At 46.5% G+C, this 124,390-nt stretch overlaps 2 protein-coding genes across 2 annotated transcripts; one reads left to right on the forward strand and one right to left on the reverse strand.

The window, feature by feature from the left end:
• The first annotated feature begins 357 nt into the window (after nucleotides 1-357).
• tmem25 (transmembrane protein 25) lies at nucleotides 358-19,471 on the forward strand. The gene is made up of 9 exons (XM_080214700.1): nucleotides 358-598; nucleotides 3,527-3,641; nucleotides 6,325-6,636; nucleotides 8,656-8,946; nucleotides 10,154-10,285; nucleotides 13,025-13,058; nucleotides 15,433-15,545; nucleotides 16,983-17,075; nucleotides 19,335-19,471. The coding sequence occupies exons 2-9, from the start codon at nucleotides 3,569-3,571 to the stop codon at nucleotides 19,406-19,408; spliced, it is 1,122 nt and encodes a 373-aa protein (XP_080070826.1). The 5' UTR covers nucleotides 358-598; nucleotides 3,527-3,568; the 3' UTR covers nucleotides 19,409-19,471.
• A 7,684-nt stretch (nucleotides 19,472-27,155) lies between these two features.
• On the reverse strand, nucleotides 27,156-107,834 carry fxyd6 (FXYD domain containing ion transport regulator 6). The gene is made up of 16 exons (XM_080214558.1): nucleotides 107,608-107,834; nucleotides 68,262-68,315; nucleotides 65,630-65,653; nucleotides 63,587-63,607; nucleotides 62,366-62,440; nucleotides 62,227-62,263; nucleotides 60,804-60,853; nucleotides 58,802-58,821; nucleotides 54,580-54,677; nucleotides 48,106-48,236; nucleotides 41,792-41,812; nucleotides 37,934-37,963; nucleotides 30,980-31,054; nucleotides 29,993-30,029; nucleotides 29,866-29,896; nucleotides 27,156-27,550 (listed from the first exon to the last, which is right to left on the reverse strand). Exons 2-15 carry the CDS (start codon nucleotides 68,308-68,310, stop codon nucleotides 29,872-29,874), a joined length of 693 nt encoding a protein of 230 aa, XP_080070684.1. The 5' UTR covers nucleotides 68,311-68,315; nucleotides 107,608-107,834; the 3' UTR covers nucleotides 27,156-27,550; nucleotides 29,866-29,871.
• Nucleotides 107,835-124,390: the final 16,556 nt, after the last annotated feature.

Here is a 124,390-nt window from a genome sequence, read left to right on the forward strand (position 1 = left end):
AATCGAACCCGGGTCCCTGGCGCTGTGAGGCAGCAGTGCTGTGCCCCCGTGCCGCCCACATGGTTTAGTTTATAACAATAATCAGTGTATCAGTCTATTATTTTGAAGTGCTGCCCAATGTGGCTGACTCTTAAGGTGGTGAAACCCCTTGAAATAAAGTCATGTTTGAAGTGGTGACCCCGTTGAGTGAGTGAGGCGGAGGAAGCGATGAGTCTTGATGAGAATACACAGAGTCGCAGGGCTCGTGTGAGAGGATTGTGAGCTGAGCGGGGGCGATGGGGGCTGGGACGGTCGTTGAAGATTTATTATGATGGTGGTAACGTGCCTGGCTGCTCAGTGTGGGCACAGGATTACAAAGACAGGCTGATGGAGCATAAGAATCTTTAAATCCGGGCTTGATTGAGTGTGCCTGAAGGCCACCCTCAGCCCTGCACTGCAGTAGATCAGTGAGAAGTAGCAGCTGTGATGCCACACGAACAAGAGGAAAGGAGGAGGATATTTATCTCCTGGTTAAAAGAGCAGGAATTGTCTCCGAATCCCGGATTAACTGAATAAGACACAAAGCTGTCAGCTGCTCTCCCTGGAATATCACTCCGAGGTGAGCCTGTTTCGAATTGTGCCTCTGCTTTCCTATCTGTCAGGTCTACCTCACCCTGCTCTGCTGTGTTGTGTTTAGAAACTGGCATGTTTCTGGGTTCCCGCTCAACGTGCTGCACTGGGGAGTCGCGAACGGTCCCTGGCCTTGGCCCTGGGCTCTTTCACATCCAGGTGATCAAAACGGTGCCCTGGCAAGGCCACTCAGCCAGGGCAAGGCTGGCGTGCGCGCGCGCCCCGGACACATTCCCTTCCACGGTAACCCGCGAAGGAGCCTCAGGCACGTTTAGTGGTGGGTGTTGCAGATTGGATCGATGTGGCTCATGTGGCTGTGCCAAGGGACGATGCCAGCTTGGAGCGTAGGATTCCTCTCCCGTTATTGCAAACCCCCCCCCCCCTCCCCACCCCGGTTGCTTGGGGTGAGGTAGCTCTCGCAATGACAGTGAGGGGGTGGTGGGGGGTGGATTGTCAGTGGTTGCAAAATCCCAGCGAGCTGTGATCCAGATCCCGGTTACTCGGTGGGGGGTGTTAACAGGATATGTTTCATTTTGAGAGTGTGTTGCGTTTGACCCTTGCCTGCTCACTGAGGGCATTCATCAACTGGGAACTATGATGCTCCCCACTGCAGGCTGTGTATTGAAGGGGAGGGTGAGGGGGTGAGGGTGAGGGGGTGAGGGTGAGGGGGTGAGGGTGGTAGAAGGTGTTGAGACACTGGAGAAGGAGCAGTGAGGACTAACCAGCATCTGAAAGGTTATAAATATCCGGATTACTGAACAAACTGTTGGGGGCTCTTTAGAGAATCGATGACTGAGAGAGAGAGAGAGAGATGATATGACAGAGGTGAGAATATTACGAAGGGGGTTTGAGAAGATGTTTCCGCCTCTGGAGGAATCCAGAATTAGAGGTTATAAATATTAAACAGTCACTAATATACCTAACGTAGAGATTCAGGCGAAACTTATTCCAGGAGTGGATTAAATGTGGAACTCACTACCAGCTGGAGTAGTTGAGGCGAATGGTGAAGGTGCATTTAAGTGTAAGGATTGAGGGAGGAAGGATGCGCGGATGGAGTGAGTGAAGAGGGGTTGGAGGAGGAACGCATGGAGCACTCTCACTGGCATCGACCATTTGGGCCCAAATTCAGTGAACATTGTTGCATTAGACGTATTGGATTTTGGAGTTAAAATGAACAAGATCAGGAACCTTCTCAGTGAGTCAATACCCTGACAGTATTTCACCCACAGATCATCATCTCTTCTTAAAAAAGTTTTAAAATTAGTGTCATAGGTAGGCTTACATTAACACTGCAATGAAGTTACTGTGAAAATCCCCTAGCCGCCACACTCCGGCGCCTGTTCGGTTACACCGAGGGAGAATTTAGCATGGCCAGTGCACCTAACCAGCATGTCTTTCGGACTGTGGGAGGAAACTGGAGCACCCGGAGGAAACCCACGCAGACACAGGGAGAACATGCAAACTCCACGCAGACAATGACCCTAGGCTGGAATTGAACCTGGGTCCCTGGTGCTGTGAGGCAGCTGAGCTAACCACTGTGCCACCCTTTATGATGTTAAATGTTGTTTGATTGCACTCCTGTGAAGCACCTTGGGACAGTTTATTCCTATTATAACGTTACTATTATAAAAAAAACTGGTGTTTATTTAGCCTTTTTTATGACTGTTAGATGTTTCAAAGTGCATTCTGGCCAGTGAAATAGTTTTGCAGCATAGTCACTTGTAATAGAGGAAATGCAGCAGCCAATTTGTGCACAGCAAGCTCCCACACACAAGTGATACTGACAATGTGATGTTGATTGAGGGATTAATATTGTCCAAGTTATGGGAATGTATCTTCAAAATAATGCCATAACATCTTTTACATTCAAAGACCAAGCAGATGGGGTCTTGGTTTAATAATGTACCTGAAAGATGGCATGTCTGACAGTGCAGCACTCCCTCAGTATTGCTGGCAAAGCATTTTCCGCTCAAAAGATTCAGTGCACTTGAGCTTTGGGCTACTGGGTAGCACAACTTAAAAAGATAAAACTGTCAGCAACACAACCCTTCCCTTAAAATCTTAAACTATTGCTGTCTTCCCTGTACCCTGGTTCTCTTAAACTTCTCGGCCTTTTGGCTAAGATGATGTTTAGTATGGACATGCTGTGTTTGGTTGAAGTCATTAGGTTACATTTCAGCTTCATTTGAAGCAATTTTTAAAAGCGGCGCCTTGGTCATTTGGCCAAGATGCAAATGAGATCAAGCCTTGGAGCAGGAGCTACACCTACTCCAATCAGCTTGGATCATGTAGATCAAGCCCAAGACCGGAGGTGAGAGTTTGTCTTATCAGCTTGGATCGGGAATGTCCCAACTTACTGAGACTCTGAATTGGACTTGATTGGATTGAATTGGAATAAAACCAAAAAAAAACTTCTATTGCAGTCATTACTAATCTAAACTTTTGTCTCTTGTCCCTCCTGTGAACTTTGGCTCAGTGGGAACTTGTGTTTGAGTTGGTGTGTCGTGGATGCAAAGCTCACTCCAGAGACAGGAACACAAAATCCAGGCTGATGCCTCCATTGCAGTACTGAGGAAATGCTGTAGTGTCAAATGTGCCAACATTTGGCTGAGATATTAGACAGTGGCTTTGTCTGCTCTGTCTCTCGGGGAAAGATCCCAGGACATTATTTGAAAAACCACAGGGGAGTTCTCTCCAGTGTCCTGGCCAAAATTTATTACTCAATTAGTGTGTTGAAAACAGATTATCTGGGTCACATTGCAGTTTGTAGGAGCTTGCTATGCAAAAATTGGCTGCTATGTTTCCTGTATTACGGCAGCGACCGCACTCTGGGGATACTATGGCAGCTGATTCATCAATGCAAGTTCTTCCTCTTACTCTGGATGGGAAGCAGCTGATCATTTTTTTATTGGTCCAGTTCCAGGGAAGATGTAATGCAAACAGGGAAGCAGCCTCCAACATGAGACTGGCTGGATGTGACAATGTCGTAGGAGCTTTCCTACTTCTACAGCTTGAGAATTACGTTTGTTCAGGTACTGCAGCATGGGGGGGGTGGTTGAGATTTCGTTCTTTCTACATTTACTGCTTCCACCCCCTTTCCCTGAAGGTGCCCAGCGCCTCAAAAACAATTGTTGGTGTAAACTCAGGTGCAATTTGTAACACGCAGAAAAGATTTCAGACTTTATGTATTAGTGTGTCACAAGTAAGGCTTACATTAACACTGCGATGAAGTTGCTATGAAATTCCCCTAGTCGCCACACTCCAGTGCCTGTTTGGGTCAATGCACCCTAACCAGTACGTATTTCAGACTGTGGGAGGAAACGGGAGCAAACCCACGCAGACACGGGGAGAATGTGCAAAACTCCACACAGACGATGATCCAAGCGGGGAATCGAACTCAGGTCCCTGGCACTGTGAGGCAGCAGTGCTAACCACTATGCCACCATGCCGCCCCAGTAACCACTGTGCTACCGTGCACCCCCCCCCCAAGCTGGGATGCTATCGGGACTTGATGGTTTGAGTTACAAGGAAAGGTTGGATAGACTGGGACTTTTTTCCCTGGAGCGTAGAAGGCTGAGGGGTGATCTTATTGAGGTCTATAAAATAATGAGGGCACATCAGCTAGATAGTCAATATCTTTTCCTAAAGGTAGGGGAGTCTAAAACCAGAGAGTACAGGTTTAAGGTGAGAGGGGAGAGATACAAAAGTGTCCAGAGGGGCAATTTTTCACAGAGGGTGGTGAGTGTCTGGAACAAGCTGCCAGAGGTAGTAGTAGAAGTGGGTACAATTTTGTCTTTTAAAAGCATTTAGATAATTACATGGCTAAGATGGGTGTAGAGGGATATGGGCCAAACATGGCAATTGGGACTAGCTTATTAAAAGAAGGACGGCATTGGTATGTTGGGCCGAAGGGCCTGTTTCCATGCTGGAAACCTCAATGATTCTATGACTCTATGAGGCATACAAGACAACTGAACCGTGTGGCCCAGTAGTGAATAACTATCCTCTCTCCACCTTCTCTATGGTAATGAACAGAATGCGACACTACTCTGGAACAGAGATAGCCAACTGATGATCATATCGAGCTGTTTAAAATCCTGAAAGTGTTTCATTGGGGTATAAATAGGGATATGTCTCCCCTTGAGGGAGAGTCCAAACCTTGGAGTCATTCGTATAAGATAGTCTTTAATAAATCCGATGGGGAATTTGGGAGAAAGCTCTTCACCTGGAATGTGTGAGAGTAGAACTCACTGCCACAGGGGGGTAACTGGGGCAAAGAGAATGGACACATGGAAGATGCAACTGGATAAACACTTCAGAGAGAAGAGAATGGAAGGATATGTGGATAGGGTGAAATCAAGTCGGATGGGGTGAGGCCAAATAGGCTGAATGGCCATAAGACATAGGAGCAGAATTAGGCCACTCAGCCCATCAAGTCTGCTCTGCCATTCAATCATGGCTGACATGATTCTCATCCCCATTCTCCTGCCTTCTCCCATAACCCCTGATCCCCTTATTAATCAAGAACCCATCTATCTCTGTCTTAAAGACACTCAATGACCTGGCTTCCACTGCCTTCTGTGGCAATGAGTTTCACAGATTCACCACCCCCTGGGTGAAGAAATTCCTCCTCATCTCAGTTTTAAAGGAGCGTCCCTTTGCTCTGAGGTTGTGCCCTCGAGTTCTTGTCTCTCCCACTAGTGGAAACATCCTCTCCACATCCTCTCTACCCAGGTCGCTCAGTATTCTGTAAGTTTCAATTAGATCCTCCCTCATCCTTCTAAACTCCATCGAGGACCAGACTCCTGAACCATTCCTGATACAACATATGAGAATGGCCTACAATGATCTGTAAATTCCATGTGGGTCACTCAGATGTCCTCATTGAGGAATAGCTCATATACCTGGGCAGACTGATGGGGTGTCTATAATCTCTAATCACTAACTATGACCCAAATCACACAGTCTCCCCCAGTAGGCACTTCACTGGGTGGCAGTTAACAGGGGTATTTGGCTCAGCTATGAATCTCCATGGGGGTAGCTTCATTACTGGGTCCCCTGCAACCCCAGGATCTATATAACGAGTTCATGCTTGAAGAGTGGCCTCATTGTGGGGTGACTATTGACGCAAAATTGGACCTCAGAAAATCTTAAGGGATTGGAGTCATAGAGTCATAGAGGTTTACAGCATGGAAACAGGCCCTTCGGCCCAACTTGTCCATGCCGCCCTTTTTTTTAATTGCCATGCTAGTCCCAATTGCTCGCGAATGACCTGTTTCCCTCTATATCCATCTTGCCCACGTATCTGTCTAAATGTTTTTAAAAGACAAGATCGTACTTGCCTTTACTACTACCACTGGCAGCTAATTCCAGATACTCACCATCCTCTATGTGGAACAATTGCATTTCTGGATATTTTTATATCTCTCCCCTCTCACCTTAAACCTATGCTCTCTACTTTCAGACTCCCCTACCTCTGGGAAAAGATATTGACGATCTAGCTGATCTATGCCCCTCATTATTTTATAGACCTCTATAAGATCACCCCCTCAGCCTCCTACACTCCAGAGAAAAAAGTCCCAGTCTATCCAGCCTCCCCTTATAACTCAAACCATCAAGTCCCAGTAGCTTCCTAGTAAATCTTTTCTGCACTCTTTCTAGTTTTGGTTGAGGGTGCGATGCTCTTTTTACTGGCATTCAGTGTTTTGGTTACAGAGATTGCTGAACCATTTCCTTTGATTAACGGACGTCCTCAGCCTGTCGTCACCTTGGAGGAAAATGCTACGAAAGAATTTACCTGCAGGATGGACGGCTGGAAGTCGGTGCCTGTTGTTACCTGGTACCTGAACGGCAAAAAGCAGATGAGTAACCAGACCGTGCTGATCCCCGACTCCAGCGAGGCCGGCAACCAGAGCTTCAGCACCTTTGTGATAACCACTCACAGGAAGGACAAGGAACTCAACTGTTCTGCCACTGACCCAGTGACCGGGAGAACCCAGAACGCCAGCGTGATCCTCAATGTGCAGTGTGAGTATGGGGAACTCCCTGGCAGTCTCAGAGGGGGCACATGGCCTATTCCTGCCCCAGCTGGGATCTGTCACAGGAATTCTAGTCTGTGATTCTTTGTGCTTTGGGTTCCGATTCTCTTGTGTTCTGGAATTTCGTCCCAGGGTCTCTAATTGAATTTGCTGCTGTAGGAGAGCCTGCGGTGTGAGAGGGTGAGGGGGCGAGTTTAAGACCAATGTAGAAAGTGAAGACCCACCTTGTTACACGCTGAGATTGTAGCAGTCATCAGGCCTCAGAGACTGGACCACAAAGCCAAGCCCACCAGCAGAAAGAAAACACAAACATTTAAAGGGGTCTTACAGATGTCAAAACTCAATCTGAGACCCATGCAAACTATTGTTATCTTGGAACGGATGGGCCCAAAATCGAGTACTGGGATCCCACTGGGCTGGGTCGTGACCCACAGTTTGGGAACCCTTGAATTAAGCTAATTAAAGTCAAACAATCCTGTTGCTCAATCGATCCAAATTGCTGGCATTAAAACATCCAGATTGGCACAAAGACCATTTGCCGTTGAGTGAATGAAGCTGATCTTAATGATAAGGAAATCAATCTGGAATAGGGCAATGATTGACGGTGTCTCTTGGCTTTGTCACCCACACTCGGATAGACTCTGAAACTTCCAGGCTGCCAAAACAATGAGTGTCACAACGCAAGGTGCCAGCTAACGCCCAGGGCATGCGAGGGAAGAGATTGGATCTGTTGGTTTAAAGGAAAGTCAGGAGAGGAAGACCAGATATTATCAACAGCGTTCAGTGAAAGCTAACTTTAAAAAGATATTTGGAAGCATATCGCTTTGTTCAAAAAGAAACAAATAGGTTGGAATGATCTGCCAGGTGAGGTGGTGAAAGTGAAGACTATTGGAGTGTCCAAATGCAGGCTGAGGTAGGAATGAGTTATAATGGGCTGAATGGCCTCCTCTCAGGTTTAATTTTTTATTTAGAGCTTGCAGCAATGTTGTGGACTTGGCAAGGCCCTGGATGCTCTGCCTCGTTATTTATGAGTCTCAGAGCAGAGAGAGACTGTTAAGAATTTACTGTTGACCATTAAACCATTGTCGATTGTCAGAAAAACCCATCTGATTCTCTTTAGGGAAGGAAATCTGCTGCCCTTACCCGGTCTGGCCTACATGTGACTCCAGAGCCACAGCAATGTGGGTGACTCTCAGTTGCCCTAGGGCCACTCGGAATGGGCAATAAATGCTGGCTGGCCAGCAACACCCACGTCCTGAGAGTGAATAAAAAAATACGGAAGCAAAATACCGCAGCGGCTTGGAATCTGAAATAAAGAGCGAAAACGTCGGAAAAATTCAGCAAGGGAAGCAGAGTAAATGTCCCAGGTCAATGATCTGAACTCAGGGTTCTGAGGAAAGGTCACTGAGCTGAATCGGACTCTCTGTTCAGCTCCAGCCCAATTACTTCCAACCATCTCCTCACTTCACCATTCAGCTGCCTCAACCCCAAGCACTACAATTCCCTCCTTAAACCTTTCCATCTGCTGACCTTTCCCTTCTCCTTTAAGGCATCCCTTAAGCCTGGCTCTTTGATCCAGCTTTTGGTCACCTGTCTTAACATCTGTTCCTTTGGCTTGGTGCCAGTTTTTTTGTCTGATAATGTTCCTTTGAAGTTTCTTGGGAAGTTGAGGAGGAATGTCTTCTCTCAAAGGGTGGTGAATCTTTGGAATTCTCTGCCCATTGAAGTGGTGGAGGCTGCCTCGCTAAATATATTTAAGTCACGGGTAGATAGGTTTTTGACAGACAAGGGAATTAAGGGTTATGGGGAGAAAGCGGGAAAGTGGAACTGATCCACTTCAGATCAGCCATGATCTTATTGAATGGCGGGGCAGGCTCGAAGGGCTAGATGGCCTACTCCTGCTCCTATTTCTTATGTTCTTATGTTGAGTTAAAGGTGCTATGTGAATGCAGGTTGCTGCTGTTGTTGCTAAATGAGATTTCTTGTCCTTTCTGTAACCGTTCCTCAGTCAAACCTGAAGTTGTTCGGATGGACACTGAGTACAAGGAGCGCAACGACTCGGGGCTGTTCCTCATCCTGTTTGTCTTGGTTCATGCGAACCCACCCGCCACCATTACCTGGGTGGATGAAAGTGGCAGCGTCGTCGTCAACACTTCCAACTTCATGATCCTGGACACCAAGAGCTACCCTTGGTTGACCAATCACACGGTCCACGTGCAGTTGTCCAGCCTGGCCAGGAACTACTCCTTCACCGCCGGCAATGAGTTTGGTATGACCAACTCCTCCATTTCTTTACCAGGTAAACCACACACAAAAAAAGCCCACTGTTGGCTACACAGCCCACCGGGAATTATTCTAAAGCCCTTGATTTCTAAAATGCTCCAGTTTCCACTCCAAAGATGTGCGGGTTAGGTTGATTGGCCATGATAAATTGTCCCCTCAGTGTCAGAGAGACTAACTAGGGTAAATAAGTGGAGTTATGGGGATTGGGCCTTGATTGGCTAAATGGCTCCCTTCTGCACTGTAGAGATTCTATGATTTTTCCATTGACGTTATCACGGGTTACAGAGCCAAAGCAGAGAAATTAAGTTGAGATGGCAATCGACAATGATCTAATTGAGCTGCTGACCACATTCAAGGGCCTGAATGGCCTCTTCCTGTGCCAAATGATACTACAAGAGTTGAACATTCTAGTTTTAAGTCCTACTCTAGAACTTTGACCACATATTAGAGGTGGACACTCCCAGTACAATACTGAGGTAGTGCAACACTGTCAGAGGTGCCATCTTTCAGGTTAAACTTTAAACATGAATCCCTGTCTACCAGGGAGGTGGGCACTAAAGATCCCATGGCACAATTTTGAATCGGAAAAGGGGAGTTCTCCCTGAAACCTTAACCAATATTTATCCCTCAATCAACATCAATAAAAAATTGCTTGTCTTGGTCAGAACCACATTGCTGTTTGTGGGAGCTTGCTGTGTACAAATGTGGGCACGTTTCCCATAGCATAACAGTGTTTTCAGTTTAGGATTGGCTGCAAAGTGCATTAGGGATGCCCAGAGGATGTGAAAGGTGCTATGTAAGTGCAGGTCTTTCTTTCTGATGTGAGGGGAGATGATGGTCTAGTGGTATAATCGCTTGACTATTAATCCAAAAACTCAGCTAATGTTCTGGGGACCCGGGTTCGAATCTTGCATGGCAGCTGGTGGAATTTGAATTCAATAAAAAATATCTGGAATTAAGAATCTGCTGTTGACCATGAAACCATTGTCGATTGAAGTAAAACCCCATCTGGTTCACTAATGTCATTTAGGGAAGGAAATCTGCCGTCCTTACCCAATCTGGCCTACATGTGACTCCAAAACCACAGCAATGAGGTTGACTCCCAACTGCCCTCTGAACAAGGGTGACCAGGGATGGGCAGTAAATGCTGGCCAGCCAGCGATGCCCATGTCCCACGGAGGAATTAAAGTGACTTATGCAAATACATTCTCTTTTCCTTCCAGGTTTCCTCCATTCACGTGTTGAAGTGCCTGTTTTAGTGATCCTTCTTGGGGGTGGAATCGGGCTCCTCACCATCCTGCTCCTGAACATTATCGTGTTGTGTGCTATGTACCGGATGAAGAGGAAAAGAGCAGGTAGAACGGTGCCTGGGAAATTGCAATGTGTGTGGCTGGGTTGACCCGTTGTTGGATGGCGCTGTAACTGCCTTACGCTCAACCCTCAGGCAGGGTTGGGGTTGGTGGTTGGCACAAGAATGTGCCACGGATGTTGCTCTTTGCCGTTTCCCCTTCAGGGTGATTTATAATTTGTACAGAATCCAAACTGGACCCGCCACGTAAATTATGTGGCTCCAAGAGTAGGTCAGAGGCTGGGAATCCTGTGGAGAGTAATTCACCTCTGACTCCCCAAAGCACAGTGAGAAGTCTCACAACACCAGGTTAAAGCCCAACAGGTTTATTTGGAATCACGAGCTTTTGGAGGGCTGTTCCTTCATGAGGTGAATCACACTCCAAAAGCTTGTGATTCCAAATAAACCTGTTGGACTTTAACCTGGTGTTATGAGTCTGCTTATTGTGCCCACCCCAGTCAAACGCTGGCATCTCCACATCATGGTCCCCAAAGCGTATCCATAAGGCACAGGTCAGGAGTGTGATGGAATACTCTCCACTTGTCTGAATGAGTGCAGCTCTGACAACACTCCAAGACAAAGCAGCCCACTTAATTGGAACCCAGTGTCCACCTTAAATAATCACTCACCCTCCCACTGATGCACAGTGTGTACCTTCTATAAGATGCAGCAACTCAGTAAGTCGCCAACACTTTACAGACACACAACTTTTGCTGCCTAGGATTAGAAGTACCACCTGCAGGTTCCCCTCAAGTCACTCACCGTCCTGACTTTGGAAATATATTGCCGTTTCTACACTGTCACTGGGTCAAAATCCTGGAATTCATTCCAGAACGGTGGGTGTATCGACACCACATGGACTGCAGTGTTTCAGGAAGATGCCTCACCAGCACCTCTTTAAAGGGTAATTAGATAATCAGTCATTGCCCACAAAGGACACAGGTATCACTCTCCGTGAGAGAGAGAAGATTGGTTAGATAGCTTGGGGAGGTCACCACTCCACAAGTGTGGGGTAAGGGGAGAAGGCAGGCTCAAGCTAATAGATGGATTGAACCCAAATGGCATCATTCTAGCCCAGTGAGCCAATTGGCAGTTAGGGATGGGCAATAAAATCTGGCCAGACCCCATGGATAATTTTTTTTTAAACAGTGAAGTTAGCGAGAGGCCTTTGTTGAGCGTTCTAAACCTGTGGCCCTTTCCCTCCTGTTTATACCCAAGCCACAGAGACCAGAAACCAATAGTGTCTGCGAGTTTACAGAATTGTAGAACAATACAACACATAAAGAGGGTATTTGCCTCCTTGAATCTGTGTCATCCCTTTCAAAACCCAATATCTCCCTCCCTGCTGCTCTCTCCCCAAACCCCCTCAAATTTTCACATTCACATATTCATCCAGTTCTCTTTTGAAAGCAGATGTGTACAGCACGTTATCAGACAGTGCATTCCAAACCCCTAACCACTCAGAGCTCAAAACATTCTCACTCACGTCACTTCTGGTCCTTTTGCCGATCACCCTAAACTTGTGATTAGTGACCCTTCAGCCAATAGAAGCAGTTTTTCTTTTTGAACTCGATGTGAACATTTCAGGATTTTAAATCCCCTTCAAACCTTCTCTGGTCTGAGGAGACCAACCCCAGATTCTCCCGTCTTTCCAGGGAAAGGAAATCCCTCATTTCTGGAAGTTTTCTGACAAATAAATCTCATCTGTACGCTCTCCAGAATCTCCATGTCCGCCTAAAGTCTGACAGGGTTACTGTTGGAATGTCAGAATATTTGCAGCCAGCTTGCTCACAACAAAATAAGCAAATTACTGTGGATGCTAGAGTCTGAGACAAGAACAGAGAATGCTGGAAAAGTTCAGCATGTCTGACAGCATCCTCTTTTGAAATTATCTCATTCATGAACTACCTCAATGAAAGATCCCCTCTGTCCCACACCAGGCTGTGTGTCCTTTGTTTTAAAGTTGCTACTTTTTGTTGCAGATCCTTATGCCCCTTCTCCCCATCCCTCCCCATCCTCCCTTCTGCTCTGACATAGTCAAAGGACCCGGAAAGTTAACTCTGTTTCTCTCCTCACAGATGCTGCTGGACCTGTTGAGATTCCCAGCATCCTCCCTCTCTTGTTGCCCTGTATAGCAATGTGCTAATGTCCTTAGTGAGGTGGGCTAAGAGAAAACATTAGCTGGGACGCTAGGGGAGAACGCCCCCCCCCCCCACTCCTTTGTCCTCGGAGTAATACATCCCACCTTCTCCTGAGAGAGCAGATGAAGCCTGGGTTTGAAACTCATTGGACAGACAGCACCCGCGACACTGCTGCATTCCCCCAGCACTGCAGTGAGTCTCTCACCTGAACCCACAATCTTCAAACTCGGGTTCGAGTGCGAGCAACCCAAACACAGCCCACACCTTGGGACGGCAAGGTAGCAAAGTGGTTAACACTGCTGCCTCACAGCACCAGAGAGTCAGGTTTGATTCCCGGTTTGGGTAACTGTCTGTGTGGAGTTTGCACATTCTCCCCGTGTCTGCGTGGGTTTCCTCCGATTTCCTCCCACAGTCCAAAATATGTGCATTGGCCGTGCTAAGTTCTCCCTCAGTGTATCCAAACAGGTGCTGGAGTGTGGCAACTGGGGGATCTTCACAGTAACTTCATTGCAGTGTTAATGTAGGCCTATTTGTGACACTAATAAATAAACTTTAAACACTGGGAATCGGTCGATCCTGATCGCGTTTTTTTAATTCTGTTCCAGATTTAAAACCCAGCTCTGACTCGGTGGTCCAGAGGTAAGTGATCCACTCTGTTACATTCCAATGGTTGCGTTTAGTTTGTGCTTTCACACCTTTCTCTTCCCACTGACTGCTGAACCTCAGATGTTCGTACACAATAATCACGAGTATAACGAACATTTCCAATCAGAAATTACCTCAGTTTGGATTAATCTGTTTGCCAGCCTGTGTCCCACTCACCCTGCTGCTGAATTCCTAACTTGTACCCAGTTCACCCATTCACCTGTACTCACTGATACCTGGCAACACCACCACCTGAAGGTTCCCCTCCAAGCCACTCACCGTCTGGACATGGAAATATATCAGCATTCTGTCACTGAGTCAAAATCCTGGAACTCCCTCCCTAACAGCACTGTGGGTGTACCTACACCACAGGAACTGCAGCGGGTTCAAGGAGGCAGCTCACCGCCACCTTCTCAAGGAGCAATTAGGGAAAGGTGATAAACGCTGGTCCAGCCAGCGACACCCACATCCCATAAATTCACTTAAAAAATTGTCTCCTGATCAAGATTTGAAAATTCCCCTTGTTTTCGCACCCGCTTCCCTCTTGTCTTTCTCTAGATGTCTGTAATCTCCTCCAGCTCCACAACCCTCCATGATAGCACAGTGGTTAGCACTGCTGCTTCACAGCACCTGGGTTCGATTCTCGGCTCGGGTCACTGTCTGTGTGGAGCCTGCACATTCTCCCCGTGTCTGCGTGGGTTTCCTCTGGGTGCTCCAGTTTCCTCCCACAGTCCAAAAGACGTGCTGATTAGGTGCATTGGCCGTGCTAAATTCTCCCTCAGTGTACCTGAACAGGCGCCGGAGTGTGGCAACGAAAGGGTTTTCACAGTAACTTCATTGCAGTGTTAATGTAAACCTACTTGTGACACTAATTAATAAATAAGGTTTAATCTTCTCCAGCTCCACGACCCTCCAAGATCTCTGCATTCCTCCAATTCTGGTCCCTTGTGCATCTCCCATTTGAACGGTTCCATTATTGGTGGCCTGTGTCCGGAGCTCTGGAATTCCCTTCCTATCCTTTCCGACTTTGTACCTCGCTCTCCTACAAGGTGCTCATTGATTGAATAAGCTTTTGTTTCTCCTCTCTAATGTCTTCTTTGACAGAGTCAAATATTGTTTGACCCTTCCTGTGAAGTATCTTGGGACATTTTATGAAGTTAGACACTTGTTGTTGCTGTGGAGACACCGCATGGTGGCCAGGAGCAGGAATACCGACTGATTGGTTCTCCCTTGATCAGGGACTCCTCTGTTGCTGATCTCAGCTGAATGAACTTGTTCTGAAAATCAAACAAAGTGGCCCAGAATTCTCCGGCTATTCACGTTGGGATTCTCCAGTCCCGCCGGCAGCGCAACCCTATCCATGGGTTTCCGGCGGGCGTGAGGTGACATCAATGGGAATTCTCATTGACAGCGGCGGGACTGGAGAATCTAGCAAACAATGCGCCACCTTCGCTGATGGGAAAAACGCGGCTGGAAGCCTGGAGAATCTTGCCTGAATGGCAAGCCTAGTAATCTCCAAGGTAGGGGCACGTTCGGCACAACTTTGTGGGCTGAAGGGCCTGTATTGTGCTGTGGTTTTTCTCTGTTTCTGTGAATATCCTATTCCTGCCCCTCTCTTTCTATTACACATCAGGAATATCACGAGGGAGATTCTCCAGTCTCCCAGGCGCATGTTTCTCGTCAGCAGGAGGTGGCGCGGTGTTTGCTAGCGGTGGGATTTTCACTGACGTCACTCCATGCCCACAGGAACCCCACGGGCTGCGGGGCGCTGCCGGCAGGACTGGAGAATCCCACCAATGTGAATAGCCAGAGAATTCCAGGCAGGCCCACATGACTGATTTGCTGAACCAATGCAGTCTGCATCAACGGGGGTGAAGTAGGAAGGGTTGAAAATGTGAAGTTTTTAGGTGTCCAAATCACCAACAATTAGTGCAGAAGAAGGCCATTTGGCCCATCGAGTCTGCACCTACAACAATCCGCACAACCCCACACATTTACCCCGCTAATCCCTCTAACCTACGCATCCCAGGATACTGAGGGGCAATGTGGCATGGCCAATCCACCTAACCTGATCCCTTGCCAACACTATAGTTAAGAAAGCCCCACCAACGCCTCTACTTTCTCAGAAGATTAAGGAAATTTGCCATGTCAGCTACGACTCGCGCCAACTTTTACAGATGCACCGTGGAAAGCATCCTTTCTAGTTGTATCACAGCTTGGTATGCAACCTGCTCTGCCCAAGACCGCAAGGAACTACAAAGGGTCTATGTCTGTATAAAGCACAAGAAACAATACTTTCCACTGTATACCAATACATGTGACAATAATAAATCAAATCACATCAAAGTCTGTCTTTTTGTTATTGCAGCGAATCCACAAATGTCAAATTTGATGAAGCTCAGATTCCACGGGAGAACATTTCACTTCAGTCGAACCTTAATCAGAATCAGGGCACGAATGATTTGAACTTACCCTCCGCAGGTAAGTCAGGGTCTGGTTCCTCAATGGAGAATGTGTGTTTGTGTTTGTTTTACGTAGACCAGACAGTGCGTTAGTCCAGGAATTCTGGCACAGTGGGTAGGAGCTGGGCCAGAAACTCTGTGTCCGGGTCCCACTGCAGGACTGGATGGTGAGGAAAGGTGGGTTCATGACATAGCCAAACAGATTGGTTCTTAGCTGGTATATCCGGATAGTAAGCAGTAAAAACCAGGAGAGTTTCCCTGTCAGCCCACAGTGGAGAGTGAGACAGTGGAACGCTGCAATACCAAGTATTATCCTGGAGCAACCCAATGGATTGGTCCCTCTTAGGGCATTGAAACAGAAGGAGGAGGAGGACTGTATAGTTCAGGTACTGACCAGCACACTGAGCGGGCAGGTTTTAAATAGAGGCTGAGAGATTTAGGGATGTCATTCCAGAGCTTATGTCTCCGACAGCTGATGGGTACGGCTGCCATTGGTGGAGTGATTAAATGCAGTAAAAAGTCTGACAACACCAGGTTTAAGTCCAACTGATTTATTTGATAGTACACTCACTAGTTTTCGGGGTTAGTCCCTTCGTCAGGTGAATGGAGAGTTCTGGCCTCAGACAGAGCATATAAACCATTCACCTGATGAAGGGACTAACCCCGAAAGCTTGTGAGTTTACTATCAAATAAATCGGTTGGACTTAAACCTGGTTTTGTCAGACTTTTTACTGTGTTTACCCCAGTCTAACACCGGCATATCCACATCAGGAGCGATTAAAATCAGAGATTTTGTATTTATCCATGGGAAATGGGTGTCGCTGGCTGGACCAGCATTTATTGCCCATTCCTGAGGGCAGTTGAGAGTCAACCACATCACTGTGGCTCTGGAGTCACATGTAGGCCAGACCAGGTAAGGACGGCAGATTTCCTTCTCTAAAGGACATTAGTGAACCAGATGGGTTTTAATAACAATCAACAACGGTTTCATGGTCACATTAGACTTTTAATTCCAATTTTTTTTTATTGAATTCAAATTCTACCATCAGCCATGGTGGGATTTGAACCCAGAACGTTAGCTGAGTTTCTGGATTAACGTCTATTGACGATACCATTAGGCCATCATCACCCCCTCAAAAAGCCAGAATTGGAGGAGTGTGGAGATCTCACGGGGCTGTAACAGGTTCAGGGAGAGGTGAGACCACGGAGAGTTTTGAAAATGAGGAGAGGAATTTTAAATGGAGTTGTTGTTAGATCAGGCAGCAATATTGGGAGCAAGCGGAGAGCATGTTGGGCGAATCGGACTTGCCATGTGTGAGGGTTAAAAAGTTTTATTTGATTTTCTCTCTTCCTTGGAACTTATTTCCAAAATGGAAAAGGATAATGGTTAAACTGGCGGAGTTTAGATATTTCTGGGCCTTTACTAACTGCACCGTTTCCATCCACTGTTAACCAGAGGCTAACGGAGCATCAAAGCAACAGCTTGGAAGGCAGGCAGCTTGTGATGATCTGTCAGACCCGGAGAACTTTGCTGCTGTGGATCCCAGAGGTAATAAATTTACAAAGCATCACTCTCAATCCTGCCCAGCCTTTGCTCCATTCCACCAGCGACCAGTCTCTTCACAGTGACGGGTGACTCTGGTCCCTCACCCTACCTGACGGTCTCTTACTGAGTTCCGTGGTTCACGGGACAAAAGCAGGAAATGCTGGATAAACACAGCAGCTTCGCCAGTGTCTGTGGAGAAAGAAACAGAGTTAACGTTTCAAATCCAACATGATTCTTCCTGCTGAACAGAGATAGGAATGGTGATCGGGATGCTGCTACACTGCAGTGTGTGAGATATCAATGCGGGAGTGTGTTAATATTTACACAGTGGGGAGGGGGAATCTCTGGGAGTGTGTTAATATTTACACAGTGGGGAGGGGGGTCTCTGGGAGTGTGTTAATATTTACACAGTGGGGAGGGGAATCTCTGGGAGTGTGTTAATATTTACACAGTGGGGAGGGGAATCTCTGGGAGTGTGTTAATATTTACACAGTGGGGAGGGGAATCTCTGGGAGTGTGTTAATATTTACACAGTGGGGAGGGGAATCTCTGGGAGTGTGTTAATATTTACACAGTGGGGAGGGGAATCTCTGGGAGTGTGTTAATATTTACACAGTGGGGAGGGGAATCTCTGGGAGTGTGTTAATATTTACACAGTGGGGAGGGGAATCTCTGGGAGTGTGTTAATATTTACACAGTGGGGAGGGGGGGTCTCTGGGAGTGTGTTAATATTTACACAGTGGGGAGGGGAATCTCTGGGAGTGTGTTAATATTTACACAGTGGGGAGGGGAATCTCTGGGAGTGTGTTAATATTTACACAGTGGGGAGGGGAATCTCTGGGAGTGTGTTAATATTTACACAGTGGGGAGGGGGGGTCTCTGGGAGTGTGTTAATATTTACACAGTGGGGAGGGGGGTCTCTGGGAGTGTGTTAATATTTACACAGTGGGGAGGGGGAATCTCTGGGAGTGTGTTAATATTTACACAGTGGGGAGGGGGAATCTCTGGGAGTGTGTTAATATTTACACAGTGGGGAGGGGGAATCTCTGGGAGTGTGTTAATATTTACACAGTGGGGAGGGGGGGTCTCTGGGAGTGTGTTAATATTTACACAGTGGGGAGGGGGAATCTCTGGGAGTGTGTTAATATTTACACAGTGGGGAGGGGGGTCTCTGGGAGTGTGTTAATATTTACACAGTGGGGAGGGGAATCTCTGGGAGTGTGTTAATATTTACACAGTGGGGAGGGGAATCTCTGGGAGTGTGTTAATATTTACACAGTGGGGAGGGGAATCTCTGGGAGTGTGTTAATATTTACACAGTGGGGAGGGGAATCTCTGGGAGTGTGTTAATATTTACACAGTGGGGAGGGGAATCTCTGGGAGTGTGTTAATATTGATGTGGGTATGCCGGCGTTGGACTGGCGTAAACACAGTAAAAAGTCTGACAACACCAGGTTTTAGTCCATCCTATTTATTTGATAATATACTCACAAGCTTTCGAGGGACACCCTCTTCTCCATTCACCTGACGAAGAGGGTGTCCCTCGAAAGCTTGTGAGTATATTATCAAATAAATAGGTTGGACTAAAACCTGGTGTTGTCAGACTTTTTACAGTGTGTTAATATTTACAGGGGGATCTCCAGGAGTGTGTTAATATTTATGGGGGTTTCTGGGGGTGTGTAAGTTTTTGTGGTGGTGTCTCTGGGAGTGTGTTATTGTTTATGGGGGTCTCTGGGAGTGTGTGAATGTTTGTGGGGGTCTCTGGGAGTGTGTTATTGTTTATGGGGGTCTCTGGGAGTGTGTGAATGTTTGTGGGGGTCTCTGGGAGTGTGTTATTGTTTACGGGGGCCTCTGGGGATATGTTAATGTTTACAGGGGTCTCTGGGAGTGTCTTAATGTTTATGGGGGTCTCTGGGGGGATGTATTATTGTTTATGGGGGTCTCTGGGAGTGGGTTATTGTTTATGGGGGTCGCTGGGAGTGTGTTAATGTTTATGGGGGTCTCTGGGGGGATGTATTATTGCTTATGGGGGTCTCTAGGAGTGTGTTGTTGTTTATGGGGGTCTCTGGGAGTGTGTTATTATTTATGGGGGTCTTTGGGAGTGTGTGAATGTTTATGGGCGTGTTGCAGTGTGAGTTGATATTTAGGTGGATCTCCAATCGAGATCCTGATTGCTGCTTTGCTGGGTTGGGGGTCTAAGGTGGGTGAAGACCCCAATGTCTGGACTGTGTCACCCGATTCTTTATCTTTATTTTTCTGCAGAATTTGTTCGATTCCCGATGTATGGATACATTTACAAAGTCTCCAGTATGAGCAGTGATGAAATCTGGCTCTAAGCGCTTTCTCCCTTTGCTCAGGTTGTTCACTGTTGAAAGGTTCCCATGAATGTAGGGGTTCAAACTCCCGCCACCCCCCCCCCAGCCAGGAGAAACAAGAGTCAGGATCCAACCCACCCGAAATACCCCCATTCCCCAGACCCCCCCACCCTGTCCACCCCCGTGTCATCATGATCCCTCCACTGGGAGATGCGGTGGTCTTTACTGAAACAATTGATTAGAGCACAAAACGGCCCCTGACGCACAGTTGAACCAAACCGGTCCCTCACTAGAGCGATGATGCACAAGGTGGACCGAAACATTCCTCTGCTCATTTTGGGGAACGGTTCGGAATCGTACAGCACAGGAAGAGGCCATTTTCAGCGCGCACATAAATTGTGAAAAGAGATTACTTCACATTTAAACTCCAAAGGTATCAAACACTGAAAAGTCCTATTTGTTTTCTTTTGTCTTAACTACCATTCTTCAATAAGTTACATTTATATAGCGCCTTTAACAGAGGGAGATTCGTGACACACACAAGTGCCAGGCAATGGCCGTCTCCAACAGGGGACAGAATCTAATCACCGCTCCTTCACGTTAAGCAGCATCACCTTACGCTGAAATTCACTCTACCTACGCAGCAAACCACGTCAACATCCTGTGGGTCACCATTGGCCAGAAGCTGAGTTGAGTCAGTGCAGAGAATTCTGTAACTCACCTCCTATCTCCCCAAAGCCTGTCCACCGTCTACAAGACCCAAGTTCAGGAGTGTGATGGAATATTCTCCACTTGCCTGGATGGGTGCAGCTCCAACAGCACTCAAGAAGTTTGACACCATCCAGGACAGAGCAGCCCGTTTGATTGGCACCCCATCCATGGTTATAAACACTCACTCCCGACCCCACTAACGCAGTGGTAGCAGTGTGTGCTATCTACAACATGCACCGCAGAAACTCACCAAGGATCTTTCAACAGCACCTTCCAGATCGGTGACCTCCACCATCTAGGACATGAGCAGCAGATACCTGGGAAGACCACCCACCTGGAGATTTCCCTCAGCCACGCACCATCTTGACTGGGAAAATATATCACCGTTCCTTCACTGTCACTGCGGTGAAATCCTGGCACTCCCTTCCTAACAGCACTGTGGGTGTACCTACACCACAGGGACTGCGGCGGGTTCAAGAAGATAGCTCACCATCATCTTCTCAAGGGGTAATTAGGGAGGGGCAATAAACACCGGCCAAACCATGGACTAATTCGAGAAGCTCAAAGGTATCTCACTGGGGGGTTATCAAACAAAACTTGACTCTGAGTCGCTGAGGAGATATTAGGCCAGGTGACCAAAGTTTGGTCAAAGAGGTGGGTCTTTCCTGAGCGTCTCTGTTGTGAATCTATTACCTTTCTCTTTGCCAAGTTCTTCAGTGGCTGAGGGCACTCCAGTATCCAGCCCTGTGTCTAACACTATCCTCCCGCTTTGTGTCTCTGCTCCTGACGGCTCGCTGCAAACTGTGTATTCCGTGTGGAATTGTGAACACGAGCTGACTGCTCCATGGCACAAAATCATAGAATCCCTACAGTGCAGAAGGAGGCCATTCAGCCCATCAAGCCTGCACTGACCACAATCCCACCCAGGCCCTATTCCCGTAACCCCTTATATTTACCCTGCTAATCTCCCTGACACTAAGGGTCAATTTGGCAGGGCCAACCCATCTAACTTGCACATCTTTGGACTGGGAAGAAATCAGAGCTCCTGGATAAAACCCACGCAGACACGGGGAGAATGTGCAAACTCCACACAGACAGTACCCCGAGGCTGGGATTGAACCTGGCTCCCTGGCATTGTGAGGCTGCAGTGCTAACCACTGTGCCCACTCAAAAGTTAGTATTGAGGAAGGAGGTTCTCAAATTTTATTTCAAGTGGTCAGAGTGTGACAAGGCTGGCATTTATTGCCCATCCCCAGTTGCCCTGAGAAATTTAACCACCCCGCCTGCCATGGGAATCAGAGCGGGCGACGGCCGGCCAATGGGAACTCCGTTGATCTCAGGCAGGATTTTACGACTTCAGGATGAAGGAGTTTGTAAATTCCTGCCCACGGAGTTTTACAACCCAAAGAAAAGGCCCTTTGGCCCATCCTGTCTACACTGGTTGGTCATTGTGGTTTTTGTGATATCGAATGGCATGCTCGACCACTTTGAACAGAGGAGAACTTGCCTTTTTTAAAAGTTATTTATTTATTAGTGTCACAAGTAGGCTTACATTAACACTGCAATGAAGTTACTGTGAAAATCCCCTAGTCGGCGCCTATTCGGGTACGCAGACGGAGGATTTTAGCACGGCCAATGCACCCTAACCAGCACGTCCTTGGAGCGGGGGAGGAAACCCACGCAGACATGGGAAGAACATGCAAACTCCACACAGACTGTGCTCCAAGCCAGAAATTGTACCCGAGTCCCTGGCGCTGTGAGACAGCAGTGCTAATCACTGTGCCACCATGCCACCCTTTCTGTAGCTTGCCTCAGAAAACCTTAGAATGTCTCAAAGCACTTTACGGACAATTAAATAGTTTGGAAGTGTAGTCAATGTTGTGATGGGGGTGGGGGATGGTTATTGACAACTCTACGGGTTAATGAGATATCCCAGTGCAGATTAACCTCCTTCATCTATGGAGGACATGAGGTGAAGGATTGAGTGTGGAATAGAAGAGGATTATGTTTGAAACTAGAAAGTAATGGTTGAAGGATACCAGGCCTATTTGACTCAGGGAAGGTTAGAAACCTTAGCGGTTCTGAGATGTTGGAGGATGGTTTGCAAGCGGCAATTTGAACACACGGTAGATATGGGGAAAGTGGGAGAGATAGTGAAGACTGTCTGGAGTTTAGCAGGGAAATTGTAAAGAGCAATTTGACCAGAATAGGTTTTAATAAACCAGAAGTGGGCAGTTGTGAGGGGGTCTGGAGGTGAGTAAAGGAAATGTTTGTGTAAACTGTCACGTTCCTGGACAAAAAGCTTGAGGGAAATTCATTCTGAGCTGAAGTTACAGGAATTCGCCCATCAAAGAGAGAGACTTCCAAATGTCCGCTCCACCTGTGAACTCTCGATTCAGGGATTGGCGCTGTGAGGCAAGCTTAAAAAAGGTCTACTTTATTGAATTCTGTTCCTAACAGCAAATGCCTAAGGCAACACGCTAAAGATCCCTGACTGTAGGGATGGACCAACAAAGCAGCAGCCAAGAAAACACAAGGAAAGGATAACCGGAAAGGTTAAATCACTCCCCAATATCTGTGTCTGGGGGGTGGTGAGGTGGGGGGTGGGGGGGGGGGTTAATGTCATTTCAAGGGGGTTTGGGGTTGGAATTTGTGGGAGAAGGAAAGGGTTTTTGGGGACAGATTTGCAGCCAGGGTGGGGGGGGCAGCGGGGGTGCAGAGATGGGTGCAACATCATTCCTTGAAATTTTGACCTCCATAATCAGCTTTGCACTTTTATCTGTGTCTGGTGAAGGATTGATGCTGGAAATGGGAAATGTTATTGAGGAACTGCATGTATTATTACAAAGAGCGGATCTGAGGGCGACAATGCTGAATAATTAACAGACTTGCTTCAAAAGCTGCTGATCTGAGTACTGATATTGTTTAATAGTGTAATATTGTATCTCTCTGTTTTATATATATGATATAAAAATGATGCAGTTAATCTGGTTCCATTTTTCTGGTCTAATTGAATGTGACGCATTGATTCAAGCTGTCCGAGGTGACTCACGTACTCTCAATCCATCAAGACACCCACCACCTCCAGAGTTCACCACCGCAGTGGCCACCATGTGTAGTAGCTACAAGATGCACCGCAGTATCTCACCAAGGCTCATTCGGCAGCACTTTCCAAACCCGTGACTGTTACCATCTCGAAGGACAAGGGGGAGCAGATACCTGGAAACACCATCACCTGCAAGTTCCCCTCCAAGCCACTCACCATCCTGACTTGGAAGTACATCGTCACTTCTTCACAGTGGCTGGGTCAAAATCCTGGAATTCCCTTGCTGACAGCAATGTGGGTGTACCTACACCACAGGGACTGCAGTGGTTCAAGAAGACAGCTCACCACCACCTCTTCAAAGGGCAATTAAGGATGAGTAATAAATGCTGGCCTAGTTAGCGGTGCACTCATCCTGTGAAAGAATTTTTAAATTCCAAATATTGCCTTAGGTTTGGTCCAATGGCTACAAGTGGAAATATCTTCCCTATGGCTACTTGTGCACAATCTTAAAAGTGCTGGATAAAGTCAGTCCTTTTTTCTAGAGCAAAGAGCCTTGACTTGTTCAATCTTTCCAGATAGTTGCAACTTCTCAGAATGTGAATGTTTTTTGCACTCTTTCTGCTGATTCTACATGCAGACCAGAAATATTAACACAATTCCATGTCTGGTCTAACCAGAGTTCTATGCAAGTTGACCAGATTTATTCTACTTTTCTATTCAGAGCTCTAGGAAGGCGTGTAATAGTTAGACACGGGGTCACTATGTTTGTCCAGCTTCACTGCGAATCAAAGTGTGTTTAGTGATAATTGTCAGTTACATGTTAATGCATCAGGTACAATATCATTGGTGTTATGGGACTATTCGAGACAAGCTCCATTAACAATTCAATTACATCTCAAATAATTGAAACTGAGAAATATTCAAAAAGGGAGACAGATCCTGCGGTTATGTAACATTACATTAAACATAAGGCACAGAAATAGACTATTTGGCCCATCCAGCGAGTGCTGGTTCTTGTACTGCACTCGAACCTCTTCACATTTTAATTATATAGATTGGGTGTGACATAGAATACCTGCAATGCAGAAGGAAGCTATTCGGTCCATCAAATCTGCACTAACTCTCCGAAAGTGGATCCCACCCAGGCACTTTCCCATAACCTGACAGATTCACCCCACTAATCCCCTAATCTACACACTTCTGGACCCTTAGGGGCAACTTAGCACGGTCAATCCACCTAACCTGAATATCATGGGACACTGAGGGGCAACTTAGCACGGCCAATCCACCTAACTTGCACATCTTTGGAGCGCGATAGGAAACTGGAGGAAACCCACGCAGATATGGGGAGAACGTGCTGACTCCATGCAGATGGTGACCCAACGCCCTAAGATTTTCTGTTGAAGCAGACGGAGCCCGAAGGCCGGTTGGATGTCCAATGTTCCGCTCCAAGGGTGATGTGTACCCCTCAAACACCGATTCTTCTACCTGGGAAAACGGGAACACCACTTGCGGGCTAGTTTGTGCCAACGTGGCGACCAGCCTCAAGTACCACCCTCAAAAACAAGAACGCATAACGACACCCGATAACCCCGTCACTCACGGCAGAAGCCGCTCCTCACTGGCTGGTCTCTCCCGCCATCAGCAGAACCGAACAGTATAAAGATACCCCCATCACCAATGGGTTTAAGTTGCTGCAGTTCCATCGCCACCTACGGATGGAAGGATGTTGATTTATTTTGTTCTTCATTCTTGTGTTGGAGTTTTGGCATTGCTGGCTAGGCCAGCATTTATTGCCCATCCCTAATTACCCCTCCTTGAACTGAGTGGCTTGCCAGGCCATGTCAGAGGGCAGTTGAAAGCCAGCCACATTGCTGTGGCGCTGGAGTCATGTGTAGGCCAGACCGGGTAAAGATGGCGGATTTCCTTCCCTAAAGGACATTAGTGAAGCAGATGGGTTTTTCCGACGACTGACAATGGTTTCACGGTCACTATTAGACTTCTAATTCCATGTATTTATTCATTTCAAATTGCACCATCTGCTGTGGTGGGATTCGAACCTGGGTCCCCAGAGTCTTCCCTGGGTGGGTGCACCACTTCATTACCACCTCACGCTCCATTAAAACCTGGTATAACATCAGTGAGATCGAATATAACTACTTCATAGAATTCCCTACAGTGCAGAAGGAGGCCATTCAGTCCGTCAAAACTGTGCCAACACTGAATATGTAGCCCCACATTAACTATTACATCTTTGGACTGTGGGAAGAAACTGGAGCACCCAGAGGAAACCCACTCAGACACAGGGAGAATGTACAAACTCCACACAGACAGTAACCCAAGGCCACTATTGAACCCGGGTCCCTGGCACTGTGATACAGCAGTGCTAACCAGCCTGAGACCTTTAGAATCAAGCATAAAATCGCCACAATGCAGCAGGAGGCCATTTGGCCCATCGAGACTGTACTGACAACAATTCCACCCAGGCCCCATCCCCATAACCCCATGCATTTATTAGTGTCACATGTAGGCTTACTTTAACATTGCAATGAAGTTACTGTGAAAATCTCCTAGTCGCCACACTCCAACGCCTGCTCGGGTACACTGAGGGAGAATTTAGCATGGCCAATGTGCCCTAACCAGCACGTCTTTCACATTGTGGGAGGAAACCCACGCAGACACAGGGAGAATGTGCAGACTCCACACAGACAATGACCCAAGCTGGGAATCAAACCTGGGTCCCTGGCGCTGTGAGGCAGGCGTGCTAACCACTGTGCCATCGTGCTGCCCCTAAAGCTCAGAAGTGAAATCCATCCCAAGGCTGAGGATGACGGTTGGACCAGGAGCCCAGGTTTTTAACTCATTCCTTGCAACTGTTCTATCGAGTATGGCCACATGATGGCAGCAAAAGTTCAAACCAGCACTCCCTATAGCTGTGATAGTGTCTGTGTGAAGGGGGTTGCTACGTTTAGGGGAGGGGGGTTTTCAGAAATTTTTGAAAATTACTTTCCAGGTTGTTTCCCCCAAATGTTCCTACCTCTGTTCATCTTGCTGGAGCGAGGCTGCTACAGGAACCGGCAACACACACAGGTGGGCAGCCCCTTGCATGTCAGTTCCCGAAGCTGCCAATATCTACCCGTGTGGGCTTCGTGCTCCCTTCACTGAGGCCTCAGTGGGACAGCGACCTGGGGGAAGTCTCCTGGCTAACGTACAGGGGTTGGGGTGAAACTCCATTAGACCCTTCTCTCAATCCAATCCTCTGACCAAACAGCCACTGGCATGAGCAGACCACACCCCCCCCTTGGCAGTGCCATCTCTGAGGGAGCTTTACTCTGTATCTAACCCCGTGCTGTACCTGTCCTGGGAGTGTTTGATGGGGACAGTGTAGAGGGAGCTTTACTCTGTATCTAACCCCGTGCTGTACCTGTCCTGGGAGTGTTTGATGGGGACAGTGTAGAGGGAGCTTTACTCTGTATCAAATCCCGTGCTGTCCCTGTCCTGGGAGTGTTTGATGAGGGGGACAGTGTAGAGGGAGCTTTACTCTGTATCTAACCCCGTGCTGTACCTGTCCTGGGAGTGTTTGATGAGGACAGTGTAGAGGGAGCTTTACTCTGTATCTAACCCCGTGCTGTACCTGTCCTGGGAGTGTTTAATGGGGACAGTGTAGAGGGAGCTTTACTCTGTATCTAGCCCTGTGCTGTACCTGTCCTGGGAGTGTTTGATGGGGGGACAGTGTAGAGGGAGCTTTACTCTGTATCTAACCCCGTGCTGTACCTGTCCTGGGAGTGTTTGATGGGGACAGTGTAGAGGGAGCTTTACTCTGTATCTAACCCCGTGCTGTACCTGTCCTGGGAGTGTTTGATGGGGGGACAGTGTAGAGGGAGCTTTACTCTGTATCTAACCCTGTGCTGTACTTGTCCTGGGAGTGTTTGATGGGGACAGTGTAGAGGGAGCTTTACTCAGATTTCACTGCTTGTTTTGCACAAGAAATTCATCAAGAAACTTAAAATGTTCTGATAATTCTTAATTATCTGGAATGTTCCATTTATTTATTTCCATTTGAACATAAATCTCTGGCTGGTTTAAAGGGAGACACAGATTTGAAGGTGGATATTGAATCACTAGATTGGACTCTGTAACAGGGTAAAATACATTCACTAAAAAGATGCTAACAATTATTTCCCTCTAATGCCTCAGTGCACAAAAGAACTGATTAATTCTGTGGATATTCGACGTTAGTTAACAATGAGTTTGAGCGCAGCGAAAGGCTTCTTATCCCCTCAAATATTCAGTGTAATGATAAATATCGATCCATCACAATCTACAGTGACATTTATTGTGGATGTTTGGGAGCTTGTTCCCGGTGGATGGGGTGAGGATTGATTCTCCTGACCCACAGCACCTGTTTGAAAGAGGAGAAAATGAGGTGAAACATACAGAATATAACTATTTACAGTAAGAAGTCTCAGAACATCAGGTTAAAGTCCAACAGATTTATTTGATAGCAGAAGCCATCTGATGGGGGGGCGGGCAGCGCTCCAAAATCTCGTGCTACCAAATAAACCTGTTGGATTTTAACCTGGTGTTGTGAGACGTCTTACTGTGCTCACCCCAGTCCAACACCGGCATCTCCGCATCATAAGTATTTACAGTCAGAAACAGGCTATTTGGTCCAATAGATTCATGCTTCTTCTCCATATGGATCTCATGGGATCCAGGGTGAGGTATCTAAATGGACACAAAATTGGCTTCTTGACAGAAGCCAGAGGGTGGTTGTAGAGAGTTGTTTTTCAAACTGGGGGCCTGTGACCAGTGGTGTGCCTCAGGGATCAGTGCTGGTTCCACTGTTATTTGTCATTTATATGAATGATTTTGATGAGAATATAGGGGGCATGGTTAGTAAGTTTGCAGATGACACCAAGATTGGTGGCATAGTGGACAGTGAAGAAAGTTATCTCCAATTGCAACAGGATCTTGATCAATTGGGCCAGTGGGCTGATGAATGGCAGATGGAGTTTAATTTAGACAAATGCGAGGTGATGCATTTTGGTGGATTGAACCAGGACAGGATTTACTCAGTTAATGGTAAGGGGTTGGGGAGAGTTACAGGACAAAGAGACCTAGGGGTACATGTTCATAAAGTGGAGTCACAGGAGGACAGAGTGGTGAAGAAGGCATTCGGCACGCTTGGTTTCATTGGTCAGAACATTGAATTCAGGAGTTGGATGTCTTGTTGAAGTTGTACAAGAAATTGGTAAGGCCACATTTGGAATACTGTATGCAGTTCTGGTCACCTTATTATAGAAGGGATATTATTAAATTAGAAAGAGTGCAGAAAAGATTTACTGGGATGCTACCAGGACTTGATGGATTGAGTTAAAAGAGAGGCTGGATAGACGGGGACTTTTTCTCTGGAGCATAGAAGGCTGAGGGGTGACCTTATAGAGGTCTATAAAATAATGAAGGGTACAGATCAGCTAGATAGTCAATATATTTTCCCAAAGGTAGGGGAGTCTGAAACTAGAGAGCATAGGCTTAAGGTGAGAGGGGAGAGATATAAAAGGGTCCAGAGGGGCAATTTTTTCACACAGAGGGTGGTGAGTGTCTGGAACAAGCTGCCACAGGTAATAGTAAAGGCGGGTACAATTTTGTCTTTTAAGAAGTATTTAGACAGTTACGTGGGTACGATGGGTATAGAGGGATATGAGCCAAATGTGGGCAACTGGGATTAGCTTAGGGGTTTCAAAAAAAAGGCGGCATGGACAAGTTGGGCCGAAGGGCCTGTTTACATGCTGTAAACCTCTATGACTCTATGATTCTCTTCCCATTCTCCCCTTGCTAACCCCATCGACATATCTTCTTATTCCCTTCTCGCTTTCTGTGTTTATCCAGCTTGATGTGGAGATGCCGCCATTGGACTGGGGTAAACGCGACAAGAAGTCTCACAACATCAGGTTAAAGTCCAACCAGTTTATTTGATACTAAACCCACAAGCTTTTGGAAACACTATTCGTTCGTCAGGAACTTTCTGAACTTTCCACACACCTGACGAAGGAACAGTGTTTCTGAAAGCTTGTGGGTTTAGTATCAAATAAACTGGTTGGACTTTAACCTGGTGTTGAGAGACTTCTTACTGTGTTTATCCAGTTTCCCATTAAATGTGTTGATACACTCCTCTTTGACCACCCCCACCCCCCCCCCCCGGGAGCGTGACCCACATTCTCCCTGGGTAAAGACATTTCTCTCGAAATCACCAATAGATTCATTAAAGACTTTTATTCATTCATTGGGTGTGGGTCAGCACTTATTGCCCATCCCTAGTTGCTCTTGGCTTATTAGATCATTTCAGGATCAACCACATTGCTGTGGGTGAGGACTAAAGGGATATTAAGGGGACAAAGATAATTGATGAGGGAAGGGTTGTAGATGTATTTGTATGGACTTCAGTAAAGCATTTGACAAGGTCCCACATGGCAGACTGATACAAAAACTAACATCACAGGGGATTTGTGGTGGGCTAACTAGATGGATACAGAACTGGCTTGGTTTTCGGAGATAGAGTGTAGTGGAGGAAGGATGTTTTTCAGAATGGAGCTAGCGGTATTCCGCAGGGATCAGTGCTGAGACCTCTGCTGTTTGTAGTACATATAAATGATCTGGAAGAAAATGTAGCTGGTCTGATTAGCTACAGCTCATGAAGAAAGCTCAAAGGAGTGATTACCATCGTCTAAATCTCATCTTCCTTTGGCGATCTAAAAAGAATCATCACAAAGAGCTTTTGTCAGTAACAGTCACAAACACACTTCGTAACTATTTTAAAACTGGACAAAATAATCTTTAAGAAATACCGTTTTTGTATTTTGCCTCTGCACCGGAACTTCCTGCCTGCGGTGAGAAGGGATGCAGAGTGTTAGCCACTGTCAGTCAGTTGATGATATTAAACATTGATTCACTTAAGAAGCCTCCAGCCCTGAACTCACAGCTTCCCTGATCGCTGCCTATTTCAGTCACGCAGTGGGTGCACCTGTCAGAAAGGAGCTTCTGAGAAAATAGTTATTTCCCTTAAAATAAATGGAATAGAATTTATCCAACGATACCGATCTGTGTATAGTAATAGGGTCAAAGTGAATGCTACCGGATCTCTCTGGGTTTAGGCGTGGTGTACACAGTGTTCTACGTACGTCAACTGGTGCGCTCTGCATTGTGTGCTTGTGTAAAATAGTATGCATAGTAGTATATATAGTACAGTATGCATACTCCACTCTGTGTGTGTATGTAGTGTTCTCAACATTGTGTGTGTGTGGGGCATGTTGTATGTGTGTGAGAAGTGATGTACAGTGTACAGAGAATTGGTGTACACAGTATTCAGTGTGCATGAAGTGGTGTACACTGTGTTCTGAATATGTGGTGTACTATGTCATGTGGGAGAACTGGTGTACACAGCATTCTGTGTGTACATGTAAAATGATGTGCACAGAGTTGTGTGTGTAAAGTGGTGTACACAGCGTTGTGTGTGTAAAGTGGTGTACACAGCGTTGTGTGTGTAAAGTGGTGTACACAGCGTTGTGTGTGTAAAGTGGTGTACACAGCGTTGTGTGTGTAAAGTGGTGTACACAGTATTGTGTGTGTAAAGTGGTGTACACAGAGTTGTGTGTGTAAAGTGGTGTACACAGCGTTTTTTTGTGTGTGTGAAGTTACAAAATGGCCATTTTTACATCCATCAACATTTCTCAGATGAACCCAGCTGTAATGAAGTGTCAACAACTCCGGTAACCTCCACTTGCTTTATTAATCCTTAAACAGGATTCTGACTGTATTTGAGATTGTGAACTCACTCAGGATTATTGCTACTCCCACGAAGAAAGCAGCAACAGCAAAGATCAGACCCCCTTTTCGAACAGTTTCATAATCTGCGTAAAAACAGAGAAAGGATTAATTCATTTCCAGAGGAAGCGGCTTCTGAGTGGTTTCAACTCCTGAAGGTGAACCTCACTGCAGAGTGAGTACGGTCTGTGTGTGAGAGAGATTGGGTATGTGTGTGAGAGAGTACGAGACGGTGCGAGAGAGAGTTCGAGTGTGAGAGAACATAGAACATTCCAGCGCAGTACAGGCCCTTCAGCCCTCGATGTTGCGCCCACCAGTAAAACGAATCTAATGACCCTCTAACCTAAACTATTCCAATATTATCTATATGCCTATCCACTGACCATTTGAACACCCTTAAAGAGGGCATGTGTGAGAGTGAGAGAGTGAGAGATGGTGCATGTGTGAGTGAGTGTGAGAAGGTGTGAGAGAGAGTTCGTGTGTGAGAGTGAGGGAGTGTGAAAGGGTACGTGTGTGAGTGAGTGTGAGAGAGAATGCAAGAGTGCGTGTGTGAGACAGAGAAAGCGCAGGAGTGCGTGTATGTGAGAGAGAGGATGAGTGTGGAAAGTGAGAGAGTGTGCATTAGGCAGCATTCCCTCTGCCCAGCACCAGGGAGTCAGGTTTTGGATTCTGGGGAGTGAGCCACGACAGATCAGCCATGATCTTATTGAATGGCGGGGCAGGCTCGAAGGGCTAGATGGCCGACTCCTGCTCCTATTTCTTATGTTCTTATGTTCAATCTAATCCTGTTGGGTGTTGGACATGATGGAGAGTTAAGAATCAATAATCAAACTATGTTGTAATTTACAGCGAAAGGACTTTCTGAGATTAACAGGATAGTGGCAGGGTGCTGAAAGAGAAAGCTTGCCTTATTCCCTGAGTATTATCTATAGGAAATCTGTGTGTCAGGAAAACAGGGAGTAAAACTCGCTGTGAAAGATAGAAGAATAACTTGTGTGGTTAGTGAGATAAATAGAGCGAGGGAGAGTTCTGTTAACTATAGGGAAAATGTTATTCAAAAGCTGTTAATTACACTGCACCTCAAAAGTTCAAGAAGAGGAACATTTAAATTGGGATTAGTGGTCCACCGTGCTGGGATCCTCTCAGTGGGCATGGTGATGCCTTCAAATTTTGGTTGACTTCAGCATGACCAGAAGATCCCACTGATGAGAGAGACTGGAAAATTTTTGTTTGAGAGAATTACCTTCAGGCACCAGAGTTCAGAATGTGAATGGACTTTTCAAAGAATTCGAAATGTTGGCTCTATTCTCTCCCCACAGGTGCTGTCAGACCTGTTGAGATGTTCCAGCATTTTCTCTTTTTGTTTCAGATTCCAGCATCCGCAGTATTTTGCTTTTATCAGAAGTAAATCCTGTCTGTGCCAATGAATCATAGAGTCACAGAATCCCTACAGTGCAAAAGGAGGCCATTCAGCCCATCGAGACTGCACCGACCACAATCCCACCCAGGCCCTATTGCCATAACCCTACATAATCCCCCTGACACTAAGGGGCAATCCCACCCGGACCTGTTCCCCATAACCCCAAGTATTTACCCCACTAATCCTCCTATAACCTACACATCCTGGGACATTAAAGGGCAATTTGGCGTGGCCAATCCACCTAATGTGCACACCTTTGTTGTCAATCTTGCTGGTAAACAGGACATTGGCAGTGCAGAGACAACACTGGCCGGGAGAGGAAACACAGCAGAGAGTGACAGCAAACAATACTTCTTCAAACTGGAGACAAGCGTGCACTTCTGTCCTGTCTAGAATATGGTTCAAGAAGATTCCATCGTAACCTCCAAAGGGGAATTGGGAAGGAAAAATTGCAGGATACAAGGATAGAGCAGGGGGAGTGAAACGAATTGAGTAGCTTTTTCAAAGCTCAAAGCAGTGATGCAGAGTTAAAATGTAACCGGTGACAACGTTGTATTAGCTGTAATGTGACAAATGGGAACAAGATGTAAGGGTCAGCTGACCCAGAAAACCATTCTCTGCCACCAATGATTCTTCAGAAGGAACTCTTCAAAATGCAGTGAATGAAAATACAATAAAACTTACTCCCACTCATAAATCAAAGAAAGGGGTAAATAAAGAAACATCATTACTCCAAACTTGGGGCCTCGTCCTGGGCCACTCCAAGCTCTGTTTATTTGGTCTCTCTCACTTCTGCGAGCTCCATTTTGTTTGCAGCTATCAATACTTCCTCATCATGGGGGCTGCTACCCCTATTCCAGTCATTGGTTTGATTCCTAGCCTTCTTTGTTAAGCTCCAACCTCTAAAGTCATGTCTGTTTCTGTCAAGGCGGCTACTCTCAGGCTGCTGTTGACACACCTTTGGTCACAGATTCATGACTTTTTCCTGGGTTTACGAACACTAACTCTCTCATCCTCACTGCGAGCAGTAAGGCTGTCCTTCAACATTGTAAGGTAATAACATTAGTGACAGGATCTTTTTCAGGGCAGCTCCTCAGTTTGGGACTTGATGGTTTGAGTTATGAGAGGCTGGATGGACTGGGACTTTTTTCTCTGGAGCGTAGGAGACTTAGGAGTAATTTTATAGAAGTTTATTTAAAAAATGGGCTATAGATCAGCTAGATTGTCAATATCTTTTCCCAAAGGTAGGGGTGTCTAAAACTAGAGGGCGTAGGTTTAAGGCGAGAGGGGAGAGATACAAAAGGATCCAGAGGGGCAATTTTTTCACACAGAGGGTGGTGAGTGTCTGGAACTAACTGCCAGAGGTAGTAGTAGAGGCAGGTTCAATTTTATGTTTTAAAAAGCATTTAGATAGTTACATGATGTGATAGGTAAAGAGGGATATGGGCAAAAGGGGGCAATTGGGACTAGCTTAGGGGTTTAAAAAAAGAGTGGCATGGACAAGTTGGGCCGAAGGGCCTGTTTCCATGCTGTAAACCTCTATGATTCAATGTGTTGGATCTGCTCCCTAACACAAAGTGACACAACAGATTCATTTCACTGCATGTGTCCTAAATCATTTATATTTTGAAAAGGAACAGGCAATTTTCCAGCTGTAATATACGCACACAATTCATTTTCAGATATTTCCTCTTGTTTGCCTCAAACTGCCTTTAAATTTTAATCGCCTTCCATTTCCTCCCATATCCTGAGGGCAGTGACTCACTGGCTGCTCAGGGGGAGCAGGGGGAGGGGGAGGGAGTGGAAGGGGCTGGGGGAGGGGGAAGGAGAGGGGTGGGGGGGAGGAGGAGGGGGAGGGGTGGGGGAGGAGGAGGAGGGGGAGGGGTGGGGGAGGAGGGGGAGGGGGAAGGGTGGGGAAGAAGGGGGAGGGGTGGGGGGAGGAGGAGAGGGAGAGGGAGGGGATGGGGAGGAGAGGGGATGGGGAGGGAAAGAGTGGGGGAGGGGAGGGGTGGTGGAGGGGAAGGGGAGAGGTGATGGAGAGGGAGGGGTGGGGAATGGGTGGGGTGGGGGAGGAGGAAGAGGAGGGGAGGGGAGGGGTACGGGGAGGGAGGGGGTTGAGGAGGGATGGGTGTGGGGGTGGGGGCTGGGGAGGGATGGGGTGGGGTACGGGGAGGGGTGAGGGTGGGGAAGCGAGGGGTGGGGTGGGAAGGGGAGAGGGCAGGGAAGGGTGTTAGAGAGGGGGAAAGGGGAGGGAAGGTTGGGGGAGGGAAAGGGGAGGGGGAGGGGAAGGGGAAGGGGAGGGGGAGAGGAGGGGTAGGAGGAGGTGTGGGGGAGGGGAGGAGGTGGGGTGGGGGAGGGAGAGGAGGAGGAGGTGCGGGGGAGGGAAGGGGAGAGGGAGGGGAGAAGGAGGAGGGGGAGGCGAGGAGGAGGAGGGGGAGGCGAGGAGGAGGAGGGGGAGGCGAGGAGGAGGAGGAGGGGGAGGGAGGGGGGCGGGTGTTAGCCGTCTTGTTTTCAAGGTCACGAATCCTTGTCAATGACACGGAGCAGCTTTAACTGACCCAGAAAAGAAGGAACCTTCAGCACTGCCTTGCTCCGAGTCTGAAAGGAGGTCGCTGGGAGAACTGAGAGACGCTCGCCAGGGTGCTGTGAATGACGTGCTTGGTGTGTGACCCGGTTCTTTACCTCGGGCTCTGAGCATCCAGAATGGGCTCGCGTTGCCAGGCGACAGTGCGCTGGGAGTGGAGGGCTGGCAGACGGATTTACCGCACGGTTCTGTTTGACCGCGGCCCTCCTGTGGGGAGAAGCTGCGGTCGGAGAGATTGGACTGCAGGCAGTGTCTGTGCTGCTGTGAAATCCTATTGTTCGAGTGCACAGCAGCCTGGTGAACTGTCTCTTCGGATTGTGTGTATGGCCCTTTGCCCAGGAGCTTCCAGGCTTCTGGTTGCCTTGGTGACGGGTGTGCAGCGAGTTGCCAACCTTCCAGGATTGGCCTGGAGTCTCCGGGGATTGGAGGTCAATCTCCGGGACACTGCTGCGTGTAACCCTGGAGACAAATCAGTGGGACATTAACGAGGAATGTCATTTGGTCGTTTCCTTTGAGCATTTTCCAGAAAAATATTGAAAATTGGGCAGGGTTGGGAGGGTGGGGGTGGGGGGATGGGGGGGGCGGGGTTGGGGGCGGCTGTTTGACTGATGGTCCAGCATCATCCCATTGGACAATGAGACTTCTTGCATTCCAATTGGTGCAGGGAGGCCTTGCATCACAAGATTGGATGTGTTGGCCGAACGATGGCTGGGGCATAGAGGGGGGGCAAGTCCCCATGTCGAAACTTCCAGGAATACATTTACTCACAGTTGGTAACCCCGGTTCTGCACAGCTCCAAGCTCTCAGTCTGGGCCTGGTTCCCCCCACTTCCCGTGACCGCGTTGATTGATGCGCGGCACAGAAGCTTCTAAGTGAAAGTGAACCTGGAAAATGTTGCCAGAACATTCTAGATATTGACAAAAAAATAAGCCCTGTGGCTCAAGGTTACTCAGCCGCTTTTGTTATTTGACTGGTTCCATTTTGTAAAAGCGTGCGGCAGCCATTTTGAAAATCAGAAAGACAAAAGTGGGGTCGCCAACGCTCCGGGAATTGAAGGTTCATCTCCAGGAGCCACACTGCTCCAAGCGGAATTCGGGAGAAAGGTCACGGGGGGGGCGTGAAAGAAATTGGGCCGGATTTTCCGGCCTCCTTGCGTTGTATTTCCCGGAGATGGCTGACAGCTGGATCTCCTGGTCCCGCTGATGTTGACCAGCTTCTCCGTATCGCGTATCCTCCACTTCCGGAGAGCATGTTGCGTTTTGCAGGAAGAGCCTGAACACTTTGGCCATTGTGTGCTTTTCCATTTCTTTTATTGAAAAATAGAAACTCGAGGCAGGAGGGGGCCATTCAGCCCTTTGAGTCTGCTCTGCCATTCATTTTAACCATGGCTTATCAAATTCAATATCCTGATCCTCCCTTCCCCGCAAATCTCTTGATCCCTTTAGCCCCAGAAGCTATATCTAATTTCTTCTTGGAATCAGACAAAATTTTGGCCGCAATTACATTCAGTGGGAGTGAATTTGACACATTCACCACCCTCTGGGTGAAGAATTTTCATCTCAGTTCTTATCCTCACACTGTGACCCCTAGTTCTGACTCTCCCACCATTGGGAGCATTCTTTCTTAATCTACCCTGTCTAATTCTCTTATAATTTTATAAGTTTCTACAAGATCCCCTCTCACTCTTCTAAACTCCACTAAATATGATCCCAACTGACTTAATCTCTCCTCATACGACAGACCTGCCATCCCGGGAATCAGCCTGGTAAAACTTTGCTGTACTCCCTCGGTAGCAAGGATATCCTTCCTCAGATGAGGACACCAAAACTATACACAATGCACCAGGCATGGCCTCACCACCGCCCTATACAATTGCAGCAAAACATCCCTATCCCTAAAGTCAAATCCTGTTGCTATGAAGACCAACATACTATTTGCCTTCTTTATTACCTGCGCTTACTTTCAGCAACTAACGCACGAGGACTCCGAGGTCTCGCTGAGTATCCACCTCTCTCAATTTACACCTATTCAAATAATAATCTGCTTTCCTATTATTGCTACCAAAGTGGATAATCTCACATTTATCCACATTATACGGCATCTGCCATGCAGACGCCCACACACTCAGCCTGTCCGAATCACACTGTAAATATTAGAGAAGGATCCTAAAGACTCTTTGACCATGCAGGACCAAGCTTCATAGGATGGAGACTAAGGGAATTCATCCAGCTGTCAACATCCAGGGGGTTACCACTGAGCAGAAACTCAACTGGATTCACCACATAAACACAGTGGCTACAAAGAAGGTCAGAAGCTGGAGTCCTGCAGCGAGTAACTCATGTCCTGACTCCCCAAAGCCTGCCCACCATCTACATAGCACAAATCAGGAATGCGATGGAATATTCTCAACTTGCCTGGATGGGTGCAACTCCAACAACATTCAAGAAGCTCAACACCATCCAGGACAAAGCAGCCCACTTGCTTGGCACTCCTCCCACCACTTTAAGCATTCAGTCCCTCCACCACCTACACACACTAGCAGCTGTGTGTACCATCTACAAGATGCACTGCAGGAACTCACCAAGGCTCCTTCAGCAGCACCTTCCAAATCTATGACATCTGCCATCTACAAGGACAAGAGCAGCAGATACCTGGCAACGCCACCATCCAAGCCACTCGCTATCCAGACTTGGAAATAAATTGGCCATTTCTTCTCTGCAACTGGGTCAAAATCCTGCAACTTCCTCCCTAACAGATCTGTGGGTGTACCAACACTACAGTTCAAGAAGGCAGCTTATCACCATCCTCTCAAGGGGCAATTAGGGATGGACAATAAATGCTAGCCTAACCAGCAATGCCCTCATCCCAGGAGATGATGAAGGAACAGACTTGATAACCAGAGTTTCAGCGATTGTACCCCACCCTCGTTTGATCTCGGAATGAATTTAATCAAGAACTCACCATAGGTGAAGCGACTGTCCGATAATTCAGCTGCAAAAGAGAAAAGAAGGAAGCCAGTTAGATAGAGCATCTTCTGATATCGAGGCACTTTCTTCCTCGCAAAGGAGCTGCCGCACATTAGGTACCAATGCTCTGCTCAACTGACTGCCCTTCACTGTGTTAGTGTGGAGATGCCGGTGTTGGACTGGGGTAAACACAGTAAGAAGCCTCACAACACCAGGTTAAAGTCCAACAGGTTTACTTGGTAGCGAACGCCACTAGCTTTCGGAGCGCTTGCTGCCCCTTCGTCAGGAGATTTTGGAAGGTCTCACCTGACGAAGGAGCAGCACTCCGAAAGCTAGTGGCATTTGCTACCAAGTAAACCTGTTGGACTTTAACCTGGTGTTGTAAGACTGCTTACTGTTTTCATTGCGTGAGCAGTGAGAGCCACTGGGGTATTGGGTAACACGGTGGGGTCACAGCTGAGTACAATCTCAAATTCTATTTGGCACCAACATCTTCCAATAGGAACACAGGGTAATGTTTGGGAGCAGGAACCCTAGCTGCTTATCTCCCCCCCCACCCACCCACCTCCCCCGCCACTCATCCATTTACCATCTCCCCAGGAACTAACAAATGTGAGGTTGTGCATTTTGGAAAGTCTAATACAGATAGGAAATATATAGCAAATGACAGGATCCTTAAGAGATAGGCAGAGGGATCTGGGTGTACAGGTACACAGATCACTCAAAGTGGCAATGCAGGTGGAGAAGGTAGTCAAGAAGGCATACGGCATGCTTATCTTCATTGGCAGGGACACTGAGTTTAAAAATTGGCAAGTCATGTTGCAGCTTTATAGAACTTTAGTTAGGCCGCACTTGGAATATAGTGTTCAATTCTGAGTGCCACACTACCAGAAGGATGTGGAGGCTTTGGAGGGGGTTCAGAAAACATTTATCAGGATGTTGCTTGGGATGGAGGGCATTAGCTATGAGGAGAGGTTGGAGAAACTTGGTTTGTTCTCACTGGAATGATGGAATTTGAGGGGAGACCTGATAGAAATCTACAAGATTATGAGGGGCACGGACAGAGTGGATAAACAGGACCTTTTTCCCAGGGTGGAAGAGTCAATTACTAGGGGGCATTGGTTTAAGGTGTGAAGGGCAAGGTTTAAAGGAGATGTACAAGGCAGGTTTTTTACACGGAAGGTGGTGGGAGCTGGAACTCGCTGCCTGGGGAGGGAGTGGAAGCAGATACCATAGTGACTTTGAAGGGACGTCTTGACAACTGCATGAATGGGATGGGAATAGAGGGATATGGTCCCCGGAAGGGTAGGGGGTTTTAGTTCAGTCGGGCAGCAGGGTTGGTGCAGGTTGGAGGGCCGAAGGGCCTGTTCCTGTGCTGTAATTTTGTCTGTTTTGCTGACACTAGAACTAGAACCTGGGAAGGAACTGGAAAGTTTCCTCTTTGCATTCCCTGGCCTCCCGCATACCTTCTCTCACTGTCTCATGGGAGGATATTCTTATCAACAGTCCCTCCTCCTTCCTTACCTCCCATAAGACCATAAGGTGTAGGAGCAGAACTAGGCCATTCAGCCCATCGAGCCTGCTCCACCATTCGATCATGGCTGATAAATTTCTCCAACTCCATTCTCCTGCCTTTTCCCCGTAACCTTTGCTCCCCTGACCAATCAAGAACCTATCTATCTCAGTCTTCAATACACTCAGTGACCTGGCCTCCTCTGTGGCAACGAATCCCACAGATTCACCACCCTCTGGCTGAAGAAATTCCCCCTCATCTCGGTTCTGAAGGATTGTCCCTTTACTCTGTGCCCTCGGATCCGAGTCTCTCCGACTAATGGAAACATCCTCTCCACGTCCTCTCTATCCAGGCTTTTCAGTATTCTGGAAGTTTCAATAAGATTCCCCCCTCATCCTTCTAAACCCCGTCGAGTGCTGACCCAGAATCCTCAAACACTCCTCATGCATCAAGCTTTTCGTTCCAAGGATCTCACCTTTGACCTCTGACTCTGGGCTTTAATTCATTTTAAGAATATTGAAGTAACTAATTCACAGCTTTAATTGCTGATGAGTCTGTTTGAAATCTCTGGCCTCTGAAACGTTTAAGCCAGTAACTCTTTGAAATCCCAGGTTCAAACTAGCTCAGCCTGCCCAGGGCTCCATCAGCCCATCTAGAACATTCTTTATCTAATATCACCACCCACACAGCATCTTTAACAAGGTAAAATACCCCAACACACAACCCAAAAGATTTATAAAAGAAACATTTGACTCTGAGAGACCTAAAGAGACATTTAGAACAGGTCAGCAAATGATTGGCCAAAGGAGGTGCATGTTTAGGAGAGTCTTAAGGAAGGGAAGAAAAAGATGTGCATTCATGTGGCGCCCTTTGTCACCTCAGGATGCCCCGCAAGTGTTTTACAGGCAATGAGGAGGAGTCAATGTTGTAATGTGAGTAAAGTGGAGATATAGCATTGGACACAGTGACTGTGGCAGTAAGAGCTGGTGAGAGACCACTGATTAGAGAGAGACAGTGACTGGAAGATGGAGAGGAGAAATGGAAAGGAACAGTTGGAAAGAGGAAAAGTTAAAAGGTGGGATCAGTGCACAGCAGAACGTGTGGGGTGGAAATTCTCAGAGTGAAAGGCTCTGGTAAAGAATTGCACCTCAAACACCTGTCAGCGTCAGAACAGGAGAAGACTAACTTCATCCACTCAACCTGTCCTACACACCTGCAGCTACCACACACAGAATCATAGAATCCCAGTACAGAGGGAGGCCATTCAGTCCATCCTGACCACAACTTCACGTATTTACCCAGCTAATCCCCCTGAAACTAATGTTAATTTATCACGGCCAATCAACCTACCCACACATCTTTGGACTATGGGAGGAAACCGGAGCACCCAGAGGAAACCCACACAGACACGGGGAGAATGTGCAAACTCTGCACAGGCAGTGACTGGAGGCTGGAATTGAACCTGGGACTCTGGTGCTGTGAGGCAGCAGTGCTAACCACTGTGCCAGCCTTTAATATTCCACATACCTGGAGCTTTACATCTTTCCTACACCTGTGGAACTACACACCTGTGAGAGACAAGCACACAGGGTAACAAAGTCTCACCAATTAAGCAACAAATACCGAAAAGCTTTCTGTCCTGTTTTTGTGATCAGATTGGTTGAGGAAATCATACTGACTCTGATCTAATACAGAATATGGAATAACAAAGAGTTGGCAGCACAGGAACCCTCTCTTCAGCCTAATAGACCCATTTCTCTCGATCACAGGATATTTATCTCTCAATTACCGGATTTGTAATCTGGTTAGCAACTACTTTTATTCTCCACCTGCTCTGGACATACCCATCCATCTCGTTCCCTGGCCCTGCTGTCCTTTTAACTGGAATCCTAACTCCTTTTGGCATTTTATCTTCAATTTCTGAGCAACAAATAGAGGTGTGTGTACTCACCGTGCATACAGTTTGTGTGTACTTGCCGTGTGTGCACTGTGTGCATACTTGCCGTGTATACATTATGTGCATACTCGCTGTGTGTGTACTCGCAGTGTGTGCACCATGTGTGTACTTGCCGTGTGTATACTTGACTTGTGCACACCGTGTATGTACTCATCGTGTGCGTACTCGCCGTGTGTTTACTCGCCATGTGTGTACTTGCCATGCGTATACCATGTGTGTGTTTGACATGTGTACTCGCCGTGTGTGCACCGTGTGTGTACTCACCGTGTGTGTACTCGCAGTGTGTGCACCACATGCATACTCGCTGTGCATGCACCGTGAGTGTACTTGCTGTGTGTATACCGTGTGCATACTTGCCGTCTATGCATCATGTGTGTACTCACCGTTTGTCATGCTGCTGAAAAGATGTACCAGCGACAGAGAGAGTCAGCGAGCGAGTGGCAATGGATGTTCTGGTTAGAACCCTGGGTGGGTGTAAAACTGTGTCAGACAGGAATAAATTAAACATTAATAGGCTGGGTAATCTTTGTCCCAGTCACATGGCAGCTGTTAAAGAAATTCATGTTTGACTACAATCACATGAAAAATCTGCCTAAGTTCCCCTTTCGCTGCGAGTTCAGAAACTGTGACAGCCAAATAATTAACCACAGCCTGGAGCGCCAGGGAGGGAGAGAAGGAACAGTTTGCAGTTCCCACGTACCTCATGCTCCACATTTTAATTGTTTCTGATTTTCTCCTCAGCTACATCTGAAATTGCAGAACCCGCACGCTGTTCTTATCCATCCCACTGGAGTCAGCCCCCCTCAGGTAGCCAATCCCGAGCGTCATTATATCAAGCCATTCGACCATGGTGGGCCTCACTGTCCTCAGTTGACAGACTCCAGTGAGGAGGAGGGATTCGCAGGTGAAAGTTGAGTTGGATTTTTCTCTCCGCGTCGCAGGACACTGTTCCCCCTCCCTAGAGATGATCACCTTACCCAACACTGACCAGTAACCGAACCTGGAGAGTGACTGTGTGTCAATAACTGCTAACCTCAAAACATGATACAGACTCATAGATCACAGAATCTTTACAGTGCAGCAGAGACCACTCAGCCCGTCGAGTCTGCACCGGCTCTCTGACAGAATATCTTACACAGAGACTCATTACTGCTCTATCCCTGTAACCCCAAACATTTCCCATGGCTATTCCATCTAACCAGGCACACTAAGGCGCAATTTATCCTGGCCAATCCACCTAATCTGTGCATTGTTGATCTGTGAGAGGAAACTGGAGCACCTGGAGGAAACCCACGCAGACACGGGGAGAGTGTACAGACTTCACAGAAACAGTCTCCCAAGGTCAGAATTGAACCCGGGTCCCTGGAGCTGTGAGGCAGCACTGCCAATATCTGTGCCACCCAACAGACTGTTGTCCCTTGGCTGGGTTCACATCTCCTCAACAGACAAAATCAGGTCATTTAGTTTGCTGCAGGAAAGAAATCTGAGGAAGTGAGGGAGGGAATGAGGGGATGCTGGGAATGACCACTGGTCAAGATACAAATCGTGACCCCTCAGACACTAAGGCAGCCCATGTCCAAACGCAGCAAGGCCTGGACAATATCCAGGCTGGGACTGACAACTGGCAAGTAATTTTCGCGCCACATAAATGCCAGGCAATAACCATCTCCAACAAGAGAGAATCTCATCATTGCCCCTTGACTTTCAATGCCATTACCATCACTGAATCCCCCACCATCAACACCCTGGGGTTACCGTTGACCAGAAACGGAACTGGACTAGCCATAGAAATACTGTGGCTACAAGAGCAAATAACAGGCTAGGAATACTGCGATGAGTAACTCACCTCCTGACTCCCCAAAGACTGTCCACAAGACACAGTCTACACTTGCCTGGAATTGTGCAGCTCCAACAACACCTAATAAGCCCAACACCATCCAGGACAAAGCAACCCGCTTGATTTCTAACCCTTCCACAAATATTCACCCCATTAATAATCAAAGGCAGCCATGTACCATCTACAAGACGGATTGCAGGAACTCACCAAGGTTCCTTAGGCAGCACCTTCCAAACCCACCACCTCTACCATCCAGAAGGACAAGGGAAGCAGATATCCGCGAAGACCGCCACCTGGAGGTTCCCCTCCAAGCCACTCACCATCTGGACTTGGAAATTTATTGATGTACCTTCACCGTCACTGGGTCAAAATTCTGGAACACCATCCCTAACAGCACTGTGGGTACACCTGTACCTCAGGCACTGCAGCGGTTCAAGAAGGGAGCTCACCACCACCTTCTCAAGGACATCTAGGGGTGGCCAATAAATGCTGATCCAGCCAGCAACCCCCACGTCCGATAAAATGAATTTAAAAAATCTCCTGATTCTTTCTTCCAGCATTTGTGCATTATTATCGCCGCAGGGAGTGGTTAGAATATGGAACTCACTACTACAGCAAGTGATCGAGATGAACAACATAAATAACTTATCACCCCAGTGACTTCTTTTTTATTAGTGTCACAAGTAAGGCTTACATTAACACTGCAATGAAGTTACTGTAAAAATCCCCTTGTCGCCACATTCTGGCACCTGTTTGGGTCAATGCACCCTAACCAGCACGTCTTTCAGAATATGGGAGGAAACCGGAGCAGCCGGAGGAAACCCACGCAGACACGGGGAGAATGTGCAAACTCTGCACAGACAGTGACCTGAGCCAGGAATTGAACCTGGGTACTTGGCACCATAAGGCAGCTGTGCTAACCACTGTGCCACCATGCCATCCCGATATGATTCTGTGCATCAGATCAATTCTTCACGTCTTTGTCTTATTTTAGTTTCTGATTTCTCCTGAATCCACCCTGTCTATCTGATTTCATTCACGGTTTCCCGTCACCCCAGCCTGCCTGTTGCCCTTTCTCTGCTCTCTGCCTTTCTGGGTCTTTTTCACTCGAGTCAGGTTTTCGTACTTCCACAGGCCTTCCAAGGAATAACAAACAGCCCAAATTCCAGCTCCAAGCGTGTGGGGCATTCACAGTGCTGATTCTGGACAGTGCGGGGTCCGCACATTCTCCCTGGGTCTGCGTGGGTTTCCTCCAGGTGCCCCAGTTTCCTCCCACAGTCCAAAGATGCGCAGATTAGGTGGATTGGCTGTGCTAAATTGCTCCTTAGTGTCTCAGGGAGATTAGCAGGGTAAATACATGGGGCGACGGGGATTGGGCCTGGCTGGGATTGTTGTTGGTGCAGGCTCAATGGGCTGAATGGCCTCCTTCTGCACTGTAGGGATTCCATGATTTATTAAGTGCCATCTGTGGTTTAACAATGTATTATCATTTCATAATTTGAATGATTTCAAGGGGATGAGGTTAATTTTTGAGATTTAACTGATCCAGTTAACACTGCTGTCTCACAGCGCCAGGGACCTGGGTTTGATTCCTGGCTCGGGTCACTGTCTGTGTGGAGTTTGCATGTTCTCCCCATGTCTGCATGGGTTTCCTCTGGGTGCTCCGGTTTCCTACCACGGTCCAAAGATGTGCAGATTAGGTGGATTGGCTGTGCTAAATTGTCCCTCAGTATCAGGGGGATTAGCTAGGGTAAATGCATGGGGTAATGGGGGTGGAGCCTGGGTGGAACTGTGATCGGTACAGACTTGATGGGCCAAATGGTCTCCTTCTGCACTGTAGGATTCTATGATTCTATGACAGAGTCTTCCATGCCAATGCACATTGAAGTTACTGATAAAAGAAAACTGCAGGAGCCATGAGATTCCAGTATAGACACAGACAGAGGTAGAAAGTCCAAACTCCACACAGACACGGACCCCAGGCTGGAACTGAACCGGGGTTCCTGGTGCTGTGAGGCAGCAATGCTAACCACTGTACCATCCTTGTCCTTGTTTGTAAAATATTTATTTTGTTTTCTTTTTAAGGCAACAACTATTGAGGTAGGTTTGTGCAGATGGTAAGAAGCAATGTTTGAAAGCTTAGTACTTGGAAAAGTGTTTAAATGCGTTTGGAGTGAGTGTGAGCAGGTGATGTCTGAGTGAGAAAGGCAAGGCATACTACAGACATGGGTAACTTAATACAACTGTATTAATCTAAAACAGATATTGTGTATGTATATTATCATTTCATAATTCTATGAATGAGTGACACATTGAGTATATAATTGAGTTGCTATCTGCTGTATTATTGGAAATTTGAATTCTGTCCAGTGCCATATTTACTGTGTAGATGCAACTTTTATTAAATGATAACAGTTAAAAGAACTTGCTAATGAGAAGGGTTTGAGATGTCTCTGGTTAGTCAAAGTGTGGGAGTGAACATCTCAACCCAAGAAGAATGAAGATCTGGAGTTAAGATGCAAGTAAAACAAAAATATAATTGTAAGGCTGATTCTTATACTCAGGTTGTGCTGCCGGAGGGTCCAGGGAAATGTTCAAACACAGGAAGGGGGAGTCTTGGAAACAGAAAGTTTGAAGAATCCCAGTTCAGATCTCACTCATAAAGAGGTTTCACCTCCCTGTACCTTCCAGTGTGTCTGCTAATATGGTCAGAGTGTAAAGTTTATTTATTGTAGGCTTACATTAACGCTGCAATGACGTTACTGTGAAAATCCCCTAGTTGCCACACTCTGGTGCCTGTTTGGGTACACTGAGGGAGAATTTAGCATGGCCAATGCACCCTAACCTGCACATCTTTTGGACTATGGGAGGAAACTGGAGCACCCAAAGGAAACCCATGCAGACACGGGGAGAATGTGCAAACTCCACAGAGACAGTCATCCAAAGCTGGGAATCGAACCTGGGTCCCTGGAGATGTGAGGCAGCGGTGCCAATCACTGTGCCTCTTGTGCCTAGGTAAGGTTAGAGTCACACACCTCCCACAGCACAAGATAAACTCTTGTCTGACAATCAGTTTGTTTTATGACGTTCCTCTTTGATCAAGCTTTTGCTCTGGCATCTCCTTATGTGACTTAGTGTCAGTTTCCCTGTGAAGCAGCTTGGGACATTTTACTAGGTGCTGTGTAAATGCAGGCTGTTGTTGTAGCTCTGTCCGCTCAACCCAGCATTTTGGTGATCTTTAGAGGTTGAATTTTGTCCGTCTTGGGATGAAAAACTCAGGATCTGTCAGTAACGACCATGTGGAAAACACGCAGGAATGCACGGGGACAGGGACAGGACACCCCCTTTATATGTGGCCAGTGAATCCCCCCATCCCACCCCACCCCATGCCATGGTACTGCTCAAAGAGCTGAGGACGTACAAGTAAAATTAATCTCTTAAGTAATGTCATAAGATCAGCCAGTTGTCTCTCTGCTGTCAGTGGGATCTGCCTGTGTGTAAATTGGCTCCCAGGTTCTTTACATAACAATGCGGACATGCCAAAATGGTCTGTAAAATAAGTTGGGATGTTCCGAGGTTGTGAAAGGGATTTTATAAGTGCAGGTGGCGTCTTCATTCCTTCACTCGTCATGTACACTTGGAGTTGGCATGGGAGGTCTGTGGATGGTATTCAAGATCATAGAATCCTATAGTGCAGAAAGAGGCCACTTGGCCCATCAAGCCTGCACCAACAACAATCCTACGCAGGCTCCATCCTCGTATCTGCACATATTTACCCTGCTAACCCCCTGACACTAAGGGGCAATTTAGCATGGCCAATCCACCTACTCCACACATCTTTGGAAAGTGGGTGGAAACTGGAGCACTCAGAGGAAACCCACACAAACACGGGGACAATGTACAAACTCTGCACAGACAGTGACCTGAGCTGGGAATTGAACCCAGGTCCCTGGCGTTATGAGGCAGCTGTGCTGACCACTGTGCCACCTCATGGTGTACGATCTAAACAGTAATCTTGTATACACCAATCAGTGAGCTTAGTGTGTTGCCTTTCTGCAGGAGTGCAGAGCTGATTGGGTAGAAGCGACGTACCTTATTCTGTGGTGATTGGGTGGTGATGTTTTCCCATCTGGAAGTTTTGGTTTCCTCTGATGTCACATTGTGTTGATGGTTGAACATCCCGCATTACTACAGTACGACACGGTGCCACAGTGGTTAGCACTGCTGCCTCACAGCACCAGGGACCCGGGTTCGATTCCCAGCTTGGATCACTGTCTATGTGGAGTTTGCTCATTCTCCCCATGTCTGTGTGGGTTTCCCCTGGATGCTCCGGATTCCCCTCTCAGTCTGAAAGATGTGCTGGTTAGGTGCATTGGCCATGCTAAATTCTCCCTCAGTGTACCCGAACGTGCGGCGGCTAGGGGGAATTTTCACAGTAAGTTCATTGCAGTGTTAATGTAAGCCTTATTTGTGACAATAATAAATAAGCCTTTACTTCACCATTCACTATTACTAATTCACTATTCAACCTAAAATATGACACTCAGTTGATGAATGTTTCAGAGGTGAATGGCATACACATCAAATTGAGTTTAATTCAGTGATTCAAGTTCTCAAGTAGATGGCCTCCTAACAACTCTAATTCAGTCCCCTCTATCTCCTGTGCACTTTAGCTGCTTTAGCACAACTTACTATGTTTCTTGTCTTAAATTGAGATAAGTGGCTAACTGCACCCATTTGTTATTTGCCTATCTCTTCATGGAGTGAGGAGCCTTGCGCGGTCCACTGTTTCAATGCACCTCACCCCAGACTTGCCCAGCCCCACTTAATCCCACTTTGCTGAATTTGCGTTGCACACACCTTCCTGCCCATCCCCAGGTTTCTGTGGGTAGAGTCCAACATTTGAGACAGCCTGATTATCTTTCGACTGTGGACCTGGTTTTAGCGTCGCGGTTATGTTACTGGGAGAGCAATCCAGAGGGTCTGACTTCCTGCATCAGAAACTTAAAAAATTTAAATTTAAAAGTATTTGGAAATAAAATGCTGTTTTCAGTAAATGCGACCACAAAGCTGTCAAATTGTCATTAAAACCCCACTGCTGCCTGATGTCCTTACTTGGTCAAGTCCTGAGGTGACTCACTCTTCGTGGCTTGATTGTATTAAAGAACTTTGAAGAATAGACATAAAAATATTGAAAAATGACCAAGGTTCAACGTGTTCTCCTTCTACCATCTTGGATACCATATCAGAGTTATTGACCTGTCACAGTGATTAATCTCTAACAATGAGTTTACAACAGGCCCAGATATAGGATCATAGATTCTATCTATAGAATCCCTACAGTGCAGAGGGAGGCTATCCGGCCCATCAAGTCTACACTGACTCTCCGAAACAGCATCCCACCCAGGCCCGCCCCTCCTCCCTATCCCCAGACATTTATCATGGCTGATCCCCCTAAACCTACACATCTTGGGGCATAAGGGGGCAATTCAATAGAGCCAATCCACCCAACCTGAACATCTTTGGTGTGTGGGAGGAAATTGGAGCACCAGACGGATACAGGGAGAATGTGCAAACTCCACACAGTCAGTGACCCGGGGCTGGAATTGAACCCAAGTCCCTGGCGTTGTGAGGCACCAGTGCTAACCACTGTGCCAAGAGATCAGAGGTAAAGAAAATTCCCAACTGGGGGACAGTTTTGGGAACCACAGATCCAAAGTTTCTTGTTCCTCTCAGGTGTGCACGTTACCAGTCACAAAGAAAGCCAAACTGCTATTGTCTGAAAGAATAACTGCAATGGTTCGAGAAGGTGGCCCATCACATTCCGAGACCAACTGGAGAAGGGCAATAAATGCAAGGGATGCCAACAGTGTGAGAAAGGATTAAAAACAAGCCCCACTCCCACTCCTGTGACAGATGATGAAGGCTCCAGACGTGGTTACAGAACATTGTCCCATTCACATTGAGTATTCCCGTCACTCCCAAAGCCCAGTGCATTGGCTTCACCTGGATTTAGCATCATAGAATCCTAAGACTTAGACAGGTTGCAGTTGCAGAGCTGGGCCGAGAGGTGGCGGATGGAGTTTAATGCGGAGAAGTGTGAGGTAATTCACTTTGGTAGGAATAACAGATGTGTCGAGTATAGGGCTAACGGGAGGACTTTGAATAGTGTGGATGAGCAGAGGGATCTAGGTGTATGTGTACATAGATCCCTGAAAGTTGGGAGTCAAGTAGATAAGGTTGTTAAGAAGGCATACGGTGTCTTGACGTTTATTGGTAGGGGGATTGAATTTAGGAGTCGCAGCGTCATGTTGCAACTGTACACAACTCTGGTGCGGCCGCACTTGGAGTACTGTGTGCAGTTCTGGTCCCCACATTACAGGAAGGATGTGGAGGCTTTGGAGAGGGTGCAAAGGAGGTTTACCAGGATGTTGCCTGGTATGGAGGGGAGGTCCTATGAGGAGAGGCTGAGGGATTTGGGGTTGTTTTCGCTGGAAAGAAGGCGGCTAAGAGGGGATCTTATTGAAACATATAAGATGATTAGAGGTTTAGATAGGGTGGATAGTGATAGCCTTTTTCCTCTGATGGAGAAATCTAGCACGAGGAGGCATGGCTTTAAATTAAGGGGTGGTAGTTATAGGACAGATGTCAGGGGTAGGTTCTTTACCCAGAGGGTGGTGAGGGATTGGAATGCCCTGCCTGCTGCAGTTGTAAATGCGCCTAGTTTGGGGGTGTTTAAGAGATCCGTGGATAGGTTTATGGACGAGAAGGGATTGGTTTAGGTTAGTGGGTCTTTGTTTTGTAATTGGTCGGCGCAACATCGTGGGCCGAAGGGCCTGTTCTGCGCTGTAATGTTCTATGTTCTATGTTCTACAGTGCCGAATGAGGCCATTCGGCCCATCAAGTCTGCACCGACCACAATCCCACCTAGACTCTATCCCCACAACCCAGAGTATTTACCCTAGCTAGACCCTCTGATACTAAGGGGCAATTTAGCACAGCCAGTGCACCTAACCTGCACATCTTTGGACTGTGGGAGGAAACAAGAGTACCCGGAGGAAACCCACACAGACACAGGGAGAATGTGCAAACTCCACACAGTGATCCAAGCTGGGAATCAAACCCAGGTCCCTGACGTTGTGAGGCAGCCGTGCTAACCACTGGGCCACCCAACACTCCTCGCTAGCTTAGCTCCTACACCAGGAAGTTTTACTCGGCAGAGGAATGGGGAAAACACAGGATTTCCTCAGAAATTCCAATGGCCCAATGACATGGGAAGCACTCAGAGAGTTAAAGCTGGAAATGAGCAAAGATTCTAAAAGAAAGATGATGGGTCAAAATCTTACAAACTGAAGGTGTGGGAAATTCAGAGCAGGTCAGCGAGACAGCAGACAGACAGGTAAGTGTTTCACAGCAGAGATCCCTTGGCAGAATAGGGGTGCTCATCACTCTCTGCTGCTGATTAACATTCTCTGCATTATTACTGAGGTTAGTTATTAATGAGACAGTGACAAGTGGTTTCTATAAATGATTGAGCATTCGAGTTTAGCTGATCCACTGCTTAGAACAAGTTACAACCAGAATCAAAAGCAGGATAAAATATCCGCAGCATGGGTTAGGATAGAGAGTAGTGTTCCACTGGCTCAGTTGACTGCAGTGACCATATAGACAGGCTGGTCAGATGGGCAGAATAAGTGTGCTAAATTGCCCTGACAAGTGTGAGATGATACAGTTTGGGAGGACTAATAATCCATGGGAATATACAATGAAGAGTAGGATGCTAGGAAGTGCAGAAGACCATGGGGTTCATGTCCAAAGATTCCTGAAGGCAGCAGGTCAGGTTGATAAGATGGTTAAGGAGGCATAGGGGATAGTTGCCTTTATTGGCCAAGGCATAGAACATAAGACCAGGGAGATTATGACAGAACTGTATAAAATACTTGTTAGGCCTCAGCTAGAGTAGTGTGTGCAGATCTGATCAGCACACTATAAGGAGGTTATGATTAGACTGGAGAGGGAGCGGAGGAGATTCAACAGGACATTGCCTGAGCTGGAATAGGAGGAGAGGCTGGTGAGGGTGGGATTGTTCTCCTCACAACAGAGAAGGCTGAGGGGGGACCTGATCGAGGTGTACAAAATTATGAGAGGTGGATAGGAAGGAATGTTTCCCCTCTGGAGAGGGGTCAATAACCAGGGGGCAGAGATTTTAAGGGGCAGAAGATTTAGAGGTGAATTTGAGGAAAAGCTTTTTCACTCAGAAGTTGGTGGGAATCTGGAACTTACTGCCTGAAAGGGTGATAGATATGGGAACCCTGCATTTAGGAAGCATTTAGATGAGTACTTAAAATGTCATAGCATACACGGCTATGGACCAAGTGCTGGAAAATAGGATTAGAATCAACAGGTGACGGATGGCCAGTGTAGACATGATGGGCCGAGTGGCCACTTTCTGTGCCGTAAAGCTTTATGGCTCTATGATTGGACCAATTAAACAACTAAAAGGCCCAAAATCTCTAAACACTATCTTTTGATATTTTGACGCCATTTACTTAACTTAGCCCATTTTTGGTTCCAGTTTTATTTGTATTAAGTTCTACCTTTTACACTCACACAGTTTGTGACAGAATGGGAACCCACACAGTTTATCCCTGGCTTCCTCCTCAGATCCAGTTTCCCCTTCACTCCCAACAACCCAGTTTTATAATAATCCACAATGTCTCATTTCCACACGTGCCTTCAACAGCTACAGATAAAAGCAAAATACTACAGATGCCGGAAGTCTGAAATAAAATCAGAAAGTGCTGGAAAAACCCAGCAGGTCTGGCAGCATCTGTGGAGAGAGAAACAGAGTTAACGTTTCAAGTCCGTGTGACTCTTCACCAGTGTTAAAGAGAGAGGGAGATGTCACGGCTTATATACTGTTTAAGAGGAGGTGGAACAAAATAGAAGGCCAGAATAAAGCAACATGGTGGCTCAGTGGTTAGCACTGCTGCCTCACAGCTCCAGGGACCTGGGTTCGATTCCTGGTTTGTGTCCGTGTGGAGTCTGCACATTCTCCCTGTGTCTCTGCAGGTTTCCTTCGGGTGCTCCAGTTTCCTCCAACAGTCCAAAGATGTGCAGGCTACGTGCTTTGGCTATGCTAAATTGCTCCTTGGTATCCCCAGGTGCATTGGTTAGAGGGATTAGTGGGATAAATATATGGGGTTATGGGGTCAGGGCCTGGGTGGGATTGTTGTTGGTGCTCACTTGATGGGCTGAATGGCCTCCTTCTGCATTGTAGAGATCCTGTGATAGGTGTGAGCAGGGAGAGATTACACAAACCTGTTCAGGGTATAAGATAAAAAGTGACAATAGCAGTGTTATGGACCGTAGAATGTGCTAATGGTGGCATAAAGGTAAAATAGCAGAGTGTGTTAACAGGAGGTCACAGGTCATTGCTATATTGTTAATGAAGCTGGTGGAATGTTGTAACAATCCAACTGTTTCCAACTACACTGACTCAATACTAGAAGCACAGAGTTTGTGTCGATAGAGGAGACAGGAAAGAACAAAAAGATTTGTATTTATATAGTGCCTTTAGTCACCTCAGCAAATAAGCACAAGTCCCAGCAGTAAGATAAGGGCCAAATGGTCTGTTTTGGTGATGTTGAGGGAGGGATAAATATATTGGCTGGGACACTGGGGAAAACTACCCTTCGTTTCTCCAAAATCTGCCCTGCAATCTTTTCAGCCCACAGCAGGGGGCAGATGGGTCCTCGGACATCGCAGCACTTCCTCACGAGAGTGCTGGCCTCAGATTCTGCAAATGAGTCTCGAACCATAAACCACTGACACCAAGGAACGAGAGAGCTGCCCACTCAGCTATGCATGACATTCTAATAAACGCCAAGCTCACCCTAACAGAGCTGTCCCCCGTGTTAAATATAAAATTCCAATGTGTGCATTAACCCATGTTCACTAACGCTGGTAACCGAGCTGTGAGCGTTTTCTTTATTTTTGGATACTTGTCCTGGGAAGGTCAAAGATGTCCTGGAGTTCTATCTTGGTTCCTTAACAAATCTAAGAAAGAAACACAGCGAACCTTTGACTGGCCAGTTGTACAAAGAACAAAGAACAAAGAACAACACAGCACGGGAAACAGGCCCTTCGGCCCAACGAGCCCGCGCCGCCGTCCCACTGTCTCAGTGTCCTATTCATGATTTTAGTCTATGCCTAATGTGCCAGGATCAGGGAGGTCCAATTTAGGGACAATTTAGTACCCAATCAATCAGCCTAAAAGCACATCTTTGGGGATGTGGGAGGAAACCGGAGTACCCGGAGGAAACCCACGCAACCACGGGGAGAACGTGCAAACTCCCACAGACACAGGCCCAAATGTACAATGTCTGCTCCCTTCCTGCCTGACTATCCGAATGTACCTGCTGTGGAGACGACAGGGATTGTGGAACTCGCTGCCCCATAGCGCGGTGAAGTCTGAATCATTGAACGGTTTCAAGAGCGAGATAGATATATTTCTAATAGAGAAAGGGATTGGGGACATGGGGAACAGGTGGAGGAGGTGGATTGGAGACCAGGGAGAGATCAGCCACGGTCTGATCCGAGTGGCAGACCAGCCCCAAAGGGCTGTATTTACCTACTCCTGCTCTTAACTCCTCTGTAAGAAACTGTAATTATTACTTGGACTACATGCTTTAGATTGGTCTAGATTCACAGTTGAATTATTGGATGAATGTCTCTTTGTGAAATTGGACCTTTTAGATTGATTGATGCTGATACCCGTGATCTAACCCAGTCCCAAACAAGACACACAGCTCCCAATTCATTCCCAGTTTAGCAACTCTGTCCTTTATTATTGTGGATATCACTAACAGTCTCATTTGTTATTTTTTTTTACAATAGTGCCTCTCACACCAGCTCTTTGATTGAGTGGAAGTGACTTTATAATGAGCGAACACAGCAACTAATTCATAGTGTTATATATCATTATTAAATACACTCTACAGAACACAGAGACATCACTATTGAAACATTAGCTGGGTGAAGGGCTGAGTGTAAGAGTTCCACTCATCTTCAGCTACTCGTGTGTTTGCCCTCACACGCGCACACGCACTCACATCCACGTACACGTCCAGCCACTGTTACAGAAGTACGGTCTACCAAGACTGCAAAATACCAAACTAACACAAACGCCACTTTCTACCCGACAATACTACACATCTTTTGGATGACCGATACAAGGTGGAGTTCGACAAGCTAATGGCACGTCACAAGATTCGTACATCATTCACGGCTATCGATATTTATATATTTGAATTCATGAACCAGGAGACAAACTGAACGAAGCTCTGAGTCTCCGTGCAGCTGGGTCCATCCGGAGTCTTCAACAACCTGCCAAAGAGTTCAACAGCCTCAGGTCTCTCGTTGACATCATCCTGTTAGGGCAAAACACAGAGAAACGGTGCTTGAAATGATTAAACATTTAAGAATTGGATTTGTGAATTTGTTTTTCTCCTTCGGGGCATTTGTCCCCGGCTGGAGTGAACCTTGCACTGGGAGGGGGAGAATTGGGTCAGCCAGTGGTCAGCACTGTTGCCTCACAGCACCTGGGGCTCAGGTTCAATTCCTGGGTTGGGTCACTGTCCTTGCGGAGCCTGCACGTTCTCCCCATGTCTGTGCGGGTTTCCTCCAGGTGCTCTGGTTTCCTCCCACAGTCCAAAGATGTGCAGGTTAGGTGGATTGGCCATGCTAAACTGCCTGTTAATGTCCCAAGATGTGTAGATTAAGGGAATTAGCCCTGGTAAATGCATGGGGTTATGGGGAAGGAGTGGGCCTGGTAAGATCTTCTTTTGGAGAGTCAGTCCAGACTTGATGGGCTGAATGTCCTCCATAAAGTTTATTTGTCATAAATGGGCTTACATTCACACTACAACGAAGTCACTTTGAAATTCCCCTAGCCACCACACTCCGGTACCTGTTTGGGTACACAGAGGGAGAATTTAGCGTGGCCAATGCACCTAATCAGTACGTCTTTCAAACTGTGGGCAGGAACGGGAGTACCCAGAGAAAACCCATGCAGACACAGGGAGAATGTGCAGAGTCAGCACAGACAGTGACCCAAGCCAGGAACTGAACTTGGTCCCTGGTCTGAGAGATAGCAGTGCTAACCACTATTCCACTGTGCTGCCCTATACATCTGCACTGTATGGTTCTATGGATCCAGTTGCCATGTTCCACATGGGTAGCAATGATATAGGCAGGACAAGAAAGGAGTTCTGCATCGTTAGTGTGAAGAGCTAGGCACCAAATTAAGAAACAGAACCTCAGAGGCAACAAGTGCCACTTACAAATTGGCATAGGAGAAATCAGATTAGAGAAATGAATGTGTGGGACAGAGACTGGAGTGGGAGAAAGTTAAAGTTAAAGTTTATTTATTCACAATTAACACTGCAATGAAGTTACTGCGAAATTCCTCTAGTTGCCACATTCTGGCACCTGTTTGGGTCAATGGACCTAACCAGCACGTCTTTCAGGCTGTGGAACGAAACCGGAGCACCCGGAAGAAACCCACACAGACACGGGGAGAACATGCAGACTCTGCACAGTCAGTGACCTGAGCCAGGAACTGAACCCAGGTCCCTGGCGCTGTGAGGCAGCAGTACAAACCATGGTGCCGTCGTGCTGCCTAGTATGAAAGTGGGGTCTGGTTCATGGCTCACTGACATTCGTGATGGGGAAAAGTCAGATCTCCATTTAAAGTGTACCGGGACCAGTGGTCTACCGAGCCATATATCTAGGGAAGTTGAGAGGGCTTTAAAGTAACCAAGGACATTGAAGGATCAAGCTTAGGTAGGTGTAACAAATCAAAGGGTAGACACAATCCAGGAGACATGAGGGCAGAGAATGGCAAAGAGAGAGAGAAAAATATTTAAGGATGCACCAACGTCAGGAGTAGATGTTACAAAGATAACAAGGAGATAAAATATAAGGCCCTGTATCTGAATGTGCGCAGCATTCATAATAAAGTAAATTAATTAATAGCACACATTGAAATAATGGTCTGATAGCTATTACAGAGACCTGGCTGTGGGGCTAGGATTGGGTCCTGAACGTTGAGGGTTATATCACATTCAAGAAGAACAGGAAGCTTGGTAAAGGCGGAGGGGTAGGACTGTTAATTAAGGGTGGCATTGATGCAATAGTTAGAGATTCCATAGGATCCCCACAGTGCAGAAAGAGGCCATTCAGCCCATCGAGTCTGCACCAGCTCCCCAAAGGAGCATCTTACCCTACTCAGTTTGGGTGGAAATGAGGAATAGTCAGGGGAAGAAGTCACTAGTGGGAGTGGCCTCCAGGCCCTCTAATGGAAATCACAGTGTAGGACAAAAGTGTGCAAGAAGAAATATTGGGGTTTTGTGATAAAGGGATGGCAATAATGTGTGATTTTAATCAGTATTTAAACTGGAAAAATCAGATTGACAGTAGTAGCCTGAATGTAGAGTTCGTAGAATGTTTGAGATAGTTTCATAGAGCTACACATTCTGGAACAAACCAGAGAACAGGTTGACTTGGTATTGTGTAATATAACAGGTTAATTAATGACCTCAGAGTAAAGGCAGCTCTAGATAACAGTGACCACAATATCATTGAATTTTATTTCTAATTTGAAAGGGAAAAGAGTGGGTCAAAGTCAAGTATTTTAAACTTAAAAAGGGTAACCATGAAAGCTGTGCTAGCTGACATGAATTGAGATACTGGACTAGTGGATATATCATAAGACCATAAGACGTATGAGCAGAATTAGGCCACTCGGCCCATCGAGTCTACTCCGCCATTCAATCATGGCTGATATTTTTCTCATTCCCATTCTCTTGCCTTTTACCCATAACCCCTGATCCCCTTATTAATCAAGAACCTATCTATCTCTGTCTCAAAGACATTCAATGACCCGGCCTCCACAGCCTTCTGTGGCAAAGAGTTCCACAGATTCACCACTCTCTGGCTGAAGAAATTCCTCCTCATCTCTGTTTTAAAGGATCATCCCTTTAGCCTGAGGTTGTGCCCTCATATTGATTGAGGCGCAGTGGCAGACATTTAAGAAAATATTTCAGAATACTCAGATTAAGTATATTCCTAAAGTAAAGATAAATTCTCAGGGATGGACCCACCATCCATGGTTAACTAAAAAAATTCAAGGAAAAAAATATATAAATGCATAAAGCTGTGTGGCAGGTCAGATGTTTGGTGAGAATATAAAGAGTGGCAGAGAACGACTGAAAGGTGAATCAGTAGAAAGAAATTAGAGTACGAGAGGAAGCTAGCTAAAAATGTAAAGTGTAAGAATTTCTATCGGGATGTAAAAAGGTAAAGAGTAAGTAAATTTGGTCGTCTAGAGAGTGACAATGGGGGAGTTAATAGTTCATAATGTATAAAAGGCAGATAAAATGAACAGATATTTTGCTTCTGTCTTTGTGATAGAGAATACAAAAAACATTCCAGTAAATCAGGAGGTGGAGGGGAGAGGGGGGGGGCGCTTGGTGACATTAAAATCACTAGAGAAGTGAGTCTGAACAAACTGAGGGAGCTGCCGCTGGCAGGTCTTTGGGTTCAGATGGACTTCGTTCAAGGGTCTTAAAACAAACGGCAAGTGAGGTAATTGATGCTTTTGCATTAATTTTCCAAAATTCGCCAAATTCTGAGAAGGTTCCATCAGAGTGGCGAGTGTGGCTCTTTACTCGAGAAGGAAGGTTAAAAAAACTGGAATCTCTAGGCTGATGAGTTTGATGTCTGTGATGGGGAAGATGCTGGAATCAACCATTAAAGGTGGTTATAACTGGAGGTTTAGGAAAACATAAGGGGTTTGGAAGAGTCAGCACGGCTTAGAAATCCAGCAGCTCAGGCACAGGTGGTGACAGCCGGGCAGGGAGACAGGCAGGCAGCCGGGCAGGGAGACAGGCAGGCAGCCGGGCAGGGAGACAGGCAGGCAGCCGGGCAGGGAGACAGGCAGGCAGCCGGGCAGGGAGACAGGCAGGCAGCCGGGCAGGGAGACAGGCAGGCAGCCGGGCAGGGAGACAGGCAGGCAGCCGGGCAGGGAGACAGGCAGGCAGCCGGGCAGGGAGACAGGCAGGCAGCCGGGCAGGGAGACAGGCAGGCAGCCGGGCAGGGAGACAGGCAGGCAGCCGGGCAGGGAGACAGGCAGGCAGCCGGGCAGGGAGACAGACAGACAGCCGGGCAGGGAGACAGACAGACAGCCGGGCAGGGAGACAGACAGACAGCCGGGCAGGGAGACAGACAGACAGCCGGGCAGGGAGACAGACAGACAGCCGGGCAGGGAGACAGACAGACAGCCGGGCAGGGAGACAGACAGACAGCCGGGCAGGGAGACAGACAGACAGCCGGGCAGGGAGACAGACAGACAGCCGGGCAGGGAGACAGACAGACAGCCGGGCAGGGAGACAGACAGACAGCCGGGCAGGGAGACAGACAGACAGCCGGGCAGGGAGACAGACAGACTCGCAGAGTAGACACCTTACGTGATTGGTCCTGATCAGTTCTCCACCTTGGCAGCGGCTTCCATTGCTGTGACCAAAGAGAAACAACAAAGTTTATCCGGGCGCCATCTCAATGTGGTTAAGTGTTGGAAGAGGAGTGAACGAGGTCATGAACCACATCCTTTCCCCAACCAAACTCCTCACCCACCCTAAACCCCCACCCCCCCGCCAACTGTCCTCCCAATGGGTGTTTTACTCGAGTAAATGTTCTATATAAATGCAAGTTGTTGCTATACAATGGCAGAATCATGTCATAAATCTCCAATTAGAGCAATGCCATCTTGTTAAATATTTCTGAGCAAGGACAGATCTCAGAATCCCTAATGCGCAGAACAAAGAACAAAAACAGCCCGGGAAACAGGCCCTTCGGCCCAACGAGCCCGCACCGCCATCTTAACACCACCAGTCCCCCTCTCCACCCATGGCCCTTATCTAATGTTTTATGGCCATCCACATTGAGGGAAACTAATTTAGGGACAATTTATTCCTGCCAATCAGCCTAACAGCACATCTTTGGGGTGTGGGAGGAAACCGGAGCACCCGGAGAAAACCCACGCAAGCACGGGGAGAATGCACAAACTCCTGCAGACCCAAATCCATGTGTCTGCACAGCAATCAGCGATAGGCACTGAGCTGTCGTCTTGCCCAGTATCTGGTCCAGTTTAAGCACACACTAACAACATGAAGCACTAGGCCAATCTCGAACAACCAAGAACGAGGCCACTCGGCCCATTGAGTCTGTACCGACTCTCCAGCAACAATCCCTATGACTCTAACCCTTTGTACTTACCTCGCTAATCCTCCTTTGGGCTGTGGGTGGAAACTGGGGCAAACCCATGCGGACACAGACAATCACCCAAGTCCAGAATTGAACCTGGGTCTCTGACACTGAGGCAGCAGTGCTAAACACTGTGCCATCCTGTGAAACCCAAGGGGTGGAATTTTCCCACCCCGTCTGCCACAGGAATTGTAGCGAGTGGTGGGGGTGGGGGCGAGGGGGGGGGGTGGCGGTGGTGGGTAGGGCAGGAGTGTAATACAAAGGTCCATTGCCCTCAGGCAGGATTTTCCAGTCTTGGGGCGAACTCAGTGGGAAAATCCCACCCAATACGTCAGAGTGATATCAGAGAGGCTGGTTCCAGCGGGTGGCCCTGTTCCTCTCCATCGATGTTTATCTTCAAGACACAAAACCATCTCCCAATGAGGAAGGCAATCTGTCTGCTCTGTGCTTTTTTATTCATTCGTGGTACATGGGGCAGCACAGTGGCACAGTGGTTGGCACTGCTGCCTCACAGCACCAGGGACCCAGTTTCAATTCCGGCCTCCGGTCACTGTGTGTGTGGAGTTTGCACATTCTCCCCGTGTCTGCTTGGGTTTCCTCCAGGTGCTCTGGTTCCCTCCCACAATCCAAAGATGTGCAGATAAAGTGGATTGGTCATGCTAAATTACCCCGTGGTGTCAGGGCGACTAGCAAGGGTAACTGAATGGGGTTGTGGGGATAGGGCCTAGTTGAGATTGCGGTCGGTGCAGACTCGATGGGCCAAATGGCCTCCCTCTGCACTGTAGGATTCTATGATTCTATGATACATGGTGTTGTTGGCTGGCCAGGATTTATTGCCCATCTCTAATTGCCCGAGTGCAGTTGAGAATCAAACATATTGCCATAGCTCTGGAGTCACACGTAGTCCAGACCAGGTGAAGACGGCAGATTTCCCTCCCTAAAGGACATTAGTGAACCAGATGGGTTTTTCCAACAATTAACAATGGTTTCATGGTCATCAGTAGATTCTTAATTCCAGATATTTTTTGTTGAATTCACATTCCACCATTTGCTGTGGTGGGATTCAAACCCAGGTCTCCAGAACATTAGCTGAGTTTCTGGATTAATAATCTAGTGATAATATCACAAGCCATCACCTCCCCCTCATCCAGATCCCTCATCACAACAGCTGTTTTTTCTGAGCAGTCACAGGGTTTGTGTCTCACTGCCTGACACAGTTCTGTCTATCTCACCTTTGTTGGTGATCAGAGTTTCAGCCTGAGCTTCCTCATCACCTGGAGACCTGACAGGAAACAAATAGAACATGGAAAAAGGCAGTCAGAACAGTGTCACTCTCGATTGTGCTTCTTTTATGAAGTTTATTTACTTTATGAAGGCTCTCAGTGTCAGTGTTCCCAGCGCGTGCACAGCACGGGGTTAGATACAGAGTAAAGCTCCCTCTACACTGTCCCCATTAAACACTCCCAGGACAGGTACAGCACGGGATTAGATACACAGTAAAGCTCTTTCTACACTATCCTCATCAAACACTCCCAGGACAGGTACAGCACGGGGTTAGATACAGAGTAAAGCTCTTTCTACACTATCCTCATCAAACACTCCCAGGACAGGTACAGCACGGGGTTAGATACAGAGTAAAGCTCCCTCTACACTGTCCCCATCAAACACTCCCATGACAGGTACAGCACGAGGTTAGATACAAAGTAAATCTCCCTCTACACTGTCCTCATCAAACTCTTCCAGGACAGGTACAGCACGGGGTTAGATACAAAGTAAAGCTCCCTCTACACTGTCCCCATCAAACTCTTCCAGGACATGTACAGCACAGGGTTAGATACAAAGTAAAGCTCCGTCTACATTGTCCCCCATCAAACACTCCCAGGACAGGTACAGCACGGGGTTAGATACAGAGTAAAGTTCCCTCTACACTGTCCAAAAACATCTGGTCAAGTAGAATTAGTGAGTAATGTGAGCCTATATTTCATGCAGCGATTCGGTACAATACAGGAATAAATCAATGACTTTGAAAGAACGCCTTTGTTCTACTAATCTCACATCACACATCATTATAGATCTGAGAGAATTGCGCCTCATTCATTCTCTGTGGCTTTGTGTCCTTTACTACTCTTAATTTCATAAGGATCTCAGCATCCAATTGGAACGTCATCTCCAGCATTCTGGGGGATAAAGTTCCAGATTCCTTCTCCACTTTCTGTGAAAGAAACTGCTTTCCCATATCACCCCTGAATGGCCTGGTTCCAGTTTTAAGGTAAAGCCTTTTGTCTCCAGCAGTGGAAAGGTAACCGTGTGGATAAGGAATCAGAGCCGGTGGGGTCAGGTATCTGTGCTGAGGACAGCACCTTGACCAGACTCCTCATAGAATAAAGAAAATTACAGCACAGGAACAGGCCCTTCGGCCCGCCAAGCCTGCACCGACCATGCTGCCCGACTGAACTAAAACCCCCTACCCTTCCGGGGACCGTATCCCTCCATTCCCATCCCATTCATGTATTTGTCAAGATGCTCATATCCGCTTCCACTATCTCCCCCGGCAGCGAGTTCCAGGCACCCATCACCCTCTGTATAAAAAGCCCCGGTTCTGCCTCTGCCCCTTTTCTCAGCTAATACCCTCCCCCGTCTGCTCTGTAACATTACCTGGCCTTCTGATTGAAGCTGCAACGGCACTTCCGACCTGCAAGGAAAGGACAGGACTGAGAGATTGTAGTGATAGAGTGAAGGATTATACACAGCAGATTTACAACAGGATTAGTGTGCATCATCAGGTTCTACTCACTCAAAATCAGCAGGATTCCCAGACTAAAGAGTATGACAGCAAAGACCAAACCTCCAATTCGCAGAGTCTCATAATCTGCAAATCAATCAAGGCAAATTACTCAGGTCTGTCGGAATCCAGGAAAATGGGATTAAATTGGGGCTGGGGAGACTGTGTGTAGCATTATACAGTTCAAAAAGCCTATTCTGCCCATCCTGCCTCTGCTAGCTCACTGAACTAACCATCCAATGAGCCCCACAAGCCCCGCACTTTTCCCACAACCCTGCAAAAAAAAAACAAAAGAAGCTATTTGTCCAATTCCCTTTTGCAAGTTCCTGTTGAATCTTCTGACTCCACTCTCGCAGGCAGGGCCTTCCAGGATCACAACAACTTCACTGCATCCCAATGCATGTGACAATAATAAATCAAATCAAAAAGAGGCAGAGGGGGGAAATTACAGATGCGGTGGATCTAATTTTCTAAAAAAAATTCCACATTTAGGATTTGTGCTTTTAGCTTGGAAAATTGCTGTTGTTGTTCCATTATTTAAGGAGGAAGGAAGAGAGAAACCAGGAATGGGATTCTCCAGCCGTGCTCGTCCCAAAACCATAAGATCATAAGACATAGGAGCAGAATTAGGCCACTAGACCCATCGAGTGTGCTCTATCATTCAATCATAACTAATATTTTTCCCATCTCCATTCTCCTGCTCTTTCTCCATATCCCTTGATCCCCTTATTAATCAAGAACTTATCTATCTCTGTCTTCAAGACATTCAATGACCTGGCCTCCTCTGCGGCAAAGAGTTCCACAGGTTCACCACCCTCTGGCTGAAGAAATTCCTCCTCATCTCTGTTTTAAAGGATTGTCCCTTTAGCCTGAGGTTGTGCCCTCTGGTTCTAGCTTTCTCTACAAGTGGAAACATCCTCTCCATGCCCACTCTATCGCAGGATCCTGTAAGATTCAATAAGATCCCCCTCCTCATTCTCCTAAACTCCAACGAGTACAGACCCAGAGTCCTCAACACCTGAGGCCAATGGGCCTTTGCGTGATCTGCCTTCCTGCCCACTACAATTCCCATGGGAGTGGGACGGGCAAATTTCCCCCCAGATACAGGTCTGCTGAGGGATAGTGACTGGAATCCAGCAGAGGTTCAGACAAGTGCAACTAAGTGCTTAAAAAAAAGATGAACTAAAGATCCTGGCTGAATGGAAGGCCGAGGAACAAAAATGAGTCACTCACCGTAATAAAACTCGTCTTTCTCTTGAGGTGCAGAGAGTTGGGAAAAGAATGCGAAAATATCAGTTTATTTGTTTACAGCAGTCACAATAAATAATTCTCTACAAAACTAATGTAAAAGATGGTGCCCAGAACTGCTCACAATGTCCCGGGTGCGGTCTAACTCTTAATTCAGAGGTAATAAGTGTCCCCTACAGAAAGTGGCACCGTTAATAAATTGCGAGACTTTAAAGAACAAAACTATAAAGGGAATTTAGCAAACTAGAATATAATTTCTGGCGAAGGTGATTCCCATTGGTGCCCATTAATTATGGAATGCAACTACCAGACACGCTCCCTCTCCATGGACACCCTGGTGTGGATACGGCCACCATAAGATATAGGTGCAGAATTAGTCCATTCGGCCCATCGAGTCTGCTCCATGGCTGATAAGTTTCTCAACTCCATTCTCCCACTTTATTCCCTTACCAATCAAGAACCTAGCTATCTCTGTCTTAAATGCACTCAATGCCTATCCGCCACAGCCTTCTGTGGCAACGAATTCCATAGATTCACCACTCTCTGATTGAAGGAATTCCCCCTCATCTCGGTTCTAAAGAGTTTACTACAGCCTCTAACCCAAGCTATTCCCTCAGTTCCTAGTCTCTTCTACTAATGGAAACATCTTCTCCACATCCACTCTATCCGCGCCTTTCAGTATTCTGCAAGTTTCAGAATGTGGAAAGAGGCAGTCAGACGGGAAGACCCTCTGGACCACCCGCTGCCTTGACCTGTTGATGGCTGGGTGTGCTGAGGCCAGAACTCTCCATTCACCTGACGAAGGGAAAACCCCGAAAGCTAGTGGGTTTACTATCAAATAAATTGTTTGGACTTAAACCTGGTGTTGTCAGACTTCTTAATGTGTTTACCCCAGTCCAACGCCGGCATCTCCACATCATGGGTGTGCTCTGACCAGAGGCTTTGTATAGCTGAAGTATGACCTCAATCCTCTAATCCTCTAGATGACAAGGCTAGCAATCCATTAGCCTTTTTGATTATCTTCTTTAACTTTACCTAATTACGTACCTGGGCCCTCAGCGCTCTTTGAACCTCCACTGCTTCCAGCTTTTATCATCTGGAGTGTAGAAACATAGGACTTAGGTGAGGAGTAGGCCATTCAGTCCTTTGAGCCTGCTCTGTCATTCAGTAAGGTCATGGTTGATCTGGGTGTGGTCTCAAATCCATTTTTCTGCGTGTTCCCCTGTCTATAGAATGTCTAACTCAGCGCTGAATGAATTCTGTGACCCGGCATCCACTGATCTCTGGGGAAGAGAATTCCACAAACTAATGACTCTCGGAAGATGTTTGGGAGGATACGGCCTTACTCGGAAAAACATTTCTCCGCATCTCTGTCTTAAGCGCAGGCCTTTTATTCCTAAACTGTCTGTATCTGGTCTCGCACATAAGTGGAATCATCCTCCTGGTATCCGGGTTAACAAATGCCCTGAGAATCTTATATGTTTCAGTAAGCTCGCCTCTCATTCTACTAAACTCCAGTGGTTATACGTCCAACCTGCCCAATCTTCCCTCATAACGTTAGTCCATCATCCCAGGAGGGAGTGGAGTGAACCTTTTCGAATTGTTTCTCACACAGCAGCTATTCTTGATCAAGGGGCGGCACAACGGTTAGCACTGCTGCTTCACAGCGCCAGGGACCTGGGTTCGATTCCCGGCTTGGGTCGCTGTCTGTGCAGAGTCTGCATGCTCTCCCCGTGTCTGTGTGGGTTTCCTCCGGGTGCTCCAATTTCCTCCCACAGTCTAAAAGACGTGCCAGGTAGCCGCATTGACCTGAACAGGTGCTGGACTGTGGCAACTCAGGGAATTTCACAGTGACTTCATTGCAGTGTTAATGCAAGTCTTACTTGCGACTAATAAATAGACTTTATGTTATCTCACCAGGAGATGTTTGGGAGGATATAGCCTTACTAAAAGGCACAGTTCATCACTCAGACAAGGTCTCTCACCCCAGCCCCTACCAATTGGGAGCAAAGCTAACGGAACGCTTACCCATGTTGGTTGAATTCCCGGCAACTGTAAAGGAAAGGAATCCAATGTCAATGATCAACAATGGAATTCAACATCGATTCTGAATTTGGAATTCAATTTCTGATGGATTCCTCGTGGAAATTCAATAAAAATAGAGATAATCTACAAGCATTCATTACTCTATACAACATCCAAATCCTTACATTTGAATGGAACTGGATTGGAGAGCTTTTTCACAAGGAGTCCATCATTGTGCCACGTGACCCAATCTGCTGTTATTGATTTCATACAACAGAGAGGCAGGACACTGGCTGATTATATAAAAGTACAGAATACTCACATTAGGTTCAGATCATTAGTGCGGAGTGGCTATTTCCCCTGATGGGTGAGATATGTCACTGTAGCAAGTGACTCAAAACCGAAGCGATTTGGTACCAGAGAGAGACAAAGAGAGGAAGAGACATGAAGCGACAGAGGAGAAACACAGAGTGATGGATAGAGAGAGACACTCGTAAGCACAATAATCTATAAAATACACTGAATACTCACGTAGCTATCTGAGCACATCTCAAATGGCAGAAAGCTGGCACTGTCGAGTGTGATTGTAGTGAGACAGAGCGACCACAGAGAGTAACAGAGAGGAGACAGAGAAAACATCGACAAAGAGGGATGCAAAGATACACAAACACACACACACACACACACACACACACACACACACACACACACACACACACACACACACACACACACACACACACACACACACACAGCAAGAGATGTCACAATTTGAAACAGTAAAAAATAAACAAACCCAGTGTCCAATATTCACATTTGGATGTTTTCACTGTCTGGGACCACATAAAATCACCTTTATTAACCAAGGCAAGATAGTCACATAACACACCCTGCACTGTAACACTGATATACCCCGCACCCCTCACTGTGACACCGATATACCCCGCACCCCTCACTGTGACACCGATATACCCCGCACCCCTCACTGTGACACCGATATACCCCGCACCCCTCACTGTGACACCGATATACTCCGCACCCCTCACTGTGACACCGATATACTCCGCACCCCTCACTGTGACATCGATATACCCCGCACCCCTCACTGTGATACTGATATAGCCCGCACCCCTCACTGCGACACCGATATAGCCCGCACCCCTCACTGCGACATCGATATAGCCCGCACCCCTCACAGTGACACTGATATACCCCGCACCCCTCACTGCGACACCGATATAGCCCACACCCCTCACTGTGACACTGATATACCCCGCACCCCTCACTGCGACACCGATATAGCCCGCACCCCTCACTGTGACACTGATATAGCCCGCACCCCTCACTGTGACACCGATATAGCCCGCACCCCTCACTGTGACACCGATATACCCCGCACCCCTCACTGTGATACTGATATACCCCGCACCCCTCACTGTGATACTGATATCCCCCGCACCCCTCACTGTGATACTGATATCCCCCGCACCCCTCACTGTGACACTGATATAGCCCGCACCCCTCACTGTGATACTGATATCCCCCGCACCCCTCACTGTGATACTGATATCCCCCGCACCCCTCACTGTGACATCGATATAGCCCGCACCCCTCACTGCGACACCGATATAGCCCGCACCCCTCACTGCGACACCGATATAGCCCGCACCCCTCACTGTGACACTGATATCCCCCGCACCCCTCACTGTGACACTGATATACCCCGCACCCCTCACTGTGACACTGATATCCCCCGCACCCCTCACTGTGATACTGATATACCCCGCACCCCTCACTGTGACACTGATATACCCCGCACCCCTCACTGTGACACTGATATACCCCGCACCCCTCACTGTGACACTGATATCCCCCGCACCCCTCACTGTGACACTGATATACCCCGCACCCCTCACTGTGATACTGATATACCCCGCACCCCTCACTGTGACACTGATATACCCCGCACCCCTCACTGTGACACTGATATACCCCGCACCCCTCACTGTGACACTGATATACCCCGCACCCCTCACTGTGACACTGATATACCCCGCACCCCTCACTGTGACACCGATATACCCCGCACCCCTCACTGTGACACCGATATACCCCGCACCCCTCACTGTGACACTGATATCCCCCGCACCCCTCACTGTGACACCGATATACCCCGCACCCCTCACTGCGACACCGATATACCCCGCACCCCTCACTGCGACATTTAAGAGAACATTTTGTGTGCCCTCTGTCTGATTCTGAACATGATGGTTGAAGGTTTGACACTAATTTTGTGAAATGAAATCTGGAGGCATCGAGGTGACCGAGTGTGCCAGAGGAACAGTGTCAGTGTCAGTGTGCCAGAGGAACAGTGTCAGTGTCAGTGTGCCAGAGGAACAGTGTCAGTGTCAGTGTGCCAGAGGAACAGTGTCAGTGTGTGTGCCAGAGGAACAGTGTCAGTGTGCCAGAGGAACAGTGTCAGTGCCAGTGTGCCAGAGGAACAGTGTCAGTGTGCCGAGTGTACCTGGTGTCTCACGTTTTGCCAATGGAACCCGATCTAGTAACCGACAGGACACCCGTAACAAATTGGAACGGCAATTTCGCAGCGTGCAGTTACCTTGGGTATGTCACTTACCAGCCAGATGAACCAGCCCACAGCACAGAACAAACATGCAGGCTTCCATGGTGTCTAAAAAATAAATAAAAACAGCAGAGCTTTAAAATGAGAAGAATTCCTAGAATGGGTAACTTTGCCTTGACTGAGAGTACAGACAGAACCTGTGCACCCCTCGCTGGACGCTCCTCGCCGGACATCTGGACAGGGGAACCCTCCTGGATTCTTCAACCTGACAGCTTGCACCCAGAAAAGTGATTTGAAATGACACAGTGAAATATCTGCCCACGTTACTGGGGGAATAAGAGTGCTTAAGTCTACATTCAGGAACAGTGGACGTCCCAACCCAGACAAATTCCTAGCCTGAGTTGCCAACTCTCCGGGGACTGTCCTGGAGTCTTCAGGAATTGTACACTAATTTTCAATACCTGCTATGAAATCCAGAAGTTTATTTATTAGTATCACAAGTAGACTTACATTAACGCTGCAATGAAGTTACTGTGAAAATCCCCCAGCCGCCACACTCTGGCACCTGTTCGGATACACTGAGGGAGAATTTAGCATGGCCAGTGCATTAAGCTGCATGTCTTTCAGACTGTGGGAGGAAACCGGAAAAATCAGAGGAAACCCACGCAGATATGGGGAGAACATGCAGGCTCCGCACAGACAGTGACCCAAGCTGAGAATCGAACCCGAACCCTGGTGCTGTGAGGAGCAGTGCGAACCCACTGTGCCAAAAGTCACAAGCGGCAAAATGCGTATTTTTTTAATTCCTTTGAGTTACTCATTATAAACAGGGGGAGAGGGGATACTGGGTTTGATCAATGGCCAGAAACCATCCAATCCCAATAAAGAGGAGCCTGCTTTCTTCCTGATTGGCTGTGGGAAGGCTGACATTGGATAGGTTGGGTAAATCGATAGGCAAATGAGGAGGTGTGGCCATCGGAGCCAGACGGTCGCTCTTTTTCCAAACTAAAGATCTGCCTTTAAAGAATCAAACTATACATACGACAAGAAAATAATACTGTATCTGCAAGTTACTTGAACACAGAGCAACACATGTACAAATCTGTGAAAGAGAAGATTGGTGGTTTGCTTATCCAGCCTGATTTAGTTGTGGTGATCTTTGCTGAAGGCTGCTGTGCATCTTCAGAATGCTGATTAACGACTGTCTTGTTTCAGTTGTGTCTTACATCATGTTTGAGTCACAACAGGACTACTTGGTGTTTCTGGTTGACCACAAACAAAGAACAGAAAGTACAGCACAGGAACAAACCCTTCGGCCTGCCAAGCCTGTACTGATCACGATGCCCTAACTAAAAAAAAAACCTTCTGCCTTTACTTGGTCCATATCCTTCTATTCCTTCCCTATTCATTACACATCTAGATGCCTCTTAAATGTTGCTAATGTGCCTACTTCCTCTGGCAGCGTGTTCCAGGCAGCCACCATTCTCTGCATGGAAAACCTCCCCCCCCACCACATCTTAAACTTTCCCCTGCTCACCTTGGGCCTGTGCCGCCTTTGTAATCGACACTTCCACCCTTGGAAAAAGCCTCTTGACTTGTGGTATCGTGGTGTTGATTTGACTCATGTTTCATCACATGGTGATACTGTTCGGTGTTCGTACTTGCTATGATTGTGATTCTGGGTGTATGCTGATGATTGCTGCTGGACTCCAGCTGCCATCACTTTGGTGTTGGTCTGGAACTTTCTGCCCCATGTTCAGGTTGGAAAATTCACTATCCAAGTTTTGGTCCTGGCCAACTTTCTTCTTCCCCTGTTGTTTTTGAGTAATTTATCAAGTACTGCTGGGAAGGTTTGCCCACACTTGTCTGCCAAATAGTCATTCCTAATTGGTCCCACAGTGTGATGTTTGCCAGCTCAGAACGGGTATACGTATTCAGTTTAAATCGTGTCCTGTAACCTATTGACTGAGGATCTGCATTGCAGAGTTCAGTGTTCTTCTCCCACTGTTAGCACGGGGTCTCCAGTGGTGCTCCTACTGATCTCTAGCCTTCACCATTGTCTTGACGATATCATGAATGGTGATCATGGATAGGTCTTTGCTCAGTGTTAGGTCTACTGGAACTGTGGTGTTCACAACATGAAATATCTGAAGTAACCAGGTGATTTTATTTTGTAGCCACACTTTTGAGTATAACATATAGAAACCTAGAAGATAGGAGCAGGATGAGGCCAATTGGCCCTTCAAGCTTGCTCTGCCATTCATTACGATCATGGCTGTTTATCCAACTCAATAGCCTAATCTGCTTTCTCCCCATAACCTTTCATCCCATTCGCCCCAAGTGCTATATCCAGCTATATCTTGAATACATTCAATGTTTTGGCACCAACTACTTCTGGTGGTAATGAATTCCACAGGCTCACCACTCTTTGGGTGAAGAAATGTCTCCTCATCTCCATCCTAAATGGTCTACCCTAAATCCTCAGACCGTAATGGATCCCAGGGTGGATCTCTGAGCCACTAAAATTGGATGCAAGTATAAAGTCACACCAAATGGATAAACAGAGTCTATGCATAATTTATCCACAATTAGCACTATCGCCACACATGCCGGCCTGGTAAGCAGTGTTGGTGGTGTGGCCTCATACAGCACCCAGAAAAAGCACAGCTTTCCAGAATATGTGCAAGGCACGTGACACCAGAGAAGAACCAGTGAAGAAAACAACGGCCAAAACAAGTGGCTCAATCCCATGGAAAGCTACAGCCATGTACCAAACCAGTTCAGCATTCCCAACAACCAAGAGTCAGTACCAAACAGCGTCAAGATAAGGTGCTGCACGTTTGACACTGATTGCTTGAAACATCAGTCCCATCTCTGAGAGTACATACATTTGAATGTGTGAATTGGAAGGACATTTGCATCTGTATCCAGTTTTGCATACACGGTATGTATATCTTTCCTCTGTGAATATACAGTCTGGGTGATGGAAAAGGATTCTGTTGATATCACTGTGTCTGTACAGTCTTCGGTGTTCACCGTGATAAACATCAACTCTTTGTGTTAATAATCTGATCATCCTCATTGTCTGACTGCGAGGTGTGGTTTGATGTTTTGTACACCTTGTCTTGACGCTGTTTGGAACTGGCTCTTGGTTGTTGGGAATGCTGAACTGGTTTGGTACACGGCTGTGGCTTTCCATGGGATTGAGCCACTTGTTTTGGCCGTTGTTTTCTTCACTGGTGCTTCTCTGGTGTCACGTGCCTTGCACATATTCTGGAAAGCTGTGCTTTTTCTGGGTGCTGTATGAGGCCACACCACCAACACTGCTTACCAGGCCGGCATGTGTGGCCATTGTGCTAATTGTGGATAAATTATGCATAGACTCTGTTTATCCATTTGGTGTGGCTTTATACTTGCATCCAATTTTAGTGGTGATTCCACAGTGAAGCTTTTGTTGTTAGTCCAGGAGGTCTTTTGGAACACTTTCGCTGCTATCACAAGCTCAAATACTGTGTTGACCAGTTCTGCTATCATAAAGTCCTAATCATACCCCCTCATCTCTGCATCTACTAATGAATTGGTTAACGTCTCTGAAGATTATTGCCTAAAGGACATGAATTCCAGACGATGTATCCCGAAACTGAGCTTCGCTCTCGAGTGTTGACCGTACTTTTCCAGGATCCTTAACTTGGTCGTTGGACAGACCCGACCCAACGTGCTGAGTCCGTGGACTCCATCACCTGCAGCTATTTCAGTTTTGATAGATTGGTTAATTGATTCAGAAATAATGAGACACTGTCTGCCAATTGTCAGAACAAAATGAGTTCAGATAGGAGATCCAACGGAATGCTGGAAATTTTGTGGTCAGCGTTTTGCAGGATTTCTAATGATATCTGGGGCTGTGAGAAGTCACGCAAGTTTCCTCCAGCTCTTAGAGTTAACTTAGCTGATTTCCCGTAACAGTGTTAGTGACTGTTCCCTTAATTGGTCATAGACCACAGTGGTAGCACTACAAAATTCTTCAATTGTTCCCGTGTTTAGCTTGAAGCTCTGCCCACATAGCAGTGATTCAAATGGGAAAATGGCTTCAAAAATGAAAGCAGACAGTGAAAAAATCCTGGACAGTGACTCCATCCAGCTGTTTGGAGTTGTTAGTGGATGGAGCTTTCTTCCCAAACAGTCTGTATTATTTAACAAGTTTTCACAGTAACTTCATTGCAGTATTAATGTAAGCCTACTTGTGTAAATGAACTTGAAACTTAAGTTCTTTAGCAGCGATGAATTCTCCTGTAAATTCATCGAGACACCCTCCTGAATCTGCTCCTGCTTAAACTTTGAAACGGACTTTTACTAACAAAGCTCTCCCAGTTTTGATCAACCAGAACCCTACACCTGCTGTCTGGAGCAAGGTGTGATCCCAGAATGGGGCAGTACAGTGTGTACATCCCTACAAATCTGCAGGATCCGTACACGGTGAGCTTTATTCATTGTTTTATTATCACACCAACTGTGAAGATTTGAAGCTTTTACATTTCCTGCAGTCAAATCTTCAAAATGCATGTCTCCAGCCTGTTATCTTCTTCTCTCTGATGTAACTCTACCAGTCAAACACAAGGATCAGTGAAACAGTAATGTTAGTTCAGTGTTTGAAGATGAGATTATTTATGGGGAGGATATTCGCTGGGAGGCTGTGAGGCACATATCTAACCTCAACCACTGCTGCTTACAGACAGACTGCAAGTCATGGGGATTAATACATCATATCTTAAAAACATGTGAATGAAAATGAGAGTTAGAAATGGCAGTTGGCCACTTGGCCCCTCGAGCCTGATCCATCATTCGATAAGATCATGGCTGGCCTGATTGTAAAGTCAACAGCACATTTCTGCTTAATATCATAGGAAACTACAAAGGGTCATGAATGAAGCCCAGTCCATCACACAAACCAATCTCCCATCCACTGACTCCATCTACATTTCCCGCTGCTTCAGAAAAACAGCCAGCGTAATTAAGGACCCCACGCAGTCCGGACATTCTCTTCCTCCTTCTCCCATTGGGCAAAAGAATACAAAAGTCTGAGGACACGTACCAATCGACTCAAGAACAGCTTCCCGGCTGCCATCAGACTTTTGAATGGACCTACTTCGCATTTAGTTGATCTTTCTCTACACCCTCGCTATGACTTTAACATCGCATTCTGCACTCTCTCCTTTCCTTCTCTATGAATGGTATGCTTTGTCTGTATAGTGCATAAGAAACAATACTTTTCACTGTATACTAATATGTGACAATAATAAATCAAATCACTGATAACCTTTCACCTCACCCCTTCTCAAGAATCTATCAATCTGTCCTAAAAACATTCAAAGACTTTGCTTCCACTGCCTTATGAGAATAAAACCATTTCAAAGCCTCATGACCCTCTAAGAGACATAAATATTCCTCATTTCTGTCCTGAATGAATGTCCCCTTATCTTGAAACAGAGACACCCTTGTTCGAGATTCTCCCACAATAATAAACATCCTTCCCACCTGCAACTTGTCAAGACCCCTCTGGATCTTAAATGTTTCAATCAGGTTGCCTCTTCTAAATTCCAGTGTTATAGGCCCAGCCAAACTGACCTTTTGTCATGAGTCAACCCACCCAGGTATCAGTAAATCGAGTAAACCATCTCTGAACAAATTTACATCTTTCCTTAAATAGGGAGACCAATACTGCATGCAGCACTCCAAATATGATCTCTTCACTAACGTCCTGTACAACTGAAGTATAACTTCCCTAGTGTTGCATTCAACTTAATATCTTTCCATTAGCTATCCAAATTCCTTACTCTATTCATTTTCTTGTCTTTTTCATTCATGCACTAGGGCACCCAGGTCCCTCTGCACATTGGAACTCTGCTTTGCAATCTTTCACCATTTGTCCACATTATACTCCATTTGCCAGGTCTTTGCCCATTCACTTACCCTTTCTAAATCCCTTTGTAGCTCTTATGTCCACCTCACTCCTTACTTTCCTATCTATCTTTGTCTCATTAGTAAATGTAGCAACCAAAACTTCATCCAAATTATTTACATTAATCGTAAAATGGTGAGGTCCCAGCACTGATCCCTGTGGCACACCACACCATATCCTGCCAACCAGAAAAAGACCCAATTATGCCAACTCAACTAATCTTCTATCCATACCAATATGTAACTCCCTATGTGAGATTTTATTTTCTGCAATAACTTTTGATGTGGCAGCAAATCAAAAGCCTTCTAAAAACGTAAGTACATTATATCCATCAGTTCCCATTTATCTATAGTGCACCTCAAAGCATTCCAATAAATTGGTTAAATGTGATTTCCCTTTCACAAAACCATGTTGACCCCTTATTTTTAAACAGCAGCCTCTCGTTCTAGAATCTTCCAAAAGAGGAAACATCTTCTCCACATCAACCCTGTCAAGACCCTCTAAGGATCTTGTATGTTTTCAATCAATCTTATTCTTCTAAACTCCCGTGGATACAAGCCTAGTCTGTCCAATCTTTCCCTTAAGACAACCCACTCAATCCAGGTATTGGTTCAATCAACTTTCTCTGAATGGCTTCCCAGTATTTACATCTTGCCTTAAATAATTTGACCAATATTGTACAAGATGCTCCAGATGTGGTCTTATCAATGCCCAATATTACTCAGGCATAATTTTCCTGCTTTTGTATTAGGTCAAGCTTAAACCTCTATGGTTGTGTTTGACAGAGACACTGTAGAGGGAGCTTAATTCTGCATCCCTAACTTGTATTGTACCTGCCCTACGACTGTTTGATGGGTAGAGAAAAGTAAGAAAATGCCAAATTTGATATTTTGTTCATTATCTAAAATGGTGCCCCCAAAGATGTGTGGGTTAGATAGATTGGCCATGCAAAAATTGTCCCTTAAATGTCAGGGAGATCATCAGGGTAGAATTCATGGGGTTATGGGGATAGGGCCTGGCTGGGATTGTTGTTGGTGTAGACTCGATGGGCCAAATGGCCTCTTTCTACACTGTAGGGTTTCTGTAAGTTGAGGGTATCACTGAAATTAGTCAATTAAACACATGCATCACTATAATTCCCTGCACTGTGCTTTCCCTTAATGTTCAGCAAAATATTGTTTTCTAGAATGCTCTGGGTACATTTTTTTTGCATTTGCAAGAGGATATTTTAAATTACAGAGGAGAAGCATCAAGGGCAGCAGAAAATTACAGAGAGGATCTGTTTGTGTTCATGCAAAGGCCGATTAGGCTGTGGGACTATTGTATCTTCACTTGACTGGGCTCAAAGTATTGAATTAGAATGCCACAATTCTTGAGTGATGGAAAAGTCTCCTCAACATATTCCAAAGGAACCATCATTTTTTTTTAAAAAATGACTTGGCTTCCTGCCCAGACTCAACTCAGCTTCAGCTCAGTGCCTTCATTATAAACAGCCTTCGTCTGTGACACATTCACCGAGCTGGGTTCCTTCCTGGGTTCTCCTCAACGCCCCATCGAATGGGGATTGATCTCCAGGACTGGGCTATAGGCAACATTCGGGAGAAAAATATCAAAGCAGCATTTAAAAATAAATTTACAAATATTGGTTGAAGTGGGGGAGGGAGTGGTGGTGGGGGAGGGGGGGCAAAATGGGAGGACACAACTATTAGATCAAGAGCCAAAGGAGAAATCACCCACTACTATCTACAAGATGGACTGCAGCAACTCACCAAGACTCCTTCAACAGTACCCTCTCCTCAACCTGTACCATCTCAAGAGCAGCTGGTGCATAGGAGCACCATCAACTGCAAAGTCCCCTCCAAGCCACAAACCGTCCTGACTTGGAAACATGTCGCCATTCCTTCACTGGCGCTGGGGAGCTCCCTCTCTAACATTTGGTGGACCTACACTACAGGGATTGCAGCCGCTCACCATTACCTTCTCGAGGGCAATTAGGGATGGACAGCAAATGCTGGCCTAGCCAATGACGACCGCATCCTGTGAAAAAAATTTAACAAGCTGCGTAACAAAGAGTTTGCCGGCTCCCTGAATGGTCTCGAGATGGTTGGACCCTGTGGAGGATGGAAATCATGAGGAAGTAATGGTGGGATGTGGAGATGGACAGTCACACGATGAAACCTCCAAAACTGCATCCAGAGATCGCAACAATAATTATTAATCCTTTAATAATCCCTAAGGATCTAATATATTAAGATCAATGTCTAACCTTCTTCAAGAGGCCATCTCCCTCCACTGCTGACTTGGTTGACAAATATATTCACCAAACAGGAATTTTCATTGCTTCAATACTGGTGGCCTAGTCCTCAGCTGTATGAGTCTCCGGCTCCGGAATTTCCTCCTTAAACCTCTCTCTCTTCCTTTACAATGCTCCTTAAAATCAACATAAGCATTTGGTCACCTGTCCTTTTACGTCACTTTTTTCATTTATTTGTGGATTATGGGTGTCACAGTTTGCCAGCTAATGCCCATCCTTAGCTGCCTGGGAGCAGTTGTGAGTCAACCACGTTGCTGTGGCTCGGGAGTCACATGTAGGCCAGACCGGGTAAGGACAGCAGATTTCCTTCCCTAAAGGGTGGGTTTTTCCTGATTATGGTTTCATGGTCATCAGAAGATTCATAGTTCCAGATATTTTTTATTAAATTCAAATTCAACTGTCCGCTGCTGTGGGATTCGAACCCAGGTCCCCAGAACATTAGCTGAGTTTCTGGATTAATAGCCCAACAATAATACCATTTGCTATCATTTCACCATGTTGGAAACAAGGCTTAAAAGTCTGCAGGCAGGAGACTTGGTTAGCGTGGGGAGCACTTTGCCCAGAAGATGCATCTTTTTGACTCCCTCTGTGCAGCATGGTGGAGCAGTGGTTTGTACTGCTGCCTCATAGCGACAGGGACCCAAATTCAATTCGGATGAACTGAGTGACTGCTCGTGCCCTTCTCTCCTCCGGGTGCTCCGGTTTCCTCCCCCACTCCAAAGATGTGCCATAGATGGATTGGCCATGCTAATTTGCCCCTTAGTGTCAGAGGGATTAGCAGGGTAAATAGGTGGGGATAGGGCCTGGGTGGGATTGTTGTTAGCGCAGGCTCAATGGGCCAAATGGCCTCCTTCTGCACTGGAGAGATTCTACGATTCCATGACTGACACTGATCACAACAAGAAAAATGCCTTTCAATCATTGAGAAATACTGCCATTGGACCAAGAGGCTCCAGCATCGATGCTCAGTAGCAGCAGTATGTACTATTTACAAGATGCACTGCAGCAATTCACCAAAGATCCTTAGACAGCACCTTCCAAACTCACGACCACTTCCATCTAGAAGGACAAGGGGTCTTTAAGAGACTTCTGGATGAGTACATGGGATTTAATGGGATTGCGGGTTATAGATAGGCCTGGTAGGTAGGGATATGATCAGCGCAACTTGTGGGCCGAAGGGCCTGTTTGTGCCGTGGTGTTCTATGTTCTATGAAACTGGAGCACTCGGAGGAAACCCACGCAGACATGGGGAGAACGTGCAGACTTCACACAGACAGCGACCCAAGCCAGAAATAGAACCGAGACCCCGGCGCTCTGAGGCAGCAGGGCTAACCACTGTGCCACCCCGACTTGTTCACAGTAACACAAGTGTTAGCATGGTGTGCATGATGAAGAGACCTGTTAAGATCTAAAACTACTTGTAGACAGAGTTTAGATCAAAAGAATTGACAACAGTTACATTACCTGGGAGGAAATGCCATTTATTTCATTGCACTAACACGATAAAAGTTGCGAACCACATTTGGTTCAGATTCAAATGCTGCTATACAGAAATGAGGGATCTTGTGAAAGCCAACAGATGCTGCTTTACGAGGCCCGTCTTCTCAGCACCTTACTGTTGGCTGTCACATACCTCTGCTATCGAGAAAGGAAATACAACAACGGTCACCTCCGCTGTTTGTGGAACAGTCTGTGCCTCTCCTGGAAAGATAAATATTCTGCCAGGAGAAAGACACAAAAAAAGTCCTGATTTTACCAGCACGCCCTCCTGAGACTTGCAGAACAGCATCCTCCGTTGGCCTGGGGTGCGATCTTACGAGACTCGGGCAGGTGGGCCGGTGAAATTCTGGCCAAAATCTGAGGTCAAGTACCAACCAACTCTTCCCTGCTGCCATCAGACTTTTGAATGGACCTGCCTCGCACTGAGTTGATCTTTCTCTACACCCTAGCTATGACTGTAACACTAATGTTCTGCACTCTCTTGTTTCTTTCTCTATGAACGGCATGCTTTGTCTGTACAGCACGCAAGAAACAATGCTTTTCACTGCATCCCAATACATGTGACGATAATAAATCAAATCAAAATATTAAAATTCAAATCATGAACCTCTCAAAGGCAAATCTTCCAAGTATATCGGCAGTCAACATGCAGAGGCCATTTTATTGGCTTGGATGGAGGACCATGGTACACAAACATTTCACTGAGGAACAATAGGCCATTCGGCCTTGGGACCGCCTCCGGCATTCAATAAGGTCACGGGTGATTGCTCAATGGCCTCAACTCCACGTTGCCGTCCATCCCCGGTAACCTATAGCCAAAGATTTTCGATATGGCGAGGTAACCGGAACCAAAAGATCAGTTGGATGTCCACAGCTCCACGTCAAAGATGTTCACAAGTGATCTTAGCATCTACAAATGTAGAAGGAGGCCATTTGGCCCATCCAGTCTGCACTGGCAACAATCCCACCCATGTCCCTTCCTATCCCCATAACCTCACATAATGTCAGGGGGATTAAGGGGAAATTTATCACGGCCAATCAACGTTACCTGCACATATTTGAACTGTGATGTGAAGACCCCAAACATTAATTCTCTCCGCTGGGAGACACTTGCCAACAATGGATGGAAAGGGCGTCATCACCAATGACCGGCTTGTTCCAGCATGTTGATTCGCAGCCACAGTGATCTGCCAACACCAAAGCAACCCCCAAAGACACCTGACAACCACTTCATCGGCGGCACTGAGGCAGAAGCTGCCTCTCACCGACTCACCTCTTCCACCAACAGTGAAGAGTATGAAGCTACCCCATGGCCAATGGATTTGATTGGCTGCATGTCCATTGCCTAGTACTGATGGAGAGACACTGGTGACGATGAATCCCAGGGTTAGCGCAGCAGCAAATTGAAACATTTGACTGTCCGTAATCACCCAGTGATGCAGCAACATAACCCTGGATCCAAATGCTGCCTGAATGCTTCTCTGAGCAAGATAACTGTGACAGCACTCTCCACTGTGGCAGGTACCAACGGGATCTTTCTGAATGTCATGATGTGGAGATGCCAGCATTGGACTGGGGTAGACACAGTAAGAAGTCTGACAACACCAGGTTAAAGTCCAACAGGTTTATTTGGTAGCAAACGCCGCTAGCTTTCGGGGCTCTGCCCCTTTGTCAGGTCAGTGAGGAGAACTCCCCACTCACCTGACGAAAGGGCAGAGCTCCAAAAGCTAGTGGTGTTTGCTACCAGATAATCCTGTTGGACTTTAACCCGGTGTTGCGAGACTTCTTACTATCTTTCTGAATGTCACAGCTAGGCACTGCATTGTTGGATTCAGTTTCTCACAAAGCAGACACAATACCGAGGCAAAGATCTGATGCGATCGACACATCCAAGGTGACTTCCGTGCCCCCTCCATTATAGACTCGAATCCGAACATGATGTTTAGTGAATACAGTTCTTAAAACATCATTTAATGTGACAATGCACACGGCAGCCTTTGTGTTGGGTTTTGTGAACTTACTACAGAATCATCTCTCTCTCTCTCATTAGGATGATGCGAGGTTCCAGCTATTGGCACTGAGAGGATGAAATATAAAGCGAGAGCAAGCGAGCCAATGCTCTACAGTAAACCTCAGTCTGGTAGAGGCAGTCAGTCAGGGGCCCACCCAACAACCAGCCAACCTTCTCGCCATTTTTTAATTAGAACAGGAGACGAACTTTCATGCCATTCAACGAGATCATGGTTGAGTTGAGCTGTTACTTAAGGGTGGCACAGTGGTTAGCACTGCTGCCTCACAGCGCCAGGGACCCGAGTTCAAATCCTGGCTGGGTCACTGTCCCTGTGGAGTTTGCACGTTCTCCCCGTGTCTGCGTCGGTTTCCTCCCACAGTCCAAAGATGTGTCGGTTAGGTTGATTGGCCATGCTAAATTGCCCCTTAGTGTCAGGAGATTAACAAGATAAATATGTGACGTTACGGGAATAAGGCCTGGGTGGGATTGTGGTCGGTGCATCTCAATGGGCCAAATGGCCTCCTTCTGCATTGTAGGAACTCCATGATTAACAACATCTGCCCATCTTGGCTTTTGTACCTTTGACTAGCAACACTTCAAAATCTATCAATCTTTAATTTAAAATAATTAAGTCAGTGTCTACTGCTTTTAGAGGGAGCTCCAAGCTTTGTCGCTTGTCTCTGATTTTAAGGTTACGTCCCTGGTCCGACTGCCTCATACCAGCAGAAAAAAAACCACCCGGTGTTGCATTGTCCTAAAAATTCTCAATCAACTCATCTCTATGCCTTTTATACTTTTTGGCGGCACAGTATCTCACAGCGCCAGGGACCCGGGTTCAATTCCCGGCTTGGATGATTGTGCAAACTCCACACAGACATTCTCCCCGTGTCTGCATGGGTTTCCTCCGGGTGCTCTGGTTTCCTCCCACAGTCCAAAGATGTGCGGGTTAGGTTGATTGGCCATATTAAAGAAAAATGCCCTTAGTGTCCTGAGATGTGTAGGTTAGAGGGGTTAATGGGTAAATATGTAGGGATGTGGGGGTAGGGCCTGGATGGGATTGTGGTCAAAGCAGACTTAATGGGCTAAATGGCCTCTTTCTGTACTGTAGGGTTTCTATGATTTCTAAATGCAAGGGCCTGGGTGGGGATTGTGCTTGGTGCAGACTTGATGGGCCGAATGGCTTCCTTCTGCACTGTAGGATTCTATGATTATATATTCTAGGGACCACAAGTCCAGTTCATGGAATTGTTCCACATAATCCCACATCTTGTAATCCCGATAATAGTTCTGGTGAATCGAGACTGCCCTCCCTCCCTGGTCAATACATCCAAAAATATGATGCCCAGATGGATTACCCAACCTTTCTTCCACCTCAGAATAGAAAGAGGCCATTCAACCCCTCATGTTGTTGTGCCATTGAGAGAGATCAAGGTTGATTTACGCTCCAGACCATAATCTGCCCAGGATTTTGTTCAGCTGTAACAGATTCCCTCCTCCCCTTTATATTTTAGTTCTCTGGTTATAAAGACTAACACATTCCATCAGCAATTTTGATTATTTATGTAACTCTCTCTCTCCTCAGGAAGTCATGTGCAATGAAGGAACCTTTTGAATCTATTTAATTGTTGTTTAACACTCTTTCCTCATGTTTTATTCCGCAACTCAATATATTCTCAGAGTGCAAAGCCCAAAGAGATTACTGAGGTTCTGGCATTATCCTGCTACCTGTGGCGATGTCGTGTTATAGTTCGCTCTCAGGAAGTCCAAGTTGCTGTGGTAACATGAACTTTTACATGCATGTTGGAGCCTGGAACTACGGATAGCAAAGGTAATTGTGCCAACTTTCTTTCTACCACCTGTATGACCAGTTCTTTCCACTTGCCACTGGTGTGCGTTGGAAAGATATATGCATTATGCTATGAACGCAGCTGTCTTTATAGAATCATAAAATAACTACAGTGCAGAAGGGGGCCATTCAGCCCATCGAGTCTCCACTGACTCAGTATCTGATCTAGGCTGTCTCTCCCACCCTATCCCATGGCTAATCCAGCTAACCTATATACCTAGGGACACTAAGAGGAAATTTAGCATGCCAGTCCACCTAACCTGTACATGTTTGGACTGTGGGAGGAAACTGGAGCACCCAGAGGAAACTCACGCGGACATGGAGAGAATGTGCAGACTCCACACAGACAGTCACCCCAGGGCTGGAATTGAACCCGGGTCCTGGCGCTTTGAGGCAGCAGTGCTAACCACTGTGCCACCATGCTGCTGTTGATCATCAAGTCCTGGGGTGGGACTCAGATCCGGAGATCTAGCACAGAGGCAGTAACAATACCACAAACCCTCCTGGACTAACGAAATGGTCAACTACCATCTTTCCAGAGTTATCAAAACGAAAGAATGTTTTGCGCTGCCCACAACTCAAAGTCAAGTTCAGAAAAAAAACTCTCCATATTTTTATGTATTAATTTTTATTTTCTTCAGGTATTTTGTGTGGGTTTGGGGGAGCTGACTGGGTAATGGATTACTCCCATCTCTGGAAGAATTTTGTGACGTGATAAACAATTCTAAAAAATGACTCGGATTTCAAAATACCAACAGGTTAACTTTCAGAGTCTACAGAAATTACTGGTCAGCAGATTTTGGTATTTTCCAGTGTGGCCTTGCGGCTTTCCATAGTAAATCAATCACCCAGAGCTTCCTGTCAGAAATCCTGAAATTTGATTTAATTTAAAAGAATTGTTTCTCATGCGCTAAACAGACAAAGCATACCATTCATAGAGGAGGAAAGGAAAGAGTGCAGAATGCAGTGGTACAGTCATAGCTAGGGTGTAGAGAAAGATCAACGTAACGCAAGGTAGGTCCATTCAAAAGTCTGACGGCAGCAGGGAAGAAACTGTTCTTGAGTATGTGACCTCAGACTTTTGTATCTTTTTCCCGAAGGAAGAAGGTGGAAGAGAGAATATCCGGGTGCTTGGGGTCCTTGACTATGCTGGCTGCTTTGCGAGACAGCGGGAAGTGTAGACAGAGTCAGTGGTTTGACTCGTGTCTGGTTTACTTCGCGAGAACAGACAAAGAATTCTCCACTAGCAAGAGGGTTCAGAGGCATTGGAAATGGTTAAAATACATCTCTACTTCCAGCCCCAAGAGCTTCCCTGACTGCTGGTGGTTTGAGTTCTAAACAGAGATCATTTGGGCAGTCACGGTCCAGTTCACATTTATAGATGTGAGCTGCAGCCACTGCAGTCCAATCTTCCACTAATGCAGCCATCAAATCCCCCAGCACACAACGATGACAGGCAATAATAGATGGTTAGCCATGTGGCGGAAAGAAAGTTGGAGCCTCAACGATCACTATCCAACACTACACGCTCTAACACACATGTAAAATTTCACGTTGTCACTGCAACTCCAACACCGAGTGAACTGTAACACCGTCACCACGGGTAGCCACGCCAAATAGAGAAATATCCATTTACTGAGTGAAAGGGCAGAAGACATTCACAACAATTTTGAGATACAATAGTTCAGTACAAATATGATTTCTCCCCTTCCCTTCTGGGTCCTCTCCCTGTCCAGGAATTCTTCCCCAGTGGGCGACATAGTGGCACAGTGGTTAGCACTGCTGCCTCACAGCGCCAGGGACCCGGGTTCGATTCCGGCCTCGATCTTTATGGAGTTTGCATGTTCTCCCCACGTCTGCGTGGGTTTTCTCCGGGTGCTCTGGTTTCCTCCCACATTCCAAAAGGTGTGTGGATTAGGTGGTTTGACCACGGGGAATGTATGGGGTTACAGGTACAGGGCAGGGAAAGAGGCTTAGATAAGATACTCTGTCAGAGAGCTGCTGCAGACTCATTGAACCGATGGCCTCTTCTGCACTGTAGGGATTCTAATGATTCTAACACAACTCCTAAATACAAGTTCTAGTGAGCATCACCTACTTCCAATTCACTGCAAGGAAATTCATCATTTACTCTTAAAAGGATCTGTATTTCCAACATTGATCGATAGACAGACAGTGCCAGAACCTCAGAAACCTCTTTGGGCTTTGCACTCAGAATATATTGGGCTGTGGAATAAAACATGAGGGAAGAGCATTGAGTGACAATTTAAATGGATTCAAGAGGTTCCTACACTGTACATGTGTTCCTGAGGAGAGAGAGAGGTACATCAATAATCAAAAGGCTAATGGAATGTGTTAGTGTTTAGATGTAGAGATGATAGTGTTTAGAACCAGAGAATTAGAAACAGAGAGGGGAGGAGGATGTGTTTCAGCTAAACAAAACCTTCTCAAGAGCAGTTTGGGATGGGCCAGTGACATCCACGTTCTGTGAAAAAAGTAAATTAATAAAAAGATTGAATGGAAGTCTTGAAGATGTGAAATGCTTCCCCAGAATTGTGGGCAAGAGATACAGGATTTGAGGAAGATCTTATTTTTTTTTATTAAAAGCACACAGTGAGCTGCCCACAGGACTATTATAAGGCCATAAGAAATAGGAACAGGAGTAAGCTATTCGGTCGCTCGAGCCTGCTTCACCATCCAATAGGATCAGGGTTGATCCAATGACATTCCTCACATCTGCTTTCCTGCCCTTTCCCGGTTAGCCTTCATTCCATTTCTGATTAAAAATTCTTCTATCGCACCATGAGGGTGGTGGAAGTGGAGAGCATCAATGATTTGGAAAAGAAATTGGATTGGTACTTAAAGGAAATAAACTTGCTGGGTTTTCGGGATAGACCTGGCTTTGGGGGTGGGATTGATTGGAGAGCACTCTAGAGTGTGTGGCTGGGCTCAATGGACCAAATGACCCCCTTCTGTACTGCTACAACTCTACAATGAAGCTGGAAGACACTGTTTCCAGTGGCTAGAGAATCAGTAACCAGAGGTCACAGATTTAAGATAATTGGCAAATTATCTTAAGAGGCAGAGAAACATTTTAGACCTTAAGACATAGGAGCAGGATTAGGCCACTTGGCCCATTGAGTCTGCTCCGCCATTCAATCATGGCTGATATTTTTCTCATTCCCATTCTCCTGCCTTTTCCCCGTAACCCCTGATCACCTTATTAATCAAGAATCTATCTATCTCTGTCTTAAAGACACTCAATGACCTGGCCTCCACAGCCTTCTGCGGCAGAGTTCCACAGATTCACCACTCTCTGGCTGAAGAAATACCTCCTCATCTCTGTTTTAAAACATCATCCCTTTATTCTGAGGTTGTGCCCTTTGGTTCTAGTTTTTTCTACTAGTGGAACCATCCTCTCCATGTCCACTCTATCCAGACCTTGCAAGATCCCCCTCATCCTTCTAAACTCCAACGAGTACAGACCAGAGTCTTCAATTTTTCCTCAAATGACAAGCTCTTCATTCTAGGGATCATTTTTGTGAATCTCCTCTGGACCCTCTCCAAGGCCAGCACATCCTTCCTTAGATACTGGGCCCAAAACTGCTCACCCAAATGGGGTCTAACCAGAGCCTTATACAGCCTCAGAAGTACATCCCTGCTCTTGTATTCTAGCCCTCTTGACATGAATGCTAACATTGCATTTGCCTTTCTAACTACCGACTGAACATGCATGTTAACCTTAAGAGAATCTTGAACAAAAACTCCCGAGTCCCTTTGCGTTTCTGATTTCCTAAGCATTTTCCCATTTAGAAAATAGTCTATGCCTCCATTCCTCTTTCTAAAGTGCAATAACCTCACACTTTTCCACATTGTATTCCATCTGCCACTTCTTTGCCCACTCTCCCAGCCTGTCCAAATCCCTCTGCACCCCCCCGCTTCCTCAGTACTGCCTGTCCCTCTACATATCTTTGTATCATCTGCAAACTTAGAAACGGTGCCTCCAGTTCCTTCCTCCAAATCATTAATGCATATTGTGAGAAGTTGTGGTCCCAGCACTGAACCCTGAGGCACACCACTAGTCACCGGCTGCCATCCGGATAAAGACCCCTTTATCCCTGCCCTCTGCCTGATAGCCAATCCTCTATCCATGCCAGGGTCTTACCCTTAACACCATGAGATTTTAACTTATTTAACAGTCTCCTATGCAGCACCTTGTCAAAGGTCTTCTGGAAATCTAAATAAATCATGTCCACCGGTTCTCCTTTATCTAACTTCCTTGTTAACTCCTCAAAGAACTCTAACAGATTTGTCAGACGTGAACTGTCCTTGAGACAGCCGTGCTGACTCAGTCCTATTTTATTATGCACTTCAAAGTACTCTGCGATCTCATCTTTAATAATGGACTCTAAAATCTTGCCAATGATCAAAGTCAGGCTAACCAGCCTATACTTTTCTGTCAGCTGTCTCTCTCCTTTATTAGACAGCGGTGTTACATTAGCTACCTTCCAGTCCCCTGGGACCCTTCCCGCTGTGGAGATGCCAACATTCGACTGGGATAAACACAGTAAGAAGTCTCACAACATCAGATTAAATTGGACTCCTCAGGAAGGCCACTGCCCTCGACTTGACGTGTATTCCCAAGCCATCAGGAGGTGCGTCAACACCAGAATTATCAAACGCACTCACAAGACAGCCCCGAACATCACCCAGACACAACGCAATGCCATCCACGCTCTCAAGATTAACCACAACATTGTCAGCTGATTTGATGACAAAGGAGGGGCCATCGTCATACTGAACAGAACGAATTACTGCAAAGAAGTGTACCGACAACTGAACTACGAGGAACACTATGGACAGTTACCCACAGATTCAACCAAAAAACACACCTGTCAACTCAACAATCTGATCAAGACATTTGATCCAGACCTTCAGAGCACCCTCTATGCTCTCATCCCACGTACTCCCTGCGCTGGAGATCCCTACTGCCTCCCAAAGATACACAAGGCAAACACATTGCCCAATACAATGTGACAGCCAATGGGACCCTGTGCAAGAACCTCTCTGGCTATGTCGAGAGCATCCTGAAACCCATTGTACAAAGAACCCCCAGCTTTTGTCACGACACCACGGATTTCCTACAGAAACTCAGCACACACGGAGCAGTTGAACCAGGGACACTCCTCGTCACAATGGATGTCTTGGCACTCTACACCAACATCCCCCACGAGGATGGCACTGCTGCAACTGCCTCAGTACTCAATGCCGACAACTGCCGGTTTCCAGATGCAATTTTACAACTCATCCGCTTCATCTGGACCACAATGTCTTCACCTTCAACAACCAGTTCTTCATTCAGACACATGGAACAGCCATGGAGACCAAATTCGCACCTCAGTATGCCAACATCTTCATTCACAGACTCGATCGAGACTTCTTCACTGCACAGGACCTTCAACCGATGCTATACACTAGATACATCGATGACTTTTTCTTCCTTTGGACTCATGGTGAACAATCATTGAAACAACTATATAATGACATCAACAAGTTCCATCCCACCATCAGACTCACCATGGACTATTCCCCAGAATCAGTTGCATTCTTGGACACACACATCTCCATTAAGGACGGTCACCTCAGCACCTCACTGTACCGCAAGCCCACAGACAATCTCACAATGTTCCACTTCTCCAGCTTCCATCCTAAACACGTTAAAGAAGCCATTCCCTATGAACAAGCCCTCCGTATACACAGGGTCTGCTCAGACACTTCCAGATGCTGAAAGATGCCCTCATAAGAACAGGATATGGCGCTCGATTCATAGATCGACAGTTCTGATGCGCCACAGCGAAAAACCACACTGACCTCCTCAGAAGACAAACATGGGCCATGGTGGACAGAGTACCCTTCGTCGTCCAGTACTTCCCTGGAGTGGAGAAGCTATGACATCTTCTCCAGAGTCTTCAACACATCATTGATGAAGACAAATCACTCGCCAGGGCCATCCCCATACCCCGCTTCTTGCCTTCAAACAACCGCACAACCTCAAACAGACCATTGTCCGCAGCAAACTACCCAGCCTTCAGGAGAACAGTGACCACAACACCACACAACCCTGCCACAGCAACCTCTGCAAGACATGCTGGATCATCAATACAGATGCCACCATCTCATGTGAGAACACAATCCACCAGGTACACAGCACGTACTATTGCAACTCGGCCAATGTTGTCTACCTGATGCGTTGCAGGAAAGGATGTCCCAAGGCTTGGTACATTGGGGAGACTGTGCAGACGCTACGACAACGGATGAATGAACATCGCTCGACAATCACCAGGCAAGACTGTTCCCTCCCTGTTGGCGAACACTTCAGCGGGCACGGGCATTCAGCCTCTGATCTTCTCCAAGGTTCTCCAAGGCGGCCTTCATGGCATACGATAGCGCAGAGTCACTGAGCAGAGACTGCTCGCCAAGTTCCACACACATGAGGACGGCTTCAACCGGGATCTTGGTTCATGTCACACTATCTGTAACCCCCATGACTTGCCTGGGCTTGCAACATCTCACTTACTGTCCTGTCTGGAGATAATACACATCTCTTTAACCTACGCTTAATGCTCTCTCCACTCACATTGTTTGCACCTTTAAGACTTGATTAGGTGTAAAGATTCTAATCAGTATTCTGGAAACTGTGTGTGCCTTTATATGTTCTGTTTGTGATCAGAACTCCCCACTCACCTGACGAAGGAGCAGCGCTCTGAAAGCTAGTGTTTACTACCAAATACACCTGTTGGACTTTAACCTGGTGTTGTGAGACTTCTTACTGTGTTTACCCTTCCTGCCTCCAGCGATTCCTGAAAAATCACCAACAGTGCCTCCACAATTTCCTCAGCTATCTCTTTGAGAGCCCTGGGATTTAGTCCATCTGGTCCAGGTGATTTATCCACCTTCAGACCTTTCAGTTTCCTCAGAACTTTCTCCTTAGTGATGGCCACTACACTCGCCTGTGTCCCCTGATTCTCCTGGAGCTCTGGCATCCCACTGGTGTCTCCCACCATGAAGACTGATGCAAAACAACTATTCAGTTCCTCTGCCATTGCTTTGTTTCCTATTATTACTCTCCAGCCTCATTTTCCAGTGGTCCAGTGGCTAATTTTGCCTCTCTCTTACCTTTTATATATTGAAAAAAACCCTTCCTATCTTCATTTATATTACTAGCTAGCTTACACTCATATTTCATCTTCTCCCCCTTATTGCTTTTTTAGTGGTTCTTTTAAAGATTTCCCAATCCTCTGGCTTCCCGCTAACCCTTGCCACTTTGTATGCTTTTGTTTTTATGCTGTCCTTGACTTCCCTCATCAGCCATGGATGCCTCGTCCTTCCCTTAGCACGTTTCCTCCTCCTTGGGATGAATTTCTGTTGTGCCTCCTGAGTAACTCCCAAAAACTCCTGCCATTGCTGTCCCACTGTCTTCCCTGCTCGGCTCCCTTTCCAATCAACTCCTCTCAGCTCCCCCCTCATGTCTTTGTAGTTATCTCTATTTAATTGTAATATCTGATTCCAGCTTCTCCCTCTCAAACTGCAGGGTAAATTCGATCATACTGTGCTCACTGGTTCCGAAGGTTTCCTTCACCTTCAGTTCGCTAATCAAGTCTGCTTCATTACACATCACCAAATCCAGAACTGCCTATTCCTAGTAGGCTCTGTCACAAGCTGCTCCAAAAAAAAAACCATCTCTAAAATTCCACAAATTACTTTTCTTGCAATCCACTACCTATGTGATTTTCCCAGTCTACCTGCAAATTGAAGTTGTCCATGATTATTGTAATATTGCCTTTTTTATACATGCCTTTTCTATCTTATTTTCTGCCGCACATCCTGATTACTGCTCGGGGTAGTGGGGGGAGCCTGTACATAACTCCCATCAGGGTCTTTTTACCTTTGAGACTCCTCAAGTCAACCCACAGAGATTCTATGCCTTCTGACCTTATAATCGCTTCTTGCTATCAATTTAACTTCATTCCTTACTAACAGTGCAACCCCACCCCCTGTGCCTGTCCTTCCGATAGGACACATATCCTCGGATATTTCGATCCCAGCCCTGATCCCCTTGCAGCCATGTCTTTGCGATGCCCACAACATCGTACCGGCCAATTTCAACGCACGCAACAAGCTCATTTATCTTGTTCCGTGTACTGCTCACATTTAGGTGCAACACCCTCAGTCCTGCATTGACCAGCTCTCTTCTCATACTTGTCACCTTCTTTGCTCTGCTGAAGTTAGGTTCCTGCCATCTTCTATACTCTCTGTTCTATTCGGTGGTCTGGAAACTTTACTAACTTCTCCTGAGCCCTCGACTGCTTTAACTAGTTGAAAGTCCTCATCATTAACCTGCACTTCTACTCTCTTCTTTAGCTTTGATTTTCTAGTTCTCCGTATAACTGAACCCTCCCCCCTATTATTTACTTTAAAGCCCTAGTTATACAATTCGCTAGGACTCTGGTCCCAGCATGACTCAGATGAAGGCCGTCCCAAGATTTTGTGCTTTGCATACAGGAGTTGGGATGTCTTGTTGAAGTTGTACAAGATATTGGTAGGGCCACACTTGGAATACTGCGAACAGTTCTGGTCATGCTATTAAATAAAGGACATTATTAAACTAGAAAGAGTGTAGAAAAGATTTACTAGGGTGCTACTGTACCCTATGAGGTTTGATGGTCTATGCTATAAGGAGAGGCTGGATAGACTGGGACGTTTTTCCCTGGTGCGTAGGAGACTGAGGGTTAATCTATAAAATAATGACAGGCATAGATCCATTAGTTGGTCAACATCTTTCCCAAAGGTAGGGGAGTCTAAAATTGGAGGACATAGGTTTAAGGTGAGAGGGGAGAGATACAAAAGAGTCCAGAGGGGCAATTTTTTCACACAGGTTGGTGAGTATCTAGAACAAGCTGCTAGAGGTAGTAGTAGAAGTGGGTACAATTTTGTCATTTAAAAAGCATTTACATGGGTAGGATGGGTATAGAGGGATATGGGCCAAACGTGGGCAATTGGGAATAGCTTAGTGACTAAAACAAAAGGCCAGCATGGACAAGTTGGGCCGAAGGGCCTGTTTCCATGCTGCAAACCTCTATGACTATTTGGTCATTGGGATTTGGGATGCACTGTTGCTGGAAGAAAAATCCATGGGAATTTTCAGAAAGTGAAAGAGTGATCCCAGAGATTGTCTCACTCAGCTGCCAGCACTGATAGGTGAATTTGCCCCTCCATTCATTTTGCACCCAAGCATACAGAAACAGAAGGAGGCCATTCAGCCCTTGGGATTCTGGTCTACCAGTGAACTAGCTCATTGTCAATTTGTGCCTCAATCCCATTTTACAGCCTTTGCACATTATCCCCTGGAACTTTTAATCCACAGGTAATTCTTCTACTCATCCTTTCAAGATTCTGATTGATCCCCAACATCTAGGTCAAGCAAAATTTGGCATGTTAACTACGACTCTCACCAACTTTTACAGGTGCACCATAGAAAACATTCTTTCTGGTTGTATCACAGCTTGGTATGGGCTCCTGTTCTGCCCAAGATTGCAAGGAACTACAAAAGGTTGTGAATGTAGCCCAATCCATCACGCAAACCAGCCTCCCATCCATTGACTCTGTCTACATTTTCCGCTGCCTCAGCAAAGCAGCCGGCATAATCAAGGACCCCACGCACCCGGACATTCTCTCTTCCACCTTCTTCCATCAGGAAAAAGATTTCCCTGCTGCTATCAGACTATCTCACATTAAGTTGATCTTTCTCTACACCCTAGCTCAGACTGTAACACTACATTCTACACTCTCTCCTTTCCTTCTCTATAAATGGTATGCATTGTCTGTATAATGGATAAGAAACAATATTTTTTACTGTATACTAATACATGTGACAATAACAAATCAAAGGATTTTTGGGTTGTGAGTATTCCAGATTTCCACAAACCTTTTATGTGAAACAGTGATTCACTGTGGAATTCATTACCACAGGAAGTAGTTGATGTGTTTAAGAGGCAGCTGGATATAGCACTTGGGGCAAATGAGTTCAAAGGTTATGGGGAGAAAGCAGGATTAGGCTATTGAGTTGGACAATCAACCATGATTGTGATGAATGGTGGAGCAGGCTCGAAGGGCCAAATGGCCTCCTCTTGCTCCTATCTTCTATGTTTAATTTCATCCCAGAGTGGCCTAGCTCCAGTTTAAACAGGATTTTTAATTTGTAGCCAAGACTAAGTTCAAAGTTTATTTATTAGTGTCACAAATAGGGTTACATCAACACTGCAACAAAGTTACCGCAAAAATCCCCCAATCGCCACACTCTGACGGGGTATACAGGGAAAATTTAGCACGGCCAATGCACCTAACTGGCACGTTTTTCGGACTGTGGGAGGAAACCAGAGCACCCGGAGGAAACCCACGCAGACATGGGGAGAATGTGCAGACTCTGTGTGAATAGTGACCTAAGCTGGGAATTGAACCTGGGTACCTAGCACTGTGAGGCAGCAGTGCTAACCACTGTGCCACCATTCCACTTCCCTCAGAGGGAGTAATATCTCTCTATCTATTCCATGCCTGTTTAGCATTGTAAATACCTCAATTACATCATCCCTCAACCATCTCAGCTCAAGAGAACACAAGCATAGTCTGTATGCAAAGGGAATAGTCTACACAAATTTTTCTCAGTTTAACAATTTTAGCCCTGTATCATTTTCATAAATATGAAACGTATCCACTCCAAGGCTAATACAACCTTGCCGAGGTGCAGTATCTACAGTGAAACATGATACTCTAAGTGGGGAAGCTTGGAGGCATTGAACTCCGTTTTCAGGGATCTTCCTATATCTGCTGCTTTTGGAAAAGTTCATTTGCCAAATTTCAAATGATTCCAACAATTTACACTACAGAAGAAAAAGAGGCAACCAATCAGCACCTTTTTACCTGTGGTATAAATTGTTGTTTGAAATTTGACTGGTGGAATTCTCCCCAAAAAGTTCTAGGTGCTGAATTCGCAGAAAAACTGGAGTAAATCCCGCTTTTTTTCAGTGGAATTTTCAAAATGAACCTCCCACACTCTGTGCATCACACTAGTGTCAATCACAACGAAAAGCTGTGATTCCCCCTGGAGGCTGTCATATAGCGCTGAGTGGGCCATTGCGCGTGTGCTGATCGGGCCATTGCGCATGTGCTGATCTGTCAGAGTGGAGATCGGTGCATGCGCAGTAGCCCCGATCCGTGGCCAGTGTCGCAACACTGGCCCTCCAATCTCCCCCCCCACCACCCCCAAATCGTGATCACTGGCCCTAACCCTCCCCCCGCCCACTCCAGCAGTCCCAATCTCTCTCCCATTGGCAGTCCCAACCTAGAAATCCAACAATTGGAGATGCTCTGAGGTTGAGGTCCCCAGCGGGAAGCCCGCTACACGGTCTCCGCTAATGTCTCCTGGTCCATTGCACTGCTGGAGCAGCACAGCGGGCTGGAAGAATCATCCCGACCTTCTTGGACTTGTCATGATGACTGCAAGGCGAAAAACCTCAGCAATGTCTCTCTTTAAGCAATATTCAAGTTCTAGGCAAGCAAGTGACTGAATATTTTTATAAGTGGGTGTTGCTGGCTAGACAACCAATTATTGTCCATGCCCCTTGTGGAGGTGGTGAGCTGCCTTCTTGAACCATATGCTGTAGGTACATCCTTAGTGCTGTTAGTGAGGCAGCTCCAGGATTTTGACCCAGCGACAGTGAAGGAACGGCGATATATTTTCAAGTCAGGATAATGAGTGGTTTGGAACGAAACTTTCAGATGGTGGTGTTCCCAGGTATCTGCTGCCCTTCTAGATGGCAGTGGGAGTTTGGAAATGCTGCGTGAGGACCTTTGATGAGATCCTGCAGCGTATCTTCTACATGGTACACACGGCTGCAACTAATATTGGTGTTTGTGGAAGAGGTAGCAATCCAGCAGGCTGCTTTGTCCTGGATGGTGTCAAATTGAGTGTTGTGGGAGCTGCATTCACCCAGGCAGGTGGAGAATATTCCATTAATGTCCTGACTTGTTTAGATTTTGTGGTCCATTTCTTCTGTAGATTTCCTCAAATCTCCCCCCACCCCAAGTCATAAACTGGTGTTGCAGGAACACAGTAAGAAGAACATGAGCAAGTGCAAGGACAAGGGCCACTACACAGACCAGAGCTGGAGTTTGTGATGGGTTTAAGATAAAGCAGCAGTCGGATGAATAGCTTTCATTTGTTCTTTTGTCCTCATTGTGGAGAGGAATGCTCGGACCAGGGGCTGGGAAAATTGTCCACATTTGACTGTCCATTTGGTAAGATCCCCAAGACTGGTCCTTAAGCAAGTTATTGATTGCAATATCATTCAGCTTAACGGGCAGTTAGCTCCAGGATGTCCAACCATTGCGGACAGGCCCAACAGCTGTGTAATCAATAGCACTGTCTTGTTTCAGTACAAATTCCCTGCGCTACAGGTTCTGAAGCAAATCAAAGCAGCAAACCATAGAATGAGAACAGTGCCTGTGACCCAGCTCTGGCTGTTGCACACGTACACAAGATTGGTACTTGCAGTCTCATCTGACATAAAGTGCAGGTTAAAAACAGCAAAACATGTTGCCTGGTTGACAGAGTGGGAAAATAGACCACCCTTTGAGGGAACAACAAAGAGTACAGCTCAAACTTCTCACAGGACTCCTACTGTGCAGAAGGAGGCCATTTGGCCCATCTAGTCTGCACCAACAACAATCCCACCCAGGCCTTTTCCCCATAACCCTACATACTTACCCCGCTAATCCTTCCAACATACGCATCCCGTAATAGTACGAGGCAATTTAGCATGGCCAATGCACCTAACACGCACATCTTTGGACTGTGGGAGGAAAACAGAGCACCCAGAGGAAGCAGAATCATAGAATCCCTATAGAGGCCATTCCGGACAATTGAGTCTGAACCAACTACCCAGGCGCTATTCCCGTAACCGCACATATTTAGCCTTTTAATCCTCTTGCCACTAGGGTCAATTTAGCATGGCTAATCCACCTAATCCGTACATCTTTGGGCTGTGGGGAGAAACCAGTGCACCCAGAGGAAACCCACGTGGACTTGGGGAGAACATGCAAATTCTACACAGACAGTGACCCAAGCTGGGAAGCGAACCCATGTGCCAGGCGCAGTGGGGCAGCAATGCTAACCACTGTGTCCAGTTTCTTTTAGGAACACTGCTGCCCCACAGTGCCAGAGACCCAGATTCAATTCCGCCCTCAGGTCACTCTGTGTGGTATTTGCACATTCCGCCCTCCCCGCCCCCGTGTCTGGGTGGGTTTCCTCCAGGTGCTCCGGCTTCCTCCCACAGTCCAAAAGATGAGTGGGTTCAGTTGATTGACCATGCTAAATTGTTTACAAGTGTCAGGGAGATCAGCAGGGTAAAATTGTGGGTTACAGGGACTGGTCCTGGCTGGGATTGTCATCAGTGTAGGCTCAATGGGCCACTGTAAGGATTCACAGGTTTTAAGTCGGTCCACCTCGTGTCCAACGAGGGGCATACACGCGATGGGTCGTACTGGGGCTGCTCTTGGTTGTTCGAGATTGGCCTATTGCTTCATGTTGTTAGTGTGTGCCTAAACTGGACCAGATACTGGGCAAGACGACAGCTCAGTGACTATCGCTGATTGCTGTGCAGACACATGGATTTGGGCCGGTGTCTGTGGGAGTTTGCGCATTCTCCCCGTGCTTGCGTGGGTTTTCTCCGGGTGCTCCAGTTTCCTCCCACACCCCAAAGATGTGCTGTTAGGCTGACTGGCAGGAATAAATTGTCCCTAAATCAGATTCCCTCAATCTGGATGGCCATAAAACATTAGATAGGGGTTGTGGGTGGAGAGGGGGACCGGTGTTGATTTGGCAGTGTGGGCTCGTTGGGCCGAAGGGCCTGTTTCCCAGGCTGATTTTGTTCTTTGTTCTATAACTGACCTGCTGTGATTACCACGTTATTGGGAGAGAGGGAATAGGAATGAAATGGTACAAAAGATTTACGAATTATCCAAAGTCTCTCACTTTCTGGGTGATTGCCCTCAATTTGCCGTGACGAGTGTCCACGACCAATGTCTTTGAACAAAGGCCCAAGCCAATCTGACCATGAGGAATATTGTCTGATTACATTGCACAGATATTTTGATTTTGCTGTGAAATCACTGAACTGGGAACGGAATTCACGATTTCTTGGCTCAGAGGTAGGTGTGGCTACTCATTGCCAAGCTGACTTCTAAAAAAACCCCAAAGCAACTCTGCAATGGAAGGAAGATTATTGAGAAGATTCTACAATAACAACGTGGACTGAGCAGCCTTACCCAGCCAAGGTGCTCAACAGGGGTGATCATCATTTGAAACTAGGCCACACCTGGATACACAGGGCAGATGATCAGAAGCTTGGTCAGACAAAGGCTTCAAGAAGCATCTGTAAGGTGTGGGGGGGGGGGGGGGGGAGAGGCCGAGGGGGGCGGGGATTCAGCAGCTGTAGACACGGACACAAATTGCAAAGCGATTAAAATCAAGGATGTGCAAGAGACAGAAATTGGAAGGGCACAGAGACTTGGAGTGTTGTAGGGTTGGAAGAGGTTACAGAGATATATAATATTATATACAGTCTATGCTTTAACAGGAGACCCTGACTGTCCAGACAATTTGCAGCATTACCGAACCATGTATTAATTCATTTTTATTGCCCTTCACAAATACAGAATTAAAACGATAAAAAAAAGAATTACTGTTTGAATTGCTGACTCATTTTATCTTAGTGTCTCCGTGCGAGTGGGTTTAGTGTCATTGGAGTCACCTTGCTTTGTATCTGTCTCACTGCAGACTCTGGCTGCAGACTCTGGTCTTACAGCAGGTTTTGGGAAGTGGCAGAGATACACAATATTATTTAGCCTCAGACCATTAGCTAACAGAAATATCCTTCCATTAGGGATTACCAGTTAACCAAACACTACTTCACAACCACACTCACACAATTCCCCCCACAGCCACATCTCTGGGGAGCTTAAATGGAACTGGAGTTTAGCTGTGTACGGTGCCATGTACTGGAGGACACTCCCAGACCAGGCTCAGTGGTGAATTACTGAATTTTGAGTAACAGGGGCTCAGAATATCTTGGAATACCTCACGCCTCAGCTCAGGCAAAGATCAGGCCAGATTCCCATCTCTGCAAAACTCTACTGCTCTTTTCCTAACTCAGCTCAAGTCCCATTCTCACATCATCCCAGGGCTCAGCGACTTCCACTTTCCTCTTCTGCTTCAATCTCATCCTTGTTTTCAAAGCCCTTCATGGTCTCATGCCTCCTCCCCATCTCTGTAATCTCCTCCGGTTCTGTAACCCTCCGAGATCTCTGCGACCCTCCAGCTCTGCTCTTTTAGCACAATTTGCCATAATCTACAATCTCCTCCGTCTCCCTCTCCGCCTTTAAGAAGCTCCTTAAGAGCTTTGTACAAAAGCTAAATAAGATGCTTGAAATCTGAAACAGAAAATGCTGGAAATACTCCGCAGGTCAGTCAGCATCTGTAGAGAGAAAAACAGAGCTCACGATTAAGGTCAATGACCTTCCATCAGAATGGACAAACCTAACTCTTTGACAATCAGTTTGATTATCCGTCCTCAAAGTCCTGTTTCAATTTTTGTTCGATAAAACACTGTCTACACTTCCCCTGCCTCGGGAAAGCAGCCAGCATAATTAAGAACCTCACGCACCCCAGACATTCTCTCTTCCACCGCCTTCTGTCGGGAAAAAGATACAAAAGTCTGAGATCACGTACCAACCGTCTCAAGAACATCTTCTTCCCTGCTGCCATCAGACTTTTGAATGGACTTATATTAAGTTGATCTTTCTCTACATCCTAGCTATGAGTGTAACAATACATTCTGCACCCTCTCCCTTCCTTCTCTATGTGCGGTATGCTTTGTTTGTAAAGCGCACAAGAAACAATCCTGTATACTGATACATGTGACAATAATGAATCAAATCAGAATCAAAATCCAGTGAGGCAGTCCGGAACATTTTACTATGTTGAGGGTGTTATACAAATGCATGTTTTTGTTGTAAGAACGCCAGTCTCTGTTGGTGTGAACTAAACTGGAATGCTACCTTGATTATAATGACTCCTTACAATCTAACCCCACTATCCTGTCAATCAGTCTGATCAGTCCCTTTAATATCCTTCCAATTACAGCAATATCCTTTTAGTACAGTAGCAAACAGAACTGTGCACACTATTTTAAGTGCAGTTACATCCATGATTTATAAACTGGCAAGATTACCTCACTTTTCTCCGTCCTAAATTGACTTTATAAGACATTCCAACATTGGAATTGCTACACTCGCCTCTACCCAGCATCGTTGGGTAGAAGCTTCAATTTATTGACAATCTGCATGGTTCAATTACACACTTCTTTTACCAAGTATGGAACTGCAGAAACATCAAACATATATTTTCAATAAATAGCACTCATAAAGCAGCCTTAACATAAAACATCCATAGGTGCCTCGTAGGAGCATTAGAAAGCAAATTTAGAGGCTGGCTACATAAAACAATACAAGGGCAGATGGTCAAAACTTTGATTGGTTTAGAGTCATTGTTACCAGCATGGAAACAGGCCCTTCAGCCCAACTTGCCCATGCCATCCAGTTTTTACCATTAAACTAGTCATAATTGCCACCCTTTGGCCCATATCCTTCTGTACCCATGTGATTGTCTAAATGCTTTTTAAAACATCACGTTAAAGTTCAACAGGTTTATTTGGAATCATGAACTTTCAGTGCGCTGCTCTTTCAGGACTCACCTGATGAAGGGGCAGTGCTCCAAAAGCTCATGATTCCAAACAAACCTAATGGATTTTAACCTGGTGTTGTGAGACTTCTCACTGTGCCCATCACAGCCCAAAGCCAGCATCTCCACATCATGCTTTTTAAGACACCTGCCTCTACTACTACCTCTGGCAGCTCGTTCCAGATACTCACCACCCTCTGTGTAAAACAATTGCCCCTCTGGACCTTTTTGTATCTCTCCCCTTGCACTTTAAACCTATGCCCTCTAGTTTTAGACTCTCCTACCTTTGGGAAAAGATGTTTGAAGGACTTTCTTAAGGGAAAGAGAGAGATTTAGGGAGATGATTCCACAGTGGAGAGTGGGGGAACAATTTTGTTCAGCATATCTTTACATCCAAACTAGTTTTCCTTTTTGGAGGGATACTGGGGGAAGAATTTCTGGGCTGATTCTCAACCCAGAACCTTAATATAAACGTTTGTTCCAATGGCCAACAAGTCCTAGCATTGGACTTGAATGCAGAGTTTCTGGTCCAGAGGTAGGTGTGTGGCAACCAAGCCAGGAAACCTGCTGGGAACAATTAAAATCAGAGAATCCCTGAACAAGTTTCCTCCCATGCAATAAGGGAACACATTCATTTGAAAAATAAAGTTCAAAAATATTAATCACGCGGCTCTTTTGAGGAAATTAGGTATTTTCTTCAACTAAACATAAAGGTTATGAATTAATTCTAGACTTATCAACAAAACACACTCCATATAGTTTGTTAGTGCCCTAAAGGTTAGGGCACCTTTGCACCATGCTGAATTTCTTTGTCGTTTGAAGGTTCAGACTCTTTCCTGTGCTCCTCTGCACTCAAGAATTTCCCATCTCGGTCAATTTGGTTGGGGTTGGTGGGCAGCTGAGTACAGGGCAGAAGCAGGAAGTGCCACCTCAGCAGGGCTGGCTGTATTGCAGTGAGCATGCCTGCTTCACAAGCAGGTAATCCACAACTGGGAGGAGAAGCAGGCATGCCCACTGCAGGGCAGCACAGTGGTTAGCACTGCTGCCTCTCAGCACCAGGAACCTGGGTTTGATTCCTGGCTTGGGTCACTGTGTGGAGTTTGCATATTCTCCCCGTGTCTGCGTGGGTTTCCTCCGGGTGCTCTGCTGTCCTCTCAGTCCAAACTCCATACAGCAGTCACACTTGGAGTATTGCGTATAGTTCTGGTTGCCGCATTATAGGAAGGATGTGGAAGGATTGGAAAGGGTGCAGAGGAGATTTACCAGGATGTTGCCTGGTATGGTGGGAAGGTCTTATGAGGAAAGGCTGAGGGACTTAAGGCTGTTTTCGTTAGGGAGAAGAAGGTTAAGAGGTGACTTAATGGAGGCATATAAGATGATAGGATTAGATAGGGTGGACAGTGAGAGCCTTTTTCCTCGAATGGAAATGGCTATCACAAGGGGACATAGGTTTAAATTGAGGGGTGATAGACATAGGACAGATGTCAGGGGTAGGTTCTTTTCTCAGAGTAGTATGAGTGTGGAATGCCCTACCTGCAACAGTAGTGGACTCGCCAACATTAACATAGAACATAGAACAGTACAGCACAGTACAGGCCCTTCAGCCCTCAATGTTGTGCTGAGCTATGTCCAAACCCAAGATCAAGCTATCCCACTCCCTATCATTCTGCTGTGCTCCATGTGCCTATCCAATAAACACTTGAAAGTTCCTAAAACGTCCGACTCCACTATAACAGCAGCCAGTCCATTCCACACCCCAACCACTCACTGAGTGAAGAATCTACCTCGGACATCCCTCCTATATCTCCAACCATGAGCCTTATAGTTAAGCCCCCTAGTAAGAGCTACATCCACCTGAGGAAATAGACCACTCTATCTATTCCCCTCATCATCTTATAAACCTCTTAAGTCACCTCTCATCCTCCTCCACTCTAAAGAGAAAAGCCCCAGCTCCCTCAACCTTTCCTCATAAGACCTACCCTCCAAACCAGACAGCATCCTGGTTAATCTCCTCTGCACTCTCTCCAATGCTTCCACATCCTTCTTATAGTGAGGTGACCAGAACTGATCACAATATTCCAAATGTGGTCTCATCAACATCCGTTATAGTTGCAGCATTAGCCCATGACTCTTAAACTCAAATCCCTTGTTAATAAACGCTAACACACTAAAGGCCTTCTTCACGGTTCTACCCACTTGAATGGCAATCTTCAGAGATCTGTGGATATGAACCACAAGATCTCTCTGTTCCTCCACATTCCTCAGAACCCTGCTGTTGACCCTGTAATCTGCATTTAAGTTTGTCCTATCAAAATGAATCACCTCACACTTATCAGAGTTAAACTCCATCTGCTACTTTTTGGCCCAGCTCTGCATCCTATCAATGTCTGTTTGCAGCCTGCAAGAGCCCTCCACCTCATCCACCACTCCACCAATCTTGGTGTCATCAGCAAATTTACTAACCCTCCCCTTCAGCCCCCTTTTCCAAGTCATTGATAAAAATCACAAATAGCAGAGGACCCAGCACTGATCCCTGTGGTACACCGCTGGTAACTGGCCTCCAGTCTGAAAGTTTTCCTTCCACCCCACCCTCTGTCTTCTATGAGACAGCCAGTTACTTATCCAAGGACATTTAAATGGTCATTGGATAAACATATGGATGATATTGGAGTAGTGTAGGTTAGATGGGCTTTAGATTGTTGTGCCGACCTGTGAAACCATCGAGGGCTGAAGGGCCTGTACTGCGCTGTAATGTTCTATGATTAGCAAACGGCCAAGGAGAGAGAGGCCAGGGATTGGTGCAGCCACAGTCTAACCAGCAAGTTACAGGAAACCATTGCCAATGGTGTTTGGGGAAGTGTCTTGTCAAGCATTAGATTTGTTCCCACTGAACCAATAACAGAAAGCCGGAGTGTCCAGAACTCGATCCTGCTAAAAATAGAGCAATGTGTGACACATGTGATACCTTTAAATAAAATGTGAAGAGACGAGGGGGATCATTTTCCATTTCACTCCAGAATCTAATTTCAAATCAGACAACTGGTAAGAAACACACTCTTTCTCAGCTAACAGAGTATGGCTCACAAGTGTTAGAGTTTATTGATCAGACCAATCATAGAGTCAGTGCAGAAGGAAGACATTTGGCCCACCACCCTGCACTATCCCCATAACCCTGCACATTTAGCATGGCCAATCCACCCAATCTAAACATCTTTTGGACTGTGGGAGGAAACCAGAGTTCCCACAGGAAACCCATGCAGACACGGGGAGAATGTGCAAGCTCGGCACAGACAGTCACCAAGGCTGGAATCGAACCTGGATCCCTGTGCTATGTGAGGTACTGGTGAAATTGATCTACCAAGATTTATAACAAGGATCAAACTCCTCGGCTGAATGGATTTAGACAGTTGGTGACATAAAGGCCAGAACTCTACCATCTTGCCCGCCATGGACCCTCGAGGTCTCCGTTGACCTCGGGAATTTCCAGTCTTGTCTGAGTGAGGCCGTAAAATCCCACCCAATGATTCTCTGACTAGACGAGTACTATAATCCAGAGGCTCGGACAAAAAATCTGGAGAAAAAAGTTTAAATCCAACCTTGGCAACTGGAGTATTAAAATTCAGATAATTGAATAAACATTGAGTAAAATGCTAAGATCAGTAATGGTGGCCATAAAACTACCAAACTGCTGTGAAATCTCAGTTGGTTTAATCAGTGACCTTTAAGAAGGAAATCTGTCTTCCTTATCCAGTCTGATTTGCCTATGATTGGCCGTCTCCTAACAGCGGCGTGGGCTCGTTGGGCCGAAGGGCCTGTTTCCCATGCTGGGTTGTTCTTTGTGCTCTGAAATAACCTATAAGAGAGTGAGTTAGGTTCAAGACACCACCACATTCTCAAGGGTAGTTGTTACTTGGCGGGTATGGGCTCCTTCACAACTCTGACAAATATTGAACTATAATCGTCGAGCATGCTCAGATTGGCTACAGGATTTGACAGGAGAAATGGGAGGCCCAAATCCATTGATATTTCCATTATTCCATCCCAAACCTTTTCCTCATCAAGCTCCGTCTGAAACCAATCTGCCCTGCCTGCTAGCCCCATCCAGTTGCTATGTTTTCTGACATCTGACCTGAACTACCCTTCACAATCAATATCTGTACATCCACAATCCATATCTGTACAACTCCTGTGGAGATGGAACCGATAGTCACCTTAATGCAATTTGTCAGATAGAATGAAATGTCCATTTATCTAACCCTGTGCTGCCCCTGTCCTGGGAGTGTTTGATGGGGGGACAGTGTAGAGGGAGCTTTACTCTGTATCTTTCCCCGTGCTGTACCTGTCCTGGGGGAGTTCACTGGGGACTGTGAAGAGGAAGATCTATGTTTATCTGTTTGACTGGAGTTACCTGTGAAATAGATGATCTGGGAGGCATCAATTTAGAACAACGTATTGTCATCATGTTGTGGGTCTGGATGAGAACCACTGCTCTTTATAGGTTTGTATACAAATCCCCTATAGAGGCAGCATTGAGCAAGTCTATTCCTCACCCAGGCAGATCCTGGCAGAGGAGGAGAAAGAATGACACGGCAGCACCTCTACACTGAACCCTGCACTCCACCCCTATCAACATCCACCATTGAAATTGAACTGCAAAAACCATTGAAATATAGTGGCTAAAAGAGCAGGTGAGAGACTAGGAATCCTGTGGTGAGTAACTCACCTCTTGACTCCCCAAAGCCTGTCCACCATCTACAAAGCACAAGTCAAGAGTGTGATGGAATACTCCCCACTTGCCTGGATGGGTGCACAACAACACTCAAGAAGCTTAATACCGTCCAAGAGTGGCACAGTGATTAGCACCACTATCTCACAGCGCCAGGGATCCGGGTTTGATTCCAACCTTAGGTCATCGTGCAAACTCCCCTCAGACATTCTCCCGTGTCTGCGTGGGTTTCCTCCGGGTGCTCCAGTTTCCTCCCACAATCCAATACAGGTTAGGTGGATCGGCCATGCTAAACCAGCCTCCCACTCATCGATTCTGTTTACACTTCCCGCTGTCTCAGCGAAGCAGCCAGGATAATTAAGGACACCACGCACCCCGGATGTTCTCTCTTCCACCTTCTTTTGTCGGGAAAAAGATACAAAAGTCTCAAGTCATGTACCAACCAACTCAAGAACAGCTTCTTCCCTGTTGCCATCAGACTTTTGAATGGACCTGCCTCGCATTAAGTTGATCTTTCTCTACACCCTAGCTATAGCTGTATCACTACATTCTGCACTCTCTCGTTTCCTTCTCAATGAATGGTATGCTTTGTCAGTATAGCGCACAAGGAACAACACTTTTCACTGTATGCTAATACGTGAAAATAATAAATCAAATCGCCCCTTAGGGTCCAATGATTAGCAGGGTAAGTGTATGGAGTTACAGGGCTGGGTTTGGACTGCTCTGTCGAGAGTCAGTACAGACTCAATGGGCTGAATGTCATCTTTCTGCACTGTTGGGATTCTATGATGACAAAGCAGCCGACTTGATTAGCACCCAATCCACCACTAACAGCCACTCCCTACACCGTCTACACTCAGTAACAGCAGTGCTGGTTGAGATGCAATGCAGCAACTCACCAAGGCTCCTTCCAAATCCATGACTTCTACCACCGAGAAGGACAAGGGCAGCAGATGCACGGGCACATCACCACCTGCAAGCTCCCCTCCAAAGCCCATACCACCCTTATTTGGAACCTCGGTGTCGCTGGGTCAAAACCCTGGAACTGCCTCCCAACAGCACTGTGAGTGGACCTGCACCTCAGGGACTGCAGCGATTCAAGGTGGTGGCTGACTACCACCTTCTCAAGGGCAATTAGGGATGGGCAATAGATGCTGGTCTAGCCAGCGATGTCCACATCCCGTAAAAGAATAAAAATAAGAAGCACTCTGGCTCAGTGTAACTCTGAAATATTATTCAGCTATCTTCACAAGCTGGCACGGAAACACTAAGCGTTTCCAAATAATTGCTTTAAATAACAGTTTGACCTGGGTGTAAAGAGAGATGTCTAGAGCAAAAAACACACCAGGATTATTGAACACAAGCCAATAGTTGTGGAGGATTGATAGCTGCTAGTGAGAACTCAGTTAATCAGATTAAAGCGTTCGAAAGGCATGCTGATCATCACCTGGGTACCAATTACAACACTGCCAAGTGACACAAAGATGTGGAGATGCCGGTGTCGGACTGGGGTGGACACAGTAAGAAGTCTCACAACACCAGCTTAAAGTCCAACAGGTTTGTTTGGAATCATGAGCTTTTGGAGCACTGCCCCTTCATCACAATATAATTGTAAAGAGTAAATGTCTGAAATGCAACAAGAACAAGCAGAATTATTTATGATGATGAGTTTTTTGATGAAGTTTTTTATTTAATGTTAAGCATTGAGGGAAGCATATTGATTTCTATTCTTTGTCCGTTGCTTAGAAATGGTGGAAGGTCTACAGCCCAGATGGAAACCATTTGGCCCATTGTGTCCATGCTAGCCTAATCCCACCTTCCCTGTGCCAGTTGCGATGGCCACAACTCATCAGCAGAAGGTCGGCCTTGTCAGAGTTTCACTTTGGTCCATTCCAGACAGGATTGTGTTAGTCGGTCTCCCTGCAGTCTCAGCATGATCACTCCCAACTTTATGCCTTAAACCTGAACTCAGTGGGCTTTAAATTCCCTTTGGAACTGAATGATGCCAGTCCAATCCCAGGTACATCCCCTCCCTCATTCCACATCATGCACTAAAGGGCAAAACCAATCCTTGCATCATAAAAATGATCTGGCCATGGGATTCAGAGGCAATTTCCCCTCTGAGGTTCTGAGTCACCATTCCAGCCTCAGTGGAAAGGAGAAAGTTTCCTCTCTCACTGCTGGGTCTTCAATGTGAAATGTAGGTTGTTGTTGTTGATGATCCAGTTCCATGGGTCCAACCACACGGGAAACAAACCCAGAGACAGAGCCAGAAATCAGTGACACGGAGAGGAATAGTGAGCATGGAGAGGAGGGTGAGGGAGGAAGAGGTGGGGGGGGTTAGGTGCAGGACAAGATGGGGCAGGGTGAAGTGGGAGGGGGGCAGGACAGAGCGAGGGGAGCGACAAACAAAATCCATTCGGTGTTTGGACTACATCTTAATGTCCTTCAAAAAAAATCTAGAAAAAAAACCAACTGTTTAAATTAAAAATTATAAAATGGTTTTATAGCAGCTAAAATATCTTCACTCATTTCCACGAGCAACAATTATGTGAAAATCTCTACCTGCTGTCATGGCCAGTCTCACAGAGACTGATGGAATCAAACCCTGAACGTGGGGAGTGTCAACTCATGAAACCCTGGACAAAACCTGCCCCATGGGGCTATTCAATGGCACTGGGAACCCACTGTGGGAATAGATTCAATTCCCTGAATCCCTAAACAGACACACACACACACACACACACACAGACCACTCAATGACACTGGGAGCCGTGTGGGAATAGATTCAATTCCCTGAAACCCTAAACAGAGACACACACACAGACAGAGACACACACACACACACACACACAGACACGCAGAGACACACACACACAGACACGCAGACAGAGACACACACAGACACAGAGACACACACACTGACCATTCAATGGCACTGGGAGCCATGTGGGAAAAGATTCAATTCCCTGAATCCCTAAACAGAGACACACACACACACTGACCAATGACACTGGGAGCCGTGTGGGAATAGATTCAATTCCCTGAATCCCTAAACAGAGACACACACATACACAGACAGAGACACAGAGACACACACACACAGAAACGCAGACAGAGACACAGACAGACACACACACACACACACAGTGACCATTCAATGACACTGGGATCCGTGTGGGAATAGATTCAATTCCCTGGTTCACTAAACAGAGACAAATACTGTAAAATACACACACACACACAGACAGAGACACACACCCACACATTATTCTGGGGGGGGGGCGGGGGGTAGCAGTCAATGAACGTGACTTTTTTCTCCTGACTCGTCATATTCCTTCGTTCAGAAGGGAAAAAATCCCTCCATCCTTTCACCATTCTTCAGAGTAAATCTCGCATTAACCCGTCAGCATCTCCCAGCATGGAAAGATGAGAAGGAATATGGGGGAAGAGCAGAAAGGGGTGATAACGGAAAAGGAACAGGTTGTCACAGAGAGGAGGGGGGTGCTGGGGGGAGGATGTTGCAATGTCAAATTGATCGATACAATTGGAAGACATTCTGGACAAGCTGGGGGTACAGACTCCGGGAGTTAGCCAGGCTCTGACCATGTCTCTCTGCAAAGTCAATGCCAGTTACAATCTCTCCTCACCGCCCAGTCACGTCCACACTGGGTGGGTGGGCGGAACATTGCCAAACAGGGTTCACCAGCATCCCCACCCCCCCCCGACAACAAACAACAAAGGGGAAGGGGGGGGGGGATACGTGATCCAAATGAGTACATTTCCCCATCTGACTGTAAATCATGTCCACACAAACTGAGAGAGCCCCCCACCTTGTTTACAACCGCGTGTGTAGGCACCACCCTTCAGGGCAGAGAGAGAGAGGGGAGGGGGGATTCTGAGCTGAATCGAAGGCTAATTCAATTTGTTTTTTTGTACACACAAGGGAAAAAAAAGGATAAAACTATTCAAAACCCCCCTTCCCATTACATTAAACTGTGACATTAATAAAATGATCCAGAGAAATCAGGGCGATACATTAACCAACCTCTCTCTGTTACCAAAAACCGATACATCCAGAGAAAAATCCACAAACTTCAACCCTGCTCAAACCCCGATTTCTATTTTTTAACAATTTTCAATTGCATGACTTTAATAAATGATATTTTTAAATTGAAATAAGATTTCTTACCTCGTTGCACAGTCCCCTCTGAATCTGGAGAGAGGGAGAGACACTCTGAACGGTGGTGAGTAACACGGGCTGTCTGTCTCTGTGTGTGTGTGTGTGTGTATACACTGGGAGAGGGATTACTCTCTCAGCCTGGCTGTTTAGCAGGGATTCGCTCGGTGTCTTGCCGGTGGAGTGACCATTCCAGACACTGTGACAGGGAGAGGGAGGGAGGGACACAGCCAGCGACCTCCGCAGCTGTTGCTCATCTCATTACACAGCGAGCAAGGTGCCCATTCACACAACTGAACTGCTAGACCCCTTTACACCCCCTCCCCCCGCCCACATCTCCACTCCCCCCACCACTATTCCGTGCCCTCCCACCTCTCCATTTCCCCCCCTCTCCATTTCCCCCCACCTCTCTGTTTCACCCCCAGCTCCCCTTTTCCCCCCTCTCCTCTCCATCCCCCCATCTCTCCAGTTTCCTTTCCCCTCCCTCCATTTCACCCCCTGCCCATCTCTCCATTTTGCCCCTCCGCCCACCTCTCTGTTCATTCCGCGCCCCCCACCCCACCTCTCCATTTCTAGGGAAGAGTCTGTACATCCATCATTTCTTTCTCTTTTCCTGCATTCTTTCATTCCATTTTCCATATGGTCTTAGCACCATAGAATCCCTACAGTGTAGAAGGAGGCCATTCAGCCCATCGAGCCTGCACCAGACTCAGCATCTCACCCGGGTCCACCCTGTAACCCCATGCATTTACTTCACCAATCCCCAACCTACACATCTTCGAACACTAAGGGACAATTTAGCATGGCCATAGAATCATATAGTACAGAAGGAGGCCATTCAGCCCATCGAGCATGCACCGACCATAATCCCATTAAGGCCCTATCCCCATAACTCCATGCATTTACCCTAGCTAGTCTTCCTGACACAGAAGGCCAATTTAGCACGGCCAATCCACCTAACCGCACATCTTCAGACTGTGGGAGGAAACTGGAGCTCCCGGAGGAAACCCGTGCAGACACTGGGAAAATGTGCAAACTCCACACAGATCATCACCGGAGCTGGGAATTGAACCCAAGTCCCTGGTGCTGAGAGGCAGCAGTACTAAAAACTGTGCCCTCGTGCATGGTGTTGAGCTTCTTGAGTGTTGTTGGAGTTTCATTCATCCAAGCACACGGAGGGTATTTTATCAAGTTCCTGACTTGTGCCATGTGGACAGGCTTCGGGGATTCAGGTGGTGAGTTACTCACCACAGGATTCCCAGCCTCTGACCTACTGTGGTAGTCACAGTATTTATCTGGCTAGTCCAGTTCAGAATCTGGTCAATGGAAACCCCCAGGATGTTGACAGGGGTGGACAGCAGGGCTCAGTGTAGCGTTGTTGCTGTGTCATTGTGTCTCTTTCTATGCACGATCTGCCCAGAGGAAACCCATGCAGACACAGGGAGAATGTGCAAACTCCACACCCATGGCCAGAATCGAACCCAGGCCCCTGACACTGTGAGACAGCAGTGCTAACCACTGTGTCACCATGATGGGAGATAAGGGGGTGATGAAATTGATATTTATGTAGGACGTACAGCATGGAAACAGACCATTCGGCCCAACTAATCCATGCCAGCCCCGTATCATTTCTTCCCCATTTAAATCTACCATAGTAACAATTCTTCTTTAATCTTTCACAGGATGTGGTCACCCTGGGACAGCTTTTGAGGGTAATTACCTTGAACTGAGCATCATTTTCAGAGGACAGTTGAGTCAAGTCTGGCGTAGTAAGTCAGCCATATCAGAAGATTTCCTTCCCCAAAGGATATCAATGAACCCAAATGGGTTTTTACAACAATCTGTGATAGTTATCACTGTCACCATCATTAAGACCAGTTTTGTTCATTGAATTTCACTTCCACATTTGAATACATGACCCCTAAGCATTAGCCTGAGATGACTGACCCTCCACAACCACAACCATCTTCCTCTGTACCAGGTATGACTCCAACCAACAGAGTGTGTTTGCCCCCTGACACCCATTGATCTCAGTTTCACTGGGGCTCCTTGATGCCACACTTGGTTGAATGCAGCCTTGATGTCAAAGGCAGTCGCTCACCTCACCTCTAGAATTTAACTCTTCTGTCCATGTTTGAAACAAGGCTGTCATGAAGTCAGGAGCTGAGTGACCCTGGCAAGACCCAAACTGGGCATCACTGAGCAGGTGCTGCTGGATAGCACAGTTGATGACCCCTTCCATCACTTTATTGATGATTGAGAGTGGACTGATTGCACGGTAATTGGCCTGGTTGGATTTGTCCTGCTTTTTGTGCACAGGACATACCTGGGCAATTTCCACATTGTTGGGTAGTGTTGTAACTGTACTGGAAGAGCTTGGCTAGAAGAGTGGCAAGTCTTCAGTGCTATTGCTGGAATGTTATCAGGGCCCAATGCCTTTGCAGTATTCAGTGCCTCCAACTGTTTCCTGATATCAAGCAGAGTGGATTCAATTGGCTGGAGACTTGGTATCTGAGATGTTGGGGACAACTGGAAGAGGCCGAGATGGATCATCCACTCGGCACTTCTGGCTGAAGGTTGCTGTGAATACTTCAGCCTTATCTTTTGCACTGATGTGCTGGGCTCCCCCATCATTGAGGATGGGGATATTTGTGGAGCCTCCACCAGTGAGTTGTTTAATTGTCCACCACCATTCTCGACTGGATGTGGCAGGACTGCAGAGCTCAGAATTGATCATTTGGTTGTGAAGTCACTCTATCTATCACTTGCTGTTTTTGCCATTCGGCATGCGAGTAATCCTGTGTTGTAGCTTCACCAGGCTGACACCTCATTTTTTGGTATGCCTGGTACTGCTCCTGGCATTGCCCTCCTGCACTCCACCTTGAACCAGGGTTGATCCCCTGGCTTGATGGTAATGGTTGAATGGAGGATATGCCGGACCATGAGATTGCAGATAGTGCTGGAGTACAATTCCGCTACTGTTGATGGCCCACAGTGCCTCATGGATGCCCAGACTTGAGTTGCTGGATTGGTTTGAAGTCTGTCCCATTTAGCACAGTGATAGTGCCAGACCCAGTCCAGCAGTTATAGGACTGACCAGCTTGATCAATAGAGCTGCTACTGAGCCACTTTTGAAATCCCCCACCCAGAGTACATTTTATACCCTTGCCACCCTCAGTGCTTCCTCCAAGTGTTGTTCAACATGGAAGGAGGATGGTATGTGGTAATGAGGTTTCATAAAACATAGAACATTACAGCACAGTACAGACCCTTCGGCCCTCGATGTTATGCCAGCCTGTGAAACTAATCTAAAGCCCATCTAACCTACACTATTCCAATATCATCCATATGTTTATCCAATGACCATTTAAATGCCCTGAACGTTGGCGAGTCCACTACTGTTCCAGGCAGGGCATTCCACGCCCTTACTACTCTCTGAGTAAAGAACCTATCTCTGACATCTTCCTATATCTATCACCCCTCAATTTAAAACTATGTTCCCCCATGCTAGCCATCACCATTCGAGGAAAAAGGCTCTCAAAGTCCACCCTATCTAATCTTCTGATCATTTTATATGCCTCTATTAAGTCACCTCTTAACCTTCTTCCCTCTAACGAAAACAGCCTCAGGTCCCTCAGCCTATCCTCATAAGACCTTCCCACCATACCGGGCAACATCCTGGTAAATCTCCTCTGCATCCTTTCCAATGCTTCCGCATCCTTCCTATAATGCGGCGACCAGAACTGTACGCAATACTCCAAATGTGGTTGTACCAGAGTTTTGTATAGCTGCAACATGACCTCATGGCTCCAAAACTCAATCTTCTTAACAACACTACTGACCTGGGTGCCAACTTTCAGGGATCTATGCACATGGACACTGAGATCTCTCTGCTTATCCACTCTACCAAGTAATTTACCATTAGCCCAGTGCTCTGTTTTCCTTTTACTCTTTCCAAAGTGAATCACTTCACACTTTTCCGCATTAAACTCCATTTGCCACCTCTCAGCCCAGCTCTGCAGCTTATTTATATCCCTCTGTAACCTGCAACATCCTCCCACACTGTCCACAACTCCACCGACTTTGATGTCATCTGCAAATTTACTAACCCATCCTTCTATGCCATCATCCAGGTCATTTATAAAAATTACGAACAGCAGTGGCCCCAAAACAGATCCTTGTGGTACACCACTAGTAACTGAACTCCAGGATGAACATTTCCCATCAACCACCACACTCTGACTTCTTACAGCTAGCCAATTTCTGATCCAAACTGCTAAATCACCCTCAATCCCATGCCTCCGTATTTTCTGCAATAGCGTACCGTGGGGAACTTTATCAAATGTTTTACTGAAATCCATATATACCGCATCAACTGCTTTACCTTCATCTACCTCTTTGGTCACCTTCTCAAAGAACTCAATAAGGTTTGTGAGGCATGACCTACCATTCACAAAACCATGTTGACTAACCCTAATCAAATTATTCCTTTCTAGATGATTATAAATCCTATTTCTTATAATCCTTTTCAAAACTTTGCCCACTACAGAAGTAAGGCTCACTGGTCTATAATTGTATCTAGTCCCCTTCTTGAAAAAGGGGACAACATTTGCCATTCTCCCATCTTCTGGCACTATTCCTGTAGACAATGATGACCTAAAGATCAAAGCCAAAGGCCCTGCAATCTCCTCCCTAGCCTCCCAGAGAATCCTAGGATAAATCCCACCCAGTCCAGGGGACTTACTATTTTCATACTTTCCAGAATTAAAGGTTTCCTTGCCCCATGTTTAACCTGAAGCCATGAGACTTCACGGGTCCGGAGTCGATGTTAAGGACAACAGGGCAACTCCCCCCCACCCCACCCCCCTCCCCGAATGTACACCACTGTGCTACCACCTCTGCTGGACCCAGTGGGACAGGACATATCCAGGGATGGTAATGGTGGTGTTATCTATAAGGTATGATCCTGTGAGTGTGACTATATCAGGTTGTTGCTTGACTAGTCGATGAGACAGCTCTCCTAATTTTGGCACCAGCCCCCAGATGTTAGTAAGGAGGACTTTGCAGGGCAGTTTGTTTTGCCATTGTCTTTTCTGGTGCCTAGGTGGTCCATCCGGTTTCAGTTCTTTGTTGAGACTTTTTAGCGATTGATACAACTGAGTGGCTTGCTAGGCCATTTCAGAGGGCAGTTGCTGTGGCTCTGTAGGCCAGAACAAGTAAGGACAGCAGATTTCCTGTCTTAAAGGACATTAGTGAACCAGATGGGTTTTTCAGACAATCGACAATGGTTTCATGGTCATCAGTAAATTCTTAATTCCAGACTTCTTAAAAATTGACTTAAATTCCACCATCTGCTGTGGTGGGATTTGAACCCGGGTCCCCAGAACATTAGCTGTGTTTCTGGATTGATAGTCAAGCGATAATACCACCAGGCCATCACCTCCCTTCCTACCAAGCTTCTTGAGTGTTGTTGGAGCTGCACTCATCCAGCTAAGGAGCGAGTATTCCATCAGACTCCTGACTTGTGTCTTTTGATGATGGACAGGTTTTGGGAGTCGGGAGTGAGTTACTGCACTGGAAGTGGCAGCTTAGACTTTATGTCCTTGTTGTGGGGTTTCAGCCTGGGGCAAAAGTAATCCTGAGTGAGACGCAGCTAATAATATGATTGGGTGGGGGAGGGAGATCCTTTTGAAACTAAAGAAGAAATGATGATCTCAAAGTGTCAAACGCTGTAATAAAACTTTGGAACCAGCCCTTTACAGAGCAGCAGAAGCGGGCTTCAAGAGAAGCTGGAATTTTCTTCATCTCCAAACAGAAACCTACCTGGTGCCTGGAATGAGTTAAAAGAAATGAACTTCTCAGTGTCACCTCGTGCAAAACACTGTTTGCTTTAGTGGAAATTGGTTAAAGCAATTGTTCCCAAATTGGCTCCACAGTACCCGGAAGTTCCATCAAATTTGAAAACCTGTTGTCCTTCCAGCTTGTCCAATCAAAGGCAGTTTTCACACTGTGTTGGTCACTGATATTCACTGTCGTGAATGTAGTTCAATCCATCACGCAAACCACCCTCCCATCCATTGTCTCTGTCTATGCTTCCCACTGCCTTGGCAAAGCAGCCAGCATAATTAAGGACCCCACGCACCCCGGACATTCTCTCTTCCACCTTCTCCTGTCAGAAAAAAGGTACAAAAGTCTGTGGTCACGTACCAACTGACTCAAGGACAGCTTCTTCCCTGCTGCTGTCAAACTTTTGAATGGACCTACCTCGCATTAAGTTGATCTTTCCCTACACCCTGTAACATGATATTCTGCACTCTCTCAATTCCTTCTGTATAAACAGTATGTTTTGTCTGTATAGTGTGGATGGAACAATACTTTTCACTGAATGTTAGTACATGTGACAATAATAAATCAAATCAAATAGATGCAGTAGTCAGTCTGTCAACAGCCAATGCACTGGGAAGCCAATCTCTGATTGGATGAGCTGGAATATGCAGCAGAATCAATATTGAAAGCCACAGAGAAAGACAAGAGTGGATTTGGCCGGACAGTGGAGTAACAGACTGCTTAAGAAAGTGGCCCTGGAATCAGTAGATCCATTGGTGGTTATTTTCCAGAATTCTTTGGACTCTGGACGTGTTCCTGCAGATTGGAGGGCAGCTAATGTAAACCCACCATTCAATAAAGGGGAGATAGAGAGAAAACAGGGAACTGTAGACCAGTGAGTCTAACAATGCTACTGGGGACATTGCTGGAGTCCATTATCAAGGATTTCACTGCTCCACATTTGGAAGGCAGTGGTATAATCAGACAAAGTCAGCATGGATTTACAAAAGGGAAACCATGCTTGGCAAATCGATCAGAATTCTTTGAGGATGTAACTAGTAAAGTTGACTGAGGAGAACTGAGGAGGTCAGTTGTTATGAAGAATGTTATGAGTATGGGATAGGAGTGACACAGTGGTTAGCACTACTGCCTCACATTGCTAGGGATCCAGGTTCGATTCCCGACTTGGGTCACTGTCTGCACGGAGCCTGCACTTTTTCCCCATGTTTGTATGGGTTTCCTCCGGGTGCTCCAGTTTCCCCTTACGGTCCAAAGATGTGCAGGCTGCGTTGATTAGCCATGCTAACTTACCTGACAGTGTTAGGGGGACTAGCAGGGGTACATGGGGTTACAGGAATAGGGCCTGGGTGGGATTGTGTTCAGTGTAGACTCAATGGACTGAATGGCCTCCTTCTGTCCTGTAAGGATTCTAGGCGGATACTCAGCAAGAGTGTGTGTGAGAGAGAGAGAGAGAGGAGAGAGTGTGTGTGTGTGTGTGAGAGAGAGAGGGGAATGTGTGTGTGAGAGAGAGGGGAATGTGTGTATGTGTGTGTGTGAGAGAGGGGAGTGTGTGTGTGTGAGAGAGAGAGGGGAGTGTGTGTGTGTGTGTGTGTGTGTGTGTGTGTGTGTGAGAGAGAGAGAGGAATGTGTATGTGTGTGTGTGAGAGAGAGAGAGGAATGTGTATGTGTGTGTGTGTGAGAAAGAGAGAGGGGAGTGTGTGTGTGTGTGTGTGTGAGGGAGAGGGGAGTGTGTGTGTGTGTGTCTGTGAGGGAGAGGGGAGTGTGTGTGTGTGTGTGTGTGTGAGAGAGAGAGGGGAGTGTGTGTGTGTGAGAGAGAGAGGGGAGTGTGTGTGTGTGAGAGAGAGAGGGGAGTGTGTGTGTGTGAGAGAGAGAGGGGAGTGTGTGTGTGTGTGAGAGAGAGAGAGAGGGGAGTGTGTGTGTGTGAGAGAGAGGGGAGTGTGTGTGTGTGAGAGAGAGGGGAGTGTGTGTGTGTGAGAGAGAGAGGGGAATGTGTGTGTGTGTGTGAGAGAGAGAGAGGGGAGTGTGTGTGTGAGGGAGAGAGAGGGGAGTGTGTGTGTGTGTGTGAGAGAGAGGGGAGTGTGTGTGTGTGAGAGAGAGGGGAGTGTGTGTGTGTGAGAGAGAGGGGAATGTGTGTGTGTGTGTGTGTGAGAGAGAGAGGGGAGTGTGTGTGTGTGTGAGAGAGAGAGAGGGGAGTGTGTGTGTGTGTGAGAGAGAGAGAGGGGAGTGTGTGTGTGTGAGAGAGAGGGGAGTGTGTGTGTGTGTGAGAGAGAGAGGGGAGTGTGTGTGTGTGAGAGAGAGAGGGGAGTGTGTGTGTGTGAGAGAGAGAGGGGAGTGTGTGTGTGTGTGAGAGAGAGAGAGAGGGGAGTGTGTGTGTGAGAGAGAGGGGAGTGTGTGTGTGTGAGAGAGAGGGGAGTGTGTGTGTGTGAGAGAGAGGGGAATGTGTGTGTGTGTGTGAGAGAGAGAGAGGGGAGTGTGTGTGTGAGGGAGAGAGAGGGGAGTGTGTGTGTGTGAGAGAGAGGGGAGTGTGTGTGTGTGAGAGAGAGGGGAATGTGTGTGTGTGTGTGTGAGAGAGAGAGAGGGGAGTGTGTGTGTGTGTGAGAGAGAGAGAGGGGAGTGTGTGTGTGTGTGAGAGAGAGAGAGAGGGGAGTGTGTGTGTGTGAGAGAGAGGGGAATGTGTGTGTGTGTGAGAGAGAGGGGAGTGTGTGTGAGAGAGAGAGAGGGGAGTGTGTGTGTGTGAGAGAGAGAGAGAGGGGAGTGTGTGTGTGTGTGAGAGAGAGGGGAGTGTGTGTGTGTGAGAGAGAGGGGAATGTGTGTGTGTGTGAGAGAGAGGGGAGTGTGTGTGAGAGAGAGAGAGGGGAGTGTGTGTGTGTGAGAGAGAGAGAGAGGGGAGTGTGTGTGTGTGTGTGTGAGAGAGAGGGGAGTGTGTGTGTGTGAGAGAGAGGGGAATGTGTGTGTGTGTGAGAGAGAGAGAGAGCGGGGAGTGTGTGTATGTGGGGGTGTGTTTTGGATATGTGTGTGTGGGTGCATGTGTGTGTGTGGGTGTGTTTTGGATATGTGTGTGTGGGTGCGTGTGTGTGTGTGTGCGGGTTGTTTTGGATGTGTGTGGGCGTGTTTTGGGTGTGAATATGTGGGTATGTTGAGAATCCAGCACCCCTAATATTAAACAAATTTGTGAGGAGGGTGAGTACTCCTCCCATAAATTGACAAAAAGGTGAGTCTCAGTATTTGTTGAATTTGATAACCTTAGAAATTACTTTGATAAATCTGTTTGTGCCGATTGTGCAAAAACAATCAACATTTCTGTGTTTTCTGTCTTCAACATATTTCTCAGGAATTCCTTCAGTACTCTTGTGGGGAGGTCAGGAGGGGTCAGTGGTTGGGAAAATTTGGGAAATGCTGGGTTAAACAGATTGCCTGCATTAGCGGAACACTCAGAGCTAAATATTGCAACAGTGCTGGCACAGACAGACATTAATATCAGCTTTCAGTCCTGCCAATTCTGGCAATCACTGCACATTGGCTTTTAATATAAACTCTCTAGTTTCTGTGCTATACAAAACCTGTCAGTCATCCGCCACCTTTCCCATGCATTGTGTAGAACCTGATTCATTCCTCGCTCATCTCTTTCTGGATGTAAACTTGTGTGAATCATCCAGGGAGAGATAGTGTGCGGGTGGTTACCTGCTTCTTAACCACAAATTCCACCGTTTGTAGTCACTCGGGTTTCTAGGATTGCGGAGGCCACGTGCAGGATTCTGAAGGAAATTGACAGGATCGACACTGAACCCTTCAGACGCTAGAACCCGGGACCCTGTGTCAGGATGAGGGGTTGCTAATTTAGGTGAGGAAAAGTTTCTTCACTCAGAAGGTTGTACGCCTTTGGAATATTCTACCCCAGAGGATTGTGGCAATTCAGTCGATGAATATATTCAAGGCTGAGATCAAAAGATTTTTGGCTTCTCAAAGTATCCAAGGATACAGAGAGTGGGCAAGAAAGTGGAGTGAAGGCGGAAGGCCAGCTATGATCATACTGATGTCATGATTATAGAAAGGATATTATTAAACTAGAAAGAATGCAGAAAAGATTTACTAGGATGCTACTGGGACTTGATGGTTTGACTTATAAGGAGAGATTGGATAGACTGGGAGTTCTTCCCCTTGGAGCGTAGGAGACTTAGAGGTCTATAAAATAATGAAGGGCACAGATAGTCAACATCTTTTCCCAAAGGTAGGGGAGTCTAAAACCAGAGGACTTAGGTTTAAACTGAGTGGGGAGAGATACAGAAGTGTCCAAAGAGGCAATTTTTTCACACCGAGAATGGTGAGTGTCTGGAACGAGCTGCCAGAGGCAGTAGTAGAGGCGGGTACAATTTTGTTTTTTGAAAAGCATTTAGACAGTTACATGGGTAAGATGGGTATAGAGGGATATGGTCCAAATGCGGGCAATTGGGACTAGCTTAGGGGTTTAAAAAAAGGGCAGCATGGATAAGTTGGGCTGAAGGGCCTGTTCCCATGCTGTAAACCTCTATGACTCTATGATGATGGAGTACACCCCTCAATTATGTACAGACATAATAAACATAAGGTTTTAAAAGTAGACATACAAGCCTGAGGATGTAAATTCTATCACTGGTCAAACTGCTGGTGGGTGACCATGAGGGAGACACTGAAATAACACCCTGTTTCCAGACAAGGCTACATCGCGGAGGTTGAGGGGCGACCTGATAGAAGTCTACAACATTATGAGGGGCACAGACTGTGTGGATAGTCAGAAGCTTTTTCCCAGGGCGAAAGGGTCAATTACCAGGGGGCATAGGTTTAAGGTGTGAGGGACAAGGCTTAAAGGAGATGTACGAGGCACCCTTTTTTACACAGAGGGTGGTGGATGCCTGGAACTCGCTACCGGGGGAGGTAGTGGAAGCAGATATGATAATGACTTTTAAGGGGTGTCTTGACAAATACAGAAATAGGATGGGAATAGAGGGATATGGTCCCCAGAAGGAAAGGGGGTTTTAGTTCAGACAGACAACAGGGTCGATATAGGCTTGGAGGGCCACAGGGCCTGTTCCTGTGCTGCAATTTTCTTTGTTCTTTTTAAAGGAAAAAAACTATACAGAAACCAACTGCCATATCCTGTGGAGATAATGAGAGCTGATTATCATCCCAGCTGGAATTATATCCTGTGGGCAATGTCTCAGAATATAAAAAAGCCAGCTGCAAAACCTTGTCATGTCAGCCTGTGCTGGGAGTATCAGCGTGTGACACAGGGGGAAGGACAGCAGCAGTTAAATCAAAACTCTTCTCTCTGATTGCTAAAGCAATCCAAGTCAGCAAAGCCACAGCTGAAAAAGGAAGGAGGGCAGCCTCTCAGCTAAACGACAGGACACTGGAATCCCCAAACGAACTATTCATCTGCAGAAGTCAGCGCTATTGGAATCTTAAATCACAACAGCTGCAACATTTCACCATCTACTCCTCACAGACAAATCAAAGACTGATTTGCATGTTTTTTAAACTTACTGTTGGAGATGACTCTCATTTCCAATCTGTGCAAATGTATATATATATGCGCTTTATCATTTTCCTCACATTTGGTAGCTAATAAACTCATTCTTCTTTGACTCAAGGAAGCCTGGTTAAATTAACTCCTTCTAAAACATAAATATTGGGACTGAGGAGAAGTAGAAAGGGTTGAGAGCTTCAAATTTTTAGGTATCCAGATCACCAACAATCTGTCCTGGTCCCCCCATGTCGAAGCTATAGTTAAGAAATGCCTCTACTTTCTCAGAAGATAAGGAAATTTGGCATGTCAGCTATGGCTCTCACCAACTTTTATAGATGCACCATAGAAAGCATTCTTTCTGGTTGTATCATCGCTTGGTATGGGCTCCTGCTCAGCCCAAGACCCAAGGGACTACAAAAGGTCGTGAATGTAGCCCAATCCATCACACAAACCAGCCTCCCATCCATTGACTCTGTCTACACTTCCTGCTGCCTAATTAAGGCAGCATAATTAAGGACCCCGAGCATCCTGGACATTCTGTCTTCCACCTTCTTCCTTCGGGAAAAAGATACAAAACTCTGAGGTCAAGTATCAACCGATTCAAGAACAGCTTCTTCCCTACTGCCGTCAGACTTTTGAATGGACTTACCTTGTATTAAGTTGATCTTTCTTTACACCCTAGGATGAGAGAGGAATTGGCAGATAGGATGAGAGAGGAATTGGCAAATGTAGATTGGGGGCGCAGATTGGTGGGTAGGACGGCTGAGGAACAGTGGAGGATCTTTAAGGAGGATCTTTAAGGAGATCTTTCTTGGTGCTCAGCAGAAATTTATTCCGATGGTAAAGAAGGATCGTAGGAGAAGAGATAATCAGCTGTGGTTAACGAAGGAGATAAAGGAGAGTATTAAATTAAAAGCTGATGCGTTTAGAGTGGCTAAAAGTAATGGGCGAATAGAAGATTGGGAGAGGTTTAAAAATCAACAAAGAATGACGAAGTTGATAAAGAAAGGAAGGATAGACTATGAATCTAGGCTAGCTCTAAATATAAAAAAGGATAGTAAGAGTTTTTATAAATATATAAAGAGGAGGAGGCTGGCTAGGGTGAATGTTGGACCCTTAGAGAATGAGAGGGAGGATTTAGTGGTGGGGGAGGAGGAAATGGCTGCGACCTTAAATAAGTTTTTTGCTTCAGTCTTCACGGAGGAGGACGCGAATAGTTTGCTGGGTATTAACGATGGAAAGATGGTAGGAGTGGAGGGCCTGAATGAGATCATTGTTACTAGAGAGGTAGTGCTCGACAGACTAGTGAGATTGATGGTGGACAAGTCCCCAGGACCGGATGGAATGCATCCCAGGGTTCTGAAGGAAATGGCGGAGGTGATAGTGGATGCCTTAGTGATTATTTACCAAACCTCGCTGGATTCCGGGGAAGTGCCGGAAGATTGGAAAACGGCTAATGTTACACCGCTGTTTAAAAAGGGTAGCAGGCAAAAGGCAGGGAATTATAGGCCGGTTAGTTTAACATCTGTTGTAGGAAAAATGCTTGAATCCGTCATCAGAGAAGAAATAGCGAGGCACCTTGAGAAGAATTGTTTGATAGAGCAGACGCAGCACGGATTCGTTAAAGGGAAGTCGTGTCTGACGAATTTATTGGAGTTCTATGAGGATGTGTCTAGTGCGGTGGATGGAGGGGAACCGTGGATGTGGTGTTTCTCGATTTTCAAAAGGCGTTTGATTAGGTGCCACACAAAAGGTTGCTTCAGAAGGTTAGGGGGCATGGAGTTGGGGGTAAGGTGTTAGCATGGATAGGGGATTGGCTGTCAAATAGGAGGCAGAGAGTAGGTGTCAATGGGTGCTATTCGGATTGGCAGTTGGTGACTAGTGGAGTGCCCCAGGGATCGGTGCTGGGGCCTCAGCTATTTACCATTTATATAGATAATCTGGAGGAGGGAGCTGAGTGTAGGGTGTCGAAATTTGCTGATGACACAAAGATGAGTGGAAAAGCAAATTGTGCGGAGGGTGTAGAAAGTCTGCAGAGGGATCTAGATAGGCTGAGCGAGTGGGCGAGGACCTGGCAGATGGAATACAATGTTGGCAAGTGTGAGATTATCCACTTTGGCAGGAATAATAGTAGGAGGGACTACTACATACAGGGCGAAAAGCTGCAGCATGCTACGGTGCAGAGGGACCTGGGGGTCCTTGTGCATGAGTCGCAAAAACCCAGCCTACAGGTGCAGCAGGTGATCAGGAAGGCAAATGGGATGCTGGCCTTCATAGCGGGGGATTGAATATAAAAGTAGGGAGGTCTTGCTGCAACTGTACAGGGCACTGGTGAGGCCGCAGCTGGAGTACTGTGTGCAGTTTTGGTCACCGCACTTGTGCAAGGATATTTTGGCCTTGGAGGGAGTGCAGAGGAGGTTCACTAGGCTGATTCCGGAGTTGAGGGGGTTGAGCTAAGAAGAGAGGCTGAATAGACTGGGCTTGTACTCGTTGGAGTTTAGAAGGATGAGGGGGGATCTTATTGAGACAAATAAGACGATGAAGGGGATGGATAGGATAGAGGTGGAGAGGCTCTTCCCGCTCAGAAAGGGCAGCAGGACTAGAGGGCACAGCCTCAAGATGAGGGGTGAGGGGGCAGTTTAGAACGGAGTTGAGGAGGAACTTCTTCAATCGAAGGGTGGTGAATCTCTGGAATTCTCTGCCCGTTGAAGTGGTGGAGGCTACCTCGCTAAATATATTTAAGACGCGGGTAGATAGGTTTTTGGTAGGCGAGGGGATTCAGGGTTATGGGGAGAAAGCGGGAAAGTGGAACTGAGTCACTTCAGATCAGCCATGATCTTATTGAATGGCGGGGCAGGCTTGAAGGGCTAGATGGCCTACTCCTGCTCCTATTTCTTATTTTCTTATGTTCTTATGCCCTAGCTATGACTACCACTACATTCTACACTCTCGTTTCCATCTCTATGAATGGTGTGCTTTGTCTGTATAACGCAGAAGAAACAATATTTTTCACTGTATGTTAATACATGTGACAATAATAAATCAAATCAAATCAAATCCAATCAAGACATCCAGAAGGGAAGAGAACTTTTCCAAATTATTCTTGTTGCGACCAGCAGAGGGGGTAGAATGGAGAAAAAGGGCCAGTTTATCTCTCCTGACCCAGGCAGGACATAACAATTTGGAGGTATCCCATCCAGAAGTTGACATAACACATTGGGGATTGTCGTCTGGAGACTTGTTGGAGCACTGAAAAGGTAGAATGGATTATCCTTGCTTCTGTTTATGATATTCTATGATAAGGTGCAGTAACAACTATCTATTTCTACGTCATGCCCAGTATAGTTACGTCATATTACGAACGTTCAGTCGATACTTTTAAAAATTGGACTCAAATAAGCTGTTAAGATGGCTGCCACAAGGCATGTGATTTACATTAAGAAAATAAGGACTAGGAGCAGGAGTATGCAATTTGGGATTTGGGCTACAGACAGTAGCAAGTCATAGTCTAATACCTAATTAAATATAACATTCACAGCAATCTGGGGAATTCACGCATCTCTTTGTTTAAGGCTGAGACAACACAAGAAAACTATTGATTTACCAGACTGCCTCTCTACATGCCTCATACTTGATAAAAGGAAAGATCAATATTCAATTTGTGGCAGATGGGAAGGAATGGTCACTTCCCATTGTGTCACAGTGGCTTTCCTCATACAGAATTGGGTGGGCCTCAAAGCTATTAATCAACAGAGCAGGATGGGGAGTCAACCACACCTCATTTGGAAAAGACTTTGAACCCGAGAAAGGCAACCTGGCCTGTCTGTTTACAAACTCGGCTCGGAGCTGTGTGCAGCCAATCCCATCCAAGACATTGGAACAATCGGTTCAACCAGTCTATGAACTGAACTCAAAGACAAGCGACGAGATATCAGGCAGGCAGACTGCGTAAGCTGCTCCAGATTAAAGTACACCTGAGAACCAACACACCAACTATTTAATTACAGGAAACCTCATAACCTGTGAACCCATTGTTTTAGACCATAAGACATAGGAGCAGGAGTAAGCCATTCAGCCCATTGAGTCTGTTTTTCCATTCATTGAGATCATGGCTGACCGGATAAACTTCAACTGCATTTTAGAATCCCTACCATACAGAAGAAGGCCATTCAGCCAATCGAGCCTGTACCCACCACAATCTCATCCAGGCCCTATTCTCACAACCCCACATGTTTACCCTGTAACCCCCCCGACACTAGGGTCAATTTAGCATGGCCAATCAACCTAACCGGTACGTCTTTGGACTGTGGGAGGAAACTGGAGCACCCGGGGGAAACCCACACCGACACGAGGAGAGCATGCGCACTCCACACAGATAGTGACCCGAGGCTTGAATTGGTTTGTGATCAGAACTCTCCACTCACCTGAAAGCCCGAAAGCTAATGGCTTTTGCTACCAAATAAACCTGTTGGACTTTAACCTGGTGTTGTGAGACTTCTTACAGTAACCTGGGCAGACGACCATGGAATTTTCCTCTCCTGCCCGCCACGGAAGTCGTAGTGGGCGGGACAAGGACCGTGCAAATATCCGTCGATCTTGGGCAGGAATTTTCAGACTTGGGGCAAGCACAGTCGAAAATCCAGCTCATGGAGCCTCCGGTGAGACGATAGACAGAGAGGAAAACAACCTAGGAAATGAATATGCTTTTGTCCTTATTGTCGCCCATTAATGAAATAAAAGTCCCATAAAATATGAATGAAAATATATCACTTTATTTCCAAAGAAACACATAATTCAATGCACCAACTTTATAATTACAATAAATCAGATTTATGTCTATATTCAAGTTTGATTGGATCATTTCAAATATATATTTTTCTTTTTGGATATTGGTATCCAAGAGCCACTGCTCCTCACGGAATGTAGTTCAATGCTTTGTACACTGTATTTGAGGCTAAAATCATCACTTCCATTGCTTAAATCACCTAATTCCTCCTCCCTTTGTTTTAAGGAAACATGAGCATTTTTTTCCTTGTACGTCAGTTATCTGAGACTACAGGTAAATATCTCAAAAGCATTTAACAAGTACAGTGCAATATCTTTGTTGTATGTCTTATATTTCTCAGAATAATGCCAACTCAACACTAGAACAGGTCTATTCACGAGAGTTTTAAAATATCTTCGCGATCAGAAAAATGTCTGCACTTACGCTTATAGTCCAGTTTCTAGCAGCTTTGGTAGCACCTGCTTACTTTGCTCTGCATCCGCACCCAGCCTTAACCAACCAAGCACAGTGAGCATAGATCATTACCAGGCTCACAAAATCATAAACAGAGCAACTGAACAATTGAATCTTATCCATTCTCCATAGGGGCGGCATGGTGGCACAATGGTTAGCGCTGCTACCTCACAATGCCAGGGACCCGGGGTCGATTTTCGACTTGG

The sequence above is a fragment of the Carcharhinus amblyrhynchos genome, chromosome 29 (genome assembly GCF_965287045.1).
Source record: "Carcharhinus amblyrhynchos chromosome 29, sCarAmb.v2.hapA, whole genome shotgun sequence".
Classification (NCBI taxonomy): domain Eukaryota; kingdom Metazoa; phylum Chordata; class Chondrichthyes; order Carcharhiniformes; family Carcharhinidae; genus Carcharhinus; species Carcharhinus amblyrhynchos.

Bases quoted from the DNA above. Each gene is read 5' to 3' on its own strand.
- fxyd6 (XM_080214558.1), bottom strand. From the start codon at position 68,310: ATGGAAGCCTGCATGTTTGTTCTGTGCTGTGGGCTGGTTCATCTGGCT. The intron at 60,854-62,226 runs GTAATGTTACAG...GTTTCCTGTCAG, and splicing joins AGCTTCAATCAGAAGGCCAG to GTCTCCAGGTGATGAGGAAG. The intron at 31,055-37,933 runs GTGAGTTCTTGA...GTTTTTACGCAG, and splicing joins GGACAGTCGCTTCACCTATG to ATTATGAAACTGTTCGAAAA.
- tmem25 (XM_080214700.1), top strand. From the start codon at position 3,569: ATGAGACTGGCTGGATGTGACAATGTCGTAGGAGCTTTCCTACTTCTA. The intron at 3,642-6,324 runs GTACTGCAGCAT...TTTTGGTTACAG, and splicing joins TGAGAATTACGTTTGTTCAG to AGATTGCTGAACCATTTCCT. The intron at 8,947-10,153 runs GTAAACCACACA...TTTTCCTTCCAG, and splicing joins CTCCTCCATTTCTTTACCAG to GTTTCCTCCATTCACGTGTT.